Here is a 144,179-nt window from a genome sequence, read left to right as displayed (position 1 = left end):
TGAGAATTGGTTTGGACTCTATACATCTTATTAAATTTCTTGTCATAGAGAATGACCACCCGGAGAACATGGATAAGCTGTAACACAAATTTTCTTATGTAAAATATGTGAGTAGTTCAGACTTGACCTCTGGATTTCATCAGTTCGCACTTGAAATTAATTGTAGAAAGTATACTGCATTTTTGTGTTAAGGTGTTTTCAGTACTGTATGGTGCCATTTGGGCTAACTGTATCTGTAGTTGAATTCATAAGAGCTCTGGATTCTGTCTTGTGAAGTTAAGTGAGTCCAAAATTAATTGTGTACATTGATGACATTTTGGTCACTGAAAACGTTTGGGAACAACATTTGGATCTGTTAAGAGAGGATGTATGTCTGCACCATGCTGGACTAGTCAACTTTCATGAGATTATATGTGTTGGGCAATGTATTCATGCATCTGCCAACTACATCAGTGTTGTGACTGAGATTGGTAAATTGTTAGCCAAAACTGCCAAAGACAGTGTTATTCCACAAAAATATGTTTCTTTCAAGCAGCGGGATTTATATCCCAATACATTATATAACTTGAAATCAGTATGGTTTTTTTACCAATTTTAAACGATTCTATTAGGCATTTACATATGTAGGTTAGTTTGTATGAATAGCTAGCAAATAGTGGGGAAGACATTTACTAGTATAGACCATATAACATGATGCAACCACGTAAGCTTTCATACAATGATTTTGGTTCTCAAGCTACTCGATTATGTCATCATTCAAAGCTAATTATGACTCTGATTACCTGTCTTTATCCTGAGTACTGCAAGATTGTATCTGACTGGAACTTGAGTTGTGGGCAAACTGTCTTGGGTAGCCCTGGTCATCACAACAGTGTATGTGTACACAAGGAGTGCATACAACTAATGGTTGGAGCTAGATGCTTCTTATAATTACTCTTTACATGTGACTCAATTTATTGATATGATTGTGAACTTTATTCATTTCATTGTGTCACAACATTTTTTGCTGTTTGTACATGTGTGGTTTGGACTCATGTGTCGGTCCCTACATCATAAGTTTAGACCCAAATATTTTTTCATTATTTTGTCCTTTCATGAGCCAACATATCCTTAAGTATTATGTGGCTGATTGATTTTGAGCTATATTCCTGTTCATAATTGAGTATATTATTCTGGTCAGTACCTGTCATTGTGTTTTTCGAGTCAGTTCACATATCTTACACTTAGGCTTTGAATTTTTTCTCTTCTTCTTTGAAGATTTTGGAGGTGTGATTTCTATGGATGTAAACTTGCAATTTGTAGTTCTAGTAATTTACCTTCTCTCTGTATTTATTTCTATAGTTTAGTGTTGTAATGTTGTAGTTTTAACTTTGTATTATTTGTCTTGGGACAGTATGTTCCACAGATCTGAGAATCTGAATGCCATGTCCAGATATATGTACAATAGATGTTTCTCTTATGTTTTCTGTAATGTGTTATATATCAGTTACTTCTATACATCTGTATTCTGTCTTTTGGCATCATCCTGTATATTGTTTGGCAAACCTTATAATCTGTCGATAATATTGTAAACACATTTTTTCCCAATTTTTGTGAGCAGGAGGCTGTAAAGGGACACGTTCCTCTAGCACTACTTTTCTGAACTGAAGTAGTCAATATCAAAAATAATTACAATTTTTTAAACAGGTTAATATTATCTCAGCTGTTTTTTAAAGGAATTTCCCATGATTTTGTACAGGATGTATTATATTTATGGCTATAATGTATAAAAAGAAATTAATTAATTTTTGTTGTTACAATTGGTATGTGCTAGCTTTGAACATACAGTTATAATTACTTTTAGAAACATTTGAAATTTACGAAATATTTGGCACACTTAAAAGTCCTTTTATTAATTGGGCAGTGTGATGATGATTATGTTTATTTCTAAATGACATGCCTCTGATGTGATCAGATGTGTTTTAATTTTGGCAATAACCATGTAATTTTCAGTTTTGAAGTGGAAATTGTAAAGACAGTGTGATATAGAAAAATGTACAAGAATAAGAATTACAGAAGCAGAAATTTCTGCTCAGGCAATACTTAAGATTTATGTACATCAATTGGAACTGTGAGAACCTACAATGTCAAAAATTTCAGCTTCAGGAATCAGCCCCTAGACATGAAGAACTGAAGCCAACGACAAGCAAAGGATATAAGTAATATGTTTATTGTAAATCTCACTCCTCTTGATGCTTATTAAAAGAGTTGGTTATGAAGTCAGTGACAATCAACAAATGACGTGATGGAGGGCAGATTGCAAGACTGATATGCTACTGAAGTGGCATCATAGAAGAGACTACATAAATCAGGTTGGTTGGCTTACAGTACTTGTGCAATACAGTGTCATTGGTGTGGGTGACAAAAAAATAGAAAATGTAATTAATGCAGCTGCACTGTTACAGCCCACATTAAAAACCATAACTATAATTTTTCACTGTATGCCAGACACTAATACTGAAGCATTTGCACAGTCCTGGGAGAAAACTGACTTATTTGTTGCACAATGATGTAAGTACAGGATATACATTCTTGGTGACATAAATACTGACTTAAGACTAAGGCAACCACACAATTTAGTTTTCTTAAAGTGCTATGACTGGATGACTTGTATTACATTGATGATAGTTCATAACAGTTTTTCTGTTGTCATCAGTGTTCATTAATGATACTTCATAAAATGGCAGGGTTTCTTATACCTCTCATCACATCCTGAAATGAAAAATATTCCTCCCCCCCCCCTCCTCCCGCAGAGTTATCCTGCTGCCTACTGAACTTAAATGATATCTTTGTCTCCCCCTTTTCCACCCCTGCTCCAAACCAAGTGCCCCAGGGGACTTATCCTGCAATAGATGCAAGACCTGACCCACACCACAACATGTTCCAATCCTGTCCCAGGCATCTCTCATCCCATCAAAGGCAGCGAGAAATGTGAAAGCAGTCATGTGATCTACCAAGTTATCTGCAATAAATTTCTGGTATTCTACATGGTCATGACCACTAACAAGCTGTGTGTCCACACGAATGGCCTCCACCAAACTGGCCAAGAGACAGCTGGATCACCCAGTTGCTGCGCATACCACCCAGTATGATATGTTTGAATTCAATGACTGCTTCACTGACTAGATTCTTTCCACCCACACCATCCCCATGATCTCAACCTTCTCTATCCCCTTCCCTGCTCCCACTCCAGCCCCTACACAGCCTTCTACTCCCCTGGTGCACTGGCAAAATCCTTTTCCTTTTTCCCATTTTCTAGATTTGAAATGACCCTAAATTATTGTTGTTCACATTTCACAAGTAGGATTTCAAAATGTCTACATGAACAATTTTTGTCAGTTCTACATGAGTACATAGAATGCACATAATTTGTTTTTCATTGTAAGTGTCAATTACTCATAGTAATATCTGGAACTGACATCGTGATTTAATGTACAGTTTACTGCAACAGGTGTGCAAATTTTGCCATTTGTAAGATTGTAGGACTCAGTTGTTGGATTCTGTTGTCTCTGGTTTGTAAAACCACAGTTCTTTTATTTTGGACTATGTCATACAGTACTGAGAAGTTAAAAATCCATGCTGCTTATTCAATACTTCACTTAAAAAAAAATTCTGTTACTGCTCTTAAAATATTTTGGTAGGGTATTGTACTCATGCATCTACTCATAAATTTTTGTTTGTCTGAAGTAATGGTATTGTGATCATTTATCTTATTACACATATCTGACTAATCTTGATGGTACACAGGAAATCAAAAATATCTGTGAAAGTAAATATCATTTTTTATGTTTTCTTTTATCATTCCGGACGAAGGTCATCCTACACAAGATCATATCTACTTAACCCAGAGTTCCTGTTTTTAGCTTCTTGTCTGAGGTACATGTCATGAAATATTTATGCTGGATAATAGCTTTGTGGATGCAGATCTGGTGCAAGTGTTACTGCTCTCTTTTACAACAACAGGGTTCTGTTACTGTGAGTACTCACCCAAGTAAATACTGTTATCAGAATGTGCCAACATTTTGTCAAAAGGAGGGGATTATGTGTTATCCAAGAGCTATTATGCTCATCCCTGAACTAATTAAAAATTCGGTGATTAACACAAAATGAATTCAATATTAATCCTTTGTCAAAGATTACTTTAGTCCAGGGAGTTATATAAAGACAGCAAATGGTTTTCAGTACCTTTTTATTTATTCTATTTGGTCTTCAGCAGTATAATACTATTTAGCCAAGATTGCCTGTACTTGGGATGTGTTTATTCTTTATGGATTCATCATCTCATCAAACTCATTGCATTAGTATATAGACTATTCCACAATTTCATATTAGTAGTGTGTATGGGTATTTAGCCCCCACTCATAATTTTGGTTTTCCTGAATTTGCTGATGAGCTTTTAATTGACCTAACAGAAACTCTTACAGGCATATATTGTATATGAAGATTAGAAATGTTTACAAAATTGACTCATTCCTCATATGATTTGTTCTCTTCACAACATAGAAACAAACACTTAAAGTGTCAATGAGCACACTGTACAGTATAGCATTTAGTACTGCAGTTTTGGGCAACATGTTTTTCAGTTGGAAAAGAAGTTGCTTACAAAATGCCTTTTTTATGTGTACTCCTCTCTACATAGTTGTATGAGTAGCCATGTTTTATGTTTAGTGCTTCATTAGGAAGCTTTTCTTCATCATTATGGACTCTACAATTGCCTAGTGAAAATCTAAACACACTATATAACATTACTGAGTTGGTTATATTGCTGGTATTCTTTGGTAATGCTAAAATTTTGAAGTCTCATTCTCTGAAACTAGTTGGAGATGTAATCTATTATTTCAATGATGAACATGAAAACACTGATTAAAACATGAGATTACTTCACATTTCTTAGTGACAAAACACATAATTATGAAGATTAACTTCTGCTATCACCTATTTTTATTGTTTAAATAAACCAAGTAAGCTACTGCACTGGTTGAACTGTAAACACATTCAAGTCTACAAAAATGTAAATCTTCAGAAAATAGCATTTGAAAGAACTCAGTCACTGTAGCTTCACTAACACTTTAACACAGAAAAGTTGTGTGGATGACTACAGCCAGATTTTCCAAAAAAAATCATGATATAATCACACTGAGTGACTGTAACAGTAAGATCTCCTCGTATTAGTGACTTTGACATTGAAATGTAGAATGATGAGTTCACTCAATGAATTTTTACATTGAGACATTAAGATGAAAACAGCTGATCATGACTCTGCCATGCAGAAGTTACTGTAATGATTACTAGACGCTATATTCCTATTGTTATATAAAGAGAACAATGTGAAAATTAGTAGCAATGACATTATGAGGAAGCAGGTAATAATTTGTTTTATCTATGTGATAGACGATTGGGAAATAAATAAAGTTAGGTGGATTGGTTTATTCATTCAACACGCATTGTTGTGGGTATTTACTGAGCTTCCTGTAAATTTCCCAGTATAGTAGTTTTCTTCATTTCTTAATTGTCAGATTACTCTGATAACCAAAGCAATTTTCCAGTTCAGAAAAATTAGAGCAAGAAAATTATAACTAGATTATTGTGTTATAAACATACTGAAAGGTCCAAATAATAATATTATTTTCTGGGTGGTGGAGACCTTAATTACGGATAACTTTTTAGTTAATTACTTTCCACAAATAATAAAATGTTTACTGACAGAGTGAAATGAGGGCCTTCAAATAATTTATGTCATTCTGGAAATAAACATTTGTTACCTCATGAAATGTTTCTGAGCATATGGCTTCCAAATAAAGTAAATCACCTATTTCTCTTAAAACAACATATACAGTGAATAATTATGTATACCACTGGCATCAGCAGAACTCAAATAAACTGATGAATAATTATTTTTACTGAAACATCACCTAAATAAGAACTTTGGTGCTTTATGTAAATGTGGTACCTCTACTACCAGCACAATATAAAAAAGAAGGTGTAGAGTTATAGCAAACAGAATTATTTCAATTTGCTAAGTTTCAAGTTTCTCATCTGTACAGTAGAAGCATGTCTTATGCTGCTCCCATTTCAAAAAAGTGAATCTAAGGTTCTCAAATCCAAAATGGCACATGTAAATCAGCTTTTATGAAGTTACTGTTGATTGCTTTAGCACTGCAGATAAACTAGCTGGATTATGAAAACATATCAAAATTAGGGACATCTTTAACCCAGCAAGTTTCTGCGAGGAACACAGTATTATAAAAAATAAAATGCTCTAAAAAGGTAATAGAGCACTTGTACACATAGTACAGAGATCTACAAAAGCAAACTTGGTAACAGTGGCATACAAGGGCAGTCAAATTAATATGAAAGATATGAAAAAACTAAGCAAACTATTCAATAATACAAAAGTAATTGTCATAGTTGTTAACACATTTATTCCACTGTAAGGCAAGGTGGTGAATGTCTTTGTGGAAAAATGTTTGCAGTTGCCTCCAGAAACATAATTGGACCCAGTCATGCACCTCAGCATCTGAAGCAAAAGGTCAGCCATGAATGTTTTTCTTCAGGGCTCTGAAAATATGAAAGTCACATGAGGAGAGATTGTGCCTTTATGGAGAACATGTAAGGGTTTCCCAGTGAAATTTCTACAGCGTACTATATAGGAACTTGGCAGGCATTTTGTTGGCAAGTTGCTTCAACTATGCCGCACAGTTTTCCTGGGAAGCCTCCACACAACCTCCATACAGTCCCAATCTCTCCTCATGTTATTTCCATATTTTTGAAGCCCTGAAGAAAAACATTCTTGGCCATCCATTTGCTTCAATACAAGATGGACACACATGGGTACGATCATGATTCTGTGGGCAACCACAAACCTTTCTCTGTGAAGGGACTGACCATCTTATCTCACAGTGGCATAATTTTATTCACAACTATGGTGATTACTTTTGAAATAATACACAGTTTACTTACTTCTCCAAACATTTCTCTGTGAAGGGATTGACCATCTTATCTCACAGTGGCATAATTTTATTCACAACTATGGTGACTACTTTTTAAATAATACAAAGTTACTTACTTCCATAAGTCTTGTTTTCATTGGACTGCCCCTTATACATAGAGCTTTCAGCTTGTGTACTCTTACTGAAATTTTTCATCAATGTAACCAAATATATTAGAACAAAAGATGAAAGTGACATGGCTCACATCCCATGCAGAGCCAATCACAAAATATATTGATTTCATTGATTACTTTGAAATTATTTTTAAATTCTGTTATATTGGCTCCATGATAAATCTATAGTAGCCAATCTGAGTCATGATAGAAATTGCTGTCTTGAAGAGTGTGCTGCAGCACGTTGTGTGAAGCAGTCACCCTCAGTTTCTGGTGGCGGCGCCGCTGTGGCAATCACAACTTTGGTGTCTCCCTCTGGTGGAAAAGGGGAAAGGTTGCCTGTTCAAGTGCATTTAAGGGGCGTTATGAGCTCGGCAGGAGGTCAATCAGGTGAGTCTGGTCAGCTGGTCAGTCCAAGTGGGGCTGGGTCAGTCTCACGACACCAGTTGCTGGTCTGTCTCTCGTTCACATTTGTGCAGCAGTGAGTGTCTGTCTGTCATCGGAGTGCTGGTATGGCTGTCATTTGGATCAAACTTTAAAGCCAGGAAATGAGAGTCTTGTCACTCAGCCAGTAACAGAACACAGCTAGTGGTCGCCCGGTTGGGGCTGTGTTCCTGCATCTGAGCCTGCGCATTAGGCCGCTAGTCTGCTCGAGTTGCTTAGGCAATGGTCATTGGCGGTTGGATCGGTCGGTTGGTCAGTCACGCACTGAGACACAAGATGACTGGTCTGGCTTGAGCATCTGCGCATGTGAGGTCACCACATGAATCCAGTGGGCCACGCCATATAGAAAGGGGTAGCGGCTTCGCGGTTGACACGAGAGCAACAGGAGTCAACACACAACATCAGTCTGGCCAGTGTGAGCTGCGATGCTGTGGGACGGGAGATCGGTGCGCCTTCCTGCATCCGATGAAGCGACTGGCAGTGGACAGTTTGGGAGAGTGTTGGGGGAGCTGCACCAGGTCTTTGCCAGAAATCGCAGTTTATTAGAAGTTAAGAGATTGGAGACATGTTGTTTCATTTGCTTCTTAAATTCTACTTGTTTTGGTAAACATTTTTGGAATACAGTGATCAATAGATTATTATATTTTGACTAAAGTTCAGTCTTGATCACACCATTTATGTTTCAATGATATAGGTAACCGGTTTCGGTTATTTTTACATAACCATCATCAGACCCATGGTTCCCTTCGGATGGCAGGCGGAGCTCTCCTTAGCTGCTACGAAGTTAACTGAGGAGAGCTCTGCCTACCATCCTAAGGGAGCCATGGGTCTGATGATGGTTATGTAAAAATAACCGAAACTGGTTACCTATATCATTGAAACATGAATGGTGTGATCAAGACTGAACTTTAGTCAAAAAATCTACTTGTTTTCTTGGTGAGGTCACCAGCCGCTTTGTTTTGGGGTCATCCCACTAATCTTCTCCATTTGCCCACCAGCAGGAAGATGGTTATTTATGAATTGGGCTGTCCATTTTCCCTTGTGGAGTTGGGGCGGGTTAGAGCAATCTGCAGTTTGGGTTGTTCAGTAATCCCCCTGTCAATCTGCCATGCATTAATAGCTGCCTCTGTCATGTTTGTCAGATCAATGTTAACGAATTTATTGCTTAAGGTGTAAAGGGCAAATTCCTGAAATATGTTTTTATCTTGCCTATCATCTTGCAAATTGGTATATCTGTAATGTAGAGCTTGTTGGTACATTTAATGTAAAACTGCATCTCACGGGTTTTATTTAAATGGTCATTTTCGTATATAAAGATGCCACCCTTCCACTGTAAGAGTTCTTTTAAAAACAAGTTGCGCTTTTGGTCGCAAATAATTTTTAATGTGAGTGTTTTGTACCATATCCATCTGTCTTACAGGGTGTGTAGTTTATGTGTTTGTGTGAGTTGTTAAAATTTTTAGTTTAAAGTAATCTGGTGTGTTGCAGATTTGCACCAGTGTAGTCTTTCAGAGGTTGTTGTGAGCAGTCGTGACTACAGCCATGTTAAAAGGGAGTGGCAAGGTTTTCAACCCAAAAGCTCATACTACAAAAAAAGAATTAAAAAAAGATGTTATTTCTGCCTCTGAATAAATTGTAACTTGATATTTTCAGGGCGCTTTCTGATTACAATTTTAAATCTGTTTAAAAAAAAGAAGGTTTTTAGAAATAAAATTTCCATTTATTAAAAAAATAATTTTAATTCGTTCATCAGTTACTCATTGGCAACTACTTCCGCACTCACATAGTGTGATTAAATGTGTTAATGTTCTTGATGAATTCCTAATAAAAAAGTAAATTCTTAAGAAAATTTTTTGAAAGTAAATACATGGTTCATTATTTGTAGCAGAGCGTGGTTACTTTCTTGCTACTACTCTTTGAGTAACTGATGAAATTATACTTGTACTTATTTTATAATTTAGTAATATTTCGCTTTGGCTGAGTGACTGTTTAGCTGCATGTTTCAGGTTGAGTAACTGATGAAATTATACTTGTACTTATTTTATAATTTAGTAGTATTTCGCTTTGGCTGAGTGACTGTTTAGCTGCATGTTTCAGGTTGTCAGGGCGGCCAGAGAATGTCCAGGATTCGGTCTATTATGCAAAAATCAAACATCATATGAGTTGCACATCTGTAATATAAACAAACAAGGCACTGTTCTTGAGTTGCTAGGGGATTTAAAAGATACCTTGCTCAATCCGGTCCAAATTTCACCAGAGGTTATTGGTTCCTTTCTGACAGCCATGGCAGCAGAGGCAGTAGAGGTTGGTGAGTTCCAACAACATTTAGACTGGTTTCGTGTTGATCAACCAAGTCGTAAGCAATTAGCTAGACTACCCACGCATTTGGTTCACATGTTTAACCGGGTCTCTGATTTAGAACAACTTACTGTAAATGAGGCTGATCATAAGGAAGTGGTTGAGTTGCAGCGAAAGATGGCTGTGTTGCAGATTAGGTTAACTGGGTTAGAGTCTATCTCCAAAGAATCTAGTGGGCAGGTCCAAGTCATTCTGGCAGGGCCAGGAAGCGAACTAAATAACCCAAACAGCGGAATTGAACCTAGCTCAGAGTTTTTCGCAAAGCTACCTAAACCTACCGCACTTCTGTTAAAGGATGTAGGAGAATTAAGTGTAGAATCATTGGTGAAATTCTGTGGTTACTGGTTTATTTTGAGCAGCATTCCTTTGCTTTTCAAATATCGTGCTCCACCCTGTTAGCTCTACTGTACCTGTTAGCAAAGGGGAAGTGTAATGAATTAATTTCTAGAGCTCTTTCAGAAGGGTTCTCGTTACAACAACTTAGGTGACTTATAATTGCTGAGACACTCACAGAGGGCTCTAGGAAACATCCAGAATGTCAGTATATTTGGAAGGTGCAGACCGCTAGTGAAGATTTGTCAATGTATGTGGAAAGGGTAAGGGTAGCTTCGCAGCCCTTTCTAAGTGATTTATCAGAAGAACAATTAATTGCAGTAGTTTTGGAAGGGATGGCAGCTGCTGACAAAATAAATTTTATTTTCAAGTCACCCCCAAAGACCTGGGAAGAACTCTCTGTTGTTGTTACTTCTGCATCTGCACTAAGGTTAAGCGAGGACTCTACGAATGTTAGTGCGTCGGGACAAGTGAAGGAAAATTTTGGAGTGGAGAGAGATCATCCAAGCAGTATTTATCAAGGCTTACACAGGAAATGTTTTTGATGTGGGGCTAGTACGCATTTGGTTAGGAGTTGTCTGGTTTCACGTGGTGCAAGAAATATAAAATGACATAAGGGCAGACGACACATTTCCGTTAGTAACTTATTGTGTAGTGAGGGGTATGCCATAGTTGCCGATTCCCATTTACGCCTACCTTATATTTGTCTTAATTTGAATTGGGAACCTCTGTGTGCTTTATTAGATACGGGTAGCACGTATTCCTTGCTTAATGAGACTTGGTTTCTGGAATTTGGCAATCTTACCAAACTGAGACCTAAAAACATCCCACTTCGGAGGTGTTTTGTGACCAGTGGTCAGGTGTTGCTTCTGGCGGGATGGGTTAAGGGTATTGTTACTGTAGGACAGATTTCGTTGCCAATGACCTTTGCTCTCATTGCTAGCTTGCCAGTAAATATGGTGCTGGGTTGTGATTTGATTTCTAAAACTCAACTAGTTTTGGATTATTCCGGGGGTAGGTTTTCTTTTAAGTTTCATGCCAAATCATAAGTTTGGATTTTGTGAATGTTGAGTGGCGTTAACATCCACACCTCCTTCCTTGTGAGTCACTCCTATTAATGATATTGATCTCTGTCGTCTTTGTCCAGGGGAGGGCAAACAGGTCCATGAGTTGTTGGATGCATTTCCTGGCTTATTTAGTGATAAACTTGGGGTAACAAATAAATTAGAATATGATATTCGTTTGACTGACAATATTCCGGTTAGACAGTCCCCATATCGTCTCTCACCTCCTAAGATGAAAATATTGCGGGAAAAGGTACAGAAGATGTTAGATCAAGGGGTTATCCATCCCTCGACTTCTCCATATGCCTCTCCGATATTCTTGGTACCAAAGGATCAGGGTAGTGATATCAGGGCAGTGGTAGATTACGGTTGTTTAAATGAAAAGGTGATTTTGGAATCAGTCCCATCGCTTGATCTACACAACCCCTTTACTTGGTTTACAGGCTCATCTTGGTTCATTGTTCTTGACTTAAATCAGGGTTATTACCAGATCCCATTGACAGAGGAGTGTAAACATGTCACAGCATTTTGCACCGATTGGAATCTATTTGAATTCAACCTGGTGCCCTTTGGCCTGGCCACCAGAGCTGCTGTTTTGACTCGTTTATTAGATAGTATACTGGGTGAATTTAAACTATGCTTTGTCTGTAATTACATGGATGACCTTGTGGTATACAGTAAATCGTTTGAAGAGTATTTGAGTCATTTGCACCAAGTATTTACTAAACTTCAGCAGGGTGGTCTAACCGTTAAACTCTCCAAGGTCACACTTGTGAGGCCCCAGATTTCCTTCTTAGGTCATATTGTTTCAGGCGATGTGGTTTGGATCAATCAAGATCAGACTAAAGCCTTGCTGGTGCTCCCACCTCTGACTGATAAGCAGGGAGTCGCTAAGTTTATTGGTATGGCAAATTATTTCAGGAGGTTTGTTCCAAATTTTGCAGCCTTAGCTACCTCTTTGAATCAGCTGCATAAAAAGAGAGTTAAATTTACTTGGGGTTCCACCTAGCAGGCGGTCTTAGAACAGATCAAAACTGCCATAGCTAATCCACTGGTGCTTGGGGTGCCTGATTTTGATAAGCCTTTTATATTTCAGACGGATGTGTCGCGTGCGGGTGTGTAAGCCATCTTATTACAAGAATGGAAAGGTCAGCAGCAGCCTTTGGCCTATACCTCACGCCATTTGAATGATACTGAGGCAAAGTACTCAGTCTACAAATGTGAGGCCTTGGTGGTCCTATTTGCATTAGAAAAATTCTGGTTTTACATTGAACACAAACCTTTTTTGCTGGAGACTGATAATCAAGGCTTGAGTTGGGTCTTGGCTAGGCCACGTAAGACCAATCGGATCACACGTTGGGCCGTGAGAATCTCAGCCTTTAAATTTGAGGTTAGGCATATCAAAGGTTCCAAGAATGTAGTTGCTGATGGCCTTAGCCGGATATTTGCCCACCATCCGATTGTTCGGAGGAGTACCACCAGGGTCCACTTCAGGGTCAGCTTTTGGTTTTAGGGGAAGTACCCCAACTGTTTAGTAATCTCAAAGATAACCAGGAACAGGATGTTGAATTGGGTTCCATCAAACAGCAGATTAGGTTGGGTGAGGTAGTCAAAGGTTACAGCTTGAGAAAAGATATTCTGTGTAGGGCAGTGGGTCGAGAGCGTCACATCCGAATTTGTCTGCCACAAATATTACTCCAGCCAATATTCCAGTATTATCATTGCTATTTGGTGGGAGGTTACTTAGGCACATATAAAATGATTCAGAAAATTAAGCAGTATGAGACCTGGCCTCATCTTGAGTGTGACATTAAGAAATTAGTATCCGGTTATCATTTGTGCCGGGCCGCAAAACCTAGCAATGCACTACAGCAAGGTCTATTGTCTTCGGAACATGAAAATTACCCAATGGATCATCTTTATGCCTATTATGTGGGTCCGCTGCCACGTTCCAGTAGAGGGAATATGTATATTTTGGTGGTATTTGATGCCTTTTCTCACTTTACTTGTCTTATTCCCAGTAGAAGTAGTACTACCAACATAACTATTTCTCACCTTACAAACATCTTTAGGATCTTTGGGCATCCTAAGAGCTTGGTTAGTGATAATGCCCCTGCTTTTGTGTCAAATAAGTTTAAGGCCTTTTGTTTTAGGAATGGCGTCAAGCACATAAACACAACACAGTATTACCCTCAGGGGTCCTTTACTGAACGTGTGAATTGCAACCTAAAATCAGCTTTTTTAATTTACCATCAAGTTAAACTGAGTAAGTGGGATACTAACTTGCCCTGTACTAATTTTGTGTTTAACACTGTGGTTCATGAGGCATTGAAGACTACTCTCGCCTCTTTCTTATTGGCCTATCCTATCAATTCACCTTTGTCTAACTTATTGCGCATCCAAGACTTACTCCTTGAGCGGGTATCCCCAGGGTTAATTAGAGAGAACTGGAATCAGGCTCGTCGCAATATAGTGGCTGCCAATGGTCAACAAGCCATGCAGTACAACTGCAATAGGCATCCTTATCAGGGAAAACCGGGGGATCAAGTCTATATTAAGAATGTTCAGGGTCGAGGAAGGATGGGAGGCCATGTAGGGAAGTTCACACCCCACTTTATAGGTCCACACATGGTGCTCTGTGTGTTGGGGCTGGTTAACCTGTTAGTTAGACATGATCAGACCGGTAGGGAATATCGAGTCTATTTGAGCCAGGTGAAGTCTCCGAGTTCGGGTGCCTGTTCTAGTTTGAGGGGAGGAGGTTGAGCCATGGTAAAAATTGCTGTTTTGAAGAGTGTGCTGCAGCACGTTGTGTGAAGCAGTCGCCCTCCGTTTCTGGTGGTGGCGCCGCTGTGGCAATCACAGCTTTGGTGTCTCCCTCTGGTGGAAAAGGGGAAAGATTGCCTGTTCACATGCATTTAAGGGGCATTATGAGCTTGGCAGGAGGTCAATCAGGTGAGTCTGGTCAGTTGGTTAGTCCAAGTGAGACTGGGTCAGTATCACGACACCATTTGCTGGTCTGTGTCTCGTTCGCATTTGTGCAGCAGTGAGTGTCTGTCTGTCATCGGAGTGCTAGTATGGCTGTCATTTGGATCAAACTTTAAAGCCAGGAAATGAGAGTCTTGTCACTCAGCCAGTAACAGAACACAGCTAGTGGTCACCCGGTTGGGGCTGTGTTCCTGCATCTGAGCTTGCGCATTAGGCCGCCAGTCTGCTAGAGTTGCTTAGGCAATGGTCATTGTCGGTTGGATCAGTCGGTTGGTTGGTCACGCACTGAGACACAAGATGACTGGTCTGGCTTGAGCATCTGCGCATGTGAGGTCACCACATGAATCCAGTGGGCCACGCCATATAGAAAGGGGTAGCGGCTTCGCGGTTGACATGAGAGCAACAGGAGTCAACACACAACATCAGTCTGGCCAGTGCGAGCTGCGATGCTGTGGGACGGGAGATCGGCGTGCCTTCCTGCATCCGTTGAAGCGACTGGCAGTGGACGGTTTGGGAGAGTGTTGGGGGTGCTGCACCAGGTCTTTGCCAGAAATTGCAGTTTATTAGAAGTTAAGTGATTGGAGACATGTTGTTTCATTTACTTGTTATATTATACTTGTTTTCTTGGTGAGGTCACCAGCTGCTTTGTTTTGGGGTCATCCCACCATTCTTCTTCATTTGCCAACCCGCAGTAAGGTGGTTATTTATGAATTGGGTTGTCCATTTTCCCTTGTGGAGTTGGGGCGGGTTAGAGAAATCTGCAGTTCGGGTTGCTCAGTAATCCCCCTGTCAGTCTGCCATACATTAATAGCTGCCTCTGTCATGTTTGTCGGATCAATGTTAACGAATTTATTGCTTAAGGTGTAAAGGGCAAATTCCTGAAATATGTTTTTATCTTGCCTATCATCTTGCAAGGTGGTATATGTGTAATGTAGAGCTTGTTGTACATTTTATATAAAACTGCATTTCATGGATTTTATTTAAATGGTTATTTTTGTATATAAAGATGCCACCCTTCCACTGTAAGAGTTCTTTTAAAAACAAGTTGCACTTTTGGTCGCAAACAATTTTTAATGTGAGTGTTTTGTACCATATCCATCCGTCTTACAGGGTGTGTAGTTTATGTGTTTCTGTGAGTTGTTAAAATTTTTAGTTTAAAGTAATCTGGTGTGTTGCAGATATGCAGCAGTGTAGTCTTTCAGAGGTTGTTGTGAGCAGTCGGGACTGCAGCCATGTTAAAAGGGAGGAGCAAGGTTTTCAGCCTGAAAGCTCATACTATAAAAAAAATAAATAAAAATAAATAAATAAATAAATAAATAAATAAATAAATAATTTTTATTTTTTATTTCTGCCTCTGAATAAATTGTGACTTGATATTTACAGGGTGCTTTCTGATTATAATTTTAAATCTGTTTTAAAAAAAAAAAGAGGACTTTTAGGAATAAAATTTCCATTTAATAAAAAAAAAATTTAATTTGATCATCAGTTACCCAGTGGCAACTACTTCCATGCTCACATAGTGTGATTAAATGCGTTAATGTTCTCGATGAATTCCTAGTAAACAAATTAAATTCTTGAGAAAATGTTTTTAAAGTAAATCACAGTTCACAATCCATGATTAGATAGTGATTTCTTAATTATCACATACTAAGATAGATTTTTCCATGTGCACAGTGTAAATCTTCCCCTCTAGTTCGCCCTACCTCCAATACACAAAAATTCAAGAGATCAATTTCTTTTATCAGTTTCTTTTAGTGGTCGTCGTGAGTAAGGATATAACTGACAAAAGACTTATAAAATGGGTCATTATAAGAAATTCATAATGGAGATGCTGAGTCACAGATAAGTACAACAGAAAGACTGTAAAACAGTCCTTCATCAAAAAGATGATGTGACTTACCAAACGAAAGTGCTGGCAGGTCGATAGACACACAAACAAACACAAACATACACACAAAATTCAAGCTTTCGCAACAAACTGTTGCCTCATCAGGAAAGAGGGAAGGAGAGGGATAGATGAAAGGATGTGGGTTTTAAGGGAGAGGGTAAGGAGTCATTCCAATCCCGGGAGCGGGAAGACTTACCTTAGGGGGAAAAAAGGACGGGTATACACTCGCACACACACGCATATCCATCCACACATATACAGACACCTTGTGTATATTTCTGTTTCATAACCCATTATAATCTCACAGACTGATCAATATGAAGTCACAAGCACAGGAGAGGTGACGTGTGCAAAGAATCAAGGAAAAAGAACTGAAAACATGGCAAATAAGAAGCTGTGTATCATTAGCTGAATGTATTATAACTGGCTTGTTATACCTACCTCTAAACATAACAATATTGTGAAAAGGAGAGTTGTTACTCACCATATAACAGAAATGCTGGGTCGCAGAGAGGCACAAATATTCGACCAAATATAGCTTCCATACCAAGAAGTCACTTCTGTACAGCCTAGCCACCCACAGCAGTCATAAATGCAGTGACAAAGAGACTCACTTGAAACATACCAAGGGTCTCACTAAAGCCTCCACAAACTGTAATTGTCCTCCCAACCTTGTACAAAAACAAATCTCCCAAGCCTTTTCTTTCCAGTCTCCCACCACATCCCCTAGGTCCCACCATCTGGACACAGAAAAGCATTCCCCTCATAGCTCAGTACCACCCAGGATTGGAGCAACTGAATTACATTCTCTACCAGGGTTTGGAATACCTCTCATCATGCCCTAAAATGAGAAATATCCTGCCCACTATCTTTCCCACCCCTCCCACAATAGTATTCTGCTGTCCATTGAACCTACATAATATACTCATCCATCTCTACACAACCCCTTACCTCATGGCTTATACCACGGTAATAGACTTAGATATAAGACCTGTCCTATACATCCTCCCACCACCACTTGCACCAGTCTAGTCACAAACAACACTTATCCCATCAAAGACAGGGCTGTCTGTGAAACCAGTCATGTGCTCTATGAGGTAAAGTGCATTCTATGTGCGTATGACAACCAACAAGCTGTCTGTCTGCATGAAGGGCCACCGACAAACAGTGGCCAAGAAACAAGTGGACCACCCTGTTGCTGAGCACGCTGCCCAACATGACATCCTTCATTTCAATGACTGCTTCACAGCCTGTGCCATATGGATCTTTCCCACCAAAACCAGCTTTTCTGAGCTGTGCAGGTGGGAAATTTCCCTGCAACATATCCTTTGTTGCCATAACCCTCCTGGCCTCAACTTTTATTACTCAGTGAATTCTCCTACCCAACCTCTTCTCTGTTACCATTCCAGCACTACCCAGCCATCATTCCTCCATCGCACCCAGTCTTTTTACTTCTGTCCTTTTCTGCTACCGCCTCCCCCCCCCCTTGCTTAGCGTCTATCCACTACCATACATCTAACCTCCTAACCTCCTGACTGTACATAGCTGCCCTTCCCTTTATCTACCTCATCCCTGCATGCTCCCGAACAGAACATCATTGTCCACCACCCAGACCCTACTATCCCTCCCCCTCCCTGCCCCATCCTCCTCCTTATCCCAGCCCCTCCCCACCAGTCACCACTCCCATCATGCACTGGTGTTGCTCCTGACAGTGTGGCCTCAGTTGCCTGAGACAGCAGATCTAATTTTGATGAAGGCCTTACTAGCCGAAAGATTTTTGTTGTGCCTGTTTGCGACTCAGCGTCTCCACTATGGACAGTAGTAACTCTCCTTTTTCGCAATATTATTATATTCCATCCTGGATTTTCCATTGTTTGATTATTCTAAACATATGCACAGTGAATATTTGATGAGGTTTCTATGACAGATGAGTATTCAGTATTTCTTCATCCAATTCACGTTCTGATTACTGGAAACTACACAGCCAAAAGACTGGTTCAGTAACATCTGACAGCAAACGCAAAACTTCATGGAATATTTCCTCACAATAACAGAGAAATGCAGGTGCAAGTTGCGGTCCAGCAGAAATTTTCATATGTTGCTAATAGGTATTACATCTATACCCAATACAGCTGATTAATAGTTCACAATAAGCGAATAAATTTTGAATAATTGAATATATTATAACACAACATTACATGAACAGCCAGTCACAAAATATTATAATTTCATATTTTTCACAACTTTAGTTTTAAAGAAATGTAAGCAACTCAGTCAAGAAACATTATCCTTAGACTTATAATCATTAGTAGATGGACCAATAAACTCTCTTCTCAAAAGTGCATAAACCCCCGCCCCCCTTTTACAACACATGCACATTACATTATGCAATGATTCTGTATTACTTACTCTGGGAGGGGATGGGAGTAGTGGTTAAGCACAACACACATATAAGATGGGACAATATGGCTGTTTAAGATACATAACTCTTTATTCAATAAACAAATTTATTTTACTGCAGTTTTTTACATATCATACTAAAAAAATCACATTCATTACAACAGTAACTCCAACACATGAGATACAAGTGTCATCCACTTCAATAAACATTTTACGACAGTGGTTTTTCATAGTGGAATGTAAACCATTTCATTTTCTTAAAATGGATCTATGATACTATTGTTGACAATTCCATAACATTAATGTATTACCAGGCATATTAATTTGGCACAGATGGTAAAATATAAAATAATGTTCTTGGGTATTGGCCATGGCCTATCCTTAGTAACCATCCCAGAAAATATAGTGTGGTGGTAGACAATGTTTGGCTGTGCAATCCTGTAGTCATTCTGGTGTGGTACTGGATTTGGAATCTGTTTCTGAAAATAAATCAAAGGTATACTGAATAAACTGTTGAATATTTTTTGATTGAACCTGGCAGTAATGGAAAGAATGAACACAAGTAGAATAACATCACTATATGTCAAATTAGAAAAGAGTTAAGTACATACTGATTACTAACATGAATTTTGTATGTAAAGTACACCACTCCATCACCAATGAGGCACTAATCAATCTCAAATGAAGTACCTAGGAGTAAAAACTCCTGCATTTGAGCAAATATTAAGTTGACAAATGGTGAAGCAAATAATCAGTTAATCTGATCAGGTATTCCATTCACATTGTACATGGACAGCTGGAGATGCTAGTGTTTACTGATAATCATTTTGAAGGTGTATCTTCAAGGCATTAAGCATTCTAACAGCACCTTCACAACATATACATTTACTAATGAGGCTTGACATAAATAAACCATCACAATTTCAAAAGGGCAGCAGCCTTTTCAGTAGTTGCAGGGGCAACAGTCTGGATGATGGACTGATCTGGCCTTGTAACATTAACCAAAACGGCCTTGCTGTGCTGGTACTGCGAACGGCTGAAAGCAAGGGGAAACTACAGCCGTAATTTTTCCCGAGGACATGCAGCTCTACTGTATGATTAAATGATGATGGCGTCCTCTTGGGTAAAATATTCCGGAGGTAAAATAGTCCCCCATTCGGATCTCCGGGCGGGGACTACCCAAGAGGACGTCGTTATCAGGAGAAAGAAAACTGGCGTTCTACGGATCGGAGCGTGGAATGTCAGATCACTTAATCGGGCAGGTAGGTTAGAAAATTTGAAAAGAGAAATGGATAGGTTAAAGTTAGATATAGTGGGAATTAGTGAAGTTCGGTGGCAGGAGGAACAAGACTTTTGGTCAGGTGATTACAGGGTTATAAATACAAAATCAAATAGGGGTAATGCAGGAGTAGGTTTAATAATGAATAAAAAAATAGGAGTGCGGGTTAGCTACTACAAACAGCATAGTGAACGCATTATTGTGGCCAAGATAGACACAAAGCCCATGCCTACTACAGTAGTACAAGTTTATATGCCAACTAGCTCTGCAGATGAAGAAGAAATAGATGAAATGTATGACGAGATAAAAGAAATTATTCAGGTAGTGAAAGGAGACGAAAATTTAATAGTCATGGGTGACTGGAATTCGTCAGTAGGAAAAGGGAGAGAAGGAAACATAGTAGGTGAATATGGATTGGGGGGAAGGAATGAAAGAGGAAGCCGCCTTGTAGAATTTTGCACAGAGCATAACTTAATCATAGCTAACACTTGGTTCAAGAATCATGAAAGGAGGCTGTATACATGGAAGAAGCCAGGAGATACTAAAAGGTATCAGATAGATTATATAATGGTAAGACAGAGATTTAGGAACCAGGTTTTAAATTGTAAGACATTTCCAGGGGCTGATGTGGATTCTGACCACAATATATTGGTTATGAACTGCAGATTGAAACTGAAGAAACTGCAAAAAGGTGGGAATTTAAGGAGATGGGACCTGGATAAACTGAAAGAACCAGAGGTTGTACAGAGTTTCAGGGAGAGCATAAGGGGACAATTGACAGGAATGGGGGAAAGAAATACAGTAGAAGAAGAATGGGTAGCTCTGAGGGATGAAGTGGTGAAGGCAGCAGACGATCAAGTAGGTAAAAAGACGAGGGCTAATAGAAATCCTTGGGTAACAGAAGAAATATTGAATTTAATTGATGAAAGGAGAAAATATAAAAATGCAGTAAATGAAGCAGGCAAAAAGGAATACAAACGTCTCAAAAATGAAATCGACAGGAAGTGCAAAATGGCTAAGCAGGGATGGCTAGAGGACAAATGTAAGGATGTAGAGACTTGTCTCACTAGGGGTAAGATAGATATTGCCTACAGGAAAATTAAAGACACCTTTGGAGAGAAGAGAACCACTTGTATGAATATCAAGAGCTCAGATGGAAACCCAGTTCTAAGCAAAGAAGGGAAGGCAGAAAGGTGGAAGGAGTATATAGAGGGTTTATACAAGGGAGATGTACTCGAGGACAATATTATGGAAATGGAAGAGGATGTAGATGAAGACGAAATGGGAGATAAGATACTGCGTGAAGAGTTTGACAGAGCACTGAAAGACCTGAGTCGAAACAAGGCCCCGGGAGTAGACAACATTCCACTAGAACTACTGATGGCCTCGGGAGAGCCAGTCATGACAAAACTCTACCATCTAGTGAGCACGATGTATGAGACAGGCGAAATACCCTCAGACTTCAAGAAGAATATAATAATCCCAATCCCAAAGAAAGCAGGTGTTGACAGATGTGAAAATTACCGAACTATCAGTTTAATAAGTCACAGCTGCAAAATACTAACGCGAATTCTTTACAGACGAATGGAAAAACTGGTAGAAGCCGACCTCGGGGAAGATCAGTTTGGATTCCGTAGAAATGTTGGAACACGTGAGGCAATACTGACCTTACGACTTATCTTGGAAGAAAGATTAAGAAAAAGCAAACCTACGTTTCTAGCATTTGTAGACTTAGAGAAAGCTTTTGACAATGTTGACTGGAATACTCTCTTTCAAATTCTGAAGGTGGCAGGGGTAAAATACAGGGAGCGAAAGGCTATTTACAATTTGTACAGAAACCAGATGGCAGTTATAAGAGTCGAGGTGCATGAAAGGGAAGCAGTGGTTGGGAAAGGAGTGAGACAGGGTTGTAGCCTCTCCCCGATGTTATTCAATCTGTATATTGAGCAAGCAGTAAAGGAAACAAAAGAAAAATTCGGAGTAGGTATTAAAATTCATGGAGAAGAAGTAAAAACTTTGCGGTTCGCCGATGACATTGTAATTCTGTCAGAGACAGCAAAGGACTTGGAAGAGCAGTTGAACGGAATGGACAGTGTCTTGAAAGGAGGATATAAGATGAACATCAACAAAAGCAAAACGAGGATAATGGAATGTAGTCAAATTAAATCGGGTGATGCTGAGGGAATTAGATTAGGAAATGAGACACTTAAAGTAGTAAAGGAGTTTTGCTATTTAGGGAGTAAAATAACCGATGATGGTCGAAGTAGAGAGGATATAAAATGTAGACTGGCAATGGCAAGGAAAGCGTTTCTCAAGAAGAGAAATTTGTTAACATCGAGTATAGATTTAGGTGTCAGGAAGTCGTTTCTGAAAGTATTTGTATGGAGTGTAGCCATGTATGGAAGTGAGACATGGACGATAACTAGTTTGGACAAGAAGAGAATAGAAGCTTTCGAAATGTGGTGCTACAGAAGAATGCTGAAGATAAGGTGGGTAGATCACGTAACTAATGAGGAGGTATTGAATAGGATTGGGGAGAAGAGAAGTTTGTGGCACAACTTGACTAAAAGAAGGGATCGGTTGGTAGGACATGTTTTGAGGCATCAAGGGATCACAAATTTAGCATTGGAGGGCAGCGTGGAGGGTAAAAATCGTAGAGGGAGACCAAGAGATCAATACACTAAGCAGATTCAGAAGGATGTAGGTTGCAGTAGGTACTGGGAGATGAAGAAGCTTGCACAGGATAGAGTAGCATGGAGAGCTGCATCAAACCAGTCTCAGGACTGAAGACCACAACAACAACAACAGTGATTTTTTCCACTCATTATCATATTCTGTACAACCCACCAACAAGGTGAACCCACAGGGCCATGGAACAGTTAAAGGTACACATTAACAAAAGACAACCAAACATAGCATACGCTGTACACTATATTAAGAAGAAATACTGCCTAATACTAGTTCTGTTTATGCTAGTTAAATGTGTATTAGTGAATTAGAAAGAAAGCTGCAGTTACTGTAGTTATATTAGGTATCTGCTAACTTTCTTATCAGAAACTTAATATTTACTTGATTATTCAGGTGATTTTCAAAGAAAACAGAGATCTAAATATTTAATTACACAGGATAGTTTACAACACACTGCTTGCCATCTAGCTAAAGGAGTCACATCCTTGCACTAAGATAATCAGTGGCAGGAGTTGCTCATGATGTATGTTTTAAATTTTCTTTTGAATTGGCTGAGATAACCAATTACTTGGTGTATGTTGGATAGGAGCTTCTAGAATGTTTTCACATTATTATGTAGCACAGAACTTCGTTAAATCCTAGGTAATGATGCAAAGTTTACACAAGAGTTATATTTCTGTCTTGTATTGATAGTGACAATCACAGTTCAGCTTGAACTGATTTTTAAGATCACACTAAGCCTTGACTAAAATAAATCTGTGATTGTGGAAGAGGAAAGGAGTCAGACACCTGTAGTTCTTTCATGACACCTGTGTGCTCACTATAATGACTGAGTTTTAGGCATCACACAACTTTCTATGGCACAGTAGGATACAGGAAGGGGAGAGCCAACTGATTCCCTATCCACCACCCCCACTGATGCTGACAAAGACAACAATAAAAATAATCCAAATGTATGTTTTGCTCCATTTGCATTGCATGTGCAGCTGTTGCTCATTCTAAGCACATGGAATGTTGTATACAACCAACAACCTTGTGCTTCCATGGTTGTTTGTAAGCCACTAAGTTTATTTCAATCCAAATTTAGAAGAAAATGTAATAATTGTTTATCACTAAATATGCCAAAGTCTCTCAAAAGCATTCAACAATAGCCACAACAGTTTTTTGTTATTTTCCCACTAATAAGTTCTGACAGATACCAATACAATTTTAATACTTTAAGGTATATCTATTACATATGTGGGACACTGTGGGAGTGATGAATAAAGGTTTTCAGAAATTACTGCAATTCGCCACCTTCCGTATTATTTTTTGGTCTTTATTTACCATGACCAGTTTTGTATCACCATCCTCAGACAGTACATACTTATTGCATGTTTGCAGCATTGTTGCATTTGGGCACCTGTGGCCAGGCATGAACTGTACATACTTCTCATCACATTCAGTGCATACAGGTTTTGTTCTCACATCTTGACACAGCTACATGATCCACCACAATGCTGCAAATATGCAATAAATATGTACCATCTGATGATAAATCACTTGTAATTTAAAAACCAGTCACGGTAAATAAAAACTGAAGACTAAAAGTAAAGCTGACTGGCTGCTGGAAACCCTTCCACAATTTTTAAATCTGACCTGGCAACTCCTGCTCAGAAGATAGATATTTAACAAAAACCTTGTGACATAAAAGACTACAATGATTGGCTGTGCTGTTAAGAAGTAGATGTAAATATTCCTAAGCTGTAACATGAGCAGTGAAAGAAATCAATAGGTTCATTATCATTACTTTTCAGCCATTAAGCCAGCTGGTATCTGTAAATGGTTAGTATGAAGCCATAAACACAAGGAAGGCACAGAGTGTAAAACCAATGTAATCTACACCATTTTGATAGAAACAGGCCAATGATCCTTGGAACATAGCATTATTTTTAATTAATCAAAACACACACAAACTACATCTGAAAAACAAAATCAGTCTATACAAAGGTATCTACTGCTCTAACTACAGGGTGGTGTACGAAATGTGTTACCATTTTGTTTTTGAATATAAGCTTTATTGTCAATACAATCTGAAAGGAACATATATTACAATGAAGAGTCATCCATGGAGATTTGTTCTAACTCAGCACATGCTCAATATGTCCACCATTTCATTTCCTAACTTCCTTCAAACGAATACTGAAGTTAGTGATTACCGTACGGCACATGTCATCCATAATATCACTGCGAGCGTGAAGAATAAGTCTTCTGAGCTCCATTACATCACGTGGACATTTTGGGAAAATTTTTTCCTGTACGTGCCCCCATGGAAAAAAGTCACATGAATTGAGGTCTGGACTATTGGGGGGCCAATTTTGTCTATCATTGAAGCGACCTTGAAACCTGAGTGACATGTCGAAATGCTCATGTAAAAACTCCAACACAGTGTTTGCAGTATGTGGCCTTTCTCCATCTTGCATGAACCACTGCGTGTTGAAGGGCAAAGCAGCAAGGCAGTAGCAAGAAGCTGTGGAATTTAATGGAGCTCAGAAGACTTATTCTTCAAGCTTGCAGTGAAATTATGGAAGACATGTGCCGTAGGGTAATCACTAACTTCAGTGGTCGTTTGAAGGAAGTTAGGAAATGAAATGGTGGACATATTGAGCATGTGCTGAGTTAGAACAAATCTCCATGGACGGCTCTTCATTGTAGTATATGTTACTTTCAGATTGTATTGGCAATAAAGTTTATATTCAAAAACAAAATGGTAACACATTTTGTGTGCCACCCTGTATAATAGAAGGTAGATTGGCATAACTGAAAATTGTGACTCCACCAATATGTTTTAACTAGAAATGTCATCAATGTGGTGCAAACATCTACTTCAAGAAAATACAATATGGTGACCACGGTGTCACTCATTACACCTGCAATTAAACATAAATAATATGTAAAGTATTTACTCCCGCAACAGAAAGAATGAAACTAAAAGTACAACCAAATGAAGATGGGGAGTTTTTGGCAGGGACAAACTAAATACATGACTGTAAGAATAATTATATCAATGCAAAACAAATATTTTCCCAAAAATCAAGTACACTAAATCCTCAAAATTTAATATAAAAACATTGCGAAAATGAAAACTATTGGTGTTGTAAATTTTGAGTGACCGATAGATCTCAAAAAAAGACCACAATATCAGTAACCCATACACAACTCAACACTACAGTTTTCACTTGACCTACATATCTGAAATAAAGCATTTGATACCAGGACAAAACATACAACTCTAAAACATTGTGTTGAATATTTCAATTCACCCTTCTAGATCAAAGGCCTAGATACTGTGAAACCACACAAAACTCAAAAACACAATGACACAAATTTCACTTGACCTACACAGCAGCAAAATACGAAGCCCACAATACAAAAAAACAACTTTTAAACTATAAAATTCGTTACACACCCCATTACAGTTGCAACATGGGTCTCTGCAGATGAGTGTAGTACCAGAACCTGATCTTATGCGAATAACCTTACGTTAGCCACAGGTAGTAAATAGTGATGTGACAATGATTGCCAAATAGCAGAGGGCTAAATTATCTAGAATGAAGTTCAGTTACTATTGGAACATTTGTTCAAAGTGTGCACCTTCTTGGTACAATTTAAAAATGTCAATACTGGCTGCTTTGCACTTAGAAATCTTTCTCACTGTAGTGGCCCACAAACAGGACTGACAGCATACTTCTATTCAGTCTGTCCTAGAGCATTTTCTTTTGAAGCAGTGCAGCAAAGATCTATAAATTTTCAATTCTAACACTGAAATTCTTATACTTACATCCTAAACCAAATCTCAAATGAACCCATACAACACATTACACTCAGCACATACACACAGACCACCAGAAGGACCATCAAATACAACAAAGCAACATATACAAACACAACCAACCCAAAAATCCTGCGCCGTAATGACGTCACACACAGCACCCTTACGTCACATGTCAAAGCAGATGGGTGGAATCGGACGCTTCTGTTGAGATAGTTCCAGGTAACTCCATTACTTAACTACTCAAAATGTTTAAATGCGAGTTAACTCTGAAGAAGTTTTCCAACAGTCACTACAACAGTATGTAGCTGCATACAGCATAACTCTATACCCTTTCATTCGCACGTAGCTATGAGACTAAATCTGCTGTTTATAACAGTTATAAACACAACACTACACTTGCAGGTTGAATACATACATTACACAATTAAATAAATCCTATACATTTATATTCTATGGGAAAATAAAATATTCTAACAACATAATTTTAACTTGCCTTCCAAAATGTGAATGTATATTATGATTCCTATTCTCTCTCCATCAGTTTTGCGTTCCGATTACCATATCTTAGAAATGAGAATAGCCCAAAGCCTACTGCTGAGTTATTATTACATTTCAGTACAGAATCTACTATCTTGGGGAAAACAAGAATGACATAGGTCTTCCGGCCCGCCAAAACTTTCGTGTTCGAAGGTTATTCTCATAACGCCTTTCACTTGCTTTCTTCTTGCTTTTGCTACTGGTTTTATCCTGCATTGTGCACAGGGTCGGCAGGGTTAAGTACAGAATTGGCATGGTTAAATTTAAGGGGTGGCTGGATGCCCTTCCTGCCACCACCCCACACCCCCTGGAACGGAAGTAGTTTACCCCTAGCTGTCTGCGTCTAGTGTAAATTGTGAAATAGTGTGAATGTGTATCAGATGTCTGTGAGTCATGTAACTGAGGCGGGACATGAGGACCAGCCCAGTATTCACCTAGTAGGATGTGAAAAACCGCCTAAAAACCACATCCAGGATGGCCAGCACAACGGCCGTCGTCGTCAATCCACTGGGTGGATTCGATACGGGGCCGGCGTGCCTACCCAAGTCCAGGAAGCAGCACGTTAGCACTCTTGGCTACGCTGGCGGGTTCATAATGCCTTCCACTGGATGTGTTAAATTCCATTAACTACGTTACTTCCTGTGTTTCGCTGTCGCTAAAGATTGTCTCGGCAGCCATATTGCATGGGCACGGCCGTTTCCGACCAACACTGCGCTAAACGTCACCTTATTGTGGACAAACGGTATGTATAATTTTGCCAGTGTCGCCAACATAATTATTGTACTTAAAAGTTTGCCAAAAGTCAACTGATTATATAGACAAGAATGAAGCTGTATAAACTTGACAGGATCAGATTTATATACCACCTAAAATATTTATTCCAAAGCTTGTATACAATGCCTCAAAACAATAACCTCCACATCCTTTGAAACTTAATCTGTAATAATGTTGTTATGATGCACACTATGTGATCAAAAGTATCCAGACACGCCGAAACACATACATTTTTTATTTAAGGTGCATTGTGCTTCCACCTACTGCCAGGTACTCCATATCAGCGACCTTAGTAGTCATTGGACATTGTTTGAAAGCAGAATGGGGTGCTCTGTGGAACTCATGAACTTTAAACGTGGTCAGGTGATTGGGTGTCACCTGTCATATGTCTGTATGAAAGATTTCCACACTCCTAAACATCCCTAGGTCCACTGTTTCCAATGTGATAGTGAAGTGGAAATGCAAGGGGACACACACAGCACAAAAGCAAACAGACTGACCTTGTCTGTTGAATGACAGAGACCGCCAACAGTTGAAGTGGGTCGTAATGTATAATAGGCCGACATCTATCCACACCATTACACAGGATTTTGAAACTGCATCAGGATCCATTGCAAGTACTGTGACAGTTAGGCAGAAGGTGAGAAAACTTGGATATCTTGGTTGAGTGGCTGCTCATAAACTACACATCATGCTGATAAATGCTAAACAACATTTCGCTTGATGTAAGGAGTGTAAACATTGGACGATTGATAGTGGAACTGTATCAGAAGGATCACGTGAAGAAGGACCAACAAATTTTGAAGACTATAGGGGCCCAATATGAAAAAAAAAGATGTCCTTGACTTGTTGTTAAGCTAAATTAGCATGCCATCTGCAAGATGGAAAGAGAAAAATAAGCTGTTTGTTGTTTCATGTTTCCATTAGTGCATACATTAGAGATATGTGGAAGGGACACAAATTATATGTGGGGTAAGTGACAGTATGTTCCACCTTTTAATGCAGAATGTACAGCATTTCTCCAATACTGATAAACTAGCGCATATGTCACTGGATGAAAAGTCTCTAATTGCAAATTTAACATATGACAGCACTTCTGACAATGTTATTGGCTTTGATGACTTGGGGTTTACGCTCACAGTATATTTCTCCCACTACTTGTCAGTTGCTTGTTCCACTTAAAATAATATGAAGATGAAGGTCATATTTGTGGCAACAGGCGACAATGACTAAAACACAGTAGGCCTACGGAATGAGAAATGGGGCGTCAATCCCTTTTGCATGTAGAGGTATACGTATATGCTTCTTATGTGTGAATCTATGTTTTTTTTTCTTTATTGTTATTTTTAAACCTGTTTACAGGCAGGCCAGCAGCAGCATACTATGCCGCTCTTTGGCCTCAGAGAAACACAAAAGATACAAATGTAGACAATTAGAGAAAAAACACGGTGGACATATAAACGGAGACAAACACTTTTTAAAATACATGGAGCCATTCATGGGTCTAGAGTCCAAGATAAAATTTGTTCAGACACTTGGACACATACATAGATGAAAATTGTCACACACGAACATAGGTGCACAAAACTAATAACACTGAACCACTTAAGCACAATACGATGGCACACACAGAAACACGAGGCGTTGATCTCCAGTGCGAGAATGCTCATGATGCGTGCACGAGTCCGGGGACCTGCCAAGAGAGGAGGAGGGGGGATGGGAGAGGGAGAGGGGAGAGCAGAGATGCCACGGGCAGGGGAGATAGGGGGAATGGTGGAAGGGTGAGGGGAAGCCCAGGGGAAGTGGGGTGGAGGAAGGGGGATGGGGGGAAAAGGAGAGAGAAGGGAGGGAGGGTGCCTAAAGGAAAAGACACAGGAAGTGGGGGCGGGAGGATAAAAGTTGATAGAAGGGGTAGCTGGAGGGGAGGAGGACATCATCAGTGAGGGGGAGCTGGCGGAAGCCACCTTGGGAGAGGGTAAGGAGGGTGGAGAGATGGAGACCGGGTGGGACATGGGAATATAGTCGCGGCAGCAGGCAGGGGTGGGAGAGGATGGGCAAGACAAGTGAATGAGGAGGATCGAGTTTACAGAGAGTGTACAGGATCCGTATCCTTTCAAGGAAAAGGAGGAGGTGGGGGAATGGAATGAGATCGTACAGGATCCGTGTGGGGGAGGGGAGACGAATGCAATACGCGAGGTGGAGAGCATGGCGTTCAAGGATTTGAAGGAATTTATAAAAGGTAGGGGGGGGGCGGAGATCCAGGCCAGATGGGCGTAACAAAGGATAGGGCAGATGAGGTGTTTATAGGTGTGGAGTGTGGTGGAGGGGTCCAGATCCCACGTACAGCCGGAAAGGAGTTTGAGGAGACGGAGTCGGGAGCGTGCCTTGGCTTGGATTGTCCGGAGATGAGGGGTCCAGGAGGAGCGACGTTCACGGGTGACGCCAAGGTACTTAAGGGTGGGGGTGAGGGCGATAGGATGGCCATAGATGGTGAGATAGAATACAAGGAGGCGGAAGGAGGGGGTGGTTCTGCCTACAATGATCGCCTGGGATTTGGAGGGATTGACCTTGAGCAACCACTGGTTGCACCAAGCGGTGAACCGGTCAAGATGGGACTGCAGAAGGTGTTGGGAGCGCTGCAGGCTGGGGGCAAGGGCAAGGAAGGTGGTGTCATCGGCAAACTGGAGAAGGTGGACGGGGAGGTGACGGCGGCGGCATGTCCGCTGTATACAAAAGGTACAGAAGGGGGGAGAGGACGGAGCCTTGGGACACACCGGCAGAGGGAAAAACGGTGTAGTAATCCATGTTATGGATGGTGACGTAGGAAGGATGGTGGGAGAGAAAGGAGCCAATCAGACGGATGTAGTTAATGGGAAGGGCGAAGGTTTGGAGCTTGAAGAGGAGACCGGAATGCCATATGCGGTCATAAGCACGTTCGAGGTCCAGGGAGAGGAAGATTGCTGAGCGACAGGAATTAAGCTGTTCGGAAAGGAGACGTGTTAGGTGAAGGAGAAGGTCATCGGAAGAGAAGGACGGCCGAAAGCCACACTGGGAAATGGGAAGGAGGCGGTGCTGGCGGAGATGCTGGTGGATGCGTCGGGTGAGGATAGATTCCAGGACCTTGCTGAAGACCGAGGTAAGGCTGATGGGACGGTAGGAGGAGACGGCGGACAGCGGTTTACCAGGTTTAAGGAACATCAGGATACGGAAGGTTTTCCACAGGTCGGGGTAGTAACCAGTGGACAGGACTACATTGTAGAGCCTGGCCAGGGTGGAGAGGAAAGAGACAGGAGCTTCACGAAGGTGATGGTAGGTGACACTATCGTGACCAGGAGGGGTGTTGCGTTTTGTGCGGAGTGTAGCAATGAGATCCTGTGTGGTGATAGGGGCATTGAGTTCTGTGTGTGCAATGTTGTCCAAGTCCTGGAAACCAGGTGCGAGGGGAGGGACAGAGGTGTCAGTTCGATCGCAGACATCCGGGAAGAGTGAGTAATCGAACTAGGGATCATCGGGGATGGAAAAGACATCGGAGAGGTAGGATGCAAAGTGATTGCCCTTACTAAGGGTGTCAGGGAAGGGGTGATCATCATGGAGAAGAGGATAGTAGGGGGAGGGTTTAGTTCCGGCAAGACGACGGAAGTCTGACAGGAACTTGGACGAGTTGTGAATCTATGTGTTTGTATTCGGTTGATATCCATGTGATAAGCTGCAGCTCTATCCACAGTTACAAGTGTTTCTTCACAAATGTATTGTAACTGGTTTATGTGATAAGCTGCAGCTCTATCCACAGTTACAAGTGTTTCTTCACAAATGTATTGTAACTGGTTCATGATTTTTATCCCTACTTGCGCTTATGTTAGAATCATTTTTAGAAACATCGTTGTCTTCTGATATTACACAAACTCTGGTAGGCAAAAAGAAAAAAAAAATTCAAATATTTCGTCAATCACGTAGGAAAGGGATGCATAACGAACGTGCTGCCGACGCATCTTTATCGCCGCTTGGAGCGCTAGTGTCGCTCCAGCTGTCAAACGGTGACAACTTTAACAGCAGTCTGAGAGGTGGGCCAAACGGTTATTCTGGAGTAACCGTTATCACAGTTCCAGTTATTCTTTGATAACCGTTATCGTTAACCGTTATTAATAACTGCCAAGTTATTTTTCGCTAGCGAATACCGATAACTCCGACAGTTAAATAACGACATAGTTGGAATCCATCAATTTAGTTATCAGTATAACTGCGCGTAGTGTGAAATAGCAGGAATGTCGTATGAATCGTGTCATAACCTTAGCTTATTAACTCCGGGTACATTTTAGTTGATGTTAGAACGATTATTCGTGTTTCATAGTATATGTTTGTAGGCTATCGGTCGCTATTAGAAATATTATCTTCGCAGCTGCGACAGAAAGTACGCGGAACTTCGAAAAAGCACTGTTTAAGTAAAATGTTAACAACGTGCGTTTTTAAGTATGAAGTAATATGTAAACTGAGTACTGTAGGTTAAATTCGAAGCTTAATTTCTTGTGCTGCTCACATAATAGAATAAAGTGTACAGCCTTATAATACACAAAAAATATACGTAATGTGACAGATTCGTTTACTCCTGTGCTGTAAAAGCTAGTCCTATTGGGGAAAGTGTGAGTACGCTAATCCAAGTTTTAAGTCAATTTGCAGACTGCTCGATTTCTCCAGCGACAGCATGTTTATAACATATGAAGACATGCAGATCGAAAAGGTTGACAGTGTTACATTTCTGGGACTACAACTCGATAATAAATTCAGTTGGGAAGGGCATACCACATTTTTTCATTCTATTATTTCATAAGGGAGCATATTCTGTGGTAACTTATCAAACGTAGCAAAAGTTTTTCGCATGTAAAAGCGTGTAATAACAATCGTTTGTGGTATCAATTCAAGAACATCATGTAGGAACCTGTTAAAGGAACTTTGTATTCTAAGCACTGCATCCTAGTACATTTATTCCTTTATAAAATTTGTTACAAGTATTTCCAACCAATAGCTTAATACATAATATCAGTACTAGAAATGGGAACAGCAATCTACATAAAGACCTAAAATTACTTACCTTGGTCAAAAGGGGTCCAATATTCAGGAAAATGAATTTTCAATAAACTGCCAGCAAGTCAGCAACCATTAAAAACTTGGTTTCAGATAAGGCACGGTTTACAGTGTGTTTGAAAGACTATTTGATACAGAAGTGTCTGATTCCACCCGTCATCAATATGCCGGAAATGGCTATTTTAAGTGTGTCTATGACGTCACTACATACACAAGGCAACAAACACGAAGATACATATAAATAATACAATAACATTTCCCACCAAAAATAGAATCAAACCAATGGGACAACTGCGGGAATTGGGGGTTTTAGGGTGAGGACAAGCTAGTAAAAAAAACACACCATGATCCCAAAACACGAAATGAAGAACAAAAAGAAAAAAAATACAGCATTCTGCTACACCAACAAAAATCTGCAGGAATCGGACACTTCCCTTGAACAATATAGGTCAACTATAGGTGACCATACCAAAACACCAATACCCACAACTAAAAGTACGAAAATTGGAATCAGACATTTCCCTTGACCTACATAGGTCAACCTCAGATGACGATACTAAAACATCAACACACACAACTATGAAAATGGGAATCGGTCATCTCCGGTGACCTATATAGGTCCACCACAGCTACTGATGCCAAAAAACCAACACCTACAACTGCGAAAAATAAAACCACAATCCCAAAAGTCCACAAATCAATCATCCCTACATAAATTAAATCACATTCAATACTTCATAAATACACAAAACATCACAGCTAGAAAAAAAAATTAATTACCACCAGCAAATTCCGGCACTGCAACCTAGATCGACAGCCCCCCCCCCCCCCCACACACACACACAAAAACCAACTCATAAACACCGTGCCGTAATGACATTCACACACCACAACACCTTTACGTCGAAGGAGACGGGTGGAATCAGACGCTTCCATCGACCCCTCCTTCTACTCTGTAGATGAATATCGTAACAGAGACTGATAGACCAGCTTAGGTAAAAATTCTGCTATATTTCGCTTTTGACAGCACTTGGTTACAACAGTCGAGATCGGGTATTCTGTGTACGATAAATTTATTAAAAGTACGTAACTGTGTTTTATTCTGTCAGTGTACCAATTCTGTAAATATTAGCAGTTACTGTGATATATTCACATATTTTGACAATCTCCTGACAAATGATGAGGATAATAATTATTATATTCCACTGTATTATGTTATACTTTCTGACATGTTATTTGTCATTCGCGATGGCCAGCGGCTATTTCCGTAGCAGTACGAAAATATTTGTTCGCTCCAGTTACTATCCTCTCTGGAAATATCACCTGGAACTACGACCTTTAACTGGAGTCACCGAGTCAGGAACGTCTAGACACACAGTTATTCCGTTACCAGCTTCCATGTTATCTGTGGTGGTAGCCCGATAACTACCAGAGAACTAGAACTACGAGCCAATAACGATAACTGCCAGAGGAGAATACTGGTCTCTGACAGTTATTTCCATAGTCGCTCGAATTCCTAAGTAACTTACCTTGTACTACCCGTCCAAGCTAAATTAACACGTAAGGCGGTGGCTTAAGGGAACGACCGTACTTGTTAATGCCCGTACTGCAGCTCCTATCAGCCACGGCTCGGACATTAACTTTATTTAATTGTTTATGCTAAAAGTAACGAAGGCCCACGAAATAGTACACAGTTCTTATCAACAGATGGCGCGCAGTCTCACAGTTATTCCCATGGTCTATAGAACGCCTTCCAAATGCGCAGTACGATCTTCGGTCAACAGATGGCGCGAGGCACTGTTGACACTAAACAGTTATTGAAATAACTGCCAGAATCAGAGGAACGGTTATCGCAGTAACCGTTACTTCTCAGTAACCGGTTATTTCTATCAGTTACGTTATTTTTTGCCACCTCTTGCAGTGAGCTCTATGTAGCAACCTTGAGCAGTGAGTGTCGCGACTGTTAATGTTAGACTGTGTGTCATACTAACAAATGTACACCGTGGAGATAAATAAGCAGAGGTAACAGTAAACTTGTTTCATTCGATCACATTTTTATTATTCTTGTAACTGCATGGGGAACACGAAGCATTTTACATGTTTTTTGTGACGATGCTCTGGCAATAGTTTCAATATTGTATTAATTTAATGGCTTTTGCGGCATATTTGAAATTTACTTTGTTGTGTATACAAACGGCCATGATTAAATTATCGTTGGTGGATTTGTTTATGGTCTGGGCTTGCGTGCGAATTTGGTGTGTACTTGTTTTAGGTTATGTTTTTCAATGCAAACAGCTTGTTTTCCATGAGCTTGTAATTTTTCTCAATAGGCAGAGATCAATAATTTTTCCACCAGTATTTCGGAGCGCGCTAAGTACTCTACGTATACTGTTCATCAATTACGAAAAGTACATGTGCCGTTTGTAGCCTGTAGCGTCTTGTGAAGTACATGTTTTTTTGTCCCATCCGATAAAATCTCTACATGTATACTCTGTAACTTTGTAAAAGAGACGATTTGTATTTTCGACGTTTTTTTCAATAGTTTCTACATATTGTGATCTCCAGTGAAAGTGCTTGTCATTTATAATTGCTGTGGCTAGTCATTTATAATTTTTGAGGGAAGGACGACCGAAGACAGCGAGGTGCTCACTTTCACTATTTCGTTATCTTAATCAGTATCACTGTTGTTATGTAATATTTGTTGTGAAGGAACGACGAGGAATAAGAATAGCGTTTGCTGTGATGTAATGTGATGCTCCTCCCGATAATAGCGTGAGTAACTTGATAGTATTCGTCAGTCCTTCGGTGCACATAGTTACTACCTCTTTTCAGGAATTGGGTACCGGTATCTGCAGATAAAAGATGATGTTGGATGTATTAATTTGTTGTGGCTATTTAGAATCATTTTAGTATCCTGTTATTTGATCTGCTGCATAGACCTGGAAATCTTACATTAACAAGAGTTTGTGTTAACATGCGTATATGAATGTGGTTTAGTATAAGGGTAATGCTGCAGTGTTGCAAATAGATGTAGAAAGAAATTAGCTGGTGTGGAAAAAGCTACTATGTAAGTGCAATTCTCACTGACATTACACATCATCAGACTGTAACAGAACATTCACCATGGGTCTGCAGTTAAGAGGGAGGAGAGCCAGTAAATATGTTTAGCAATAGAAAGTTAACCAATATTAAAAATAGACGACATTTAAAAAAATTTTTCGACAGTTTGTATAAAATACAGTATGTGTGATTTTCTTTAGTGGATAGATAAAAAAAAATCAGCATGGCAATATTTGCTCTACTGTGGGTATTCAGTAATGCCTTGTACAAGGAAAGCCTTAAAGGAGCAACTGTGTCAAAAACACCCATTAAACAAATGACAAAATGATGGTTTGTAGGCTGCTGAACTCCTCTTATAGTTAGGTTTTAATTTTGTACACATCAAGATGATACTGAGTAACTGAAGACAAACTGCAGACTAATGTCTGAGTTTAGAGATTAAGTACTGAAAGTGCCACATACATGATTAAGACCCGCAAATTCCATTTTACATTGATGAGAACAGGATTATAACACATTTGGATAATCATTTGCATTAGGGTATTCCCAAACTAAATCCCAAAAATGGAAGGCTTTATTTCAATTTATCTTTCTTCAAATTTAAAATTGTGGTTGATGTAAGTTACTGATTTTCTGTAGAAAATATCATTTCCATTCATTAGTTGCTTTGATTGCTCATAATGCTGTATGCCTAGTTAGAGTTCCTCTGGGAAAAAGCAAGACACCTCTCAAATAATGCTCACAGTAGTAGAGTATACCTTAAACCAATGACAGACACAAACAGTATCAGTCAGTCTAGCATTTTTCTGTTGGATGGATTTTGCAAAACATGATTTTCTATCATTTTGAGATTATATGTTATGACACTTCATTATGAGAGAATTGTAAATCAGTTCTTGACATTAGACTCTTTTCTTCACCTAGTTTTAATTTATTTATAGTTTAGTGGTTCATCTGCTGCACCCAGTAATGGACTGAAAATACTGCCTTTCAGCTGTATCTCACATTAACAATGGAAATTGAATGTGACTTTTATTATCTGGTTCCTTGTCTTTCCTACAGCCTGACTGCAGTAATGGACCACGAAAAAACTATTTGGATAAAAGAGGAAACAAGTGAGATATCAAGTTCACCAGGCTCCATTGTAAGTAGTTTCTTAGTATTTTTTTACTGTTGTTTCATTAATTTCAGTGTGCAGTATGTTGTGTGAATAAACAGAATTCATGCCATTTTGCTGAAAGTATGAGGAATTAAGTACAATAAAATCTCCAGTGAGTTTTTAAGTTTACACTAAACATTTACAGCACTATGCATAGATTATAATGTGTGTTAAAATTCACAAATGATGCAGGGGAGGGTTTTAATTTAATTTTTGTAAATTTAGACAAATTTGTAATGCACTGCTTATTGGCAGTTATAATATATTTATATAAAATTGAACTATTATGATAAAAATAGTCATTGGCTGGATGTCATTTCCAATGAGCACAATATTTCAGCAAGTGACCACATTGCCATCACCCGGTGCACTAACTTACTGTGCACTTACTAGTGATCAGTATGAGCTATGAGTGTAATTTTTTAAAAGTGACTTTTTAAATGTACTCATTTTGCTTTGTGTTACTCTCACCACAGGTCAAAGTACACCCCTCTAGTGTGAAAATAAAGGAAGAACCACAGGAGACTTGGAATCAAGAGGTAATTCTAGAATTTTTTGACTGAGTGGAATTAATCACTGATTTGTTATTTCACAGTTGTAGGGAATGTAAATGAAGAGGTAAGTAATATAGCTGAGCATTATTGTCAAGGTTTGTTCAGATATGCTAGTAATTATTACTGACTCACAATATCATAATTTGCCCACTATTGTCAAATATGGCACAAAAGCCTAAATATAGTATTTTTTCGGCATTGCTCTATATGGGTTGAAGTATTGTCTTTGTACAGGAACAATAGTTTTAATATCTACATTAGTAGAGTTATTATCTTGTACAAGGACATGGTAAAAAGTAATGCCTCCACATTTTTTATGCAGAAACTGTTATAGCTTTTCAAATAAAACAAACTGTGTTAATTTTTTACGTCTTTATTCTTCATGTTGACGTATTTATTTCTCAACGTAGTCTCACACACAATGAACACATTTCTCTTGCTGAGAGACCAGTTCATTGATACTGACACTGATTTTGTTGACAGAGCCACAACCTCACCTCTGCTTTCACTGCTTCAGTCACTATCTAATGGAAGTCCTCGAAGGTATTCTTTAGATTTGGAAACAGATGAAAATTGGATGGGGCCAAGTCAGAAGTATATGGAGGATAATTGATGACAGTGAACCTAAGCTGTCGGATTGTTGCAGGCATTGCAACCCTCATGTCTTGCCTGGCATTGTCATGCTGAAGGACAGGGTGGTGCATGTATGGGCAGACTCTTTGAATTTGAAACTTGATCGCAGTACGCTGCTCCTCACGCACCAACATAGTTAAGCTACACATGTTCATGTTACATGCTACAATCCAGAGCCCTCTAGCAGCAGATGGTTCCAATTTGGGTCAGCAGAGCGAAAAAGCCTGTGCACATTACTCAGTCGAGTAATATACGTGACATGTAGTATCTCGACCGATACTGCAAACAGAATTAAAAAGTTGGAGGCATTACTTTTTAGCACACTCCTGTATATACAAACAAAAATAAGAACTACACGTGATTGTGTTGATGTCTAAATAAAATGATGCATGATAGTTGCTGCAATGCCCTCGACCTGAACAGTGATTTCCTACGTATTTGACCAGTTGCCTTGACAAGTAAACTATCCACAGACACTTCTTTGACTGAGTCAGTTGTTATTCTCATGGGAGGTTTGATTAGTGGGCAGAGCAAGAATGAGAATTCATCATATACTGTGAAAATGATGACAAAGTACAATTCAAGATATGAATGCTTTTGCTTGAAAATACTCCATTATGTCCGGAAACGCAAAGTGAATCTTGACCCTTCTCAACACACTTATCATTCACATCACCATCTGAATCAGCATGATACTATATAATACCTACTTTTACAACAATGTGGTAGTTTTCATATTTTACACCAAAGTATTATCTACCATTAAAATTACAGCACTATTGTAGGCTTCTTTTCTTTGTCCCCTCTTCTACATTTTAATAAACCCTTGCAATGTCATGTGCTTCAATTTATTTCATTATCCTTGTTATCAAGGTATTTACTTAAATTGCGGAGCAATTCTGTTTGTCTTCATTAAATTTACTTTATTCTTTTTTTTCATTTCTGTTTTTTCCTTCATTAAATATTTTTACTCTTTTTTTTCATTTCTACATTTATCATTTCCTCCATTAGGAAAACCTAAAGAAAGATGGACAGATGGAGCAAATTCCATCCTCCAGAATATGAGTTCTTAACAACTGCAATGCCTCATTCAGTTGGTCCCTAAAGCCAATGTTATTTTGATCATACACAGTTTACACTATAGTGCATTTAAAAGCAGTTGCAACTTTTGACGTTTGGCTCACTGTGTGCCATTGCCTAGGTAGCACCAATGGTTGGCTGTTCAGCTGGTAAAGCGCCCATGGTGCCACACCATGGGTAAACAGTACCATGTGGTGTCACGCATCAGAGGCACCTACATTCATTTCCTCTCATTGTAAATTGATACTTTCTGGCAGTGAAGTGTTTTACAGCTGTCAGGTATTGTAAACAAGTGTTCCGTGCTGCCGTTGCATTAATAATAACATTGCAGCATGTCTGAACATGAGATTCACAGTAAAAGTGATCACCCAAGAACTCGTTCACCAGCTGTGAAGTGTTCTGCTGCAAAATTTTCCTCCAAATTCGACAATAGTAATGGACAATGCACAATACCATTCAGTTGGGATGGATAAAGTCCCAGCAATACAGCAGAGGAAAGCAGCTATTTTTCTCAGCGTACAAAGAAATATTCGATTGGATAAAGTTGAACCCATCTTGTGTAAGGTGGAGTTAATGGAACTTTCAGTACTGTACCAGCCAGAAACTCCATGCTAACAGGTCAGTGAACTGGCTAATGTTTGGACATTGTTTAATCAGTCTTTCTCCATATTATGCTCATTTAAATCCGGCTGGGAATATATGGTCCTAGGTGAAAAGTAATGTGGCAAAAAAACAACAAGAAATCTATACTCAGTGATGTTGAAATGTTGACAAGAGAAGTCACTGCAAATGTTATATCGGACTGGTCTCACGTTATCAGGCATATCAAGAATGTAGTTGAGGAGAGCTGGATTCATGGACCGTGACGAGTTTTGAGAAATATGGTACTTCTCTTGTTGCTATGTTAACATCTGCTTCTTTTGCCTAAACACAGTATAGTTTACAGATACACATCTCACTAACATTGTAAGGCAATTGAAATTGTAACAGAATCCTAAAACGGTGTGTTATTAACCAAGCAACTGAGGGCGAGACATATCAGTAGTTATAAGAAAGCCAGTTCTCAGTATAAAAGTAAATGTGCAGCTTCTTCACTTATGTCAGTATATGTGGCAATTTCAGATATTAACCATATGGTAAAATACTCTCCTCTTTGCATGCTATCATCTCCCAAGCTTGTTTTAATATCTCAGACCATTTATGACTGACTTGATTTAATTCTTTTGGCCCCTATGGGGGCATAGGGCATCCAGGAGAACTCGCCATCTGTCTCTGTATTTGGCCATTTGCCTCAATTTTGCACAGGTTTTGCCAACTCTTTTTGCTTTCCCTTCCATTGTCCTCTTCCATGTGCCCTTAGGTCTTCCTCTCTTCCTTGTTCACTGGGGATTCCATTCCAATGCTTTTTTCTCGATGGTTCCATCTCAAGGTGTGCCCCAACCAACACCACTTTCTCGCATCTGGTCTTCTATAGGTATTCGGTTTGTTATTCGCCAGAGCTCCTCATTACATATTTTTTTCTGGCCACCAGATATTCATGATGTGTCAGAGACATCTATTTATTAAGCTTATCCATTTTCCTGCTTTCACTGGCATACACAAGGACAGCCTTCTCATTTGTATTAAAAATACGGATTTTTGTTTTGTACGTGATATTTCTGTTTTCTGTATTGGATACAATTTATGCCTTTTTAATGCGGTTTTTCATGTCATCTCCAGCTCCACCATATTCCATCACTATACAATCAAGATACAGGAATGAGTTGAGAGTCTCCACCCGCTGCTCCTCTATTAACAGTGGCACCTCCGATGTTCCCTGAATTTACTATCATTTCCTTTGTTTTGCCTGTATTTATCTTGAGGCCAGCAGTCTCTGCTTCTTCTTTCAGCAAGTTTAATGTAGCTTGCATATCCGTCAGCTAGGCTAGTGATACTGTGTTGTCTGCAAAATCCAAATTCTCTAGACATTCATGGATCTCCCACTGGATTTCTCGTCTCCTGCCTGCTGTGACTCTTCACATAACTGAGTCTAGAACAAGTAGAAAAAGTGTTGGTGATAAAATGCAACTCTGCCGGACTCCAGTTATTACTTTCATGGGCTCTGTCACATTTCCCTTGTGGAGTATGCAATGTTTGTAACCATCATATAGATATTTTATGATGTTTAAGATCTTCTGTGGTATCCCATACTTCTGCAACACCTGCCAGAGCACTTTGTTTCATGCAGTCGAAGGCCTTCTGAAAATCAATGAATACCAGGTACATGTTTGCTTGGAATTCTTCGCTTTGCTTTAAAATTATCCTAAGAGTGTTAATAAGATCAATACAACTGTGTTGTGCCCTAAAACTGGCCTGTTCTTTACGCAGTCACTTTTCAAGAGACTCTTTAATTCTGTTTAAAATAATTCTGGTGATGATGTTACTGGCACTGACAACAATGTAATACCATGCCAGTTGCTACAGTCTGACAAATTTCCCTTTCTTGGGAGCTTTATGACCAAACCATTTTTCCACTCCTTTGGAGATTTCTCTTCAAGCCAAATATGCTTCATCAAGGGATAGAGCATCTTAACAGTACGTTCAATATCAGCTTTTAAGACCTGTGGTGCTATGTTGTCTAGGCCTGGAGCCTTTGTATTCTTTATGGTTTTCAAAGCAACCCTAATTTTGTCCATTTTGGGACACTGCAAATTTATATCTTGATCTTCTTCGACTTACTCTGGAACATCTCTTACCTGTTCATCATGGTTGTCTTCAAAATTTAACAGTTCCTTGAAGTGCTCCTCCCATCTCTGTAGCTGTGCCTGTTGAGTGGTAGGCATCACCCCATCCTTGTACTTAACTGGTCCTTCATATCTGAAGTTCTTCATTGACAACCATTTGGTTGTATTGTAGAACCCTTTAATATTTCCTTGTCTTGATGCCTCTTCTGCTAATTTTGGTTGCTCATCTTTCCATTTCCTTTTATCTCTCTGTGTATTCTTTATGCGCTTCACTCTTCTGCACTCTTGTCATACAAAGATTTAACTTAAGTTTTAGTTCTTTCCGGTGGCTGATCTCATCTGATGTAGCATTGGAGGTCCGTTCCTTCCATAGATTTGCCTTACATCCTATGATTTTTTCTATCACATCTAAATAACTGTCTTTAATTTTTTTTCCCCAACATGTTTCAATTCCCTTTTCCATAAAGTTTTCTTCAGAGAGGATCTGGAATCTGTTTTGTAGTTCAAGAGCAAATGTTTCTTTGATCTGTTGGTCTTTTAGCCTTGCTAGATCTGTTTTCTTGCTCCTGTGACTGATCTTGGTTCTGTTTGCCTCTTTTTTCAGTCTGAATTCTGCCAAAACTAGGTGGTGGTCACTTCCAACATCCGCTCCTCTTCTGTTTCTGACATCTAACGGAGAGTGTTGGAACTTGCAGCTTATGACTATGTGGTCTATTTGATTTTCGGTAACATGGTCTGAAGAAGATCACGTTTTCTTATGGCAGTTACGATGTGGAAACAATGTGCCTCCAATGACTAGGTCATGTTCAGTGCATGTGTCTATCAGCAGTTCACCATTTACATTCCTTATCCCAGTACCGTACACACCCATGATATGTTCAAGCCCTTCATTTTCTGAACCAACTTTTGTGTTCAAGTCACCCATTAAAGTTTTTAGGCCCCTAGAATTTGTTTGTCTAAGGGCTCCATTAAGCTCTGTATGAAATGCATCTTTTAATTCTCCTTTAGCTATTTTATTAGGTGTCTAGCATTGAATTACAGTGACATATCACACATTTGTTTTAAAGCATGTGGTTATTATCCATTCTGAGACTGGTTTCCACTCCAGTAAGCTCTTCTTGCTGCTTTTAGATAGTAAGAGCCCTACACCATTCCTACACATCACGTCCTCACCTGTCTGACCTGCGTACAGCAGCAGTCCACCAATTTGTGTTTGTAACTCCCCAGATTCTGGCCACCTTATTTCACTTAGTCCCAATATATCTAGTCGGTAGTTCTCCATCTGGTTTTCAACCTCTCTTAGCCTCCTTGCCTCTCTCAACATCCTTACATTCCAAAAACCAATACGGGTTTTCCTTTTCAGCCAAAGGTCATATCCTTAAGATCCATCCAGCTGTTTCTCCTGTTAGTTTCTGTGATGCGTGTTTTTTGTTGGTGTGGGTTATCAGCCCACAGCACCTGAGTGTCCAGGTGGGGCTGCCACCTCATGGCCTGGACACCTGCCAAGGTTTTATTTCAGGACATTACCCCCTAGATAGCTTGTCTTCAGCACAACTAAAGAATGCTGTCCATGCCTTTGCAGTAAGGCCTATGTGCATCAATGTTGTCATGGTTTCCAAGGATCTTCTGCTGTCCACATTAGGGGGCTGTGCCTGCTGCCACACAATCACAGGGAGGAAAAGGAAAGAAAGGGAGAGTATAGGATGTGCCACGATAGAATAGGACAGGACACTAGGCGGGACATTGTGAGACACACTTCATCTGGATCCTCTATGGAGATCTGTCCAGCTTGGGAGGCCCTGCTTGTAGTTACACTACTGCTGTTATAGCCCTCCACTTCATTGGATCACACAAACCTCTCGCCCACATGGATGGTGTTTCATTAAGGTGGTGTCTCCTGAGGGGGAGACCATTTATGAGATATAAGGGATTTATGAATATTTCATTCTGGCATTTTTACTGGCATGTGCGTTGGTATGGAGACCTTTACTAACATTCCATTTACTTGACATTGGAGATAAATAGCAATTTCTCAGAGGTTCAAAGAATAATTCAATATGTTATCTAAATTTCATATGCAGCATAATATGACCTAACACAAATCAAATGCAAATTCATAGTGACCCCCTATGTTTGTTTGCAAACTTTAAGAATTTCTTGCAGTAATTTAACTTATACTGAAATATCACAATAACTATGACCTTTCTTGAAGTGATAGGGAATTAATCAGAAAGTTGACAAATGAAGCTATAAGATGTGCGAGAAAGATTACAGATCAACCAGATGTGCAGCTGACAGGTTATTTGCCAAGCAGGCCTGACATTACCTTTGCCTGCTGATATCATCCATGCTAGCAACTATGCACCCCTCCACTCGATCCATACTGAATTGTCAAAAGTCACAACTAATTTTAAATGCACTATACACAACTTCTTCTTTTGTGCATTGAGTATTAGGCCTTCACTCTTCCTTGGCCTTCCCCGGCTTCGTCAACCTACTGGGCTATAATCTCTGATGTTGTAATATTGTCTGCCACTGTTCATTGTGTCAAGATATCGACTCAGTTTTCCTCTTTGTCATCAATTTTGTTTTGTGTGTTAAACATTTTAAATTCTGTCATAATGTCTTCTCTCATACAGCCATTTGTGGGTGTAAAGAATTCCATTGCACTGCCTGGACCTTACTGCCTTGTCATTTGTAAATGACTAATGACTCGCCTCCACGGGGTAATGTGGGGATGGTCATCATTTTCTAAAACTTCCTTCATGTTATTTTCTCTGTCTTTTTTTCTGAAGTACCTGTTTGCTTTTACATGTAGTTTCCAAATTTTGTTACTTTCTTACCTGTATCTTTGTCATGTTTGTATGTGATATCACATTTCAGATAGTTAAAATAGCTGACCTGTTGTACTGCTGTATTGCTCAGCACTGTTTTTAGATTTAAAGAGGTCCCATCCTATAAAAATCATACTTTACTTTTGTTCTCACCTTGGTAATGGCTAAGGAACCAACCCTGACAGAGAACTGGCAGGTCTGAAGCCCATAAGCTGACAGCTACACCATCAGACTCAAACTGCATGGCACTTGTGATATGATCAGAACATTTTCACACAGCAAGTGTTCCATGCAAGGCTTGAAATTCTGCCAGTTACATTATAAAGGATGTATTCACTCTGGGAAAACTGGGAAATCCTGGAATTTTTTCATCTGAGGAAACCTAGGAATTTTTTAGGACTATGGAAATATTTCATTGTTTTAGTTCTCAGTTAAAATTTTGTAATTAAGGCTGGTAAGAACTGATGCTCTAACAAAGGATTTTACAGCATCCTGCTGCAGCAGAATAATACTGTAGCAATAAAACATAAACAAGAGGATAAAACCAAAATAAAACATTGCAAAGGAAATGTGCCATTTACAACAACAACAACAACACAAACACAGTGTACACACAAGTGTCTGCCAACAGCAAAATGCGTCAAAAGCTTTGGGATGAAGACTATGCAACATAATAACAAACAGCTTCCAATCAGTGTGACTGTTAGGTTCGCGTGAGTGGTTGCGAGTGGGCTCATGCACATGCTCAGTTTATTCATGTAGGAGCAGTACCTTTTCCTGCTTCTAGCTACTTGAAAAGTTTTTCTGGCACACTGAAGCTGCCAGGGTGATTTTACTGTTTCTTCTTCATTTACAGCTCTCACATTAAATGGAAACAAAATGAATTTCTTTGGTCAGGAGCTATGAAATGAATTACAATGCATTCACATAATAATGGAAGTCTAAAATATCATATTGATTTTAGTTTCCTCATTTTATTTTATTTCAGCATTTTGGCAGTCAAGTATTAATCACTTTGCAGAACAGTGAAGTTGTTTTTGTTGGTTTGCTAAAGAAATTTTGGCTTTTATTGATCCTTTCCACAGAGGCAGTCAATTTATTTGAAACTAAATGTTTCATTCCACACTGTTGGCTACTTTCAGCTGTTCACTGTAATTAAAGAGCATTTTTTCATCTTCTTGACAAAGTAAACTGCCAACAGGAACCAAAGTCTAGACCATAGCAAAAGTTGTCTTAAGCATATATAAACAGTCCAGGGAGCAATCCAAATCATGAAGTGTAATGCATGCAAGTTAAGAAACCTAGAACCTTTGCCTGCCTTCTACAGGCAAGTGCTCTACTGATAGTGCACCTGCCTGTGAAAGGGAAAGGTCTTACTTTTGAGTAAGAGTCCTGCACACAGTGTTAATCTACCAGGGAGTTTAAAATCAATGCCCACTCCGCTGCAGAATGAAAATTTATTCTATTTGGATGATTACTGCTTTTTTAGCAATGTAATTTTCTATGTGAGGTGTGGTTGAAGACAAACCTCTCCATCACTCTTAATAGTTACACAGTTGTTACAGAGTTTTATATGCAAACTTTAAATGGGTAAAATTATTCTCCTTTTTCAGTTACTTCAAGATCCATTAAAAATTGAGGCTCCATTTTACAACACAAAGGAAGATCCAGGACTGAAATTGAATGTGAGTCTCTCTGAACATAGTGTAAGTTTTCAAATCAGTGTTGTTTTATGCTTGAGGTACAGCAAGACAATCATGGAATGTAATTGCTGCATATAGTTAAAAAATCATAGATGGAGAGCCATTCTAACCTACAATATCAGTAATTTTTAGTATTTTTGTAGAGTTACCATGACTCATTATCCTTGTGCGTTATATGTTATCCGTGGTGGTGGTGGTGGTGGTGGTGGTGGTGGTGGTGGTGGGTCAAAAGACTGCTTTGAACCCAGCTCTCCAAGCTACTCTATCCTGTGTAACCCTGTTCATTATAGAACAACTAATGCAACCTACATTCATCTGAATCCTGAATCATTCTTACTGTACTTATCTCTGGATCTCCCTTTACAATTTTTAGCCCACCTCCTCCCCTCCATCCCCTGCCTACACCTCCTTCCAGTACTAAATTGGTAATCCCTTAATGTCTCAGAAAGCATCCTATCAACCAATCCCTTTTTTAGTCCAGTTGTCCCTTAAATTTCTTTTCTCCCCAATATGAGTCAGTACATCTTCATTAGTTCTGTGATCTACTAATCTGATCTTCATTCTTCTGTTGTACCACATTTCAAAAGCTCATATTCTCTTCTTGTCTAAACAGTTTGTCACCCCTCTTTCACTTCCATACATGGCTACGCTCCAGATAAATACCTTCAGAAAAGACTTTCTAACACTTGTGTGCGTGTTCAATGTTAACAAATATTTCTTCTTGAGAAACGCTTTTCTTGCCATTCTCAGTTATTTTGCTACCAAAATAGCAAAACTTGTCTACTACTTTAAGTATATCGTTTCCTAATCTAACTCCTCCTAACCTTTGACCAGTACAGCACGGCATCATTTGGATATACACAGATAAGGCAAACATTACAGCTACTGCCCACCATGAGAGTGAATGCGCAGTGCTGTGGACACAGGGCTACTAAAGGAAACATTTGCCTTGGGTATCATTGAACCTCTAGTAGTAACCAAATGCATTACGATTACTGTGGATTGTGTGAACATGGTTCCTTTGATGCTTTGTTTTTCCTAATGGTAATCACATATTTCCAGCTGGGTAATTGTCGATTTCACAAGGCCAGAATCATGCCGCAGTGGTTTGAAGAGTATTACAGTGAATGCACATTCATGACTTGCCCATCACATCCAACTGATGTGCATCTGTGGAACACATGCCAATCTGAACCCACAAACCAACAGCCAGTAATTCAAGGGATTTGCATGAGCTAAATTCTAGCACGTCTAGTGCCATATACCTGCAGAAACCTACCAAGAAATTGTCAAATCTTTGCTACCCAGAAATACTGCTGTAGTGTGTTGCAGATATGGATCCACACACTACAAAACAGATGGTTTGATGAGTTTGCTCAACAGCGTATGGTACTAAAATATCTGATCAGAAAATTAGCTTTATTAAATTACTCTTTGAATAAGAGATGAGTCACTGAAAAGTGTGATCATCTTCATAATGAAATATTGAGAGCTATGTTGTATGTACATAATCAGAGGTTTTGTTTTCTTTTGTCAGTATCTGGAAGACCCATTTATAGCCTCGGGGTCCACTCATCATATTAAGGAGGATTCAGTACTAAATTTAGGAGCAGAAGAAATTGGGACTTTTGTAAGTATTCACATTTTACAGATGGATTGCATATGAAGTAAAAATATGTCATTTGGTAACTGTGGAATACAAAGAATGCATTACAGTGAAATTAGCATCGTTTATACCCCTTAGAAGTTTTGTAGTATTGTATTATCCCACTTCGGTTATTTGCTGACTGTTATGAGTAGAATTTCAACAGAGCTGTAACAATATATGTAATCATATTTTCACTGTCACAGGTTGATATCAGTTACAGTAAGATCATGATAATTTGGCACTCTATAATCCAGCGGACCCAATAGTCCAACATGCGTCTGGTATTTTGCCATGGCGTGACACCTTTTCAGCAATAATTGTTTGCCTAACTGTGTGATTATAGTCTTGCCAAGATAAGCCAGTTGCATTACTGGCTTTGTCAGTATCAGTGATTCTTCATTCACTAAACCTAAGTTTACAGTACTTATGTTTACATCAGTGCTGTGGTATTTTAATTATTTAATGAAGTCATTGTGCTGTGTTAATATTCAGCTACTTGTATGACTGTCAGTTAGACTACATCGCAGTAAAATGTTTGTATGTACAGTGAAAAATTTCCAAACAGAGCAAAAGTGCACCTAAAGCAGCAAAACACAAACGTGATGTTGACAAGCCACAAAAAACTGGTCATCATAAGCAGACTGGAAAAAGTGAGAACCAAAACAGTATTATGAGTGAACTGTGGTCTAAAATGATTGAAGAAACAGAGATGGAAAGCAATTTAAATGTTGAGTAGTTTACAGCTGATCGCTCTGAAATTGTACAAATGATAAATTCTGTGTCTACCAATGAAGTGAGTGCTTTTTCAGGTGAAATTAAAATGGATTGACATAGGTAGAAATTCAGTTACCGAAGGAGAGTGGATGATGTGATATTATAAAAGTGTTTTGAAGTCACAGGAGGCACCAGAAGTTGACAGTGATTATGGCAAAATGTCTGCAACTAACGTATCTGGGATTGACACTATGGAAGCCTTAGACACTTTAGTGAGATTCACTAATTGAAGACAATAATATGGTGCCTCTGAAGTTGTGAATCTGAACATCAAGCAAAATAATTGTTGTCAAAAAAGGGCTCAATCCAAGAAACAATTTGGAATTTTTGTAATGATCAGGGTGCTCTGAAGATAATTTCAGCTAAACCATCGGTGGTAGACACCAGTCTGGCATATTCCATGCCTGTGAGGCTGTCAGATATCTGTACTGTGTCTAAGACAGTGATTACAACTAAACTGCACCACATTATTGACTATAATCTTTATTAATTAGCTTCTTGATATCCTCAAATCAGTGGTCCTTATTGTATTTTGTAACTAGCATACAAAACTTTATTTATGCACAGTATATCGAACTTCTCTAAAACTTTGAGCCTTAAACTGTTGTGTTAGAGCAATGTACTATTTGACTTTTAATTCAATTTTATATGTATTGGAAAGTAGTTCTTTTTCTGATAAAGGCTGAGGCCAAAAGATTAAGTGTAAATCTCTTTTAATTTTGCCTGTTGGCAACTTAACATGTTATCTTTACGTTAGTAGCAATCTATCTTTTTCTAGAGTTTTGATATTCCTATCAGAAGTTTCACATTGTTTGAAGAAGACTATGCATTTCAGTATCTTCGATTAATGTGTTGTAAGCAAATTCATCGGGCTCTTACCTGGTCAGTGAGTCTCTGTATTTGTGAGTTTGTGGTAAAAGATTTCCACGCAGGGAAAATTATTAAATGTGCTAATATGTACACAGACTAGTCACAGTGAACTGGGGAAATAGTGATTGTCATATAAATTTTGAATTATATAGTTTAGCCTCATGTCACACACATGGTATCATTAACAGGTTTAAGCTATAATCAGATGAACTGTGCAAAACAGAAATACAGAGGCAGTAAACTACTATAGTGTGTTTAAAAGAAGTTGCAACTTTTGGAAATTTGGTGAAGAAAGAGTGCAGGGAAGCATAGTTTCCAAGGGGTAGCAACAACACAATGCCTATCTTAGGTTATGACCTATAGTCAGCTGCCAAGCAAACATTCTTTGGCCGTAAAGAAATACAATACTAAACGGAGCAGTTACATCAATGAATTTTTCATATGTACTCACATTTACAGTGTAGTTAAGTGAAACCAAGGGAAGAATCATCGCTGTCTCCCTCAGAACTGGAACTGGCACTGGAGCTGACTGAACTGACTCTCTGTTCCATCTGTTCTTTCAGCAGTCCATAAATCCATGTCTCTTCAATTACCTTCTTTGAATGGCTGACAACTCAGTATCATTACTGTGGGGTAAAGTTTGCAATGGCTCTTTTTTTCTGCATTTCAACCTCAATGAGCCCAAACTTCTTGGTGTCTCCTGCCACAGTACCTCTCACCTGGGCCCATATATGCTCAGCTGGATTCAAATGAGCATGATATGGAAGAAGCCTTGATTGCATTATGCTCTTTAATGTTAACTGGTTTGTTGACTTTGTATTGTGGAGGTTTTGGCTTCTACAGTGCAAGATCCATTAACTATGGTTTATTCATGCCAAGTTCAACTTTATCTGATACAATGTTTCTTTGTGCACAGAGCAAAATATTTAGTTTTCGCCTCCTCGTTGTTAGAGCGTGATCCACCACAGCAGAGTGGTATGGCACATTGTCCATTATTATTATCAAATTCAGATGAACATTTCACAGCAGAACATCTGAAAACATACAACTCTATACTGCACCGCATATTATATTAACATACAATGTGTATTACCAAATATGTTATTACGATGCAGTAAATGTAACCCTCTGGGAGGATTTAAGTAAAACTGACCATGAGTTACCTAATGGGTTTGTCTTATTGAACCTGAATTCAGTGCTACGGAGGAAACCAGAAAGCTAAAGATTGAAATTTGGAAATTTTTTTAAGAAACCAAGTTTGCTTAAATGAAATAAAAATTGTCACCAGCCTAATTAGGCATACTAATGTTGAACATTACTTTTATATAATCTGTATAGAGTTGTGATAAAGGAAAGCTACTATTACTTCTTACCCAATGAAGTGCAGTGAACTCTACTATAATCAGACAAGTGGTACAGTGATGCTAGCAGTTATAAATAGTATATGCAAGTTCTCACAGAAACAGTTAACAGCTTATTTCTTCTCAATAGTAATTACTTCATTATATATGAATTATGTGATCACCAAAATTTATGAAAGTCAAAATTAAACCAGAAATGGACATGGACTTAGTCCTATTTCAACATTTACTTTCCAAATAGTACAAATATAATTAAGTCACTTGCAATAGGATTTTTCACTCATTAAGAAGTAATATTGTTTCTACTTTTATGGATAAGGGCAATTACAGTAATTTTATCTTCAATAAACAAAATTGTTGGTGGGGGCTCTCAAATTGTTCCCCCCTCCCGGGGGCTAGCCACTCTTTGGCAGGTTCATACTTGGCTACCACGGAGCCCCAGCCTTTGGCAGCCCTTTTTACCTTCTGTGCTACATGTCTATCCTCTTGCTATTCTTTTTCCTCTCCCTTGGGGAACATGTCTGGGGTATTATGGGGAATGTTCTGCATTCTGTTGCTGACCTGCAAACAGTCTCAACTTTCTTTGTGGCTCCTTTTTCCTTTCTTTGTTTCCTTTCACCTCCCATTCCTCTGCTTCGGTGTTTGAGGATTCTCTCTTTTCTTCTGCTTCTGCTTCTTCTTCTTCTTCTTCTTCTTCTTCTTCTTCTTCCCTGTGCGCTCCTGAAGGCTAGACCACATGTCTAACATGTAAAAGGTGACTGTGTAACACGTAATTCCCAGCCCCGGGTCAACAGGTAGGGTTCACATGTATCCCCTGATACAAGCCAGGCCCAGGGAGGGGTGACTGACTGAGCTGTAACCTCCCGTTGGTCCCTCTGTCATGTGTTCGGGAGGTGTGACCTGAGGTGTGAACAGTCACCTAAGGCGGGTGTGCCCCCATGTGTAGGAGCCCCCCAGTAGGAGCACGCCATTGGAGATGCTGCAATCATGGGGGATTTCCTCGCGATGAGTCACTCATCCTCTTCATCGATGTCAACGAAACGAAAACGTTATTAGGGTTCTGATTTGAAGACCCTTCCCACTGCACAGCGGTTCCTTGTTGTATCACATACTGAAGATGGTCAGTCCTTCACCACAGTTAATCTGTTTATTATTTAGGAAGGTGTTGCCATTGTTGGCCCTTTGTAATCCTGCTCTCATTTACGGAATGGCTCTTTGCTTTTGGAGACGGCTTCTGATGCTCAAGCACAACTACTTCTTGCTGCCTTACTTCACCACGGCTACACTGTTAATGTCACGGCACATAGAACTTTGATTTCCTCCTGTGGTGTAGTTTACACCGGGCTTCTTGACGGTCTGATCAAGGCTGAAATACAATCTTACCTCTCCGATCAGGGCATCATTGTCATTCATCATGTCATGAAAAAGGTCGATTCTTCTTTGGAGCTCACCCGCACTCTTTTCCTCACCTATTATAGGGTGGTGCTGCCATCCAAGATTAAAGCCAGCTGAAATCATCACAGTCCAGCCATACCTTCTGAATCCGATGTGCTGTTATCAGTGTCATTGGTTCAATCACACTAGAACATCTTTTTGACACCCAGCCATATGTGTAACCTGTGGCAGGGGTGCACACAAGAGCGAATGTCTACCTCTTCCTCCCTGCTGTATCAACTGCAATGGTGACCATGCCGCCTCCTCCCAGGATTGTTCTGTGTATTTCGACGAGCAGGCTGTTCAAGAGATTCAGGTAAAGTAAAAAGTGCCTTACCCAGTAGCTTGCTGGCTAGCCACAAGCTCTGTGTTCATCTGTCAGGCACTTATAGTTCAGTTCTTGTTACCCCTCCCTCCATGAAGGACATGGTTACACAGATATGCAACCTCAAATTTGGCTCTGAGGTTGTGAAGTTGCCCAGTGTCAAGGTAGCATCACTGACCCCAGTCCTGCTGTGCAACAAACTATCAGACTCTCACCTCATGAGGCGAAGCTACCCACTACACAACTGGCAGGCAGGAAGGCCAGAAGGAGTACTCGTGGGAAGACTTCATCCATCTCTCCAGCCAACTAACACCCAAGTCTTCCTTTAAGCAGAAGTGCTCAAAGAAGTCCGCTAAAGACAAACGGTCTGCCCCTTCACCAACTCGAAGATCCTGTTTGACGTGGTCACTTAGCCCGGCTGGCCTTTGTCTCGCTGGTGCACACCACCATTTGTTTTTTGGCATTGGACTCCACCAACCAACCGCACAAGCACTCCGATGCTTTTGTACACCCCTTGGAGCAGGATCCTCCTGCTTCTGAGCCCTGTAGTAGCGACCTTCCACCGGCTGTCCCTCCGCAGACATTCTCTTCCTCCTCATGACTGCCCTCCTATGGAACATTCATGGCCTGCAGTCCCACAGAGGATTTATGTCTGCTTCTAGCATCACAGCAACCCCTTTTGCTTTCTGGTGACTTTAATGCATATCATCCCCTCTGCGGCTCTCCCAGGGTCTGCCAGAGAGGAGCCCTCTTGGCTAACATTCCTAACCAACTCTACCTCTTCTGCCTTAACACTGGTGCACCCACTTTCCTTTCTGACTCCTTGCACCCGTATTCCTATTTGGAACTATCCTTGTGCACTGCCTAGAGTGCCCCTCATCTTGAGTGGTCCATTCTTTCTGACGCCTACTTGAGAGACCACTTCCCGTGTGCTCTCCGTCTGCTGACTCCTACCCCATCCACATGCATACCTAAATGGCAGCTTACTAAGGCTGACTGGCAGCTTTACTCCTCCCTGGCGACCTTCGCAGAACAAGATTTCCTCAGTTGTGGTGACCAGGTGGACTACCTCACAAACGTTATCCTTACTTCTGCAGAACGTTCCATTCCTCGCACTTCATCTTCACCACATCGTGTCCCAGTCCTATGGTGTACTGAGGCATGCCGTGACGCAATTCACGCATGGAGATGTGCTCTCCGTGTTTTTAACCACTGACCTACGCTGGAAAACTGCATTCATTATAAACACATGCGTGTGAAGTGTTGTCGTTCTTTGGTATAGCAAAAGAGCTAGTTGGATTTCGTTCACTAGTTCTTTTACCAGTTCCACACCTTCCTCTGTTGTGTGGGCAAACCTTCGATGGCTCTCTGGAACCAAGATCCATTTCCCCATTTCCAGCCTGACAGTAGGTGGATTGTGGATCCTGTTGCTATCTCCAACACCTTGGGCCGCCATTTTGCATAAGTTTCAAGCTCTTTCCACTATCACCCTGCCTTTATCCATAGGAAACGAGTGGAGGTGCTTTGGGCGGTACCCTTCTCTTCTCCAAATAGTGAGTGTTACAATGCCACCTTCACTATGAGGGAGCTAGATCCTCCATCCCAAGGCGAGATGCTATCCACATTCAGATGTTGCAGCTCTGCTCTCTTGCAGCAAGCACTTCGTGCTTAACACATACAACCGCATCTGGGCTGAGGGCACATTTCCTGGATGGTAGTGTGAAGCCACAGTCATACCCATACCTACGCCCAGTAAGGACAAAAACCTTTCTTCCAGCTACCACCACATCTCTCTTACCAGCTGCATTTGCAAAGTGATGGAATGTATGATTCGTGTCCGGCTGGTGTAGGGGCTCAAACTCGCCATTTACTCACAAATGCACAGTGTGGATTTAGAGCGCAGCATTTTGCAGTTGACCATCTCGTTACTTTGTCCACCCATGTCTTGAATGGTTTTCTGCAGAAATCCCAGACTGTGGCAGTGTTCTTCGATTTACAGAAGGCCTACGAGACCTGCTGGAGAACTGTTATCCTCCGTACTCTTTACACGTGGGGCTTCCGTGGATGCCTACCCTGTTTTCTTCGAGCATTTTTACAAGACCAAATATTCAAGGTGTGTGTGGGCTCTGCTTTGTCAGATACCATTCAGGAAAATGGTGTGCCTCAGGGTTCCATCCTGAGCGTCATCCTCTTTGCTATCGCCATTACCCCTATTGTGGCCTATCTCCCACTGGGTGTCTCCGGCTCCCTTTTTGTCTATGATTTTACCATCTATCGCAGGTCTCCATGGACCTGTCTCACTGAGTGGCGTGTTCAGCAAGGTCTTGATTGTCTTTACTCCTGGAACATCAACAGTGGCTTTCGCTTTTCTAATCACAAAACCATCTGTTTGAATTTCTGGTGGCGCAAATGGTTTCCCCCACCATCTCTACATCTTGGACCTGTTGCCCTTCTGTTTGTTGACACTACAAAATTCCTGGGTCTCATGATCGATAGGAAACACTCTTGGTCCTCCCATGTCTCTTACCTGGCAGCCTGCTGTACACAGTCCCTCAGTGTACTCCGTGTCCTCAATGGTACTTCCTGTGGTGCTGATCAAACCACCCTCCTGCGTTTGTACTGGTCCCTTGTCCATTCGAAACACAACTATGGGTGCTTTGTTTATGCATCTGCTCGCCAATCCCTTTTATGCCGTCTCAACACTATCCACCATAATGACATCCATTTGGCCACAGATGCATTTTACACCAGCCCAGTTGAGAGTCTGTGTACTGAACTACCACTATCCTACTGCTGTGACTTTCTCCTCAGCAGGTATGCATGCCATTTGTCTGTCATCTGTGGCCACCCTTCCAATGCCTCCTTCTTTGATGGCTCCTTAGACCATTAGTATGGGGCTTGTCCCTCTTCCCTGTTACCTCCTAGCATCTGCTTTTGCCACTTGCTACAGTGGCTTAACTTCATGCTACCTTCAGTTTTCCCTGTGGGCGTGAACCCTTCACCACCTTGGGTTCGTGAAGCAGCCCATGTTAACCTTGGCCTTAATTCACTTCCTAAGGACACTACTCTAGCCTCACTCTGTCGCCTCCAGTTTCAAGACCTTCGCATGGAACTTAGCGATAGTACCTTTGTATACACTGATGGCTCACATACTGACTGTAGGGTCAGGTGTGCATTCGTTATTGGCGCCCGTGTCTTTTGATATCTGCTTCCAGCCCACTCCTCAGTATTTACAGCCAAGCTTTTTACCTTGTATCAGGCTGTGGAGTACATCTGGTGACACAGCCTTCCCGATTGTATCCTCTGTTCTGACTCACTCAGCACCCTCCAAAGTCTCTGTGCACTGTACACCACTCATCCCTGAGTGCAGCAGGTCGAGTAAATCTGTCATTTGCTCACTCTTCGTGGAGCCAATGTCATGTTTCTGTGGGTCCCCGATCATGTCGTTCTGCCAGGAAACGATGCCGCTGATGCTGCTGCCAAGGCTGCAGTCTTCTTACTTCAGCCTGTGAGCACCTCTATTTCCTCTGATGATCTCTGCATTGCTGTGTGTCAGGTGGTGATGTCCCTTTGGCATCGCCAAGGGTCCTCCCTTCACAGGAATAAGCTTTGGCTTTTTAAGCCTCTCCCGATGCCTTGGACGAGTCATTTTCTTGGATTGTCCATAATGTTCTTCAAACCACTCATGAACAATTGTAGTCTGGTGACCAGGCTACGGTTTTGTAGTCACCTAGGGTCCAACCAATTTTCTCATAAGCCCAGGGAGCCACTGCAGGCAATGTCGTGCTGTTGGTAAAGGCACTCACAGTGGTTGTCTGCTGCCATGGTCCATTAATACCAAATTTTGCTGCTCTGTCCTAACAGATATGTCTGCTGTACATCTCACATTGATTTATGTGGTTATTTCATGCAGTGTTGTTTGACTGCTAGCACCAACAGTACACAAACATAGCTGCTCTCATTTGTTAAGTGAAGGTCGATGGCCATAGTGAGAGGTAATGTAAGTAATTTGGTGTTTTCATCATACCCTTTACACCATATGTCTTGGAATATGTAATTCCCTAATGATTTCCAAAATGGAATGTCCTAAGCATCTAGCTCCAACTACCATTCCACATTCAAAATCTGTTAATTCTCAGTGTGGGGTCATAATCACTATGGAAACCTCTTCACATGAATCATCCGAGAACAAATGACAACTCTGCCAAGCACCTTCAGTTTACGTGTTGTGTATGTGATAATACCACCATCTTTACAAGTGAATATCACTGTCCCATGACTTTTATCACCTCACTATGTATGTTCTTCAATGAGTTACCAAATAATTCAACTAAACATACTCAGAGGTTCCCACAATATAAACATATTTATCCTCTGACTGTAGGAACTGAAGGCTACAGTTAAATACATAAAAGTATAAAGTTGATAACTTCTAGACCACAAATATAACATTAACTCTTAGTGCTCAACCAATGGGGTAGCCTAGACTGCCATATTTGGTCATTTTATTATTTCTCTGCGCATACTTCAGAAAATGTAGTTTAATTGATGCACCACATTAATGAATGCCCCAAACCGTTCTTTTTGTAGTGATGTGTTGAGCAAAAATATTATGACATATAATGTCGGCAGATAAAATGATTACCTGTTTTCCAAGTTAAAAGTGAAGATTGCTTCATTATTGTGGGGAGGGGGTGAAGAATTTATGTTGATCCCACCAGTAAGATTTTGAGAAGTATGATGAATGATATACCGGGTGATCAAAAATTCAGTATAAATTTGAAAACTGAATAAATCACGGAATAATGTAGATAGAGAGGTACAAATTGACACACATGCTTGGAATGACATAGGGTTTTATTAGAACCAAAAAATACAAACGTTCAAAAAAAGTCCGACAGATGGAACTTCATCTGATCAGAATAGCAATAATTAGCATAACAAAATAAGACAAAGCAAAGATGATGTTCTTTACAGGAAATGGTCAATATGTCCACCATCATTCCTCAACAGTAGCTGTAGTCTAGGAATAATGTTGTGAACAGCATTGTAAAGCATGTCCGGAGTTATGGTGGGGCATTGGCATCGGATGTTGTCTTTCAGCATCCCTAGAGATGTCAGTCGATCACGATACACTTGAGACTTCAGGTAACCCCAAAGGCAATAATTGCATGGACTGAGGTCTGGACCTGGGAGGCCAAGCATGACGAAAGTGGCAGCTGAGCACACAATCATCACCAAACGACGCGCGCAAGAGATCTTTCACGCATCTAGCAATACTTTTTTTTTCTTGGTTCTAATAAAACCCCATGTCATTCCAAGCATTTGTGTCAATTTTTACCTCTCTATCTACATTATTCTGTGGTTTATTAAGTTTTCAAATTTATACTGACTTTTTGATCACCCAGTACTTCAGACAGGGGAGAAGTAAACACTGGAACACTCTGGATTGCATCTTCAGATTAGACTAACCACTACTTTGGCCACAATTTAGTGGAAAAACAGTTTTACTTCCTTGCAGGATATGTGTACATTGTCAAATGTCTGGTGTGGTGGCACTGAAGGTAGTTTATCTCCCATGGTCTAATTTAGACTCCAGTGACTTCATTTCACACTATAGTGAAGTTTTTAAGAATTGTCTGCATAATGTCTCAGAAGAGAAATTTAAAGTGTTTGTCAAGTTATGTTTTTCCTTATATAACTAGATTTAATAGGACTACTGTGAATGGTATCTTTTTTAATAATGTGAATAAATATGATCTGCAATATCAATAAATGTAATGTAATTCATGGGCATATTTTAATTTTCAACATAACACTGAAAAACAGTGAATACAGACAAAATAAAGAATATATTGTACTTCAAAAATAAGATTTCAACTTTGCTAGTATGCAGGGTGAGATGACAAGGAGATGCCAATCCCAAGTCTACCCAGAATGGGCAAATTTAGCGAGCTGTGGTGTTAGCTGAGATATAGCAGAGAATGTGGCGAATTTTCTGACTTCAGTAATTTTTAATGTTTATAGCTGCTGAATTATTACACTGACTTTAAGAAATGGAATTACATGTTTTATTCACTTGCATCAGAAAGTGTGTCCAAAGGGGCTTTTAATGGGACAACACGTGATTAACTTAATCCAAATGTACACAAGATAACAGTACTGCAAACCATTTCCCCACCATTAGGAGAAGAACATTTGTTCTACTGTACCAAATGTAAGCAAACATGTAACTCTGGCACAGTTCATATTTTCATTAATACAGTTGTTTAACAAGTGCTCAGACTGCTGGACCGACAGCATTGTATGCTGAATTTCAAGGGACCTTATGGCAGCAATGGCCTGTGTTGTATAGCACATCATGTCTTCAGGATTTTTGGTTTTACTTGTAGGCTTCTTAATTTAATTTTCGTCACAGATAAAAGACCAGAAGCGTTAAGGTTGGCAAGATGTAGGCCATTTTATATTTCACAAATGATCACTCTAACAATTTCAAAGTTTTCTGTTAAGTATATCTGTAATTACCTTTGTAGAATGGATAGTACATTTGTTGTGGTGGTACTAAATGGATTGCATTGTGGCCAGTGGGCTCTGTTTCCAGTAAGTGCAGCTACATCTCTCTTATGAACTGCAGAGACTTGTAGTTACTTAGAACACTATCAATGAAGCAGGTGCACAAGATACAATTCCTCAAAAGGCTGTAACACATATTGACAGACAAAGGTTGTTTATTCACTTCTCTTGGCGAGCATAGCTTTCAGTTGACCAGTAGTGCATGATGTAAACAATAATTTGCTACTAACATTCATCTTAATCGGATTACTCTAGTGAAGTTGTCTTCTCCCTTGACAAATTTTGCCCCTCAGCCACACTTATGCCATTATCAAATTGACAATTTCGCATTGCTTTTGATGAGTCCTGTCAACTGACTTCTTCTTGTAGTCAGGTTGTGCCAAATTTAATTCAGTCATCACTAGTAATCTGATCTAAAATTGCAATCTTCAGCTTTCTTCTGTAGTGGCATATTTCAAGTGCTTTTCATCTCTCATCATCAATCACTATTATCATCCATTTTATTACTTATCTTCCATGTTTCACATCTGTAGAAGGCTACACTTCAGAAAAGACTGCCTAACAGATAACTGTTTATTCACTCTTAACAAAAGTTACTTTTTTGGAACTGTATTTTCATGCTATTGCAGGTCTGTATTTTATAGCCTTCCTATTTTGCCCATCATCGGTCAGTTTCCTATACAAACAGCAAAACTCATCTTCTGCAATTAATGACTGTATATCTCTAATTATGTCAGCATCACATTATTTAATTTGACTTCATTTCGTTACCCTTGTTTCGATTTTGTAGATACTCATCGTATAAGCTCCTTTAAGAAAGTGTCAGTTCCGTTCAGTTTTACTTTCAAGTCTTTTTCTGTCTTTGATAGGATTACAGTGTTATCCAGTGTGACAGTGTAGTTGATGGCGGTGGGATCACTTGTGGAAAAATTGCTGTAGTAGTTGGTGTGAGAGCTGCACCTTTTTTAGACTGAAGTCAGCTGATAGGTATACCTACTTAAAGGAAGTCCCACTAACTAAGGGATCACCTTCAGAGGACATATTTCCAAGTAAAGGAATTACCGTATTTCATCAAAATGTAAGAGGTATTAGAGATAAAGTTAGTGCACTGCTTATAGATGTTGACTCTGAAATTATTGGTATATCGGAGCACCACTTAAATAATTTGACAACTCAGAGGCTTCCTTTACAAAGATACTGATTAGCTGGCTGTTTTTCAAGGAGTCCCTTGCAGGGTGGGGGAGTGGCTATATACGTAAAAAAACAGTATTCCATTTGAGTCCATAGACTATCATGGCACTGATCTGACCAGATATTTGAATGTTGCACAGGGACAGTTGAATTGAGTGAAATTAAACTTCTAATTGTTGTTGTTTATAGGTCCCCTAACTCTGATTTCAGAGCACTTCTGCTCAAGCCAGAGAGAGTTCTTGATTCACTTTGCAGGAAGTACCAGAAATTAGTTATGTGTGGTGACTTCAATATAAATTTTGTATATGATGGTGCAAGTAAAAGGATGTTGGTAGATCTCCTAAATTCATATGATATGATGCAGACTGCCTTTTTTCCAGCTAGGCTTCAGGGGAACAGTAGCACAGCCATAGACAATATTTTTATTAATTCTTCATTACTAGATGGGAATTCTGTTAACAAAAGTGTGAATGGCCTTTCAGACCATGATGCACAAATTTTAACACTAAAAGGCTTTTGTACTCACACAAATGTCACATATAATTACAAACTATGTAGGAAAGTTAATCCAATAGCAGTAGAGAGTTTTTTAAACCTTGTCAAGGAACAAATGGCAGTATGTTTATGGTGTCGATAACATAGATGATAAATATAATGCTGTTCTTAACACATTTCTCATGCTCTTTGAGAGTTGCTTCCCATTACAACGTTGTGAACAGGGTACTAGCAGTCATAGGCAGCCTGGTTGGCTGACTAGTGGGATAAGGAATTATATCAAAATGTTAGAAGTATTCAGTCAAGCTACAGTAGCACATTACAAACAATATTTTAAGGTGCTTAAAAACGTTATTAGGAAGACAGAGTATATGGTATGCAAATAGAATAGCTGATTCACAGATAAAATTGTCAGTTGTGAAGGATGTGTGTGGTCAGCAGCACAAGGTCGATGATGCAAAGTCAGATCATAGTAAAAATATTTCTGTTATTGACAAATCAGATATATGTACAGCATTTAACAATCATTTTTGAAGCACTGCAGGTGAATTACATAAAAATTTAGTTTCTACGGGGAATCGCATAACTTCCTTGGCAGAATGCCTTTCTGAGATTGATGTCTGAAAATCTCCTCTGTGATACAGACAAGGGAGAGATTGAGTCAATAATTGAATCACTGAAGACTAAGGACTCTCATCGACATGATGGAGTGCCTAACAGAATATCAAAGTACTGTGCTGCAAATGTTAGCCCTGTATTTAGCCATATTTGTAATTTTTCTTTTAGGAATGGTCAGTTTCCCGAATAATTAAAATACTCAGTAGTAAAGCCTCTTTGTAAAAAGGGTGAAAGGTATAATGTAGACAACATTAGATCTATTTATATGCCATTAGTGTTTGCTAAGGTTATTAAACAGGCTGTGTATGTAAGGATAATTGATCATTTTATATTCCACAATTTGCTATCAAATGTACAGTTCAGCTTTAGAAGTTGTTTAACAATTGAAAATGCTATATTCTCCTTTCTCTTTGAGGCACTGTTTTGAATTTTGAGCATATTTTTTGATTTAACGAAGGCATTTTATTCTGTTGTTCACAAAATATTGCTCCAGAAGTTGGACCATTATGGAATACAGGGAGTAGCTCACTATTGTTTCACCTCTTGCATGAGCAACAGACATCAAAAGGACATTATTCACAATGTTGAGAATGGCTGTGATGTGGGGTCTGACTGGGGTACAGATCAAGTAGGGGGTGCCCCTGGGATCAGTGTTGGGGCCACTCCTGTTCCTTATTTATATAAATGATATGCCCTCTGCGATGTACAGCGGGGACTTCGTGTGCCCCAGGACCGCTACGGTAGCTGAGAAGGCCCTATGGGAACCCTGAAACGTGATGGCTAACGGGGCTCTGGTGAAGCTGCGATAGGCCTAGCAAGCCAGTAGTGGATAAATCAACTGCTTTTAAAAAGGGAACATGCCTCGGATCACGGAACGGATTTAAAGGAAACCGACCAAGCAATGGAAAAGGATTACGAGATGGTTTACGACTGGGCACCTTAAACGTAATGACTCTAACTGGGAAGTTAGAAGAAATTGTAGAAATGATGGAAAGGAGGAAATTGGACATCTTGGGACTTGCTGAGACTAGGTGGAGAGGAGTTGGTGAAAAACCACTAAGTAAAGGATGTAAACTGTACTGGATAGGGAATGAGAGGGGAAGAAATGGAGTGGCAATAGTGGTCAGAGAGGGTCTGCAGGAGGAGGTGGAAGGTATCAATGATCAAATGATAAAAGCCAGAGTACGAGTGAAAGGAAAAAGCATTGAAATCATCCAAGCATATGCCCCACAGGTGGGGTGTACAAAAAAGGAGAAGGAGGAATTTGAAGATGACATGCAAAAGCAGCTAAATGGAGGAAATCAGATTATAATAGGGGGCCTCAATGCACATGTTGGCACAGACAGGAAAGGATTCGAGGAGATAATGGGATCAGAGGGCTGGGGGAACCGAAATAGAGAAGGAAAATTGTTGCTGGAATTCTGCAAGAGGAATGGGCTGGCGATCGCAAATTCCTGGTACAAGAAGAGAAGTAGTCACAAAATAACTTGGTACAGTGGGGACTGGTCCCAAACTTCAGTAGTGGACTATGTACTAGTGGATAGGCAGATGATGAGCAGCCTCACAGATGTTAAGGTCATTCCATCTGAGGCCTTAGACAGTGACCATCGGCTGTTGGTAGCCACCCTGAGAGAGAAAAGAGATAGGAGGGCAACAGATATACAGGAGAAAAGATTGAAGACATGGATGCTGAAAGAGGATGAACGGAGGACCCAGTACCAGACACTGATCAGGAAGAAGCTGCCAAAGGAAGATCAGAGAACAGTGGAAGAAGAATGGGGAGATTTTAAGAGGGCTCTAGTTGAGGCAGCTGAGACTGTGTGTGGAAGAACTAGCACAAAGAGGAGAAGTAGGGAAACCCCATGGTGGAACAACATATGTAAAGAGGCAGTACTTCGAAAGAACAAAGCCTTCAGAGAATGGTTCCAGACCCAAACAGAGGAAGCTAGGGTAAAATATAAGGAAAGCAAGAAAGCGGCACAGACCATAGTAAGGGCGGAGAAGAAGAAGTGGATGGAAAAATGGACAAGAATGTTAGAAGAGGACAGTGAAGGGAACAAAAAAGTACTTTACACCATGGTAAGAAATAAGAGGAACAACAGAAGCGAGTGCCTGAGGATCATGGATAATAATGGAAGAGTTGTGGAGGAAATGCATGAGCTCAAAAAGATTTGGAAGGAGTACTTTGAAGATCTGTTGAATGCCGCCAAGCGGGTAACTAACAGCGATGGAGAGCCTAAGGCAGCAGACGATTATAATAGTGGGGAAATTGATGATCTAACTTGGAATGAAGTGGAAGAAGCCATAAAGAGGATGAAAGGGGGCAAGGCACCAGGTTGGGACGAAGTAACAGTGGATATGATACGAGCAGCAGGAGAAGTAGGAACCCAGTGGCTATACAGAGTGCTGAGGGTGGTGTGGAAGGAGAACAGAATTCCTGAGGATTGGAAGAAAGGAATTATAGTCCCGATCTTCAAGAAAGGGGATAAAAGGAGATGTGAGAACTACAGAGGAATCACCCTGCTATGCCACTGCGGAAAAATCTATGAAAAGATCCTGGAGAAGAGAATAAGAAGCAGTATTGAAAGTAGACTGCAAGAGGAGCAGTACGGTTTCAGACCGGGAAGAACAACAACGGACCTCATATTTGCGGTAAGGCAACTGCAGGAAAGGTACTATGAGTACGGGAAGGACTTAATCATGGCCTTTTTGGATATTGAGAAGGCGTATGACAGTATCTGTAGGGACAAGCTCTGGGATGTGCTGAACGCAAAAGGGATAGATGAAGAGATAACACGAAAAGTCAGAAAAATGTATGAGGGAAGTGAGAGTTGTGTGAAAGTGGGGAGGGAACGTACTGCATGGTTCAAGCTGGAAAATGGGCTGCAACAGGGAAGTGCACTTTCGCCTTTATTGTTTATTATTGTTATGGATGAAATCCTACAGCAAGTATCAGATGCAATTGGAGATCATAAAATGAAAGCAGTGCTTTTTGCCGATGACCTGATGTTATGGGGAAATTGCGAGAAGGAGGTGCAAGAGCAGTTAGATGCATGGGAGGCAATGGCATCACAATATGGAATGCATTTCTCTGCAAAGAAAAGTGAAATAATCGTCACAACAAGGAAGAAGAATAGGCCAAATGTGGATATAACTTGTGGAGGGGAAAAACTACAAGTGGTAGAGAACTTCAAGTACCTGGGAAGCGTGATTGAAAGTAAGGGGGGAAACGCAATGGAAATAAATGAAAGGTGCAGAAAAGCAGGGCAGTTCTACAAATGCATTAGGGGGCTTATTTGGAGCAAGGAGGTGCCACAGAAATCCAAGGGAATTATATACCGAACCTACTTTGTCCCCATATTGGCATACGGAAGTGAGACATGGGTAATACACAAAAGCGACAAAAGTAGAATACAGGCTAGTGAAATGAAGTTCCAGAGGAGCAGGTTGGGTGTAACAAGACGAGACAGATTGCAAAATGTGTATGTGAGGGAAAGACTAAAGGAGGAACCAGTACAGGACAGGATAGAAAAATCAAGACTGCAGTGGTATGGACACATGAAGAGAATGGATGAGGGAATAATTCCAAAGAGGATGTTTGATCTGCAACTGGAGGGGAAGAGGCCCAGAGGAAGACCAAGAGATAGATGGGTGAAGGGAGTGAAGGAATGTGTGATGAGAAGAGGAGAGAACTGGACGAAGGTGGAAGAGGGGGAATGGTGGAAAGACAGAACACGATGGAGAGGCTTTTGTTCCCGACAGACCCAGCCAGTGGCTGGAAACTGTCCAAGATGATGATGATATGCCCTCTAGTGTTGTGGGTAACTCTGAAATATTTCTGTTTGCTGATGACACTAGCTTGGTAGTAAAGGATGTTGTGTTCAACATTGGCTTGGTTTCAAGTAGTGCAGTTCTTGACATAAGTTCATGGCTTGTAGAAAATAAACTAATGCTAAATCACAATAAAACTCAGTTTTTACCATTTTTAGCACACAATTCAACAAAACCTGATGTTTTAATTTCACAGAATGGGCTTATGATTAATCAAACTGAACAGTTCAAATTTATAGGTGTTCAGATAGATAATAAACTGTTGTGGAAAGCCCACGTTCAGGATCTTGTTCAAAGACTTAATGCTGCCATTTTTACTATTTGAAAGGTATCTGAAGTAAGTGATTGTTCAACACGAAAATTAGTGTTCTTTGCTTATTTTCATTTGCTTATGTCATATGGTATTATATTTTGGGGTAACGTTTCCCATTCTATAAGTGTATTTTTGGCTTAGAAACAAGCAGTTTGGGCAATAAGTGGTCTAAGTTCACAAACCTCTTGTCGAGCCCTGTTCGTGACTCAGGGTATTTTGACATTGACCGTACTATCATTTCTTGTTAGCAGTATTAGCTTATTCGCAAGAATAAACAACTGTCACTCAGTTAATACTCGGCAGAAATGAAATCTGCATTTGGATCAGACTTCCTTCACTCATGTGGAGAAAGGTGTGCAGTATACTGCTGCATCCGTTTTGAATAAGTTACCAGTCAAGTTCAAAAATCTTAGCAGTAATCCACCCACTTTCAAATCAAAACTGGAGTTTCCTCATGGGTCACTCCTTCTATTCTGTTGAGGAGTTCCTTGAAAAAGTAAGCTGATTCCTATTGTATTGTTGATTGTGTTTACTTAAACTAATGGACTGACTTTTTTTCTTGGGTTCCTAACATCTGCATCTACATCCATACTCGGCAAGCCACCTGACGGTGTGTGGCGGAGGGTACCTTGAGTACCTCTATCAGTTCTCCCTTCTATTCCAGTCTCATATTGTTCGTGGAAAGGAGGATTGTCGGTATGCCTCTGTTATTATGTGTATGTTGTAATTTCATGTAATGACATGTTCCATGACCTTGGAGATTTGCTCCTATGGAACGTGATGTGTAAACAAATAAATAAATAAATAAAATCGACAAACTGTAGATTTTATTTCTTCTCCCTGAACTTTAATTCACGAACTAAATTTTTCCTTGGTTTCTTTTACTGCTTGCTCAATGTTCAGTTATAAAAACATGGGTATAAGCTACAACTTGATCACACTTACTTCTCAACTACTGTCTTCCTTTCATATCCTTTAACATTTAGAACACCAAAATGGTTTCTGAACAAGTTGCAAATAAGTTTTGTTCCCTGTGTTTTTTCTGTGCTACCTTCAAAATTTCAAAGAGTGTGTTCCAGTCAGCATTGTCAAAAGCTCACCATACATCTAAATGCCCTATAAACAGGGGCTAGCCTTTCTTACCTGTTGAGTTAAGTTGTGAGGTCAGTATTTCTTCATGTGTTCCTACATTTCTCCAGAAACCAAAATTAATGTTGCCAAAGTTGGCTTCTGTCAGTCACTTCATTTGTGTGTAAATCATTCATGACAGTATTTTGCAATAACGACTTCTTAAGCTGATGGTTCAGGATATTCACACGTCAGCTCCTGCTTTCTTTGGACCTGGAATAATCACATTCTTATTAAATTCTGAGAATATTTTGTTTATTTCATATATGTTACATGCTAAATAGTTTTTTCCTCATGAATGGATGAATGAATGAATAAATAAAAACACTGAGCTTATACTTTAAGAGAAGTGTGTGATCTTGAGTCATGTTTTAGTTTGGTGCATGCCATTAGTGTATTCTCCTCATCCTCTTAAAGAAAAGCACTTTATACAATAATTCATATGAGAGATTCCTAATGTTGTGAATTTAGCGTGTGCATGTACTGCATGTTGAACAATAGTAATGAATCTCTTACATTATTTCTTTGTTACAGATGTTCAGCAATCCCGAATATGATCCTGTGGGAGTTAAGATGGAGGAGGTAAGCTACTGCTATGTCTTAAGGTCTTTTAAGTCTTTCTTTTCTCGGGATATATCTCTTGTCTAGTTTCTGTGTGCACTTAGTGGAACCTCAAATTCCAGAGGAGGAGGGTGTAGTATTCACAAGGAAAAACACATTCAGCTTTAGGTGCTGCATTTTTTATACAGCAGGTGGATACTTGGGGAAACACAAAATTCATACTGCTAATCCATTGTTAGTTGTGAGACATGGGAATGTCAAATAGATTACAGATGAAAGGGTAGTTTTATTGTACATGATTTCTGCAGGGAAATAGGGCTTCTTGCTTTTTGGAACCATAAACCCAAGTTCTGAACTTATGTACTCACCATTGTAGTTTGTATTGGAAAATGTTCAGACGTCTTTGAAACGAAAGAAAGTCTCAACTCCCCTACTTGGCAGATTAGAGGACGACATGACTGAGAAGTAAATGTACTTCTTCATCTCTGATTTCGCACAAATTTATGATACATGCAGGGCTTGGCCAGAAATGAGAATGACAGAAGTGGGAACTCCAGATGCCCAAAGATGTAGAAGGAATAGTATTTTGGTGCAGGTCGGGTAAGGCATGGGCCATTTATATTAGTATAGTTTATAGGGAGTGGTTGGCACAGTGAAAAGAATACAAAACAATAATCTGAAGGTTATATGTAAATTGAAGGTCAAGGGGGGTGGAAATGAAAGGAAAGGGGAGCGATAATTGCTGTCAGCTACGTTGGGACATTATGCAGAATCGGCGATGACAAGTGAAAGTATGTACCAGACTGTGATTCAAACATGGGATCTCCTACTTACAAGGCAGATGCGATAAACACTGCACCATCTGGGACACAGTGTTACCACAACTGCACGGACTATCTTGGCTCGCCTCACAGCCGATCCACACTCCCATCGAGTGCCACCTATCCTCAGCCCCTGTCCATTTTCTCCATATTTACTCATCTGAGATTCCCACAGGAGGTAGGACATACTTGTGCATCCACATTGAAGTAGCTGGATTCATTGCCTAGCTAGGCCTATAAAATTATATGAATGTGTGGTGTCTGCTCTTTTGGACATGGACAGGAGCTGTGGGTAGGTGGTGCTCGATGGGAGTGTGGATCAGCTGAGGGGCAAGCCAAGATAGTCCATGCAGTTATGTCCTGGATGGTGCAGTGGTTATTGAACCTGCCTAGTAAGCAGGAGATCCAGGTACACATGTTCACTCCGTAATGTCCCAATGCAGCCGATAGCTGTGATCGATTCCCTTTCCTTCCCTTTATTCCCTCTCCACCTTTAATTTACATATGATTTATAAGAGGTGCAGATTCTGTGTCATGTCTGTTGTTTCGGAGATGTCAAAAATGGTAGACAACCAACATTCATGTAGTCTGAAGGTTGTTAGGTCAAGCCCTATGTGAATGATTCTTTTAATCTTCTAACAATATTGTGAAAGTTGCTACTCACCATATAGCAGAGATGCTGAGTCACAGATAGGAACAACAAAAAGCCTGTCACAAATATAGCTTTCATCCAGTAAGGCCTTTCTCAGAGTTAAATGACAATCATACACATATATATACTTGTGCAAATGCAACTCGCACACACATGACTGCAGTGTCAGGCAACTGAGGCCACACTGTGAGTAGCAGCACCAGTGCATGATGGGAATGGTGACTGGGTGGGGGTGAGGAGGAGGTTGGTGCGGGGATGGGGAGAAATAGTGGGGTAGGGGTGGCGGAGGTAGAGGGTGACATCCTGTTGGGGAGCACACAGGATTGAGGTGGAAAGAGGGTAGGGCAGCCATGTGCAGTTGGGAGGTTAGACGAAGGGCAGTGGAGAGATGGGGAGGGGAATGCAGAAAAGAGGAAATGTAAAATGATGGTGTGATAGAGAAATGAGGGCCGTGTAATGCTGGAATGGGATCAGAGAATGGACTGGATGGGAGAGGACAATGACTTACTAAGGTTGAGGCCAGGATGTTATGGGAACATAGGAGATCTTACAGGGAAAGTTCCCACCTGCGAATTCAGAAAAACTGGCACAGGCTGTGAAGCAGTCATTGAAATAAAGTATGTCCTGTTTGGCAGCACGCTCAGGAACAGGGTGGCCCATTTGTTTGTTGGCCACAGTTTATTCGGTGGTCATTCATGTGGACAGACAGCTTGCTGGTTGTCATGCCCCCATAGAATACAAGACAGTGGTTGCACCTTAGCTTGTAGACTGCTTGACTTGTTTCACAGGTAGCCCTGCCTTTGATGGGATAGGTGATATTTGTGACTGGATTGGAGGTAGGTGGTGGTGGGAGGATGCATAGGACAGGTCTTACATCTATGTCTATTACAGGGGTATGAGCCACGAGGTTAAGGGGTTAGAAGAAGGGGTTGTGTAGGGATGGATGAGTAAATTGTGTAGGTTTGGTGGATGGTGGAATACCACGGGGATGGATGAAAATATTCTGTAGGTTTGGTGGATGGCAGAATACCCATGGTATTCTGGCCAAATTGCTCTTAAACAGTGGGAAGTAAGAAGGTGCTTAAAACATCAGTGTACGCCTGGTCTGCGATAGTACCATGCAAAACAACATGGGCTTCAAGCCCCCTCCATGAAAAACACGACCACGCCATATCACCACTGCCTCCGAATTTTACTGTTGGCACTACACGTTCTATCAGATTATGTTCACTGGGTATTCACCATACCCACACCCTGCCATCAGATTGCCACATTGTGTACTGTGATTTGTTACTCCACAAAATGTTTTTCCACTGTTCAGTCGTTGAATGTTTACACTCCTTACATCAAGCGAGGCATTGTTTGGTATTTACTGGTGTGATGTGTGGCTTATGAGCAGCCGCTTGACCATGCAATCCAAGTTTTCTCACCTCCTGCATAATTATCACAGTACTTACAGTGGATCCTGATGCAGTTTGGTACTCCTGTGTGATTATATGGATAGGTGTCTGCCTATTATACATTACGAATCTCTTCTACTACTGGAGGTATCTGTCAGTCAACAGATGATGTTGGCCTGTACACTTTTGTGCTGTAAGTGTCCCTTCACATTTCCACTTCACTATCACTTTGGAAACAGTGGCACTAGGGATGTTTAGGAGTTTTGAATCTTGTGTACAGACGTATGACACAAGTGACACCCAATCATCTGGCCACGTTCAAAGTCTGTGAGTTCTGCAGAGTGCCCCATTCTGCTCTCTGATGATGTATAATGTTTACTGAAGTTGCTGATATGGAGACCATGGCAGTAGATGGCACCACAATCCACCTAATATGAAAAATGTATGTTTTCGGGGATGTCTCTATACTTTTGATCAGATAGTGTGCTGCCTTACCCTCTTTCCACCTCAGTGCTGTATGCTACCCAACAGCACATCACTGTCTGCCACCACTATGCTACTATCCCTCTCCCTCACTACCCCAGCCTCCTCCTTACCCCCCACCCAGCTGCCGCTCACTTCATGATGCACAGATGCTGCTGCTTGCAGTGTGGCCTCAGTTGGCTGAGACTCCAGTCATGTGTGTAGGAGTTATGTTGGTACAAGTGTGTATGTGTGTGTTTGTTGTCTATAATTTTGATAAAGGCCTCACTGGTTGAAAGCTATATTTGTGACAGTCTTTTTGTTTCTCCTATATGCGACTCAGCATCTCTGCTATATGGTGCACAGCAACTGCTCTTTTCACCATATTGTTCCATTCTGTCCTGGATTTTCCATTGTTTGATCTTTTAATCTTTTTATTTTCAATTTTTATATTACACTGCAAATAAACTGAAATAATGTCCAGTGTATTAGTGTACTGTATTTATTAATATTTCATAAAGGACAAGAAAAAGAGAGGCAGAGGAAAATTTGAGAGTGCAAATAAATTTACAAGAACGGATTGTACTTAGTGTCCACAAGGACTTTGTATATAACTTTGGATTGTAATTAAAGTGTAGAGAACTTATTCAGTTCCATTGTGACCAATTTCTACAGGAAGGGAACAGAAGTCAGACCTTGTACAATGTCTGAAATGAAGAGTTTCATCGACCTTCTTATATACACTTCAGTATTCAAATTGATTAACTAAGACATATGTTCTCTCTTTTGTATTGATGGGACTGTCCATGCTATTTTCCGTATCACTATATCTTCAGCATTATTTGCTGTAATTCTCACCTGCTTGAGATTTGACAACCCTGATGACATGGAGTTACGTAAGGTTTCTGATCCAGCAGCTGCTATAACAAACATTCTACATAAATTCAACGAAAATTTGCAGCGATCCTATATTTTTGGGGTTAATGCTACAGTTGATGAAATGCTAATCGGTTTCAGAGGACACTGTAAATTCAAAATGTATATTCCATCTAAACCGGCGAAGTATGGCCTGAAGCTTCAATGCCTAGCTGACTCCAGGACTAACTACATCTTCAACACCTATCTCTACTGTGGAAAAGGTACTGATGGAGTAGGACCTTCCCCAGATGAGAAGAAATATGCCATTATCACTCAGGCTGTCCTCAGATTGTGCAAGCCAATAGCACATGCTAACTGAAACAGCACTGCTGATAACTGGTATGTGTCAATTGAACTTGCAGATGTGCTACAGAAAAATGATTTGACCACAGTGGGAACAATGCGGAAGAACCGAAAGGAAATTCCTGCATCTTTCTTGCCTTCCTGTAGGCGTGAAGTTGGAACAACGCTGTATGGATTTACCAAACACATCACGCTCATTTTGCATGTACCTAAGAAAGGAAGAGCAGTAAATCTTATATCAACAATGCATCACTCCATAGAAGATGACGTGGAAAGTAAAAAAAAAAAAAAAACCTTTAATAATAGCCCACTATAACAACACAAAGGGTGCTGTTGATACTGTAGACGAAAAGTGTGTCAAATATTGTTAAAGTTGCCGCACACAACGTGGAACCATGGCCGTGGTTTTCCATATTCTTGACATGAGTGTTGTCAGTGCATATATTGTTCATCAGTCATTCAAGGAAAGAACTGTGCTTACCAGGATGAACTTCATGAAAGCCCTAGCGAAAGAACTAATCGAACATTCACTGCATGAAAGGCTAGTGAATAAATGCCTCCCATGAGAATTGAGGTTTTCTATCGTTGGAGTTCTAGGAACTGAAGTACATCTCCATGAAGAGCTGGAAAAGGAGGACAAACTACCTAGGGATGGAAGGAAGCCATGTCGCATTTGTCCACCAAAAAAGAAGAGAAAGACAAGTTACTTGTGTCGCAAGTGCAAGGTCCCAATTTGTTTGGAATGCTCTTGTAAGGTGTGTCCGCAGTGCGTGTAAGGTGGTGCGTAATGTAGCCGCTTTCAGTAGTGCAGATTTTTTCTGTTTCATTTGCTGTCAAGAATACTCATTAAATTTAACACCGGTGGTACTTGATCAACATTAACCTGCAACAACCAAGTTTCAAGTAAAGAACTACACTTAGATAGTTGGATATTTGTCCATTACTGTAAATTTCAATGAGAATTTAGAGTGCAATATGAATAAGTCTTTTTCACAGCACCGAAACAATATTTTGTTCATAATTTACCATTTATGTATAATTGAAGAATAAGTATGTAGTACTAAATTCAAAAAGTAGCACTAGATTGGTGATTTTTACTTATTTTTCCCACCTTCTGAATGCAGTCCACGGGACTGCATGACTGTAGTTGCGTGAGAAGTACTCAAGACTGTGATTAGGGGCTAAGAGCATCTGCTCCTGGGCGAAAGGTACTCTAGTGAATACCAGAAGGACTTGTGGCAAAAAAACTAGGGCCTAAGAGCCTGAGGTATGCACTGGTTGTGCAGTACGGTGGTTAGACTTGGAATCTCCTATGGAGCCATAGTGTCGTGGGAGAAGGTAGAACAGCAGGTTGCAGCTAAGAAGCTTGCTAAGGTGCAGAGACTGGACTGCTTCGCTATAACAGGCAGAATTAGTAGCATGCCAACTGCTGGGATTGAAGCCGTGCTGGACATGCCTCCATTACACCTTTGGGTGTGAGTTTAATCTCTTGGCTGTTAAAGCCCAGGATTACAGAGCTTCTTTCAAAACACGGCTTTGGCATCATTAACTTGCCATGTTTTTACTTATCGACCTTGGACCAGTATTCTATGTGCTGTCTTCTAAGCCAGTTCTGTAGTTCTAGTTTGATCATAGCCTTGGTGATTGTCAGGACAGGTTCCGGTCCAATGAATGGAGTCTGTGCCCCCAATTTGTCAGCTTGTTCATTGCCACCGATCCCTGAGTGGCCAAGGACCAACATTGGTTTTACCCAATCGCTTCCCCCTAGCTCCACCAGAGCCCTGTGACATTCTGCAATAATTTTAGATCTTGTTACAGGAGTTGCTAATGATTTAAGGTCTGTCTGGCTGTCTGAATAGATGTAGATGCTACGATCCTTCTAGTACCTATGTAGTTTTTCCTACACACACACACACACACACACACACACACACACACACACACACACACACACACACCCTGATTGCAGTAATTTCAGCTTGGAATACCAAGGCCAGTTGTCCTAGAGAGATGATGCCCTCCAGTCTTCGCTGAATTCCATATACCACGGCCCCAGCACCTTGGTCTGATTTCGACCAATCAGTGAACCAGACAATGTCCCCAGTATGGTGTCAAACTGTTTTTTATTACTGTTCCCAACTTCAAATTATTGTATTGTAAAGCTTGTTGAAGCAGTTGGGAGTTATTGTATAGTTGGCCGGCAGTTCCCCAGCCATTCCTATATTTGCCTCACTCACTATATTAGTGTGTGGGTCTGGATATCTCAGTGAGATCCAGTTTTGAGTCTGTATGCACCAGCTACTTCCCAAAGGTTTAGTGGAGGCATGTCCAGCATGGCTTCCACCCCAGTGGTTGGTGTGCTACTAATTCTGCCTCTTGTGATGAAGCAGGCCAGGCTCAGCACCTTAGCAAGCTTCTTAGCGGCAACCTGCTGTTCTACCTTCTTCCAGGACACCACGGCCTTATAGGAGATCCTAAGTCTAACCACTGTGCTGTATATCCAGTGCATACCTCAGGGTCTTAGGCCATAGTTTTTTTGCCAAAAGTCCTTCTGGTACTCACTAGAGTACCTTTCGCCCTGGAGCAGATGCTCTTAATGTGAGGGGTCCATATTAGTTCCTCATCTAAGGGTAACCCCTAGATTTTTCACTATCCCCTTCACAGATTGAGTTTCATCGTAAAGCTTTAGATTCCAACTTCAGTGTTGGATATGCTTCTTCATGATTGATACCACAACAGTCTTCATAGGATTAACCCTTAGGTTCTATTTAATGCACTGGTCTTGCACAATGTCCAGTGCACCTTGTGCCATATTCCTAACTGTGTCAGTAAATTTGCCAAGTATTACTATGACAAGGTCATCTGTGTATCCTTCACAAAATCATTGCCTGGAATCTAGTTTCTCAATGAGTTTGTTCACCACTAGATTCCACAATGAAGTGGGCAAAACTCTTCCTTGTGGAGAATCTCTAGTGGTGTTAATTACCATCTTTTCATTCATCACGGTGGCTTCTACCCTCCTCCTACTAAGCATGGCCTTAGTCCACCTACATATAGTGGTCACTAGGTCATGCATCTCTCCTGCCCTAATCATGGAATCAACGGTTGTCTTACAAAAAGTTCCCTCAATGTCCAGGAAGATGGAGTGGGCTCTTTCTTGAAAGCAAAGGGCTTTCTCCACCCTCACAACAAATTGACAGAAAGCTTTCTCTGGTGATTTACCTGGTTGATGTGTGTGTTGGTTTGAATATAGATGAGCCATAGTTAGCCTCCTCTCCCCAAAATGTACATTAACCAGACTGATTGATCTCATTTCCTTGGGCCTGTTATGATCAGTTTTCCCTGGCTTTAGAATAAAGACAACTGTCACTGCCCTCCAGGCATTGGGAATGACTCCCGCTGCTAGGCTAACCCTGAATAACCTGCACAGCGCTTTTACAAGATTCTCTCCTGCTTGTTTCAAGAGAGCTGGAAAGATTCCATCGGGGCCAGGTGACTTGACCACTTACAATGTTCCCACTGCCCATTGGATTTTACTGAAATCGACACACGCCTTGGCAGGTCGCAGTCCTCTCTTTGAGTGGCTGAGAACCATTGTCTTTCAGTGGTCGCATTCTGGCCTATGTTATCCGCCAGAGCATATTGAAGAAAATGAATTTTGAGGAGCAGTTCCAGTGTCTCACATGCTGTTTTTATATTTTCCCCATCCTCCTTCCTCAACGTACCTTCTGGATTAGTTCGTACCCTAGTGAGGAGTTTGTGAAGCCTGGCTTGAATTAAGCACCTCCCCATGCTTGTCACTTTAAAACCTTATGAAATATTCTAAGATAAATATTACATTAAATATTGGTGGAAACATAATAAAATGCCATCATGAAACTGTTAAAATAAGTAAACACAAAGGAATATTTGTATACAAACAAATGCGTCTTATCAGGTTAGATCATAATTTCCTGCTTATTTACATGGTGCTTTATGCTACTATGTAGCACATACGAAGTTTGAATTCAACCAATTGAACTGAACATATCTTGTTCACACTGCATAATAGTTAATTTTCCAAAAACGTGCGAACACATACTGACCAAGGATAAAGGTAAGGGTGTAGTGTAAAATATACTGTCTTTTGGTGTATGGAATTGTGGAGTGCATTTAGCTCTCGTCAAATTAATTGAGTAGTTTTAGTCAAATTTTAGATACCCTGGATACAGTTGAGTTCCAGATAAACTGTACAGTTTGATGTGTGGTTTGTGCTTGTGGCAGTTTTGGCTTAACAGTAGTAAAATTCAGCATTATTGTAATCAGTGTTTATAAAAATTAATTAATGAAAAACTTTACAGTGTTACATTTAACTCCTGAAGTTCAGATGCACAGTTTGGTATAATACCGTTGAATTCAGTTTTAGTGTTTTTCTATATAATGCTTGTGAATAATGTTCTATAGCCGGAAAGTGACAAATTAGCAGTTGGCTATGCATCTGATTTTTTGAGAGATCAGTCAGCAGAGTTAGAATATTTGATATGTTGAATCCTTTGCTTATTGCTGTTCCTCACTTACTTTGGCTGCATTCATCTTTTGTTTGTCAATGGGTTGATGAGTATGTTTAAATGTGTGACAAATTCTACTTGCCATCATAGCATTGACCTTCGAAATGTCCTAAACTTCCTCAAAGATACTATTGCAAAAGTTGTATGAATGGGAATTTAAATACTGCCTCGCAGTTGTCGGCTTTCTCTCTCAGGAAAGTATTCCCAATGGATAGCCGGTTAATGGTATTTCTCTTGGCTTGGGAGGAACATAGTTCACCAGAGAAAAATATTAAATGTATATTTATTTATTTATTATTTATTGTTCCGTGGGACCAAATTAAGGAGAAGTCTCCATGGTCATGGAACGAGTCAATACATGAAATTATAACACGATTGTAGAAACAGATAAAATGAAATATAAAAAAACATATTCAGGTGACAAGTCGTAAATTTAAAGAAAGAAAATCAACAATGTAACACTGGAATTTGTTTAATTTTTTAGCTCTTCCAGGAGCTCCTCGACAGAATAGAAGGACTGAGCCATGAGGAAACTCTTCAGTTTAGACTTAAAAGTGTTTGGGGTACTGCTAAGATTTTTGAGTTCTTGTGGTAGATTATTGAAAATGGATGCAGCAGAATACCGCACTCCTTTCTGCACAAGAGTCAAGGAAGTGCATTCCACATGCAGATTGGATTTCTGCCTAGTATTAACTGAGTGAAAGCTGCTAACTCTTGGGAATAGGCTAATATTGCTAACAACAAACGACATTAAAGAAAATATATACTGTGAGGGCAATGTCAGAATTCCCAGACTATTGAATAGGGGTCGACAAGAGGTTCTCGAACTTACACCACATATAGCTCGAACAGCCCATTTTCGAGCCAAAAATACCCTTTTCGAATCAGAAGAATTACCCCAAAAAATAATACCATACGACATAAGCGTATGGAAATATGCGAAGTAGACTACTTTTCGTGTTGAAGTGTCACTTATTTCAGATACTGTTCTAATGGTAAATAAAGCAGCATTTAGTTTCTGAACAAGATCCTGAACATGGGCTTTCCACAACAGCTTACTATCTATCCGAACTCCTAGGAACTTGAACTGTTCCGTCTCGCTTATAATATGCCCAGTCTGTCTGATCAAAATATCGGTTCTTGTTGAATTGTGTGTTAGAAACTGTAAAAACTGAGTCTTACTGTGATTTAGCATCAAATTATTTTCCACAAGCCACGAACTTATTTCATGAACTATGTTATTTAAGAAACAGCAGTGGCCCCAGCACCGACCCTTGGGGAACGCCCCACTTAACAGTGCCCCATTGGGACGGAACATCACTACCACTTTCAATATTGCGGAGAATTACCTTCTGCTTTCTGTTCTTAAGGTAAGAGGCAAACCAACTGTAAGCTACTCCCTTACTCCATAATGGTCCAACTTCTGCAGTAACATTTTGTGGTCAACACAGTCAAAAGCCTTCATTAAATCAAAGAAAACACCTAGCGTTCCCAACCTTTTATTTAATTCGTCCCAAACCTCACAGAGAAAAGAGAATATAGCATTTTCAGTTGTTAAACCATTTCTAAAACCAAACTGAACATTTGACAGCAAATTATGTGACTTTAAATGCTCCAGTAACCTTGCATATACAACCTTCTCGATAACTTTAGCAAACACCGATGGCCGGCCGCGGTGGTCTCGCGGTTCTAGGCGCGCAGTCCGGAACCGTGTGACTGCTATGGTCGCAGGTTCGAATCCTGCCTCGGGCATGGATGTGTGTGATGTCCTGAGGTTAGTTAGGTTTAAGTAGTTCTAAGTTCTAGGGGACTAATGACCACAGCAGTTGAGTCCCATAGTGCTCAGAGCCATTTGAACCATCATAAACACCGATGGCATAGAAATAGGTCTATAATTGTCAACATTATCCCTGTCTCCCTTTTTATAAAGTGGCTTCACTACCGAGTACTTTAATCGGTCAGGAAACCGACCACTCCTAAAGGAAAAGTTACATATATGGCTAAGTACTGGGCTAACATACATAGAACAATACTTCGGTATTCTGCTAGATTCCCCGTCATATCCATGAGAGTTCTTGGTCTTTAGTGATTTAATTATTAACTCAATCTCCCTCTTGTCAGTATCATGGAGGAGCATATCAGGTAACAGTCTCGGAACACTTTTTTCTAAGAGCGCTATATGATTCCCTGTTGGGACTAGGTTTCTATTTAGTTCACCTGCTATATTCAGAAAGTGATTGTTAAATACTGTACATATATGCGACTTATCAGTAACATGGACATTCCCACATATCTGTTCGTGTTTCAATGTTAAATGACAAATGTTCAGTGACAATCAATCCTGTACATTTGATGATACATTAATATCTCACTCGTAGTATTTGAAAGTTTGAATGCAAGATAAATTTTAAGTTACCTTAATTATTTGTTCAAATTAATTTCCAGTCGTACTTACAGAGACTTGATACCATATATTACAGATTATAAAACTCATTTCTTTGTTCAAAAAAGTGCCTTCAAAGTTGAGGTGTGTTATACTCGAATTTAATATAACAAGTCCAGTGTTGGCGTCAAAATTCCTGGTTGCCTTAATATTTGCCACACATTCAATGCTGCAGGAAATCTATTTCTATCTAGCAACATTGGATTCAATTGCACCAATGCAACGAACATGAGTTAATGGGATTCACAAGCTTGCTAACAGTGTCTCCCTCATGCCCCACAATCACAAACCAAGAGCACTGTCTAGCCTGTGACGTGTCATTGCAGTCTACAGTGCCAGCAAACTTGAATTGAAAGTGATTTGTGTTATTGGTAACAGAAGAATATTTTCTTTAGTAGCTAGCTTCACAGTGGAAAAAATAAAAGGTACTCATATGATGCAGGCTATAAATAGAAAGTAAAAGCATATGCAGAACAATGTGGAAACACAGCAGCTGAGCAGCATTCCAGTCCTCCAGCAACAGAAAAAAAATTGCTATTGGCAGGCTAGTAAAGAAGAACAGAAAAACACGAGGAAGGCCAAATGTGCAAATAGGGGACTGAATACAAAATGGCGAAAACTAGAAGATGCTGTACTGAAATGGATTCAAGCACACCATCCAAATGGTGTTCGAATTGCTACAAAAAGTCTCGAATACATGCTTGTAAGCTAGTGCTACAGTGGAACTTAACAGATACTAAGGGTGAAAATGTTTGGTGCTACAGGTTTATAAAGTGTCATGGACATAGCATGGGAACCAAGACCAAAACATCTCATAAAATTCCACAAGAGTATGACAATAGTATTACCTTTCCATCACATTATTATACAACATAGAAAGAAAACCAGTATGGAACTAAGTTAAATAGTGCATAAAGACTTGATTGCCAAGTAACAAAATTGTTGCCATGAAAAGTGCTAAAATGGTAACTATTAAAACAGGTGAACATGAAAAAATGCACTACACTGTTGTTCTTTCGTGTTGTGTTGATGGCACTAAACTTAATCCAGTGATCATTTTCAAGTGCTAAAAAACGTCAAAACCTTATGGAATACTGGCAGGTGTTGTTCATGTATGTGACAGGAGTTGGATGGATGAGGCTGGTATGAAACTGTGGATTAACAGAAGCAAAGGAAAGTCACTTCATTGAAGATGGGTTTTCTTCTTGTGCTAGATCACTTCAGTAGTCATTTGTAAAATTCTGTGAAAGAGAAATGGAGACAATTAAATACAGAGCTTGCTGTTATTGCAGGAGGACTTACTTCACAATTGCAACTTCTTGAAAAATACACTACACTGAAAAGCCAAATAAGCTGGTACACCTGTGTAATATGATGTAGAGCCCCAGTGAGCATGCAAAAGTCCTGCAGCACAACATGGCATGTACTCAGCTAATGTTTGAAGTACTGCAGGGGAAGAATTGACACCAAGAATCTTGCAGGGCTGACCATAAATCAGAAAGAGTGTGAGGGACTGGAGATCTTTTCTGAAGAGCATGTCATGAGACATCCCAGTTTTGCTCAGTAATGTTAATGCCAGGGGAATTTGGTGGCCAGCAGAAGTGTTTCTCAGAAGAGTGTTCATGGAGCCACTCTGTAGCAATTCTACTGGTATTGCCCAAGTCTGTCAGATTGCACAATGGACATGAATGGCTGCAGGTGATCAGACAGGATACTTATGTACGTGTGACCTGTCAGTCATATCAAAATGTATCAGGTGTCCCATATCACTCCAGCACATGCCCTACACCATTACAGAGCCTCCACCACCTTGAACAGTTCCCTGCTGAAGTATTGTCCATAGATTCACGAGGCTATCTCCATACCTTTACACATCCATCTGCTCAATACAATTTGAAATGACTCATCTGACCAGGTAACATGTTTCCAGTCTCAACAGTCCAATGCTGGTGTTGACAGGCCAAATTGAGATGTAATGCTTTGTGTCGTACAGTAATCAAGGGTGCACGGTGGGCCTTCGGCTCCAAAAGCCCATATCAGTGATGTTTTGTTGAATGGTTTGCACGCTGATACTTTTTGTTGGCCCAGAATTCAAACCTGCAGCAATTTGTGCAAGGATTGCACATCCATCATGTTGAATGATTCTCTTCATTTATTGGTGGTCCCATTCTTGCAGTATCCTTCTCTGGCCACAGCAATGTCAGAAATTTTATATTTTAATGGATTCCTGATATTCACTGTACACTCATGAAATCGCCATACGGGAGTATCTCCACTTCATTGTTATCTCAGAAATGCTGTCCCATCGCTCATGCACTGGCTATAACGTCACATTCAGACTCAATTAAATCTTAATTACCTGCCATTGTTGAAGCAGTAACTGATGAAACAGCTGTGCCAGACACTTCTTGTTTTATATAGGCATTGCAGTCTGCAGTGTCATATCCTGCTGTTGACATACCTCTATCTTTGAATACGCATGTGTATACCAGTTTCCATGGCATTTCAGTGCATTTAAATTGTAAATGGAAGAGGATTGGAACAAATGGGTGATGGATTAAGCCCAACATGAATTCATGACAAAGGGAGTTCTAAAATGATCTACAAACAAACAAGTGTGTCAGTCAGTAAAGCACTTGCGATGTAGGGTGAGAGAAAATATCATCGTTAAATCTTTTAGTATGTCGACATAAATAATGCTCATAATGGTAGTGAAGACCATCTTATATATAGAGGACAATGATGCTGAGGAAAGTTGAGATAATGAATGTCAGTGATCTTACAAGGTCATTTTGGTTTTATAAACTAAGAAATTTTTTGGCTGACTTTGCAATCTAATAAAAAAATGGTAAAAATGTACTTTCCTTAAAATTGATTGAAAATTAAGGTGCACCTTACAGTCTGTAAAATATGGGTAGTTGTTTTCTTCGAATACAATTTGATTTGATCTGATGAGCTCACATCAATGTACTTAAGAATTGTTGCTGCTGTCCAGATGGTCACCAGATTGCATATAGTGATCTGCAGAACAAAACAGTATTTGTACTCTGCCACTGTTCTTTACTATCTCCTTCTTTCATCTCACCATGGGTCTTAATACAGTCCTATTACAGTAGCACTCAAAAATGTTTTATAGAAAGCATTAGTTACAATTACATAAACATAAGTGTGTAATACAAAAAACTGCCATTGGGTAATTGAAGGATATGAAATTGTAATCTATTTATTACAAGTCTGCTTATCTATTTGCATGAGATATGAGACAATTGTCAGAGCATGTGTTACCATAAGTGCTGATGTGATAAGAAATACTACTCCATCCATGGTAAGAAGATCACAGCACTGCATTGATACCAATGGTCATCAGTTCGAACACCTTCTGTAAATGGATGTTCAAGCCACCTTTTTGACCTTCATTGACCTTCAAAGACCTTAGTGTTAAACATCGTCGGATTCATCTCCATAGCTGCTATCAGAAAATAAGTATCAAACTGTAGCATTCCATTTAAAAAGCAAAGTTGACCTTTATATCTCTGAAGCAACAATCAACCAATTTCATACTGTGGCCCCTGTTGTACCATGCAACTTTTGTCCCACAAACCTCTCAACTCCTATCATACTTTCAGAGTTACTCTTCATGGCAATAGTTAGTGACTCACCCTGTATACTCCACACCATCAGAAAAAAAATGTTAAATTTATTTTTGTCACTCCATAAAACCTTAAATCTGTCTTTGGCATTCCAAGTTCAGGGTTTCCTTGGAAAGTCTATCCTGTCCCTAGTTTTTGAATTTATGAGCTGGTTTATTTCATTTATCATGTAAATCGTCTGTTACTAAGTGACTTTTTATGGTAGGCGTGTGTGGGCTCAGTCAATTATGTTGCTTCAGATCATCCCTGATTTGTTGAGGTGTTTCTCTTGGAGCTACAGCTGATTGCCTACAAATCATTCTGTCCTTAGCACAAACCATTTCAGATGAGAATAGCTCGAGGTTGTACCAAGACCTTATCATCTGAAATACGTAGAAATACGCCATTATCAGCCAATGTGCTACTTAGACTATATTACACTTCCAAATACGGCATGTTCTTTCGCTGCACTCATTGTATTACATATTCTTTTCATTTATTTTTCTTTGATATGTGCATATTATAAATTATATTCTCATCAACTAGGTAGTAACAAATTATATGGAACCACTTTAAGAGCAGTTCTAGACGCTTCAGTCTGGAACCTCACGACTCCTACAGTCGCAGGTTCAAATCCTGCCTTGAGCATGGATGTGTGTGATGTCCTTAGGTTGGTTAGGTTTAAGTAGTTCTAGGGGACTGATGACCTCAGATGTTAAGTTCCATAGTGCTCAGAGCCATTTGAACCATTTTAACAATTGTTAAGCATTGCATTCGCTGTAACCTAAGAGAAAATTTTATATATTATTTTCTTCATATTATTTTTTAAAAAAGCATAGCAGCTGTATACCAATAAGATTGTAACAATGAGAAGTCTTTGCTGTTAGATTCAGAAGCGTCTGACCCACCTTAAATTTCTAGGTGGTGGGTTACTCTGTACTGTTAATGAAATAAAATAAATCAATAAATCAATGTCTTTCATCCTCGCTCTTCATCAAGGTTGCAATATGCCATACTCTGTAGCAGTGCTAGACTGTTACCTCCCAGTCTTGAAGACATGCCAAACAGTTTGTTTCACATCAAGCAAGTGTTCCATTTTGTAATACTTCTAGTTCTCTACAAGTAAACAATCACTGATTAAATACCTGAGTTATTGTGGTTAATGAATACCATACCATCAAGGCAAGTTACATACTTTTGAGCTAAAAGAATATATACTTACATTGTTGTATGATTTTGCTCATTTACTAGATATGTAACAACAGCAGCATGAAGTGCTTGATGGAGTGACACTTAAATGCATTGCTCTTCTGTGACTGCATGCAAGCAGTACTGACAGCATAACAACGCAACTGAAAAATACTTCCGAGCACTGCTGTAGCCTAACAAAACACTCCAAATACTGTTATCTGCATATTTGCAGAGACTTTTTGACCTCCTTGCTGTAGTTCATTTGCAGTACATACAGCACCACTATGCTGTACTGCGAAGGTATTACAAATGAGAAACAAATTTTTTTGTTCTGCTCAGTTACAGGCCAGCTAAGGCTTAACATTTCATTATGCCACTCCTTCATCTGTACACGTATTTCTCTCCACTCACCTGATGTCTAGTTTCTATCTTGTCTTTTTGGAACTATTTTGCTTGGAGAATTTATCAACTCAATTCTGTTTCTGTATTTGGTTTGGTTTTCAATTTCTTGCTTATTTATACAAGTGTCTTGTAGGTCTTTGTGCACTTCTGTAAGCCAATGAGTTTTTTCAGTATGCTAAGACTCATTACCCTTCTTTGCCAAATTCTGGCCCCAGTTATTTTCCTACATATTTATGTATACTTGTCTATTGTTTCAGAATTTAAATGTTTGTACTGGTGTTCTGTTTCCTAATATCTTTTCTTTTTTCATAATTTTCACTATCATTTGTTAAATCTGAAATCAGTGTTTATGATACAGATGTGTATTCTGGCCAAATGACTGCCTTGCGAGTCAGAGGTTCTGCAATTTTGGAGAATGAATTTTTACTATGAACATCTTCTGTTTACTGTAATGCAAAGTCCATCTTTCATAGTCTTCCTCTTGTGGCTCCATTTTCTCCACCATTTGGCTATATGACTTATCATAGATCCTTAAATTTGTCTTCCCCTGATACTCTCATACTCAGTATTTGAGTGGGATTTTGCAGTATTGCTGTTCCCCCATTACTGCTTCTTATCAGAGGAGATGAGTAGTCATGCTTTTCCTACTGTTTTTCTTTCTCTCTGTTTTGTACCTTCTCTACGCTATCAGTATTGCTAAATTATCTACAAAAGTATAACAGTCAATTTTGACATCCATTTTCTAACCAAGTAGTATTCAACTTGTGGTATTATGTTCTGACAAGTGCTCCATCTGTTCAATGTTCATTTTTCTATTATGGTCTGAAAGAAGAATGGAGTTAGTCCATTGCCTTGGCTAAAGTCTGTTCTTATATCAAATGAGGCTGAAGTTCTTTTAAAAGGACTCATGTTGTATTCTGCATGTCAGATTTTTTAAGTATTTTGAATAAAAGCAGTCGTGCTTTATAGTCATAAGCCTTCTAAAATTTTACAAATATATTCCAATAGTATTTTGCCACTTTAGTCCTTCGTCAATCTGCCCATCACAGGACCTTCCTGTCCTAAGCCATCCCTGATATATCTTGTATTTTAGAATTTCTGCTGTTGTTTTCTCCTTGAACTTTTCATGTAATTTCTTTGAATCTTCTGTGAACATGATTATCAGTTATTCTAGGCCAGGAACCACTTTTATTAATCAGTGGTAATGGTCAATTTCAACAGGTATCTATGTCTGACTATGAAATTTATCAAGTTCTTGGAATTGTGCTTTGTTATTGGCACATAAGCTATGTGATATTCTCAAATTATATCAGTGTTGATTGCATATCTTTTTATTGATTTATATATATATATATATATATATATATATATATATATATATATATATATATATATATATATATATATGTGTGTGTGTGTGTGTGTGTGTGTGTGTGTGTGTGTGTGTGTGTGTGTGTGGTGGGGGGGGGGGGATGCTTATCTGCCAACAATTTAGCTAACTGTCTTTTTCTTACCATTTGTCCTTTTTTCTTACATCCACAGTCAGCCAGACATTTATGAATGAAAACATTTTCTCCCTGGACTGTTATGGTACATATTTATTCAAAATTAATTTGGCAGCTGTACGATTCTCAAGTGGTAAGTCAGTGTATGTCTGAAACCTTTATAATTCCTTTTGAGATAGTATTTTCCTTGTGTTAACCGTGTTTGCAAATTCTATAGTCATTACAAGACTGGAGTCTTCATAATCTGTATGTCCAGACAATGTTAGTACTTAATGTACTAATTTCTGTCAGTCATATCATACTGCACATCTTTATATCCACTCCCCAATGACTAGGCATCATGACATGTAATAACTTCGACATAGTTCATAGTAAGCTGTCACCTGAGAATGGCATAAGTCAAAATTCCAGTTGTGAATACATTTAATTAATAGCAGTTTAGGCAGAAAGTGTTCTCATCTCCATTCTGTACCAATCTGAGGATAAAAATTTAATAAAAACTTACGTTTTCCTCTGGAACTTTAACAGATGCTTCTCAACATAGTTCTCAGGACTGTTTTGCTTTCTGCATTGTTCTTGTTAACATGATTTATTGTGCATCAATTATTGTGTACCTCTCATCTAAATATTGGATTACTGCAGGGAGTGAGTCTTTCTGGAGGTAATGGAAAAATTTGGTACTGATTGCAACATAGATTTGATGTTTATGAATGCAGAGCCTAGTTCTGGGATAGTTTCGCGAATTTCTTCCCTGTGTTCTATGTAAAAATCTACAATTCTCTGAATGTGGTATTTCTTCATCTGTGAATGTGCTGTTTTGTAATACCAATTTTGTTATACATTTATAGTGTGTGAAAGTATTTTGAGTTTGCCAATATTTATTAATGTTTGTATATTTAATGGTCCAGGTCTGTATGTAGTTCTGGGTGTGAACTTAAGGTTGGGTTTAGAAGTCGCTCCTCACCTCTGCAAGTTGATCTGGGCTGCCCAGAGCACAAAGGCCCAAATGTGTCATTTATGATAATCGATTCTTCTGTCAGTGAATGGCAGTTTTCATAATAAAAAAACGTGAACGAAAATTTTACACAAGACGGAAGTGCATGACAGGTTAAAAATGTGAAGTGTCTAGTAGGAAGTATGGCTACAACCAAATTACTAGCTTGTGTAGTTATTTACAGTACTGAAGACAAATTGAGAAAATGGAAAGTGAATTCTGACTAATATTCTGTTTCATTAACTGCAACAGTTTATCATGTCCTCTTTAATGATATTTTCAAGCTTCACTTACAGCATTTGGTGGACTAATCACATGTTGGTAGGTGTTAATATAAATCTATTTATTTACTGTCCCATCAGTTGTAAATCACTGACCATTTCTTGAAATGTTTCAGGTGGAAGCCTCAACAAGATATGCATCTGATAGTGCAAGGTAAGTTTTCATAATTCACTGCAGAACTTTTTGAGAAATATTAATTTTTATTTATTGTGAGAGTACTTCAGAAATAAAATACACTACTTTAATTATTTAGAATTACCAATAAGCACCAACATTACAAGGCAGTATGGTCAGTAATGCTGTTCTGTGCAACAACCATTATGTGACTGTTCCTAAATAAATAGAGCACATGTCTAATATCTGTACAGGAAGACAAATGTTCAGGTGGTATATCAGCAGCTGTATTGTGCTTAATCTAGAACATCACTTGAAAATCACTGACATTCAACAAATTCATCTTGATAGCCACAAGCTAATGTCATACTGCAGTAGAACAAGAAAGGGTGAGTGGCTGTAAATCAAAAAATTGGAGCTGATTCCCAGCCTTTCAGATGAATGAATACAGTGTTGGACAACTCTTTCAATGCTGTGCCACAGTGGTGCTCAGGAAACACACAAGCTTGTAGTGGTGACTGTTTATGGGCCATGATCAAGAAGAATTGTGAGTAGCTGGTGCCAGTTTCAGTAAGGTTGTGAAGACTTAACTGGTAAATCCTCATTCTCTTTGTTCCTCCATCATCCTGGTGTGTTCCTGAAGGCTGGCTCTTTCATTAGACACATTACAGGTGACAAGGTAATGCATAATTCCTAGCTCTGGGTTAACAGTAGGGTTCACACATACCCTCTGATACAGGCCAGGCCCAGAGAGGGGTGACTGTTTTTTCCCAAATGCCAGTTGGTCCCTCTGTCAGGAGTTCGGGAGGTGTGAACAGTCATTTACGGTGTGTGAATCCCCCTCTGAGGGGGCACCCAATTGGAAGGAGCATGCCATTGCAGATGTTGGCAATCATGGGGATTTTTTGCAGTGGCTCAATCAACGTCTTAGAGTGTGTCTACTAAACATAAACAGAATGAGGCTAAAGATTTCAAAGCCATACCAGCTGTACATCAGTTCCTCATGGTATCACGTACCGGAGGTGGTCAGTCCTTTGCTGCGGTTCATGCTTGCATTATTCTGAAAGGTGTTGTTGTAGTTGCAGGCCCTGTGAAATTCTTTTGTCATTTATGTAATACAACTTTGCTTCTGAAGACGTATTGTGATTTTCAGGCCCTGCAATTGCTTACAGAATCACTCCTCCAGAGTTATCCTGTTTGTGTTGAGGACCATCGTTCACTGAATTCTTCACATGGTGTTCTTTACATTCTGATGCTAGATGGTCTCACCGAGGGAGCAATCCACACTTCCCTCTAATCATAGCATCACTGTGCCCCATTGAGTAATGAAAAAGATGGATGCAAACTTAAAGCCCACATGCACTCTTTTTCTACCATTTGCTCAAGTAGTGTTTGCCTCAAAGATTAAGGCAGGCTATGAAGTCATCATGGTCCAACCATACATTACAAACAAAATGAGTTCAACATTATAATAAAACACATATCCTGTCAAAACATGGCCAAATGTGTTACTCTTGGCAGAGATGCTCATTAGGGCAGCTGTTTGCCTCCTCTCTGCTGTATCAGTTGTAATCCCATGAATGTCCCAAGTGTCTTAATGAGTGAGCCATCCAGGAGATCTGAGTGAAGGACATCAAACTCCACCTTGTCACTCACAGTTGTTTGGTAGTCAAGATCCTTGCATTTTACCATCTGGCATTTACAGTATCATTTTTGCTATGCCATGAATAATGGAGAATATGCCCACCCAGACTTGCAACTTCAAGTTCAGTATTGCAGTAGTGAAATCACTCAGGTCACAGTAGCATCTCCTTCTCCTCCTGCGGCTGCACAACAAGCCATCAAATCCTTGCCCCTGATGACGAAATCGCTTGCTACAGAACTATCAGGCTGGAAGGACAAAAGCAGTACTCCCACAAATACTTTCTACAGCTAAAAACGTAGTCTTCATCTGCCAACTAGAAAGTTCTATGAAATCAAACAAAAATGAACGGTTTTCTCCTTCCCTGACTTAGAGATCCCCTTCAGTGCTGTTGGCACATATACCCTCACCCAGCTGACCTCCATTTTGCTGGTGCCCACTGCCTACTGATTTTCTGCCATGGAATTCACAGGCTGACCCAAGGAGAATGACAAAATGTTCGTAGATCTCATGAAGAGGATTCTCCAGCCTCTGCCCCTGTAGCAGTGAATTTTTGAAGGCTGGTACTCAGCAACCGCAAGGTGACTAACCTTCATTTGTTCCCTCCTCCCCAATCCCCATTATGACTCTTATCCAATGGAACATTTGTGGTACTAGATCCAACAAGGAGGAATTACAGGTGCTCTTGGAATTGCAGTGTTCGCTTGTTTTCTGCTTCCAAGAAAAAAATTGTCCTCACAACCCCTTTGACCTCTCATATTTCGTTCTGGGACTCTGTGACCTTTCCCCCGAGGACTGCATTCCACCTCATGGAGCCATGCTGGTCATCCATCTCACTGAACACTCGTTGGGTAGCTGTTGCAGTCTGCTTTTTCCTCCTTCATTTCACCTTTTCTCTTTGTAACATCTACACCCCTCTGTTATTTGCTGTTACCAAGTCAGACTTACTCCAGCTCATTGGTCAGCTCCTTCACTCCTTTTTGCTACTTGGTGACTTCAGTTCCCACCATTCGCTTTGAGGCTCCCGGAGAACCTGTCCAAGAGGTTACCTCTTAGCTGACCTTCTGAATCATCCCTCTTAGCACTGGAGCACCCATGTTTCTTTCAGATTCCATTCACATTTATTACCATTTCGTCCTCTCGTTCTGCACTGTCCAGCTCACCTGTCATCTTGAATGGCCCACTACCTCTGACACATACTCAAGTGATCACTTTCTGTGTGCTATCCATTTTCAGACTTCTACCCCACCTGAGTGCAAACCCAGTTGGCACGTTTCTGAGGCCGACTGGAGGCTTTACTCCTCCCTCACGACCTTCACATAGCTGTGATGACCAAGTAAGGAATCTTCTGAACGTTATCTTTCCGTTGCAGACTGTTCCATACCATGCACTTCAAGTTTACTGTAGCATGTCCTGGTCCCCGGTGGACTGAGGTGTGCAGGAATGTGATTCGCTTGTGGAGATGTGCTCTCCACATTTTGAACCATCATCCATATACATCTGTTTATATGGTTTGGCTTTGTCGGACACATTTATCTGAGTATCATTGTCTTTGCTATCCCCATTAACCATATTATCGATTCTCCCACCAGCCATCTCACCTCCCTTTTTGTCAAGGATTTTACGATCTGTTGCAGTTCTACATCAACTTATCTCATTTCTCGGTGAAATGAGTTTCTTAAACCATCCTACATCTTGCGCCTTTTGTTCTTCCACTTGCTGAAACTAGAAAATTCCTGGGGCTCATGTCTGATACGAAACTTCCTTGGTCCTCCCATGTATTCTTACTTGGCTCTACATAGTACCTAGTTCCTCAGTGTCTTGCATCTCCTAAGTGGTACTTCCAGGTGAGTTGATGAGACTACCCTGCTCCGTTTTCTTTATCCCATGTCCATTCATAACTAGACTATTGGTGTTTAGTTTATTCCTCTGCACCTCTGTCCATCATATGGTGTCTTAACACACTCCACTACCATGGAATACGTTTTGCCACTGGTGGCTTTTTCACTAGCCCAGTTGAGTGTCTGTGCAGAAGATGCTGAACTACTAGTCATACTGGCATGATGTCCTCCTCAGTGGATAGGCATGTTGTATCTCTCTCACGTGTGGCCACTCATCCTATTCCCTCATATTTGAAGACTCCCTTGCCTGCCAGTATGGGACATGCCATTCTTCTGTTACATCCCAGAGTTCACTTTTGGCTTTTGCTTTGGCAGCCTAACTTCACGGTACCTGCCACATTCGTGATGGTTGTGAACCCTTCACCTCCTTGGCTTCGTGTAGCAGCCCATGTTCATTGTGGACTTCATTTTCTTCACTTTTATAAGCAGGACCCACTGTAGGAAAAAATGGATAAGTAGTATGGACTAACCTGCCATCAAGGTACAAAATTCGTCGCAATATTATGCTCTATGCGAATTGTAATTACTGACAGTATGGCCACCAGTTGATAACTCAAAAATTTTATCAGTATTATACACCATCACTTGACCCTTTGAGAAATGTAGTAGCCATCCCATTGAATATTTGTGACTGAAGTCCGCAATGTGTTTCGTTTTTATCTCTGATTTAAACATATTAACGTTTACATGTACCTCAAATCCCTCAGCAAAACGTTTCAAGTGTACATATGAATTGACAATGTGGCAAGAGCCAGGAGGTATTGCCACAACTTCCCCATTCCCTAGACGCAATTTATTATTAATTCAGTGACGTTAGCTATGCTTATGTGTGTTTCCAGACCAGTTGATTCTGTACATCACTACTCCATGCTCATCTATTGGAGGAAAGTAGTTTGTTTTCAATTTAGACCAATTAGCATTAGAGTGTACGTAATTACATTGCAGCCTCAAATGATGTGGAGACTTGCATACTGCTTGTTTTTATGTAATTTTCTGGAAAAATACCATGCAGAAATATCCTCAGAGGTATGAACTGAAGTTATGGTAGTGTCGAACATTGTACAACAGCTGGTTCCTATTGGTAAAATGACAACACAATCTTTCATGTGGCCTTAAATCACAAAGCGCTACATACCCTGAACAACATCTAAATTGACAGTTCCACGTTTCTTGGGTTTCCACACTGTCTCAGGCCATGTATCCTACATAAACATGCTGTAAAATATCGCGATTTTAAATTTTCTGACGAGTTTAAGCGGATCTATGTTTTTAATCCTTCTTTCCAGTACCACTGCTGTGGGCTGTTTCTTAAATGTACAACCAAAGTTATTTCCTGTATTGTAAATATAAGCCTTTACCCATAGCAATGGCCTCCATGGTCATATTATGCCTTTTAGCTGCTTGTAATTACTTTTCGCATTTTTTGATGTTCTGTACTGCTTGAAATATATCAGGTCTCCTAGCTAATGAAACCAGTGGCTGACAGCCCAGCAAATGGAGGTATCATAAACAGAATTGGTCCACCAGATCTCTTTGGTATTGGTAGCAACCTATGCCTTTTAACACATCGTTTCCTTCCTTCTTTCTGCCTCTAGGCTCGTTTTGCTGCTGTCACGAATTTTTTAAACATCACATAGGTTTTTCTTCTTGTTTAGTATGCAGTGAGCTGCATTCAGTATTTGCTTGAAGGTTAGTCCAGTACCCAATTTAAGTTCGAGCAAACATCGCCTTATCAACCACATATGCAGACATAGGTTGTCCTACATGAATATCCATCTCTTGACATACCTGCACAACCTCATCAATGAATATTTGGTCTGCAATATGGTGATCTTTGTTTGTAGTGTAGGCGATCATGTGCTCTTTGCGTACATTGTCCAAAGCATCAAAGCCCTTATCACCATAAGCTAGGTGCTATTTCAATTTTGCTCCAACTCCGCAGAAACTGTATCCAGATATACAAACTTCTGATCGCAGATTCTTGAGAATACCACCTCCAACTTTGTTGATACGTTTCCTAGCACTCATATCACACTACTGCATGGTTTGAGCTTTGCTTTTCGTATTACATAGCAAAATGCAAGTGTTCACCCAGCTGTAGTGCTTTGATGAGAAACTAAGACATTTCATCAATGCCCTGTTCCCTCAACATCTTATGACCTGCTGTATGAGGAACATATTGGGTTCGAAGCGTTCCCATAATTCGTTTGTAACATAAATAGGTTTGTTTTTAATTCTGTGGTGAATAATGTGATTATACTTGAAATGATTTGTGGCTGTGTGTTCAGGCATTTGCACGTATGTTGAAGATTAAATTGCTTCTACATTCGGTTTCTAATTATCCAGTTCAACCATTTGGCAATAATAGTTTCCAAATGAGAGAATGTTGAATAGTGATTTATCCCACATCGTTCCAATTCTGCTTTGAAATGCCTATTGTAAAATTCACTTCCATCATATGCGTCAAGTCGGTTGGGCAGTCGATTTAGTCCTGTGTGCAACAATTATTCAGAATCTTCTGTGCCTGTGACCGTGTGTGCCTGTGACTGTGAGAATGTAGTTGAAACCATTATTTGATTGTAAGTAGTCCTGTGTATCTAAGAGATCAGCCTGCCATGCATAATCCATTCCTCGTATTATCAGATATATTCTGCATGCAGGTCTGTAAAGCTCGTGAACTACTCTCTTCGCAATTACTCGACGATGCGTATTTTTCTAAGCTCAGGTACGATCAATAACATTTTGTTCATGTAATCTGCAATCTCTTGCCTAACTGAAGCTGTAAACAGTCGTAATCGAGCTATGATTTCATTTAGTTACCATAATTTATATACTTCAGAGGCCGATTGTTTAGTCTTTCTTGCTGTACTTCGACTTTTACCTACACTATGTGGAGCTGCTACTGCTGCTGTAGTTACAGTCCTGTATTTGTCGCTCTATGAGACATCCATTCATCCTTTCGGGGTTTTACATGCGTTGGTCATGCTTAATATTGCACCACGTGTTTTTATAGTTACAGGGTATATTTTTAACATTCGCCATTTTCAAAATTATTAACTGTAACAGCCTAGGCAATCTTCCAAATTCCTTGTTAACAATTCTTACTGCCTTCGTGGTTAAACATATTGTGTGCTTACCTAAGAAATATGGTTTCGCCCTGATGACCCCATATGTTCTGTCTTAACTCAGCATGCCTCCTCCTCCTCCTCCTATTTCTGATTCTATCCATAGTACATGACAGCTCTTTCAGCCTGTCAGTTACTGGCTTAAATATTACTGAGAGATAATGGTCTTGTTGCAGTTGACCTTACTTTCACCAAAGTAACTTCGGTCAAATTTCCAGTTTTTAACATTATACTTTCTCATCAACATGTTGGTGTAAACTAAGCCATTGCTGGCCGTTGTGGCCAAGCGGTTCTAGGTGTTTCAGTCTGGAACTGTGCGACCGCTACAGTCGCAGGTTCGAATCCTGCCTTCGCCATGAATGTTTGTGATGTCCTTAGGTTGGTTGGGTGTAAGTAGTTCTATGTTTTAGGGCACTGATGACCTCAGATGTTGAGTCCCATAGGGCTCAGAACCATTTGAACCATTTTTGAATTACGCCATTTTTGAGACAGTTTACAACTTATGTTTACTTTGAGACAATTGGTGGTGACGGGCATGAAGTGCCTTAGCTATCACATCGATATTTCACACATACATTAGTTTTATACTGACTCCTTTAATTTTCTCATTGACACACAGTTCATACTTCTGTATATGAACATTCAACACCTCAAAGTCATAACACCTCTCTTAACAAGACCTTCAGTTCCATTAATTTAGTGTTGATTGCCTCCATTTTTTTGTCAAATGCACGTGCTTTGCGTCCTCTTAATAAATGTGCAACACATCTGCAAATTTGTACATAGTGTACAATATACTGACACATGTGCGTTTTGGTGCATTGCCTTTTTGAAGAATCTAGTTAAAGTTCTGTTTCTATTGACTCTCATTCAATTTACTAGTTTTATCTGTAACCAGCAAGCTATGCCGAGAGTTAATCCAGCAATCCTTACATATAACGAATTCATTGAGTAACATTTCTGTTCCTAGATGTGCTTCGAAAATATGCTTTAATTCAGATTGCCTGTTCGAAAGTTACAAGGTTGGTGCATTCCAGACCAACAGCTTTTGGATGCTTAAGTATGTCTCACTGAAATAAAATATATTGACTTGCATGTCGCGAGCAAAGCAGAAATATCTGCACATATCCTGATTTCCCACAGAGATGTTGCCAAATAAGAATGTGCTGTTTTGTTTTACTTTTTCAGGTGGTGAATATCACTGCCTGTTAGTCCCTCAATTCCGTGCAAAATCTCCTGCAGTAGCTGATATTTTAACTGAAACAGTATTTTTGAAAAATATGTACATGGTCTAAGTGGACTCCCACAGGATATGTCAACAGTGTAAAAATTTGATTATTTTCCACAGCATGAAGCCCCAATAACCAAAGCATTTCTAATATCAGGAAGTAATGATCCATTCGTCTCGTTCTTCTGGTTTATACCTTCATCATTGCAGGACCAGTCATTTAAAGACCCTTGGGGTGAGTGTTTCTTTCGTCCACTTGGTCATGGTGGTAACTGTTTATTTACATTGAAATGGAGGGGTTTTATAAAGTATTAGTTACAGCTGGGCATATAAACAAACTTAAATACGATCATAATTCAGTGCCCACATCTGGTAATGTTGAATAATACATTGACACTTACCTCAGTGCACAGAATGCATCATGGAGTAGAGCTATGGTAGTTTCTAATGAGTGGAGAGTTTGGCAAGCTATCAACAGTAAATTACTGCACAGTGTGTCGTAGAATTGGAGAATATGTGACTGCCATCTTTGCCAACACTCTAGCTCATCCTGTACTGCATTTCATTAAATGTTAAAAATCAGCTCCTGTAGATCTGTGCTCCCTCTGTTAAATATTTTAACTGTACCGACTGAATCCCCTACAGAGATGGTATGATCACTTTGTAACATCAGGGAACATCAGGGGAGAGCAAACTTTTCTGTGGAACAAGGCTGAAATCTGCGTTGACACACTGCATGCTCAATGTCATTAATCCAAGGAGAATATCGTTGTTGTTGTTATTGTTGTTGTTGTCTTCAGCCCAGAGAGTGGTTTGATGCTGCTCTCCATGCTACTCTATTCTGTGCAAGCTTCATCATTTCCAAGTTACTACTGCAACCTACATCCTTCTGAATCTGCTTAGTGTACTCATCTTTTGGTCTCCCTCTACGATTTTTTCCCTCCATACTGCCCTCCAGTACTAAATTGGTGATCCCTTGATGCTTCAGAATATGTCCTACCAACCGATCCCTTCTCTTAGACAAGTTGTGCCACAAATTTCTCTTCTCCCCAATTCTATTCAGTACCTCCTCATTAGTTACATGATCTACCCATTTAATCTTCAACCTTCTCCTGTAGCATTCTACGTATGTAATCTTTGACCTCCTGTAGCACCACAATTCGAAAGCTTCTATTCTTTTCTTGTCCTAACTATTTATCATGCACGTTTCACAACCATACATAGCTACACTCCATACAAATACCCCAATAAAAAAATATTTTAACAAGATTGCGATCAAGACTGTTTTAAATTTTATTTTCAACCCTCAGAATCGCCTGATTTAATTAGACTACATTCCATTATCCTCGTTTTGCTTTTGTTGTTCGTCTTATAGCCTCCTTTTAAGACACCGTGTGTTCCGTTCAACTGCTCTTCCAGGTTCTTTGCTGTCTCTGACAAAATTACAGTCACCTCAAAGTTTTTATTTCTTCACCATAGATTTTAATTCCTATTTCAAATTTTTCTTTTGTTTCCTTTACTGCTTGCTGTCTCACTCCCTTCCCAACCACTGCTTCCCTTTCACGCCCCTCGACTCTTAAAACTGCAATCTGGTTTCTGTACAAATTGTAAATGGCCTTTTGCTCCCTGTATTTGACCCCTGCCACCTTCAGAATTTGAAAGAAAGTATTCCAGTCAACATTGTCAAAAGCTTTCTCTAAGTCTACAAATGCCTTTCCTTAATGTGTCTTCGAAGATAAGTCGTAGGGTCAGTATTGCGTCACGTGTTCCAACATATTAATGGAATCCAAATTCATTTTCCCTGAGGTCGGCATCCACCAGTTTTTCCGTTGGTCTGTAAGGAATTCGTGTTCGTATTTTGCAGCTGTGACTTATTAAACTGACGGTTTGGTAATTTTCACACACGTCATCAACACTTGCTTTCTTTGAGATTGGAACTATAATATTCTTAGAGTGGTTTGAGGGTATTTCATCTGTCTCATACATCTTGCTCACCAGATGGTACAGTTTTGTCAGGGCTGGCTCTCCCAAGGCTATCAGTAGTTCTAATGGAATTTTGTCTACTCCTGGGGCCTTGTTCCGACTTAAATCTGTCAGTGCTCAATCAAACTCTTAACACAGTATCATATCTCCCATTTCATCTTCATCTGCATCCACTTCCATTTCCATAATACTGTCAAGTACATCGCCCTTATATAGACCCTCTGTATATTCCTTCCACCTTTCTGATTTCCCTTCTTTGCTTAGAACTCGGTTTCCATCTGAGCTCTTGATATTCATACAAGTGGTTCTCTTTTCTCCAAAGGTCTCTTTAATTTTCCTGTAGGCAGTATCTATCTTACCCCTAGTGATATATGCGTCTACATTGTTATATTTGTATTTTAGCCATCCCTGCTTAGCCATTTTGCACTTCCTGTCGATTTCATTTTTGAGACATTTGTATTCCTTCTTGCCTGCATCATTTACAACATTTTTATATTTTCTCCTTTCATCAGTTAAATTTAATATCTCTTCTGTTACCCAAAGATTTCTACTAGCCCTCACCTCTTTACCTACTTGATCCTCTGCTGCCTTCACTATTCCATCTCTCAAATCTACCCATTCTTCTTCTACTGTATTTCTTTCCCCCATTCCTGTCAATTGTTCCCTTATGCTCTCCCTGAAACTCTGTACAACCTCTGGTTTAGTCAGTTTATCCAGGTCCCATCTCCTTAAATTCCCACCTTTTTGCAGCTTCTTCAGTTTTAATCTACAGTTCATAACCAATAGATTTTGGTCGGAGTCCACATCTGCACCTGGAAATGTCTTACAATTTAAAATCTAGTTCCAAAATCTCTGTCTTACCATTACATGATCAATCGGAAAGCTTCCAGAGTCTCCAGGCCTCTTCCAAGTATACAACCTTCTTTCATGACTCTTAAACCACGTGTTAGCTATGATTAAGTTATGCTCTGTGCAAAATTCTACCAGGTGGCTTCCTCTTTCATTCCTTTTCCCCATTCCGTATTCACCTACTACATTTCCTTCTCTTCGTTTTCCTATTATCGAGTTCCAGCCCTCCACGCCTATTTAATTTTCGTCTCCCTTCACTATCTGAATAATTTTTTTTATCTCATCATACATTCCTTCAATCTCTTCATCTGCGGAGCTAGTTAGCATGTAAACTTGTACTACTGTGGAAGGTGTGGGTTTCGTGTCTATTTTGGCTACAACAACGTGTTCACTATGCTGTTTGTAGTAACTTACCCACGATGCTATTTTTTATTCGTTATTAAACCTACTCCTGCATTACCCCTATTTGATTTTGTATTTATAACCCTTTATTCACCTGACCCAAAACCTTGTTTCTCATGCCACGGAACTTCACTAGTTCCCACTATATCTAGCTTTAACCTATCCATTTCCCTTTTTAAATTACCTAACGTACCTGCACAACATTTCACACTCCAATATGTGGAACGCCAGTCTTGTTTCTCCTGATAACAATGTCCTCCTGAATAGTCCCCTCCCAGAGATCCGAATGGGCACTATTTTGCCTCCGAAATATTTTACTCAAGTCGACGCCATCATCATTTAACCATACAGTAAAGCTGCATGCCCTCAGGAAAAATTACAACTGTAGTTTCCCCTTGCTTTCAGCCATTCACAGTGCCAGCATAGCAATGCCATTTTGGTTAATGTTACAAGGCCTGATCAGTCAATCATTCAGACTGCAATTACTGAAAAGGCTGCTGCCCCTCTTCAGGAACCACACCTTTGTCTGACCTCTCAACAGATAACCCTCTGTTGTGGTTGCACCTATGGTATGGCTATCTGTACCGCTGAGGCACACAAGCCCCCCCACCAACGGCAAGGTCCATGGTTCATTGGGGGGGGGGGGGGGATATTACTTTGTCATCTCTAAATTGATGGTTTTCAAGTAATACCACTTATTAGAACTCCCTTTTCGATATTACACTGACACTAACATGCGTACACCCACTGGTATTCAAACAGTAGGTTTGGTTGAACAGCATTATGTTGACACCAGATGCCTACTGCTACAACGACTTCACCTTTCCCGCAAGGAAAGCACATAGTGTTAGTTAGAAGCTTATTTGCTCATTTTATCTGTTCATCAGGGTCAGCATTAATACTTAAACTGGCTCACAACAGGGACTTCTGATGCATGACTTGACATCCTTATCATTTGTTGTTTGTCACAAGAGAGCAAATTATTTATCAATTGATGTAAGTATATTTTCGTGACATCTACTATCATTATAGTTATAATTGTAATATTGTTGTTGTTATTTAGCTTCAAACCCTGTATTTTGTGCACATTTGTGTATTTATCAGGCACATTTATACGCTTTAGTAACTGTTTAGTGCATAGAACCACTGTCTGCATTGAATCATTCGTTTTGTGTTACTTGCAGCACTTAGATCGCCCAATCCAGTGGTAGCTCTCATAGTAGCAGCAGTAGCACATCAGACTACTGTGGGCTGACACATGTTTCCATAAGAAGCGACTTATATTAAATTTTGTCAATGCTCCTTACCTTCAACTCCTATTTTTCGCATATGTCTGTGTATCTACCATACCAATTCTGGTATGGCCAGATATAGTAATTGCTGTGTTCAGATGTGAATCAAGTTGATTCTTCGCTCACAGCTCCAGGCAGTGTTGTACACCAATTGGTCCACTGCTGCAGTCCTATTGGGTACTGTCCACACTGAGATTGACCTCTCACTTGTGGTTGAGTGGAAAGTCATTCAAGCATGTGGGAGGCAGTGGAAGAATTTCCATGTTGCTGATCGAAGAGCCTGCTCTGTTCGTCTGATGAACAGATTTGGGAGCTGTCTATGGCTGATGGAATCCATGAGCCAGATGAAGTCGTGTGCCATGTTCCAAAGGAAGCCTCTCAGTGTGCAAGACTGAGCATTCGCAGTTGGAATCTCCGATGTTAGGTGTGTAATGGCGCCATTTAGAGATAAGACTGCATAGGAGGGGAAGGAATCCAATGTGCATTCTGTGTGCATACTGGTTGGAGTCTTTACAGATTCTGAATGCCATGAAAACCATGGCATAGCCAGCTTTAAGTGGTGACTCACGTTGGTGGTAACAATACAGATTGTGTTCCATGAGTAATGAGACCAATGTCTTTCTAACACAATGGTACACCACAGTGTGTTGTAACCTGCTGGGCTAAGTGGATGGGGGTGTTAGTTTCAAAACGCTCTTTGTCTCATTCGGTTGCAAGCTGCCGGAGAGTCAGGACGTGCGTTTCTGTCAACCCCGTTTTGAGTTTATGTAACTCAGCACAATGGATCATTCTGTACAGGAATGGTACGCTATCAAATTTTACGTTAAACTTAGGAAGTCCGCCACCAAAATGTTTCCATTAGTTCAGCATGACTTTGGGGATGATTGCTTGTCCAAATCGCAACTTTTCCGATGGCACAAGTCGTTTATGGAGGGCCGAGAGGAGATCACCGACGAACCTCGCAGTGAATGGCCATCAACCGCATGAGTCGACGAAAATGTGACGCTTGTGCGCGATTGTTTGAACTCTGACAGACAGCTGAGCCTTCAATTGATAGCACAAACTTTAAACATGTCAAAAACAACCTTTTTCCGCATTGTGACCGAAGATATGAACATGAGAAAGATGTGTGCCAAACTTGTCCCAAAAGTGTTGACCGAAGAATACAAGCACGCTGCCAAGAAATGTTGGAAATGTGTGAAAATGATCCTCATTTTTTAAAATCAGTTATCACTGCTAAAGAGTCGTGGATTTTTGAGTACGTCCCTGAGACAAAAAGGCAGAGTTCAGAGTGGCACACCCCATCGTCGCCCCATCCCAAGAAGGCATGCATGAGCAAGTCCAGGATCAAAACCATGCACATTGCCTTCTTGGACGTCAGGGGCATTGTCCACCACGAATTCCTACCTACTGGGACTACAGTGAACTCAGCTTTCTACTTGGAAGTGCTCAAAAGACTGAAAAGGAGGGTCTCGTGCTGCCGAAGCGACAGCAAGAATAAGTGGAAAGTTCACCACGACAACACACAGTCACAGTGCCTTCATTTTAAAAGATTTCCTTGCCAGGACCAAGACCCCATTGGTACCTCAGCCTCCCTACAGTCCTGACCTGGCTCCTGCTGACTTTTTTTGTTTCCTTGGTTAAAAGGAGTCATGAAAGGAAAACACTGGGACACGATTGAAAGCATCCAGGCCCATGTTACATCAGCTCTAAAGAAATTCCGGGATGCCTTCCAGGCATGGAAACACCGCCTCCATAAGTGTATTGACGCAAGAGGGTGCTATTTTGAAATTTTTTATTTGTACGAATATATTAAATAAATGATTTTTTTATGAATTTGGTTGCATTTCTTATGAAACGCAACTTACATGTGTCACATTGCAATGAAATAGGTTCTGTCTGGTTTCAGCGCCTAGCTAATAAAGACTGCCATTCTTGCCTGAGAGATGAAGGTGGAGCTCACCATCATGGGCTAAACTGAACGTGGTTATTTCGTACAGAGTGGAGTGAAGGTCTGAATCAGAGTCCCAGACAGTTCTGCAACTGGGTAGGTTGCAGATTCCTCAACCTGCGCCAAAAGGTGATGGATTTACAGGTTCTGCTAAATGGGTCAGGAGTAAACTACGCAAAGAAAGCAGTTCCATGAGTATAGGGGATGTGTAGAGGACACTGGGGTTTTCTAGGTGAGAGGGTCTCAGGTAAGTGCAGAAAGGGCTTCAGTTTCAAAGGCTGAAGTAGAACACCCAAGGAGGGTAGATACAACCACAATAAATATTGTAGTTGTAAATTGTGGTAGCTGCATTATAAAAGGAACAGAGCTCAAAGGGGTAACAAAAAGCACTGAATCTCAAATCCTTGTAGGTATTGAAATAAGTTCAGCTGACATTTTTCAAGAGACCTAACCATGTTCACAAAGAATGGATGAAATTCAGTTGGTGTAATGTTCATTGCTGTTCGAAGAAGTTTACCTTGTAATGAAACTTAAGTAGATATTCCTGTGAGGTAGTACAGATAGCAATCAATTAAAAGTTCCAGGCTGAGAGGCTATAGTCTATCTGTAATTCGTTGCTAACTGCGGGCAACATCTTTGGAGGTGAGTCAACGATGGCTGCCAGGCCATGGATTTCCCGTTTATATAGAGGGCACCAACGTAAGTCATTCTTAACGGTTCAAAATCTGCAGATGTAGAGGTAATTTCGGGAGTACCGCAAGGAAGCGTGATAGGACCTTTATTGTTTACAATATACATAAATGACTTAGTTGACAACATCGGTAGCTCCGTGAGGCTATTTGCAGACGACACGGTTGTCTACAAGAAAGTAGCAACATCAGAAGACTCGTACGTACTCCAGGAAGACCTGCAGAGGATTAATGAATGGTGCGACAGCTGGCAGCTTTCCCTAAACGTAGATAAATGTAATATAATGCGCATACATAGGGGCAGAAATCCATTCCAGTACGATTATGCCATAGGTGGTAAATCATTGGAAGCGGTAACGACCGTAAAATACTTAGGAGTTACTATCCGGAGCGATCTGAAGTGGAATGATCACATAAAACAAATAGTGGGAAAAGCAGGCGCCAGATTGAGATTCATAGGAAGAATTCTAAGAAAATGTGACTCATCGACGAAAGAAGTAGCTTACAAAACGCTTGTTCGTCCGATTCTTGAGTATTGCTCATCAGTATGGGACCCTTACCAGGTTGGATTAATAGAAGATATAGACATGATCCAGCGAAAAGCAGCGCGATTCGTCATGGGGACATTTGGCCAGCGCGAGAGCGTTACGGAGATGCTGAACAAGCTCCAGTGGCGGACACTTCAAGAAAGGCGTTAAGCAATACGGAGAGGTTTATTATCGAAATTACGAGAGAGCACATTCCGGGAAGAGATGGGCAACATATTACTACCGCCCACATATATCTCGCGTAATGATCACAACGAAAAGATCCGAGAAATTAGAGCAAATACGGAGACTTACAAGCAGTCGTTCTTCCCACGCACAATTCGTGAATGGAACAGGGAAGGGGGGATCAGATAGTGGTACAATAAGTACCCTCCGCCACACACCGTAAGGTGGCTCGCGGAGTATAGATGTAGATGTAGATGTAGATGTAAGTCACGTGGGGCCGACTGTAAGTCTGTCTCTGACTAACGTCATTATTCTCGATTTAATGTAATAGATCGTCACATCGTTGGTGCAAAGTTGACTGCCATATCCTGCCTAACTTTAAGCCGTCCCCTTTTGTGCTGAAATCATTGTGGTGTTCCTGAATCTCTATAGCTTCCCTATACATATGTGCATAATAATCGATGTCCTGGCTAGCACGTTTTTCTCATTAGATTTTATTTCATGGTCGACATCTTTAAAAACATGTTCTGCTACAACTGATCTGTCGGTATATTCCAGTCGACACTGCCTTTTGTGTTCGGTTTAGCTGGTATTAACACATCTTATCGTTGTTCCAATATAAACCTTCACACAGCCACACGGAATTGTATACACCTCAGGAGTTGATAAGAGGTGTAGTGCATCTTTCGCCGATCTTAAACACTAAAACTTGGTCACTAAAATTCTTCCGGATTTGAGGCCGCATTGTCAACTATAAAATTCCGACGTTTCGGCGACTGTTGCAAGACACCTTCGTCAGACACCCTGAGGAAGGCGTCTTGCAAAAGCCACTGAAACGTCAGAATTTTATATTTGACAATGCGGCCTTAACCCAAGAAGATTTTTTTGACTGTGACAAGGGCCGTGAAAGCCTACGTTTACACTCACTAATCGTTTTCGTAGGTCTAAAGATTGTTATAACTTGAAACTTTGCCAGAACTTTCCCAATACTGTCCGTAATATTGCAAATGAATGGAAGAAAAACTCTTCCAGCTGACAGTTGTTCTTGCTGAATGTTGTCACACGCTTTTCTTCTGGGATGAAGTGCTTGATCTATCTCGTTGTCAGCGTATCCATTTTTCTTAACAACCGTTCGCAAATGATTTAGATCATCTTGCAAGTAAACTGGCTGACAGATATTATTAGTTGTGTCCACCAGTGTTTTAATGACGCCTCTCTTCTGCCTGGGATGATGGTTCGAATCCTTATGGAGGTAATGGTCGGTGTGTGTGTGTGTGTGTGTGTGTTTCTCTTTTATTCACTTTATGCCCTAGACTGCAATCTGCCCGTTTAATTACTGATACATCAAAAAAATTTAGTTGTCCATTTCTCTCTTCCTTCGTAGTAAATTGTATATTTGGATTAATACTATCCAAATACACCGTGAATACATACAACTAGTTCTAAGTTCTAGGGGACTAATGACCTCAGCAGTTGAGTCCCATAGTGCTCAGAGCCATTTGAACCATTTTGAATTCTAATCAAGAATAACTGTCTGTAACTTCAGGCGTTGGTATCCTAAATGCAGTGGAGCAGCTTAAGAAAGGCAATGCCTCTGGTCCAAATTGTACACCATTCAGGTTCCTTTTAGAATATGCTGATGCAATAGATCGATACTTAAGTCATATACAACTCTTCATCTTCAGAAAGATCGGTACGCGAAGACAGGAAAGTTGCACAAATTACTCCAGAACCCAAGAAAGGAAATGGGAGTAATCCGATGAAACGCAGACCCGTTCCAGTAACATCGCTTTGCAGTAGGATACTGGAAAACATAATCTGTTTGAACATTATGTATTACCTGGAAGATGTCATTTGTTGACAAATAGCCAACACATATTCGGAAAACATAATTCTTGTGAAATACAACAAGCTCTTTATTCTCGCAAAGTAATAACTCATATGGACAGATGACATTAGATTGATTCCTTTTTTTTTTTTTTTTTTTTTTTTTTTTCAGAATGCTTTTGACTCAATTCCTTACAAGTGACTTCCAATTACATTGTGTGCCCCTGGAGTATCATCCTAGTAGTGTGCACTGATTCGTGATTTTGTGCCAGAAAGGTCACAGTTCGTAATAACTGATAGAAAGTAATTGAAGTAATATCTGACGTTTCCCAAGTGTGTGTTATAGGCCCTGTCTTGTCCCTGATGTACATATACGATGTAGGAGACAATCTGAGCAGCCCTCTTAGATTAGGCGGTCATTTACGTTATTGTAAAGTCATCAGATGATCAAAACGAATTGTGAAGTGAGAAAGATATCTGTAAGATGTGAAAAATAGCAATTGACATTAATTAATGAAAAGTATGAAGTCAACCACATGAGTACTGAAAGGAATGTGCTAAATTTCGTTCACACGATAAATAATACAAACCTAAAAGCTGTGAGCTCAACTAAATACATAGGAATTACAATACGAATATGCAGCCCCCGCCTGCGCCCGCCCGCCTCCCCCCCTTCCCCCTTCCCCCGCCCGCCCCCCTGCCCCCGCCCGCCCGCCCCCTGCCCCTGCCCGCCCCCTGCCCCCGCCCGCCCACCCGCCAACCCGCCCCCCGCCCCCTGCCCCCGCCTGCCCGCCCGCCCGCCAACCCGCCCCCTGCCCCCGCCCGCCAACCCGCCCCCTGCCCCCGCCCGCCCGCCCCCTGCCTCCGCCCGCCCCCTGCCTCCGCCCGCCCCCTGCCTCCGCCCGCCCCCTGCCTCCGCCCGCCCCCTGCCTCCGCCCGCCCCCTGCCTCCGCCCGCCCCCTGCCCCCGCCCGCCCCCAGCCCCCGCCCGCCCCCTGCCCCCGCCCGCCCCCTGCCCCCGCCCGCGCCCTGCCTCCGCCCGCCCCCTGCCTCCGCCCGCCCCCTACACCCGCCCGCTGCCCTACCACCGCCCCCTGCCCCCGCCCGCCCCCTGCACCCGCCCGCCCGCCCGCCCCCTGCCCCCGCCCGCCCGCCCGCCCCCCTGCGCCCGCCCGCCCCCCTGCGCCCGCCCGCACGCCCGCCCCCCTGCGCCCGCCCGCCCGCCCGCCCCCCTGCGCCCGCCCGCCCGCCCCCCTGCGCCCGCCCGCCCGCCCGCCCCCCTGCGCCCGCCCGCCCCCTGCGCCCGCCCGCCCCCTGCGCCCGCCCGCCCCCTGCGCCCGCCCGCCCCCTGCGCCCGCCCCCCTGCGCCCGCCCGCCCGCCCGCCCCCCTTATATAGCCAAATTATCCATAAGTATCTGCATCTCCTCATTACTTTAATGTTAATCATTTTGTATCAGTTTATCTCCAGAACCTACGATCATGCTGATGGACCCAACACAGCATTGAGGCAGGGAGGAACACTACCATTCTCCTTTCATTTCTGAATCATTTTTTAATTATTGTGTAGTATTGCTTTTCTTTTAAGGTCAGTAAATCTTTTGGTCTATTAGTGTCGATCCAGGTATGGCTGCATTGCGGTCATGTGAATGAGCGGAAATGGTAATGTTGCTTTGATAACACTACATCCTCTGAGGAGGTATGAAGAATGGTGTCCCACAGTGTTCACGTTTGTTCCTCATATTTTTCTTAATATATGTTAATGACCTGGCACTCTACAGTCATGAAGATGCAAAGCTAGTTCTTTTTCTGATGATGCAGTAATCACACCAAAGATATATGTATTAGCTGAGGAAACTGTGAATTATGTCTTTCAGGAAATTAATTGGTTGTCTGCAGATGGTTTTGAGAAAACACAGTGTACACTGTTCTGTGCAGTAAATGGCAGAATACCATTGATAAGTATAGATTTAGAACAGGAATCTGTTGCTAAGCAGAGTATTTGAAATTTCTGGGTGTGTGCATTGATAAAAAATTAATTTGAAGAAGCACATCATGAGCTTATGAAACATATCAGTTCAGCATCTTACGCCATTAGGGTTATTGCAAACTTTGGTGACAAACATATCAGTAAATTAACTTACAATGCATATTTCCATTCACTGCTTTCATATACCATGAAGTTTTAGGGTCACATCATTTAGAGAAAAAGTATTCATTGCACAAAAGCCTGTAATCAGAATAATAGTCGGGAAGCACTGAAGATCACATTGCAGACACTTATTTAAGGAACTAGGGAGGTTCACAATACAAGAATCACAGTTCAAAGATAGTAGCAAAGAGCAGTGGCTAAATCTGACTTTGGCACAGAAAGAGATGAACTGCGCTGCCAGAAAAATCTTTGTTTGTCTATCAGGTAGCATTAACAGTCAGATAGATAGCCAACCAGCTTCTAAAAACAAATCAAAAGTATTTATGAATGAGGACATCATCTACTCAGAAGATAAATTTTTAAATTGAAATAGTAATTGGAAAAAAAAGAATACATTGTGTAAAGAAACCTAATGTTAAACTCACAAGTTCCACATTGCAGAGTGACATATTCAGGATCTGTGGAACATGTATTAATGTATTGTAGTATCATCAAACCTGGCTAGGACTGTACATAACTCTATAGTTATCATAATTTGTATCTTACCAGCTGTAAACAACATCATGTTGAAAGTTTGGTCAGCATGTGGTTTACCTGTGTCAAAGATCCAAGAAAGTACTGATTGACTTTCTGCCGGGGTTCAAAAGGTATCATTCTATTATGTACACTATGATTGCCAGAATGCACTGACCACCTGTGTGTCAATGTTACGTTTGAGCAGTGCGTGATAAATTAAGTTTGTAATGGTCTTATTAGTCTTATTAGTTGTGTTCAGTGGACCCTCAAGTAGATAGTCAGCACTTGCCATCTGTAGATCATGAAAGTTTGTCTTCTGAGCAATATCTAAAAGGGATTCACTAGACCTCTATGCTGTGTAACTTGTCCTATCTGACAGCCGGTGTATAAGAAATGTACCTACATGGGTACCAGACAGGCATATATTTTTTGAAGACAGAGTACAGAAATCAGTAGGATATGATATTACACATTAACCTGCCGACTTGGAAAATTGGATGAAAAGCCATTTCAATGTTTTATTCTTAAACTACAATTTTTAATTCATTGAAACAATGTGTAACATTGTGAGCAGTTAATACTACTAACCGATAAAGTGATTATCTGCAAACATTTTGATCAATCACAAAATAAATATATTTAATCAGACATTTAGAGTAAATGGTTCTAAAGTGTGTGTACATGGATGATATACACTCTCCAGTAAACAAACCTCACCAAAAGCGGAAAGCTTCAATCAGTGGTCCCTCAAATTTTCTCTTGACCAAAAATTGTTTCCATGAAAGAATGAGAGAGTGAAGGAGTGATACTGTGTGTTAAGGATGACGAACATTAACAGTGATTTCAACTTCCTATGCCTTATGGCAAAGGAAGTGATAACCTCACTTTCAACTTGGGCAGAAAGCCACACCAACATATGTAATTGAATTACTTAGTCAAAACACAGGTAGCAGTGAGGGATATGTAGCCCAGGACCCAGTCTGTAACTTAGCAAACATACAAGGTGATAATTATTGAACTATATCAAAAAATCGTAAATTAGTTACAAACTACAGCGTTCACACACTTTATTCAACATGTAAACTTCACCACAGATATTGAGATTTAGGTTATGACATGTTCGATATGCCTGCCATCATTGCCGATGATGTGCCTCAGCCAAATAGCAAAATTCTGCTATACCCACTGAAGTGTCAGAACATCATTGTCGTCGATGACCACCTGAATGTCGCTTTTCAGCTCAGCAGTGGTTTGGGATTACTGTTGTACACCTTGTCTTTAATATAGCCACACAAAAAGGACTCGGATCTGTTCAGATCCGGATAAGGGATTTTTCAGAATTGTAGGAATTTTTTAATTTTGTTTTTCAGTTAAATTTTTGTAATTTTGATTGCTAAAAACTGATACACTAATAAAAAAATTAGTTTAGCTCGCCACTGCAGAATAATACTGCAGCAATAAAACGCAAAAGAGGGAATATCACCAAAATAAATCTTTCGTTGCAAAGAAAATGAGCCATTCACATAAACAGAATAAATGCACACACAGGCATCTGCCGACAGCGCTGTTAAAGATTCTACAATATTTTCTAACAATGAACTTTCAATATATCTGATTCCTGGGCACATTTTGATGAGTGAAGTCACAACTGATTACATTTCTACATGACGTGGTGAAATATCTCGAATGTTGGTTTCAGAGGCATTACTTTTGAAGTAAATTTCCTTTTATGTAAGAGATCATGCATGTCAGAATGTGTGATGATTTTCTTAAATCATGGAGCATTATATTCACATTCAAGACTTAACGCTGACCACCAGCAAATGTGAAAAAATTTTGGGCCCAGAGGACAAGCCATTTATGCCTTATATTTTAAATTTTGGTGACACACTTGCATTTGCTATGTGTTGAAAAGGTAATACAAAAAATGACGAAGTTTCGAGTTTAGTCTTTCATAATTATTATAGTTTGTTCATTGATGACAGATTATGCAATAATGCTGGCCTTTCAAAAACAAGAGCGAAGTTCTTGAGTGATTTCACATGTAACTGGCTTTACTATGGGAGAAGTCGAAGTGCTCTACAGAACACATATCCAGCCACGTAACCCACGAAGTGTCTGGTGCACATCAGTGAAATTTATAATCGTACTTGTCAGAAATATAAAGCTGCTAAAATTGAAACTGGTGCCCTCAGAAAAACAGCAAAAACTGTTAGGAAGTAAATATTATATATGAAAACTTAACTTTCCTTGTAGTTGACTGATGCATAGTAATTTAAACAATTAACTTCTTTCGCTTGTGTGTTTGCACAGCTTAACATTCATTTTGTTATTGGCTGACATCACATTTCCTATGCTCTGAATATCTGCTGTCATCGGCTGGCGAGATCATGTGACACAAGCTATGCTTGGCCCACAAAAGCACGTCACAATCTTTCAGTGCTTTAGAAGCTACTGTGATGTAATTGTTGGAATTCGTGTTCATACTTTCGTCATACGAAAATATGTAGTGGACATGTTGCCACACATCAAAGATCTTTCATAAATGCTTTGATTTTTGCTAGGTTGAGATTGCTAAACTGCCAGAAAGTTCTATACTATCTTATAAACCCATAACCATTCAAGGGATTGATGAGGTTTACAGCTCCTAGGGTAACGATATCTTTCAAGATGGAAAAATGTACTTCCACCCACTAAAACGTTTTTCACCCTGGAAAGCGCGTTTCTAACTGGGAAATCTGGGAATTTTTCTTACTGGACATACACCCAGTTAAAAAGGTTTAAGGCTTCCATATGAAATGAAATGCCTATTGAGAAGAGACGCCTTGCATGGGTGGTACAGTTGTTTTATCAGAACAGCAGCACTGCATTGCAAGAATATCATTGACATAAATGGCCGAGAAGAGCTCCAGGTCAATAAATATGGTGAAGAATACAAGCAAGAAATTTGAAGAAATGGGTGAATTGAGTGGTGCAGCAGATTCCCATAGCGGTCATTCAAGTTGCTTTTAGCTGACCATGCAACAGATGCCTCAAATTCTGCATTAAGTGTTAGAGTTGTCACAGGATATCTCTCTCTCTCTCTCTCTCTCTCTCTCTCTCTCTCTCTCTCTCTCACTCACAGTCACACACACTGCCTCTTACTGTGCCTCCCCCAGTCAACAGTTCAAAAGATTTTGTGGCACATTTCACACTAGTATCTCTATAAGGCTCAGAATTTGCTGCTAAAGAAGCCCCAGGATAGGCCACAACGCTGTGACTTTGTCTTTATTTTTGGCATGCCTGGAAAAGAGTGACTTTTGGCTGGGGAATATTCTTTGGAAGTACAAGGCATATTTTACTCTGTATGGGGCCATGAGTGCACAGAACTATTACATATGGGGTTGTCCTCCCAAATCTTGTGCAGGAACATCCACTGCACTCAGCTTATGTGACAGTGTGGTGTGATTTCACAAGCCCCTTCATTCTGAGTCACCGTTCCTTGTAGGTGACAGGTCAAGCACCTCTTAGGTGTAAAGAGACATCTGAACTTTATAAGGACCTTGTTATGTAACGTGATTCAAGCATTTCAAGACCACAAGTGTCTGCACCATTATTTTGATGTGAGATGGGGTGGCATGATATGTCAGTTGTCGAGTGAACTATTGGTTTCATGAAATCTTTGGTATCACCCGCATTATATCTAGGCAGTTTAAAATATGTGGCCTTAGAGATCCCCCGACCTAAGTTCATGCTACATGTGCATAAACTAACAATTACTTGTAGTTACTTTCTGATGTGAAGTATGGCATGTGTCTTGAAAGTACCCAACTGAGTGAAACTTTTGTCACAGATATCGCATTTGTGAGGTCCCCTTCCCATTGATTGGGAAGATTTATTGGGGATGTATCCAGATATTCCTGATCAGAAAGATATCATATGATGACAATCAATCTGATTACACTGGATATGCTGTAGGCAACTGTTAACCATGCCATGTCATGGATACAGCATGTTGCAGAGTCAGTAGACCATTTTGAACACGTAACTTCTGATCATATCCTAATAAATGTACCAGAACCACCATTATCATCGCTCTGATCGTTTCTCCTCTTTTCCTACATTACGATGTTACAGCATCCTATAAAGTATAGAGCGCACACTGCAGCACCCAAACATCAGACAATTTTCCCCTCAATAAATTCATAATAAAGTTGCCATGACATCTTGCAGAGATACCACACTCATTCTATGATTGCTACTCAGCAGAGGTTTTTATCAACAGCTTGTGTTTATTGTTGTTATTACAGTGTAATAGTTATCGTGTCTTCTGTTAGTGTCTTTTACAATATGCAGTGTGTGCCACGTCTCTCTAATCATTAAAATCTGCCTGAATGGACATGCCATTCTCCATGAGTTCTGTCTGCAGCTCATGGTCTAGTAGCTAGCATTGCTGCTTCTGGATCATGGGGTCCCAGGTTCGATTCGTGGCCAGGTTGGGGACTTTCTCTGCCTGGTGACTGGGTGTTTGTGTTGTCATCATCATGATCAGCATCATCATCATCATAACAACATCATCATCATCATCGTCATCATCATCATCATCCGTGACATTGGCTACAATGGACTGTGTAAAAAAAAATAGACTGTAAAATTGGTGATACAAATTCAAAACAGGACCTTGGTGGTGGCAGTGGTGGTGGTGGTGGTGGTGGTGGTGATAACAGAGGACATAGTCATATCACCATGATTACTTCTATGGGAGGGGAAACGATTTCAAATGGAGAAATGCACAACCCAAGCAATGTTTATGCTAGACAATATAACATTGCATTGCAGATTTCTGCCCTGTTACTCAGTGGTATTGTGATGGGTAGAAATCGAGACACTGAACAACAAATCAGGTGTACTTTTCCCTTGAGGAATTTTAGATGGGATTCAACAGTGTGGGATCAATCTTGATAATATAAAAATGTTCAAAAGAACGTACCTTCTTTGCATGATATTGATGTTTCTGAGATAAAAGCTTTTTATAGGCTTGCTTGCATTAACAGCAGTCTCCAACCCTGACATCAAATGCATTGATAATATTTCCTTAGTAGATGGAAGCAGATGTTATATTTTCATGGCAATGTATCAAACGACCCACCAGGGTAGCCAAGAGCACTAATATGCTGCTTCCTGGATTTGGGTAGGTACAGCGACCCTGGATCGAATCCACACAGCAGATTAACGATGAAGGGCCGGTGTGCCAGCCAGCCTGGAAGGGGTTTTTAGGCGGTTTTCCTCATCCTAATAGGTGAATACCGGGCTGGTCCCCACGTTTCACCTCAGTTACACAACTGGCAAACATTTGCAGACATTCGCACTTTCCCATGAATTACACTGGACGCAGACAGTTGGGGTGTATAAAATCTGGTGGTTGGATAGAGGGTACCGGTATAGATATATAGAATGTAAGAAATGGTATTTGTTCATGATGACAGCTCTTTGGTTTGAGAATCGAGAGAACAAAGGAAGGAATAAAGTAGAGGTAACAGCTTTAGTGCCAAAATTTCGAACAAATGTGGTGTGAGCCATCAGCACTGTTACTGTCCAGGCTGTAGTATGTGTGTTGATAAAATACATGTGCACTTCCATTATCACTGCATGAACAGTTTATGAATGTGCCTGCCACAAAAAATGTTGTGCAGTAAATATTAAGGATATGACACAAGTACCCAGTACCTACACAATGGTTGCATGGAGGTCTCTAAAACAATTGATAAATAATTAACATCAAACTTTATTTATTGTTGAAATTTTCCACAAATTCTCTTCCTTATCCTGGTTTGTTTATGGTTCACTGGCATAGCATAAAATTTTAATTGTAAGTTTTATATCTAGTACTTTGAGAAAAAGAAAGCTATTAGTCTGAAACCTTACTTGCATATTTTTTTTTATTTCTTTCTTAATTATTAACATTCAGTTGCTTTACTTCCATATGTATGAAAATACATGTTGTAACTGAGTTTTAAAAAAGTAACAATATCTAGTTGTACAGTTGTCAACTTCTAGAATCTGACACACACCATGATACCAGTTACGTTAAAAAAATCGTGTGATCCTAATTAAGAGTTTAAAAACACTCGAAATTTACCAGATACCATGCCACGCAAAACTATATCCCCAACAAAACGCAAAAAAGTCAAAAGTTGCAGAGCAAAAGATAACACTGGGTATGCATGCCTTCAGTAGTTCATACTCTTTCATGTCCAACATGATGCACATACTGGGGACCTGAAAGGCATCACAGTTCTGTTCTGTGGGAAAGGGTTAACTGCAGGTGGAATAATGGGACCCAGATACTCAGCTCATGCATCAGCTGTTACCACTGCCACACAATATGTGGTGTCAGCTAGCAGTGTCTAATGGGTGATGAAGTGGCCATTTATATGTGTGCCCTTCAGTCAATGGTGTTCTGCAATGCCAGATGACCAGATGTTAGGAAGATGTAAAAATTTTCAAAAAGGCTCAGTGCAAATATACTGGAAAATTTACAACTATTTCCATCTTTTCAGACAGTATTTCCATTTGCGCAAGGCTTCATACAAGTTGCAGTGCCAAAAACACAGTCTTAGATTAAAACCATCTGCAAGTGTGTCATTTACTTTCATTCATCAGTATGCAGATTTTTCCCTTGATTGATGTGACATTGATTCTTGTTCATGAACCATCATTATTCACCTGATTAACATCCATTCTAGATACCTAACAAAATGTTGAAGCTTGCACTAGTTCTTTAGTCATTGGGAATCAAACAAAAAAAATCTGTTAATTAGGTGAAATAAATTTATCATTTCCAAAGGTGAAAGTGTTTGCGAAACAGAAAAAGATAATGGGAGAAGAACATTTAAAAATTATCTCTCTTAATTAAATCTCAAATGCCTTGAACGTAAGAATTTTTTTGATACATTTAATAAATTGGTGTAAACTGTTAACTTGTAGTACTGTATTTTGAAAAGATTGTAACACATGAAAGTGAATTATTTTAACTCTCACTTAAAATTTCAAATGAAATCTGCAGTGACTCAGATTCATCATTATTGAATTTCCTGTGGTTAATTTCGTTTTAAACCACTTTTACCTCATCAGTTCTTTCCTTCTGGACGAATATAGTAATTTTAAATCATTAACAGTTACTAAATATGCAATTTCTTATGCACTTTTATGACTTGTGGCCTATAGTACTGCATTTATCGACACTCAAATATTGTTTCTTTGTTGTATATATATCAACATTTAACATTCTTGTCTTCACTCTTCAGTTTGACTCAGACTACTGGTGGGAGCTGTGGCATATCATGTGAAGAAATTTATCACTATGGGCTGGTCCAGGATGATTCGGTGATAGACAAGGAGAAGTCAACACATGAGTTTGGTACAGAAAATGTGACTATTGACAAGGAATGCTCAGTTGCCACCCAATATGACTGTAGTAAGAGAGAAAAGGAATTACTTCTATATAGCTGTGATTTCTGCCAACAGAACTTTCCTTCAAAATACAGACTCATAATGCATGTGTTTATGCACATTGATGGCATGCAGCCACCTTTGTATGTTTGTAAGTGGTGTGGTGAGGTATTTCACAGTAAGGTTAGTTTGAAAACACATTTGAGAATGAGAGAGAATTATCATGTCTTAACTGCTAACCACCATGAAAAATATGACTATAGTGATGAGCATCAAAGCAGTATCTTCTTGGATAGTGAGCCAGAAGTTTCTTTTACAGAACACATTGAACAGTCTTCATATAAGGAAACTTGGAAAATTTCAAAGAAGGCCTCTAATGACATGTGTAACAGACACATGACAAAAGATGCAGAGAAAACAAGTGCTTATGGAATTTTATCAGCTGTTAATCTCAGTGCCCAGGCTGATCTATATATTGCAAACAGAACCAACAAATGTGGTATTTGTGCCAAATGGTTTGCAAGGTCAGGCGATCTGAAGAGACACTTATTAATTCACACTGGAATAAAACCTCACAAATGTGAAATTTGTGGGAAATCTTTTACTTTGTTAGACAGTCTCAAGAAGCATACATTAAATCACACTGGAAAGAAACCTCACAAATGTGAGATTTGTGGAAAATTTTTTGCTAGATCAGGTCATCTCAAGACTCATGAATTAATTCACACTGGAAAGAAACCCTACAAATGTGAGATTTGTGGGAAATGTTTTGCTAAATCAGGTAATCTCAAGACTCATGTATTAATTCACACTGGAAAGAAACCCTACAAATGTGAGATTTGTGGGAAATGTTTTGCTACATCAGGTTATCTCAAGACTCATGTATTAATTCACACTGGAAAGAAACCTCATAAATGTGAGATTTGTGCAAAATGTTTTACTACATCAGGTTATCTCAAGACTCATGTACTATTTCACACTGGACAGAAACCCTACAAATGTGAGATTTGTGGGAAATGTTTTGCTAGATCAGGTTCTCTTAAGACACATGTATTAATTCACACTGGAAAGAAGCCCTACAAATGTGAGATTTGTGGGAAATGTTTTGCTAAATCAGGTAATCTCAAGACTCATGTATTAATTCACACTGGAAATAAATCTCACAAATGTGAGATTTGTGGAAAATGTTTTGCTACATCAGGTTGTCTCAAGACTCATGTATTAATTCACACTGGAAATAAGTCTCACAAATGTGAGATTTGTGGAAAATGTTTTACTACATCAGGTTATCTCAAGACTCATGTACTATTTCACACTGGACAGAAACCCTACAAATGTGAGATTTGTGGGAAATGTTTTGCTACATCAGGTTCTCTTAAGACACATGTATTAATTCACACTGGAAAGAAACCCTACAAATGTGAGATTTGTGGGAAATGTTTTGCTACATCAGGTTATCTCACGAGTCACATACTAGTTCACACTGGAAAGAAACCTCACAAATGTGTGAAATGTGTGAAATCTTTTGCTAGGTCGGGGAATCTCAAGAGGCATGTATTAATTCACACTGGAAAGGAACCTCACAACTGTGAGATTTGTGGGTAATCTGTTGCTACGTCAAACTATCTTAACAGACAAACATCAATTCACACTGGAAAGAAACTTCACTAATGTGTGATTTGTGGGAAATCCTTTGCTAGGTCAGGCACTCTCAAGAGGCATATAACAATTCACACTGGAAAGAAACTTCACATCTAGAAAAGACCTCACAAATGTGATATTTGTGGCAAATCATTTACTACATCAGGTGATCTCAAGACACTCCACATGGGAAGGGGACCTCACAAATGTGATATCTGTGACAAAAGTTTCACTCAGTTGGGTACTTTCAAGACACATGCATTACTTCACATCAGAAAGTAACTACAAGTAAATGTTAGTTTATGCAAATAGATATTCCTGGTTGGTGCCCTAAAGGCCTATAAAATAATGAATGTAGTAGGGGGACAATAAATTGTAATGCCTGTGAAATAACATTAAAGTGTTGTAGAATTGTGAAAAAAGTGCAATAATCTGTACTATATTGAGGTAAGAGATAATGTGAAATATAAAAATCGCTATCTGCAGCTTGAGATGTTAAGAAATTGTATTACTAAATACTCCAGAAACATTAATCAAATGTGTTTTTGTCATTAACACTGTCAATAGTTATAATTACCACGCAATATTCAGTATAAGGCCAAGGAAATGTGATGACTTGCTGATTATTATTCCAAACATGGTCATTATGTAGTACTTGTAACTCTGCATTTGAGAAAGTGACAGCAAAAATATATTCATGGCACTTCCTTCACTCAGGTTCATAAACTCAACACGGGAGATCCATGATTATGGCAATTATTTTACTCAGGTATTTTTCCTCGAGAGATATGCTGTATATGTCATTAACCCATTAGCACCAGAATTAATTATTTCGTGATTTTTCTTTAAATTGCGTTATTATGTCTGTAAAAGGCATAAATTACACAAGAGTTTTTTGATGAAAGTCATTACCGTCATTAGCAAGATATTTGATGTTGCCATATGGCAACAATAGGTGCTTTCACTACCTAATTTTATATGGATTACAACTTCAACTAAAATAAGTAGGTTATTGAAATTTCTTATTACATATACAAGTTTTGTGCAAATTTATTATTCCGTCTTCATCATACAATTGATACTTTATAGCACAGTACAATTAAGAATCAAACATCAAACTCAGCGTTATTTTACATGAAATGGAATAAAACAGTCAATACACAATCCTACATTACACTTTGAACACATTGTTCTCACAATAGGTTTACAGTCCTTGTTTGTACACCTTTTCTTCTTCTTCCCTTCTTTGTGCTGGACGAGGTGGTCAGTCTTATCAAACCTAATTGAATCTGATATGCAGCTGTCGGAACATGCCCTTGATGCAGATAGTGTCCCGGCTCCTTTTGGTAAAGCTTGGTGTCTTTGCAAGTACACTGTTGCTATGTCTGTCTTCAAATCAAGCTGAGAAATGGTTTGGTTTCTTACTTATTTATACAAAATCCAACTGTTTTGTATGGCGACATCTAACATTCATGTAAAGAGACACCAGTACCATTTCTTGCTTCTTATTGCAATGCGATAGCATGCTAGATTCTGATCCATCTGATCAGTACCTCCCATATACGTATTATATTTGGATACCAGTTTTGGTCTGGGACTCATATATTTCGCTTTTTTAGTTGTGAGAATCTCTTGACTTGGCCAACTTCTTGTGCACCACATAAAGAAGAGATCATTGTGACAACTGAGTTGTCCAGCCACCGCACATACAATAATCCATCACTCTTCTCTATTGCTGTCTCAAAATATCCCCAATCTTTCTTGGAAAATAATTTTTTGTTTTCCAGTATACATTCCTTAGGAAGTCTTCTCTATTGCTGTCTCAAAATATCCCCAATCTTTCTTGGAAAATAATTTTTTGTTTTCCAGTATACATTCCTTAGGAAGTCTGTTTTCTCTGATGGTACCAATGGCAGAGTATCCACAGTACTTGATAAATGAAAATAGAGATGCCCCTGTAAATAGATTGTTCATGTAGAAGTTGTAGCAAATTTTTCTGTTCACTTCAGGAATTTCATCCAATAAAACAGGTAAGGGACTTGCCGACTTGCAAACAACTGCTCATAGACTGCTTTTCCCTTAGGAACTTTTCCCTGATACGGTTCATAATTCACCAAATATCCATCTTTAGTATTTAGGCTCCATATTTTATAGCCGAATCTAATTGGCTTACCACGAATGAACTGTTTGCATCCATGGTGGCCGTAGTACTTCACCATATAATTCGTTATATGACAGGTGTTCTTCAGGTACAAAATTCTCAATGCAGCACTTCTTCAACATCTCCATAACTGGACGAATTTTCCATGCCTTGTCATTTCCATGGATCTTAGTGTTATCTGCACAGTGCAGAAACCTGCATATTTGTAGAAATCTGTCTCTTCTCATAGACTGAGACACAGCCAAGTTTTTCATGTCATCTTTTGAGTCCCAATAATTTCTTTTAGAAGGTAACTTATTGTAGCCACTGGGATACAAAACGGAGATGAAACACGATATTTTGTCTGCTGTAATTTTTGGGTCCTGACAATTGAGAAATAATGCATAAAGCTTTGTTTCTTTCGCTAAATGCTCAATAAATTCCTGGCCAATGGAAAGTTCTAATATGTCATGATCGACATGTTTCCATAGCTTGAGTAGTCAGGTTTTGGAAATGTAGAGGTAATTTGACTCTCAAAGTCAGCTCCTTTCTCCCACTGCCTCCCACACGTATCTTTTACAGAAACCCAGATCACGATATTGTCCGATAATAAGGTAGATCTTACCTCAGATACAGATGGCTCTGGTATATTTGGACGTTGTGTAGCTGTTTCAGGTACAATTGGATCTTGTGCAGTACGCATTAATGGTGCTGGCGGATTACAGTGCTCATAATCAACACCAATCCTTTCGTTATTTGGCATTCTTATTTCGGCATTAGCTCGTAGTTGACGAGAGGACAGGTTGTCTAATGATCTGTAAAAATAAGAAATGAAATAGTAAATAATAATAAAGTCGGCATCAGTATACAAACAATTACAAACCAATGATAGGCATACTCACCCGCCAACATGTTCATCTCCCGAATCTCCATCTGTGTCTACATTCGGATCTGGGGGCTTAAGAAACACATCACCTTCAATATCGTCATTATAAAGAATCTCCAGCGCCTCAGCAAGCGAGAAACCTCTTGTAAAACAAAACAAAAAATTCGTCCTTTTACTGAGTACAAGCGCCTAGCAACACCGACGTTCAAACGGACTAAATGAACGTAATTTATTTCACAGCAAGCAGTAACTTCCAAAAAATATATATTTGAGTATTTAAAGCACAACCATACTAAAAACCCAAATTATATATCGTAACTTACTGTGTAAAACATACTTACTCGAACTTATACTCCATATTTCTTCGTCGCAGAGCAAACGACGACTTCCAACACTGCTTGCGCCACAGAATTTAAATGTATTGTTAAAACTGTTGCATTGTAGTTATCTATACAGTCTTGTGGAACGGAATCCAGTGCTGCCAACACTCTCGCTTCATTGTTGTCGTGGAATCAACGATTTTAAAAAAGTGTTACAAACATTGCATTATGGCAACGCACGGCACTGATGGGTAAATAGTGTGTACATTTATGTTCTGTTAGTACTAATCCTGCATTAGTAAACGTATCAAAAGATATAGCAACCTGCTTAATAGCATGTTTGTCCACCTGTGGAACACAATACAATGACAATTCTACATGATATGGATTTGACATGTCTTTTACACATTTCTGGATGTATGTTGCACCAGTTGTATTCCACACGTTCAGATCAGCTAAATGGAGTAGTCGAGACATCAGTGTTAGTTACCATGCTACTCAGACCACTGTGGAGTCGTTCTGCACATGTGACATGGACAGTTACCCTGCTGAAAGATGCCTTCACCATGGGAGAGCACATCAGGCATGAACGAATCTATCAGTTGCAACATAGGTCACATAGTCTGCAACTGCCATGATGCTTTCGATTACTACCAGATGTCCCAAAGGAGCCCAAGTGACTGTCGCATGCACAATTGGCCCTCCATCTGGTATCATTCACCTAAATGATAGCATATCTGGATGTGACAACTCATCTAGTGTAACAGGAAATGTCACCCATCCTGACAGTTGACATTTGCATTGACCTTCATTCCAGTATCAATGATCCCTTGCCCACTGCAGTTGCAATTGAACGTTTTGGTGGATCGGTATGGAAACATACAGTGACTGTATGTTGTGGAGCCCCATGTTAAAAAATGTACATTGAATTGTGTGTCTCAAAAACATGTATGGCTGCTGCATCATTGTTTTCTGTCATTAGATACGCCACACATTGCCACATGTCCAGCTTTACAGAGCAGGCAAGCCTCTGACCGCCATGATTTGTGATGAAGTATAGATGTATTACACCTTTTCATAAGGTTATGGATTTATCATCTTTCAGACACTTTCCACAGATGTTCACAAAAGTAGCATAGATCCAGCCAACCAGCTTCACCACTTTTGAGGCGCTAGTTCCCAACTGCAATGCCACTGTAACTTGCCCTTTGCTAAAGTCACTTACAGCATTGGATTCATATGCTCACAACCTATCTAATTGGTGGAACAATTTCTTGTTAATCTCTCGTGTGTTTATATACCTGTAATCTGCTTATTGCATCATGTGTGTAACAACATGTGGCATTCAGTCTCCTGATGGGCAGTGTTCATGACATTTTTGTTCATCAGTTCATCTTCACGTCAATGGGTCAAATGCGAAAATGTGTAATCTAACAAATTCATTGTGCCTGGTTGCCTTTACACCAGTGCACAACTGCTATATTTTGGGTGAAATTTTTTTTGTTTCACAAAGCTTTGTACATGATTCAGAGATAATGTAGATAAGTGTTATGCATCAAACTTCTTAATTATTTGTTCTGTGTTTAATACTGTGTAAGTTCTCTAAAAGTGAAATAGGTAAACAAACATTAGATGTTACAATTCGATTCCATATATTTTTATACACAAGAAAAACACTTGGGAGACATCAGACCGTCTGTACTAAATATTTCTTGTGTTATATTCAAAGATGTTTCCATTGTGGATATTTTTCTTAATTTGTATAAATAAATGACGTTTTTTGAAATCTGTATTTATGCTTCATTTTTAATTTCAGAACGATTGTTTTTATTTTTGATTTCCTATCTATTTGTTATTGGTGAAAGTGGTTTAGTATGTCCCATCATATGTGTAGGAACTGGAGATAGTTGTGTTAAGGGATTGGCACTGTTCTGTTTTGCTACACTTTAGCTATGGCACTTTGTAGTGATGTGATTACATTTTATTCCATATTTAACATGATAGGACATCCACAATTGCTGTATACATTATTCATAATGGGCAACATCCACATACATTCGTATTAAATATTATTTTCCAATAAAACGGAAGAAAAACAGGGTGTCTGGCCAATAGGCTTATATTCAGTTGAATCTGAAAATATACTACTAAGTGTGGCGACTATACAAATTGTGAATCTCTAAGTAAAACATTAAAATTTGTAGTAACATGTTAAAAAAGGTACACAATATGTATTGAATGTGTCAGCTAAAGATGGGTCATTTAGCGTTTATCTGGTACACGAGATGTAAGCAGAAAATAAACATATTCAGTGGTTGTGTGGAAAACCACCCAGAGAACTGAGTCTACATAAACACAGTAGATACCCATAAATTAAAGAGTGTAACTGCACCTAATAAAATCATGACAGAATAAACTGTTGTACAAGAATTGTCAAGTACAACTCAATTGTAGGATGTGGATCCAGGAGTACATGGTAATCGAGCATATTGTTTAAAAAAACAACAATGTAGAGTGCTTTGAAACAATTGACTTGTGTTTACATCAGAACTTTACCTCTAAGGCCACTAACAGACTGAGGAGCATAGTGCTGGAGAATGGGATGGAAGGGCACCTCTGATGAGACTGAAAGCTGGTTGCTAAGAGTGAGCCAAATTGATCCCAGCAATGCTTTATGGCCCCATGTGACCATTAACAGTTGTCTAATTGGTTGCTGGATGGTTTTCTAGAAGCTATTCCTCACTAGCGATGCTTCTCAGAAGTGTCACTCCATCAGCATTCTCACTGCCAGGATGGTATGAACGTGAACAAGGCATATACAGTGCTAATTGGTACAGAACCATCCCTTGCCTAGCCACAGCTCTGCAGTGAAACATATTTCATAAAGTGTTTCTGACTTAGTCTGTCAGTCTACCATGGACACTTCACTCCCCCTCCATAGCATCAGGCTAATTATTTCAAAATCACAAAAGTAGTAGTTTAATGTTTGAAAATGCTCCTTTGGACAGGTGGCTCTTGCTAAGCGATGCAAGGTTTTAATAGGGGAAACAAATAATTCCCAAAATGTAGTACAAAAAGTGGACAGGAATAGAAAACTCAAAAGAATTTAAGAAATTAAAGATAATAGTACAATAATTTATAGTTTGAATTCGCCAATTTTGGTTATTGTAGAAATATATGCAGCCAACTGAGATAATGAACTGGTACAGTGGTGTGGTAGTGCAGAGGCAGCAAGTGCTCCGACCATGTACTGAGCCAGCTGGGAGAGGATGAGGGCTGTCAAGATGCATCAGCTGGGCAGTGGCTAGGCTGCTGCAGTGGTGATGCCTATGGGTGGTGATGGAGTATTCTGGCCAGGAGTGACAGCATTGGGGCCACCAAGTGTTGTTACCAGTTGTGAAGGTCTAGCCTTGCAGATCACGAAAGACTGTAAAACTGCATCAAAGGGTGCATCGGCAAAGGCTGGCTGGGTATTTCAATACAAAGAGAGGTTTAGCTCAATAATATTGATAAGATTCGTTACCTTTCCTATAATCTTTGCGGATTGTAGCATAAAAGTTAAAATTACAAGGTTATTGAAGGATACATTACAAACTGATTATATATGCATAATGAACTAATCTCATTAAGACAACTGCAACACAATCATTGTTTTATTAAATCTTATTTCATGTACTTAATTATTGATTGTTAAACCCTACGCCATTGGTTTGGTCCTTAACTAAGTGAAATGTAATGCTCTCCCATGTTACAAAATACGCAAAATGATAAAATTATACAATGGAAACAAAGTAATACATATTAGCATCTCAGATCCTAATGCTTAGTCATAAACGACAGTCGTGACTGAATTGCGCCAGGATCCAAAATCCACTGAAGTATAAAATTACCCAACAGGTGCTGCTTGTGCGCCACTGATTTTGGTGATCTGAATATTTCAAATTATCCTTGATCATATATGGCCCATATAACCATTCTGAGTACAACTACAGTGACTGGAAGAGAGATGACACTTGGCAACCACTCTATATAGGTATTCCAGCTTACTCCATTCAGTGATGTGAGCAGTGCCATGGTCAACGGTAACTTGCAATTTTCCCAAGCTAACATTCATCAGTGGTTTGCAGAAGGCGAGTCTTTGATTTTTTTGGTAGTGTAGGCAGGCTGTTGGTTGGGTGCCAGCACAAAAGCTGTTTCAGGCATATCAGCAGAAAAAGTTCAAAGCTGTTGTGTGTGTAAGTTAAATGAGCAGATAACCTAATGGTGGGTGTGATACATCATAATAAGAACGTTGAATAAAAGTCTACCAATAGAGAAACTCGGTAAGTCTGAAGTGTAAATGCATGGTCACAGCAGAGAACTGCTACTACAGTTGACTGTGCTACCACATAAAGTAATATGTTCCCAATGGGCATAAATAAAGATTTGTGCACTGCAACAATAGTGTGAGAGCAAGGGAATTCCTTAGTTTCCTCTGAAAACAGTGCAATTTCACAATTCATGATACTAGTGAGCTACCCAAGCACGACTCACACCCCATCCTCACAGCTTCAATTCCGCCAGTACCTCGTCTCCTACCTTCCAAACTTTTCAGAAGCTCTCCTGCGAACCTTGCAGAACTAGCACTCCTGGAAGAAAGGATGTTGTGGAGACAGCCTGGGGGATCTTTCTAGAATGAAATTTTCACTCTACAGTGGAGTGTGCGCTGATATGAAACTTCCTGGCAGATTAAAACTGTGTGCCGGACCGAGACTCGTGCTTGGGTAGCTCAGTTGGTGGAGCACTTCCCTGTGAAAGGCAAAGGTCCCGAGTTCGAGTCTCGGTCCGGCACACAGTTTTAATCTGCCAGGAAGTTTTACAACAAGGTTGATTCCTGCGTGGAGTAGATCATTTGCATGTGTACTGATGTATGAAAAAGTTTATTAGTTATGGTTTACAGGAAGATTTCAGCTGGCACTAAGTTAGGGCTAAGTCTCTGTTGCAGTCTTGGCTGAATGGTAGTGTGCAGGGTGTTAACATGCAACTGTTGCATGTGTGTTATACAACAAGATCTCTAAGGCTTTGGTTACTTCCAAAGTTGCAGCCAGTTTACACATTCCCTGTGTACAGTCATTACGTCACCCTGGTAATATTGCATTATTAGCACAGTGGCTATATTATGGATTTGTCAGTTGGTAGCCAAAAGGTTGTCTTCCGTGTGATTGTGCTGCACATGTCAGCATACTAACATTTCATGATACTGCGTAACAAAGAATGAAGCTCGCTGGGGAACTTTATAACAGCGATCAGCATCAGTCTGATCAGGGGTACCAAATTTGTTTTCAGCACAGCTGCACTTCCATTAAAGCAAACTCGCATAACATTGTGAAGTGGTACTGTGACTGGTTGTTCACAGGATGAACAGTGTCTGTAATGCAGTTAATGAGAATTAAATCAGTGTGAAAAGACAGACATGGCAGTACACACTGTCGGGTCGTTTCTGCTTGCATATTGCAAGAGTTACCACTTATGTAGAGGCAATTTCAACATGGTACCAAGGTTTGATGGCTTCACAGTCAAGATGATTGATCAGCAGTATTTATAGTGTGTTCACAGGTGCTAGTTGTCTCGAAACTTTGCACATGTTTAAAAGTTTATTATTGTTTCGAAAAAATAGTGATGATTTATGTTGAGTATGGCTGAATGTTGAGCGGACTGAATTCATAGCCAGTTGTTTTTGGCATGCTCTTAGAAAGAACAGATGACGTTATAGCCTGGCATACTGCAGGATTAGGTCAGCAGTTCGCTAACGTGTATGATTTACTGTAGTTGTGCTAATTCTTCACTTTGTTGGGAAACCAAATGTGAGTTTATTTCCCATTTTTCTGACAATCTAATGAGAATGAAACTGAATTTTGGAAATGTCCATTATGTAAACTGGCATGATTATGGAGATGTTAGATTTAGGACAAGCATGTCAAAATGGGAGCCAGTTGACCTACCCAGTAGTGATAACTTCCTTGGTGAGCTATGGGAAAGAATAGAGGGCTTAGCTGTTAGGAAAATGGCCAAATCAGCATCAATTATCTGTAACGAAGTTAAAGTTGAGAGTATAGGTTACATTTATAATTATAATGTATTAAAATATAACAGAAGGTGCCGTAATGATGGGAGGTGAACAAGGAAGGAAACCATGATCAACTGTCCAAGCTTATGATGTCTCAAGCAAACTTCCATGTTGTGCACCACACAGGGTAGCCTATATAATGAACTGAAAACAGGCGTTCACAATAGTCAGTTTTTGAAAATGATTGTAGTCTTGTGACTGTTGAGGGACCTAACTGGTCCATGCCAGTCCTAATTAAATTAGGTGATAAAAACAGATGGCAGAACATGACAGTATGAAGTGAAAAACAGAAATACATTAACAGGAAAAGAGGTGACATTGTGCACTAGAATTACTGCAACTGACATTTAATCATAAAGGGAAGCAAAAGGAAGGGCAGTACCTTGTTGCTAGATGAATCAGACATTTTTTCGTCATCTCATCAGCCTATCAAGGTGTAATGAACTTACGAGCCGTAGGAATCGAAGTGAGTGTGTTGCTGCCATACAAGATTTGTGTCATGAAGCCATAGAATTTTGATCTACTGATATAAAAGTATGGCAAAGCTAAAGGTGGTAAAGGAATGTGAAATGTGCATAAATGCTTATAGATACATGAGGTAAATAATTGAGTTAAAAGAGGCAAAGAATTTAATTTTTTTTTTTTTCAGTGATGCATTGCTGACAAGTACTACATTGACTTTGTAGGTGTGTAAGGAACTGTGGTGTGTCCAACTGTATAAATATTTATATGTACTACATGTGATTGTATAATGTGGTACATATCAGCGGAAATGAAAGGGTCAAAAAGTAACCTGTGTCAGTAATGTATGCATATCCAGATACACTGCTCTTTTGGTTAGTTATAGATGGGGAACCACAGAGGAGTTGAACAGATTGCACGAACCATTCTAAAGCTTTCTGTAAACGGAATGGTGGTCATCAGATGAGTTTGCATTCATCTGATCAAAATAGCAGAGCCTAACTGGCAGGTGAAACACATCACTGGAGGGACAAGTACACAACATTGTGGGTTAGTGAGTATTTAATTAGTGTATGAGCGTAAGTGATAACATTGGTGGTGGCCACATAGGGAAAAGACTTCATTATTCATATTTCTTCTTGAAGGAGTGAACAAGGCTAAAATTCGTGTGCTGTCAGGTGCATCAGCTAGAAACTGCTCGATAAATGTGATTCTGTGCTGCTGAATGCCATATTTAATTCAATGGAGTATGTAGATAATGTCTGAGATCCCCTTTTGCACGATGGCGACGAGTAATGTAGGACAAGTGTTCATAAGCATCAAATGAAGGCTCCAGTATTATTATAAAAATGTACTAAACAGATAGATATCCAAGGGCAGATCAGTGTTCAAACTGGAAAGTGTCAGTGGTTAGTGAAACATTACGAATAAAAATAACACCATAGTGTAGGAATTAGAGATAGTTACCTACTCAGGGAACACTCTGTAGGTGTCTTAAGACGAAAGTTATGTTTCATAGGTATTTGTGTTGTGTGTGAGTGGAGCCACTACGACCATAATTGAGGTACTGTAGTTCTCAGTGTGCAAGTGGGGCACTCATGTTTTTGTGTGACAGCAAGATGAATGATGGTAGAAACGACCATAGTACAATCATAGGTAAGTGGTGTGACCAGACCAGAGTCTCTGTGATGGCTAACCACACCGTGTTAGGAGGACGTCCCTGGAGGAACCAGAAGGCCAAGCAACATCCTCCTGTCTCATTTGCATGGGGTAGATGTTGAATGACGCTAACTGCCTATCTAGCGAGTCTCATTGGTTCCTTTCACACATAAATTGTTGAGCAGTTAATGATATGGAATAAACAAGAGGTCTGTGCATCAAACAAGGCATATCACATTGCTCACACTATATCATTGTTTAATGGTCTTACATCCTTATGTTAAATGTAAGTTGTTGTAAAGAAAGAGAGTGTAAGAGATAGCAGTACTATTATGTTTCAGATTAGGATGCACACAGGAACCAGTTCTAAACTTGCTGAAATCACCTTTGTCGAATTGAAACATACAATATGAATATCTTAAAAGAATGATCAAGGTTCCAGATCATTCTCTCATGGTGTGGTAAGTCCAGAATTAACAGGGCATACATCTAATTTGCGGAACACATGAATGGAGTGACGATATTCCCATTGCCAAGATATATGAGCCAAGATGATGTGAATAAATCACAGGTAGGTGGAGGCCAAGATAGAGTGCTTAGCGATTTTCCTGTCACTGGTCAAACACTTACTTTTTGACAACTGATGTGTCAAATCATTCCTATAGAAAATAACACTGCCTCCTTGCTTAACTGATCAACTGAGAGACGGCACATACCATGCAGTAAGTCTCTGGAGAATAGCTAAAGCGGACACTGCAACAAAGCAGCACTGATAATTCTGTTGTATTGGCTGGAATAGTGAAACAGAACTGGTACTATGGTACTATGAGAGTGACATGGTCAAGATGAGCTCAGACTAGTCCCTTCTTAGCGGAAGAACAGATTCAGGAACATGGTGGTAGGGACAGGAATAACAGGGAAGGGTTAAGAAACTAACTGCAATGATATCTGATTACAGGATTTCTCCAGCAGTACAGGATGACTGTTCGTCGTGCATTAGCAGTAGTGTAAGAAACCACGTGATTGAGAAGTTGTCCCTATTCCTCTTTGTTTACTGAATATGAGAACCAATGACACTACATGCATTTTTTAGCAGATAGCCAGATTAAAAGAGGCTACCATAATCTTCATTATCACATGCCAGCACCATAGGATTGTCTAACGACAAAATGGTACAACTATGGATCCATGCATATATTTATTCATAACCGTGGGGTTGTATCAAAATTATGCCACTTGGACATTAACCATATGTAATACAGGTAACTACCACGAGGTCTTGTGGGAACAACTCGTTTTAATGATGCCTACACATTTGAATAGTGGCAGATGCAGTAGAAGCGCAACTACAATTAAGATATAGTACTATATTACTTGGCCAGAGCACACAATGTAGTTAATGATGCCAAAAGTGGATGGAGAGATAACATGTGTCACTGTAGTGAATGTAGTAAGTAAGGTTTCCCAGGAGGATATTAAATCACAATCACTGGGTAACCCATAAAAGAAAGAAACAAAATAATTATTGTATAAGAATATGCACACTGACTGATCAGAGTATTTCAAGTGAAATACTGTGTTGAAGCTTAAAGGAAGGTAATCTATCACATTATAATGTAACAAACCAGCTTACTGGTTTTGGCTAGTTTCAGGGGAGAGTGACTGTCATGTCATCATTTCTATCACACATGAAATACAGTAAACAAAATACAGAAAAAGTAACACAAAGCATAAAAAGAGGTACTCATGAAAATATTTAAAGTGAAATGTAAATGACCATCTATGAATGGCGTGCTTTCAGAGTAACTGTCGCAGTGACAAGAGCAGTTCGCCCATCACTGTGTAATTACAACAATCAATGCATCTACCCTTGTTTGCAGAACCGTAAGTAAATCTTATTCATCCATATGACAGTGAAGGTGCTACTGTTACCAGTCACCGTTTTATTTATTTCCACGACGCGTTTCGAAGGTTTAAACCTCCATCATCGGGTGGATTTACATTAGTAAGTATTACATTTGTGTGTGTGTTGTGTTACGATTTTGGAGGAACTTGTGGCACTGCCTAGTGGAGAAACGAGACACTATTTCAGAATATGGTTTAGGATAACTTTTGACGAAAAATTAAACTGATATCTAATGGTAAACATTAAATAAGTAAACTACAGTACCCTCAGTGATCACAGGTTCCTTTTGCTGTCGTAACACATCACATGTATACTGCCACATTTGTAAACAAATATGGCGTCTGGAATCAGCTGGGTGCAAAGTTCGTATAACAGAAGTGAAGACATAATCGCAAAGTGCAAAGAATATACATCATAACAATATTATTATAGAATAATTGCTTTAAGCATTTGGCGGTGTTTGTTTTGAGGTGTCAAATATATGTCTGTGTACTTCAGGTGGTATATAAATCCAATTCTGACAAGTTAGAATAGCAAACATTCGTACTCGTTTATACAATCAGGTGAAATGTTAAAATGGCTTAAACTTCATACTTATTGATAACAATAAGGTGAAAATGTTACAGACTATAATTACAATGATCATATTGGCTACAACATTAAAATCATACATACATTACATTATTTGATTGGGGTTAATAAACAGATGTGAAGTGAGGGGCTGGAGGCAGAAGGAGAGGTAGAGAGAGAGAAAAAGTGTGTGTGTGTGAGTGAAAGGGAGAGGGAGAGGGGGGGAGGGAGAGAGAGAGAGAGAGAGAGAGAGAGAGAGAGAGAGAGAGAAAGAGTGATTATTGAGAGGAAACATTTACATGGCAAGGAGTCTTAAGATTGCATGTTGCATATAGTAGCTGCCTAAAGGTTGGAGTAATACATTGGTTAATGCTATGAAATATGCAGATAGATATACATTTGTGTCAGTAGTTGATGTACATACAGTTTTAAGCTGACAAGGGGTACAAGCTGTTAGTGTGATGAATTATCTGTGAATGAGGTCAATCTCTTGTACTCTTGGCAGCTGTCAATATTTATGTTAAATATTAGGTGTGTGTGTGTGTAAGTGTGTGTGTGTGTGTGTGTGTGTGTGTGTGTGTGTGTGTGTGTGTGTGTGCATTTTATGAGTGTATGAGTGTAGGCAGTTGCTGAAAACGGAGATGATACTATTGTAAATATTGTCATTTTTGTCATTTAAGATAGATTCTGGTTGTTTCATTTGATGTTTGTATATTTGGAGTGTTTCCGGAAAGATTTGAGCCCATTGCCAGACCATCTGTTTGTTGGTAGATTTTATTGTTAAATTTAAAATAGTTGTGTGAAAGTGTGAATTCAAGCAGGTCCATTAGTTCATTAATGTGAGTTGAAGGGATATTTTTGTGTTTATGTAGGTTGGCATTAATTATCTGTAGTGTGGGATCTATTGGCACAGAGGAATATAGGTTTTGTATGTCAAATGAGGCAAGTGTGGCTCCATCAGGTACTTGTATGTTTTTGACATATTGTGTAAATTCTGTTGTGTTTCTAAGTGTTCTCTCATTATTGAATGTGTATGCTTGTTTGAGAATTCTGAAGAGTATTTTATTGAGCCTGAATGTTGGGCTGTTCCTACAGTTCACTATGGGCCTGATGGGGGTCCCGTTTTTGTGGATCTTTGGTTGTGATCTGAGGCAAGGTGCTTGTGGGCTCATTGTTACAATGTTTCTTGCTTCTTGGATGGTGAGTAGAAAGTTGATGTTGTTTGAAATGTGTTTAATCTCCTTTTGTTGGATCTTTATGTATTTCAGTTATGTTGCTGGTTTGGAAGAAGTCTAAAGTTTTTTCTATGTATGTTGTTCTGTCCATTACAACAGTTGTGTTGCCCTTGTCAGCTTTTACAATTATTGCATTATTCACGTTTAATTTACTCTTAATGGTACGTGTAAGGGCTTCTTCTCTTTTCTTGTATGCTGGGAAAGGTTTTGCAATCTCCTTTTCAATGATTTCGTTAATTTTGTGGCAGGCTGATATTCTGTCAGTTTGCTTCTTAAGGGCGATGGTCGAGATCTGTGTTGCACAAGTGATGAGCTTTTCTTGGTTCTTTTGATCCAGCGGAGCTTGAACATTGTGCTTTAAGCCTTTGCAGAGTAGTGCCTCTTCTTCTGCAGTGAAAGTTATGTTCGTGTTGTTAAGGAAGGGTGTGTAGAATGTGTGGTTCTTTTGGCTGTTTTGGTTCGGTTTGGGAGGTAGTTGTTGCTCTATAAGATTGGCTAGTTTTTTCTTCTGTGTAGTTTTCGTTTTCTGTACGATGAACTCTGTGTACTCTTTGACTTTTTTGGTTATGGAATCATATTCTAATCTATGAAGCAACTTTCCCAACTGTAATTCTGCATTATAAAGCTGTGTATTGAACATTTGTTTTTTAATATAAAGTTCTTTCAGTTCATTTTTCACCCAGAGTTTTCGTGCGATTTCCAGTGTTTTCTTCGCAGTTGTTGTGTTTGTTTTGATGTCAATCTTGACATAATTTGGGATGACGTTATTCTTGAGACAATTCCTATTGAAGTGTATGTGTTGTGTCGTCATTGCGACCTTTTCTGCACTGTTTTTGTAATCGAAAATAGCCTTGATTGCCTGAATGGGCAGATTAACTTTAAATGCGAACATTTTTAGGTTAGGCTTTACCGTGACTGTTACTGACATTAAATGAAACAATAAGTTCACTGTTACCAGTCACCGTTTTATTTATTTCCACGACGCGTTTCGAAGGTTTAAACCTCCATCATCGGGTGGATTTACATTAGTAAGTATTACATTTGTGTGTGTGTTGTGTTACGATTTTGGAGGAACTTGTGGCACTGCCTAGTGGAGAAACGAGACACTATTTCAGAATATGGTTTAGGATAACTTTTGACGAAAAATTAAACTGATATCTAATGGTAAACATTAAATAAGTAAACTACAGTACCTTCAGTGATCACAGGTTCCTTTTGTTGTCGTAACACATCACATGTATACTGCCACATTTGTAAACAAATATGGCGTCTGGAATCAGCTGGGTGCAAAGTTCGTACAACAGAAGTGAAGACATAATCGCAAAGTGCAAAGAATATACATCATAACAATATTATTATAGAATAATTGCTTTAAGCATTTGGCGGTGTTTGTTTTGAGGTGTCAAATATATGTCTGTGTACTTCAGGTGGTATATAAATCCAATTCTGACAAGTTAGAATAGCAAACATTCGTACTCGTTTATACAATCAGGTGAAATGTTAAAATGGCTTAAACTTCACATGTGATGTGTTACGACAGCAAAAGGAACCTGTGATCACTGAACGTACTGTAGTTTACTTATTTAATGTTTACCATTAGATATCAGTTTAATTTTTCGTCAAAAGTTATCCTAAACCATATTCTGAAATAGTGTCTCGTTTCTCCTCTAGGCAGTGCCACAAGTTCCTCCAAAATCGTAACACAACACACACACAAATGTAATACTTACTGATGTAAATCCACCCGATGATGGAGGTTTAAACCTTCGAAACGCGTCGTGGAAATAAATAAAACGGTGACTGGTAACAGTGAACTTATTGTTTCATTTAATGTCAGTAACAGTCACGGTAAAGCCTAACCTAAAAATGTTCGCATTTAAAGTTAATCTGCCCATTCAGGCAATCAAGGCTATTTTCGATTACAAAAACAGTGCAGAAAAGGTCGCAATGACGACACAACACATACACTTCAATAGGAATTGTCTCAAGAATAACGTCATCCCAAATTATGTCAAGATTGACATCAAAACAAACACAACAACTGCGAAGAAAACACTGGAAATCGCACGAAAACTCTGGGTGAAAAATGAACTGAAAGAACTTTATATTAAAAAACAAATGTTCAATACACAGCTTTATAATGCAGAATTACAGTTGGGAAAGTTGCTTCATAGATTAGAATATGATTCCATAACCAAAAAAGTCAAAGAGTACACAGAGTTCATCGTACAGAAAACGAAAACTACACAGAAGAAAAAACTAGCCAATCTTATAGAGCAACAACTACCTCCCAAACCGAACCAAAACAGCCAAAAGAACCACACATTCTACACACCCTTCCTTAACAACATGAACATAACTTTCACTGCAGAAGAAGAGGCACTACTCTGCAAAGGCTTAAAGCACAATGTTCAAGCTCCGCTGGATCAAAAGAACCAAGAAAAGCTCATCACTTGTGCAACACAGATCTCGACCATCGCCCTTAAGAAGCAAACTGACAGAATATCAGCCTGCCACAAAATTAACGAAATCATTGAAAAGGAGATTGCAAAACCTTTCCCAGCATACAAGAAAAGAGAAGAAGCCCTTACACGTACCATTAAGAGTAAATTAAACGTGAATAATGCAATAATTGTAAAAGCTGACAAGGGCAACACAACTGTTGTAATGGACAGAACAACATACATAGAAAAAACTTTAGACTTCTTCCAAACCAGCAACATAACTGAAATACATAAAGATCCAACAAAAGGAGATTAAACACATTTCAAACAACATCAACTTTCTACTCACCATCCAAGAAGCAAGAAACATTGTAACAATGAGCCCACAAGCACCTTGCCTCAGATCACAACCAAAGATCCACAAAAACGGGACCCCCATCAGGCCCATAGTGAACTGTAGGAACAGCCCAACATTCAGGCTTAATAAAATACTCTTCAGAATTCTCAAACAAGCATACACATTCAATAATGAGAGAACACTTAGAAACACAACAGAATTTACACAATATGTCAAAAACATACAAGTACCTGATGGAGCCACACTTGCCTCATTTGACATACAAAACCTATATTCCTCTGTGCCAATAGATCCCACACTACAGATAATTAATGCCAACCTACATAAACACAAAAATATCCCTTCAACTCACATTAATGAACTAATGGACCTGCTTGAATTCACACTTTCACACAACTATTTTAAATTTAACAATAAAATCTACCAACAAACAGATGGTCTGGCAATGGGCTCAAATCTTTCCGGAAACACTCCAAATATACAAACATCAAATGAAACAACCAGAATCTATCTTAAATGACAAAAATGACAATATTTACAATAGTATCATCTCCGTTTTCAGCAACTGCCTACACTCATACACTCATAAAATGCACACACACACACACACACACACACACACACTTACACACACACACACCTAATATTTACCATAAATATTGACAGCTGCCAAGAGTACAAGAGATTGACCTCATTCACAGATAATTCATCACACTAACAGCTTGTACCCCTTGTCAGCTTAAAACTGTATGTACATCAACTACTGACACAAATGTATATCTATCTGCATATTTCATAGCATTAACCAATGTATTACTCCAACCTTTAGGCAGCTACTATATGCAACATGCAATCTTAAGACTCCTTGCCATGTAAATGTTTCCTCTCAATAATCACTCTTTCTCTCTCTCTCTGTCTCTCTCTCTCTCTCTCTCTCTCTCTCTCTCTCTCTTCCTCCCCCCCTCTCCCTCTCCCTTTCACTCACACACACACACTTTTTCTCTCTCTCTACCTCTCCTTCTGCCTCCAGCCCCTCACTTCACATCTGTTTATTAACCCCAATCAAATAATGTAATGTATGTATGATTTTAATGTTGTAGCCAATATGATCATTGTAATTATAGTCTGTAACATTTTCACCTAATTGTTATCAATAAGTATGAAGTTTAAGCCATTTTAACATTTCACCTGATTGTATAAACGAGTACGAATGTTTGCTATTCTAACTTGTCAGAATTGGATTTATATACCACCTGAAGTACACACACATATATTTGACACCTCAAAACAAACACCGCCAAATGCTTAAAGCAATTATTCTATAATAATATTGTTATGATGTATATTCTTTGCACTTTGCGATTATGTCTTCACTTCTGTTATACGAACTTTGCACCCAGCTGATTCCAGACGCCATATTTGTTTACAAATGTGGCAGTATACATGTGATGTGTTACGACAGCAAAAGGAACCTGTGATCACTGAAGGTACTGTAGTTTACTTATTTAATGTTTACCATTAGATATCAGTTTAATTTTTCGTCAAAAGTTATCCTAAACCATATTCTGAAATAGTGTCTCGTTTCTCCACTAGGCAGTGCCACAAGTTCCTCCAAAATCGTAACACAACACACACACAAATGTAATACTTACTAATGTAAATCCACCCGATGATGGAGGTTTAAACCTTCGAAACGCGTCGTGGAAATAAATAAAACGGTGACTGGTAACAGTGAACTTATTGTTTCATTTAATGTCAGTAACAGTCACGGTAAAGCCTAACCTAAAAATGTTCGCATTTAAAGTGCTACTGTTGTTAGAAAATTGTTTGTCTCTTAACTTCATATAGAAGTGGGCATAATTTAACATTACCTTTCGCAAACCATTGCTGGGAAACTACATTTGACACCTTCTGTGTTCGTAGTTCCTTTCAAGTATCATTGTTTGGTAATGGAGTTAAGTCATTTTTGATACAGCAGTAGTATACAATTCAACTTATCTATGCTTTCTTTCTCCTGAGGTACCATTCATACCCTATATTTTTGTCATGCTGGATCTATGGTCTCGACATGTAGGAGTGTCTTCTGACAATGGACTTACCTGTGATGTTCAGGATTTCACGTCGGAAATCTATTGTATATTAGGTGGAGAATCAAGGAAAGTGTACTTTTTAAAGGCGTAATACATTTCCTATAATGGCATATGGCAAAATTCGTAACCATAAATCGCTTGTTTCACCAGATCAATCCACGTGAGGTACAACACATTCCACCACAAATTACGAAGACCAGGGCTTATTTTTGCTGTGTTATCCTTTACATACAAAGAATATAGGTCATCTGACGTACAAAGGTGCTGCCAAGCAGTAACATATGCTACACTATGTGCATGCGTTAGCCTAACTGCTAGTAAAATGTTGCAGTGTGAGTTATTATTTGTTTACAAAAGGGCTAACACAACTTCCAGATAATATTGTTTTATACATTAGTTCCCACTAGTGTATACTACGAGAGTTTTGGGTAATTTCAAATAACTGTGGTTTGCCGATTTTAGGCGAGTGTGTCAAGTACATGGTCTCTGTAGGTTACTCATTGCATTAATTGGTCTTTAGTGTTAACGCCAAACACTTCATGTAGATGTCCTCTGATTGTTGCAAATTTGGTTCTAAACTGTTTTATAAATGAATGCACTTATCTCTTGTCTCTTCATGTATTTAATTAAGAAGTTTACTTGCCTATTTTGGACAAGAGAACTATGAATTCTAAAGTAAATTTTGATAGTAACGTGGAAATAGCATGACATCTGATAATAATTGAAATTTCGTGTATGTGTTTTTCGTACGAAACTCGGCAAAAGAAAAATATGTATTCCTATAAAGAAACCATTTTATTAATAGCAGCTACTGGAAAGACACTTCGTTACATAATGTCTGCAATTATCTATTTCATGTCAACGCCGCTTATGAACTGGTTCAGTAAAACATTCTTCTACCTCAAAACTGTAATTCTCATCTTATAAGAATGTAGTACTGATTAAACCTCGTTTGCAATAGTGTAAATTCGTTCGTAAAAAGTTCACTTCACATGACGTAAAATCTTTAGTGCATATAACGGAAAACAGTTATTTCATGTATCACCACAGTGCGTTTCTCACTTAAAGGAACGTCTAAGGCCTTACTGAGTAACATAGTAACCTCCTGATGATGTTGAATAGTAACCCCTCACATTCTCTTTTACTGGTACATTATTATTACTAAATAACTGATCTCTCTAAACTCTTGTCCACTGTATAAGCAATTACTTCTGGTCACACTTTAATCATTTACATTATCACTGCTCTCGTTACCTTGCTGTTAATATGCAGTAACTTATAAAACAGCAAGGCACACTCCAGTTTTAGAAAGCAATTCTTGCAACTTCTTGCATAAAAAACTGCAAATGGAAGATGGCAATCTAGCCTCAACTGGAGACTGGTTCTACAGTCTAGCACAATTCGTTTGCACCAGTCAGTCAAAATGACTGACTGAACAAAAGAAATATTACTCACAACCACATCAATAAGCTACATTTCTTCCCATAGTGAAATCACTCCTACACAGAATAAAATACCACATGAAACTTGTTCAAACAAACAATACCTCAATCCCATGACCTCAAGGCATAAGGGTGCTTATTTCCCAAGGCATACTGAGGATATGCTGACAGCAACTTGTCCTTTTCTTCCTGCATTTCTGCATGATAGTACATGTGCCTTCTCATAAATTATTTTGAGCTGGACTAAGTGACACTGTAGAGGGTGGCAGAGCTTGACCATGGTATAGCTGTAACCAGTCAGAATATACTACCACTGTATGGTCAGACAATGAATATCAGCACTGACAGAAATCACTCATATGATGGAATAAGCGGTTTCATATTGAGGCATGAATTTCTTAGTCCTCCATTTCTTAATCATGGGGTTACGAATCAAAAAGTAATTCTCCAGGTTTATACTGAGAAAGCACAGCTCCTTTGTTACTTCGTTCATCATGTTTCTGGGTAGCTTATATTTATTTTGCTTTATCTCCTTACAGATAGCCTTGAGGTGACAAATTTTGCCAGATCCACGACAGATGGGAGTTTATCATGTTCAAATGTGGAGCTCATAGGCCGTCCATATACTTCCTCATAGGATGTATACCTAGTTGATTCATGTATATGACCATTTTACGCATATGTTACATAGGCGACCTACCTGTCACAGTCACTGTGTGGTTTATGTAGTAAGACAAAATCCGAACTGTTGTTTGATGAACACATTGGAGGTGGCTGTTAGCTTTTGGGTGAAAAGGTGTGTTTCTCTATTTTTGGTTCTTAGAAATTTGTCCGCTTGTAAAAACAGGGTGTACAAGAAATTAGTCCTTTGTTCACTCAAAATATCATCAGGACTTCCGAATGATTAAACTTAACTATTGACAAAGGCTCTTGTTACTGTTCCTGTAGTCATATCTGCACACTTTTACTAGAATTAGATATCTAGGAAAAGATCAGTGATAGATAGGATATATTTATTATTTTATGTCGTCTGTGACAACGGTCTGACAATGTCTGAGGTAACATTCTGAAACGGGTTTGTAACGTCTGTAGCGTCTAGAAGTGCTTGCAAGGCAATTTAAGTTCATGGTGGGACTGACCTCTGACCACAAGACAAGTAGTTTTGTATGTGCTTCTGAACATCAGTCTGTCTATCTTCCCATCAATACCGTGTGTCTATTCTGGCATTCATGGGTTTATGTCCATTATGACATGCCTGCAAACTGTCATGATACTGAGATAGTATACATGCTTGCAACTCTCTCTGCAATTATGACTCTGTTGCTCAGGGGGATTTATATGGCATAGCATATAATCAACTGTGACAAAATGTGTAAGAGAATTGTACCAATGACACTGTACATCTCTCAATTCTTTTATTAAAACATTGTCAGTCTGAATCATTTTGACCATGTGGCTCAGTGCATCAGCGTTCAGGTGTGAACAGCTTTGTTTGTGGCATACGTCATAATCCGATTTTGACGGTTTTAATGCCCAACGAGTCAAATGACTACTGGGGCCCTTTAAACTGAACCTCTACAAAAGAGCAGTATTATCAGGTACTACAGCGAATTTTCTTCTGTACAGACAACATCCGAAATAGTTGACTCCAACTTTAAGTTCTAGCAATTATACATGACAACGAACAGCACTAACAGCATATTCGAGGTGTCTATTCAAAGGATATAAGGCTTCTCAGAATCAGTATATTAATAATGAGAACCTGTCAAATGATATTTAAGTTTCCTCATAGCCAATTCAAATCCTTCTGTCCACTCAAACACTGCACCTTACTTTAACAACTTATTTAATCGTTTGGATGTCATTGTGTAAACCTTTACCAAAGACGATAATAATTAGTGAGGCCAAGAAACGTTGAATCCCCTTAACGTTAGTGGGCCTGGAAGAGTCTCAACTGCTTTGGTTAGCTGTGGATCTGTCTTAACCTCACCTGAACTGGTATAATATGTCCCAGGTACTTAGCCTTTGACTGTGCAGAAAAAAAACTTTAAATTCAAATGTGTACGTTGTTAACCTTGATAAAACGTACCTTAATCTCACCAAATGTTCCTCAGTACTCCTTGAAAATATGATATTATCTAAATACACTAAGGCTAGGCGCAAATTGAGACGCGTATAGCGCGTGTGGCGCGACGCTTTTGTAACATCACAGGTTCAAATGGGACCGCGCAAATTGCGACGCGACGCGACTGGGACGCGACACGCGCCTGCGCCAGGTCGCGCGGCGTTGTGGTTGAGGCACAGTTTCTCGCGCCGCGCGTCGCGCTTGCATCGCTAGCACCGTGGGAAATTTGAGGTGGGGAGCGGAAAAGTAGCCCGGCCATATGCTCACATCGGAACGGCGCATATGAGCTGTGGTAATATTGCCCATTCGATAAATTTTGCCTTACTGTGTACTGAATTTTATTGCCTTTGGGTAGTGTTTCGTTTTTCGCCATTTAAACGCTCCAGCTTTCTTCGTTACCACGTTATACTTTTCTGTTATTTATATGTGCACAGTTTTGTTTTGTTTTTCTTCTGTCAAGAAAAATGTGTACTTCAGTAACTGATGAGCCATTGGCCGTTGGAATTGCACCATATGCCTCCACGATGTTTTCAGATCGCAAGAAGGGACAGAGGGTAGTGAATAAGGAAGCAAGGAATTTATAAAATCATGTGATTAAGAATCAAGGCAGGAAAGTAAAGCAAGGTTATCTTTTCGCTGCCTAGTAAGCTAGCGTATCTGTACGATCTGATATAAAAATTTTGAAAGGGATAATCTCCACAGGTGTGATCCCTTTGTGCTTCTGGTAAAAGGCGTCCAAGATCTGAAGTATAGAAGTTTCACTGTGATTACTCTGATATGGATGTAATAATGTAATACGACACACTGTACTACATGGTTCAAATGGCTCTGAGCACTATGGGACTTAACATCATAGGTCATCAGTCCTCTAGAACTTAGAACTACTTAAATCTAACTAACCTAAGGACATCACACACATCCATGCCCGAGGCAGGATTCGAACCTGCAACCGTGGCAGTCCCGCAGTTCCAGACTGCAGCGCCTAGAACCGCACGGCCACCGCGGCCGGCTGTACTACATGCATGTGAACAACATATTTCCACTGCAAACTAGAAACAGTCGAAAAGCAGTCACAAATAACAATGTTTTAATTGGTTCGCCGTGATGAGAAAAAGCATGTCAATTATTGCATGGACATTATCAGCAGTAATAAACTAATTATACAACAAGAGGCTACACAAATAAAGAAAATGGTCGGTATTATTACGAAAGTAGGAATATCCTAAAAGAGTGTTATGATTAGATATATTTAATTTGTTGAAATGTGCTGCTGACAAAGGCAGATCTACTTTCATGACAATGTTTTCCGAACTCCATCTCACAAGGCACACATGGCTAGCTTGTGCATTCCTGTCGCGGGGATTATCCTTCGCTGCTGACAATACACTGACCATTGTGTTGTGCGACAGAGCAATTGTTTATTTTTCTCAATAACAACTATTTTATTCGCGATCACGCATTGTCAGTTTGGCAAGCCGTAGGTGAGTAAACAGTATCTGGCATGTGCCTATCATTCCGCTTGAAGGAACGCTCGTCATTACTTTAATACTGCCCAGATCAAGAGAAGGAATAACATCCTTTGCTATGTTTCCATTCCAGTCGCTCAGTGTTAAAAATACGATGGGTTACGAGGATTCCACCAAAATTCCAACAGAATTGCCAATCTGTTTTTGTGAGTTGTTAACCTTTTCTCATTCGAAGAAGCATAACTATTTATGAGGAAAGGCCACATTTCTCTTGGTGACTGGTTTAATTGTATTTCCTTTGTCACAATGTAATTTGCCAAACTCATCTCACAGCAGCTATTGAGACAGAATTCCGAAACGGAGGGCCTCATTAAACAAGTAATTGGCAATCACAGAGCTCAATAGCTTACGAAAAACCTCATAGTATCGGTTTGCAGTAACATAAAAGAAGAAATTTCATGTTTATTTTCATACTAGGAAGCTCTTGTTTCGCTAGCTGTCGATAACTCTTAAAAATTACAGTCACTGGAGTGAAATAAATAAAAAAAGAAGTATAAGTAGTGATATATCGCCATAGATAAGAAAGTTCCGTGTGTTTAATAATTGGCAAAACACTCTCCTCCTTGTGTGCTATCATTCGCCAAACTTTCGTTTCGATGTCTCGAGCGGTTTAGGAGATACGAGAGATGTTGCGAGTATTTCATTCTCGCTGGCGTGAGATCGGAAGTGAGCGCGCTACATGGGATCCATTTTCTCGAGACCGGAGGCAGATAGAGATCTTCTCCCAAGTATAAACAAAAATTCAGCATGCTAGCTAAATTTCATACGCAGCAACATATGGTGTAATACGCACCAAACGGAAAATCATAGCGACCCCTAATTTTCGTTACAAACTTTTTGAGTTTTGCGTAATGCCTTACTAAAATGTGTACATTACAATAAGAATGGTCATTAGCGAGGTGATGGGCACTTCGTCTCGAAGCTGACATATAACGCTACAAGTAAGGCAAAAATCATATATTTTCGGAGAATAGTTTCCGTAAAATCGTTTGAGAAAGATAAGATGTTGCGCTCGCTTTGGTTCAGTCAGCGCAGAGCGTCGCCAGTCGGCGCGTGCGAAGTATGGTGTACGCGTCGCAATATGCGCTGCACCCGCGCGACCAGTGCGGCACGTGCGTGTCGCGCTGTACTGTCGTGTCACGTCACACGTGCTATACGCTTCTGAATTTGCGCCTAGCCTAAAGACGTTGTACGCTTCAGTCATCTTAGCAACAAGTCAACGAATCTTTGGAAAGTGACAGGCGCATTTCTAAGGCTGAAAGGCATGTGTTAAAACTAATACAAACGTCATGGAACCACAAATGCGATTTTTCGGTATTCTGATGCAATAGGAATTTGGTGGTAATTAGAATACATGTAAAAGGTAGTAAAATACCTACAGTTTCCCAGTCTGTCTAATATTTCGTCGATATGGGGTAGAGGGTAGGTATCAGTGCTTATTGCTTTTACGTTAATGCATAGGTGATAGGCTTTCTCTCTGCTGATTGCCTTTTTGGGTACCACAACTATAGGGACCAAGCAGGGGTTCGCAGAGGAATGATCTATCCCTGCATCCAGCTGTTGTTGTGTAACATTCTGAATAATGGATTGTAGATAAAATAGGAATCTGTCCGGTTCCGAACCTGTCCCGTTTCTAAGCTATTGGCCTCATCTCTTAAGTTCGAATTTCTTGTTGAACAACGTCAGTGACTGACATATACTGCTGTTCCTCGAACAACCAAGCATATTCCTCCAATATCGAGTACAAAAGATTACACTTACACTGGCAAATGTGCTAACTTCTCATAGGCCTGATTTTCAAGTAAGGTCGCTACTGTGCAAATTGTCCTTCTGTCAACTGCTTGCTCTTACACTTTAACTTATTTTCACACTGAAATTCTTCCTCTACAACTTCCTGACCACTAATAAGTATTGTTTCACGTGTAATCTCTATATCTCCTTACCAGTGTCTCTATTTTATTTACACCTCTTCTCACATGAACAACGACCTGTAAAGAACGTTGTTTAGGCCGATTGTATCAACGTTAAAGTCCAATCTAGGCAGCATTTGGATTGTGAACACTGGCCTGTGCCACTGCTGATTGTTACCAGTTTTGTAAGTTTCAAATGCCCATGTATGTGGTTCTGTTGGAGGTTGTGGAAGAGGCCTCATCCCACAAATTCCTAGCTATTGAGGGTAGCGAGTTCCACCGAAATAGTTGCCTCACTGAATCGAACAATATGCGCACCATAATCTACCACCACCCGGTGCCAGTGTAGGAAATCCTTCTCTAGAATGACACTGAAATCCCTTCTGCGTCTTCTCCAAACTTGCCTTACAAAACCATAATTCTTATCATGCGTCTGCAGGTTTTACGAAACATATTCCTGCAGGCAGTATTACTTCTTCTCTTAATCCTTTAATGCTACAGCGCAACGACTTAAGTGCACTCTTATCATTATTAGAAACAAATAATGCTCTAATTTGAGTCCCTGTATCTACTGACCACTGACTCTTTGGCAGCTCTTCCTCTGATATTGGCCTCTAAAGTTATGTTAAAATGGTTCAAATGGCTCTGAGCACTATGGGACTTAACAGCTATGGTCATCAGTCCCCTAGAACTTAGAACTACTTAAACCTAACTAACCTAAGGACATCACACAACACCCAGCCATCACGAGGCAGAGAAAATCCCTGACCCCGCCGGGAATCGAACCCGGGAACCCGGGCGTGGGAAGCGAGAACGCTACCGCACGACCACGAGATGCGGGCAAAGT

At 39.7% G+C, this 144,179-nt stretch overlaps 1 protein-coding gene across 1 annotated transcript; it reads left to right on the top strand.

Moving 5' to 3' along the window:
• The first annotated feature begins 34,708 nt into the window (after positions 1–34,708).
• LOC126213444 (zinc finger protein 492-like) lies at positions 34,709–117,113 on the top strand. The gene is made up of 9 exons (XM_049941189.1): positions 34,709–34,806; positions 36,907–36,988; positions 37,480–37,542; positions 46,441–46,512; positions 48,068–48,160; positions 67,626–67,673; positions 87,317–87,354; positions 114,869–116,214; positions 116,299–117,113. The coding sequence occupies exons 1-9, from the start codon at positions 34,778–34,780 to the stop codon at positions 116,616–116,618; spliced, it is 2,091 nt and encodes a 696-aa protein (XP_049797146.1). The 5' UTR covers positions 34,709–34,777; the 3' UTR covers positions 116,619–117,113.
• Positions 117,114–144,179: the final 27,066 nt, after the last annotated feature.

Source organism: Schistocerca nitens, chromosome 11, assembly GCF_023898315.1.
Source record: "Schistocerca nitens isolate TAMUIC-IGC-003100 chromosome 11, iqSchNite1.1, whole genome shotgun sequence".
In the NCBI taxonomy this organism is placed as follows: domain Eukaryota; kingdom Metazoa; phylum Arthropoda; class Insecta; order Orthoptera; family Acrididae; genus Schistocerca; species Schistocerca nitens.
Note: the sequence above shows the minus strand (reverse complement) of the source record. Positions and strands in the feature narration are given on the sequence as shown.

Excerpts from the sequence above, each read along its gene's own strand:
- LOC126213444 (XM_049941189.1), top strand. The coding sequence starts at position 34,778 with ATGTACACCGTGGAGATAAATAAGCAGAG. Across the intron at positions 37,543-46,440 it reads AGGAGACTTGGAATCAAGAG|TTACTTCAAGATCCATTAAA; the intron begins GTAATTCTAGAA and ends CTCCTTTTTCAG. Across the intron at positions 46,513-48,067 it reads ATCCAGGACTGAAATTGAAT|TATCTGGAAGACCCATTTAT; the intron begins GTGAGTCTCTCT and ends TTCTTTTGTCAG.